The sequence below is a fragment of the Tachyglossus aculeatus genome, chromosome X1 (genome assembly GCF_015852505.1).
Source record: "Tachyglossus aculeatus isolate mTacAcu1 chromosome X1, mTacAcu1.pri, whole genome shotgun sequence".
NCBI lineage: Eukaryota > Metazoa > Chordata > Mammalia > Monotremata > Tachyglossidae > Tachyglossus > Tachyglossus aculeatus.
Window position 1 is genome coordinate 110,495,518 of NC_052101.1, and position 137,683 is coordinate 110,633,200.

A 137,683-nucleotide genomic window follows, 5' to 3' on the forward strand; every position below is an offset into this window, starting at 1 on the left:
AGCTCTAGGCTCTTTCCACTAGGCCACGATGCTTCTTTACCAGGCCATGTTGCTTCTTCCCCCTCAAGGTTCTGTCAAGCCCTTCCAAGTGAATGAAGGTCAGAGGACAGAAAATACTGCTGTTCTGGCTAGGTTTGGAGGGCTTCAGGTCTGTGACTTGGGTCCTATTCTCCGCAAGTGACACAAATTCCCCCCGTTGGACTTGGGTTCCACCAAAGGTCGCTAACCTTCATGAAGCCAGAGCTCCTCCAGTCACCCTCTAGGGCTCTGGTGAATGTTAGGTCACATCTCCATCAACAGCCCACTGCCAATCAATCAATCAATCTTATTTATTGAGCTCTTACTATGTGCCGAGCACTCTACTAAGCGCTTGGGAGAGTACAATATAATAGATACCGTCCCCGCCCACAACAAGCTTACAGTTTAGAGGGGGAGACAGGCATGAATATAGATATAAATAAATAAATTACGGATAGGTATGTAAGTGCCGTGGGGCTGGGCGGGGCTATGGAAGCGAGTCAGGGTGATGCAGAAGAAAATGGAAGAAAAGGAAAAGAGGGCTTAGGGAAGGCCCCTTGGAGGAGATGTGCCTTCAATAAGGCTTTGAAGTGAGAGAGAGTAATTGTATGTCAGATATAAAGAGGAAGGGCATTCCAGGCCAGAGGCAGGATGTGGGCGAGAGGTCGGTGGTGAGATGGATGAGATTGAGAAGAATGAGTAGCTGGCATTAGAGGAGTGAAGTGTGTGGGCTGGGTTGTAAAAGGAGAGCAACGAGGTGAGGTAGGAGCGGACAAGGGGATTGAGTGCTTTAAAGCTGATGGTAAAGAGTTTCTGTTTGATGCAGAGATGGATGGGCAACCACTGGAGGTTCTTGAGGAGTGGGGAATTATGGCCTGAATGTTTTTGTAGAAAAATGATCTGGGTAATAATAATAATGATGGTATTGGTTAAGCGCTTACTATGGGCCAAGCACTGTTCTAAGCGCTGGGGGGATACAAGGTAATCAAGGTCAGTCTTAATCCCCATTTTACAGATGAGGAAACTGAGGCACAGAGCAGTGAAGTGACTTACCCAAAATCACACAGCTGACAAGTAGCGGAGCTGAGATTAGAACCCATAACCTCTGACTCCCAAGCCTGTGCCCAGCCCAGCGTGGCTCAATGGAAAAGAGCACGGGCTTTGGAGTCAGAGGTCATGGGTTCAAATCCTGGCTCCGCCAATTGTCAGCTGGGTGACCTTGGGCAAGTCACTTAACTTCTCTGTGCCTCAGTTACCTCATCTGTAAAATGGGGATTAAGACTGTGAGCCCCCCGTGGGACAACCTGATCACCTTGTAACCTCCCTAGAGCTTAGAACAGTGCTTTGCACGTAGTAAGTGCTTAATAAATGCCATCATTCATTCATTCATTCTCCACTGAGCCACGCTGCTTCTCTAGCAGAGTAAAGTATGGACTGGATTAGGGAGAGACTTGAGGCAGGGAGGTCAGAAAGGAGGGTGATACAGTAATCAGGGCAGGATAGGATTAGGGCATGGATTAATGTGGTAGCAGTTGGGATGGAGAGGAAAGGACGGATCTTAGCAAGCCCCTGCTCCCTCCATGGCCACCTGGAAACTGGAGCAAATGAGGAAGATGGGAAGTTGCCCCCTCCTTCCTCTCCCCCTCGCCCCCCTCTCCATCCCCCATCTTACCTCCTTCCCTTCCCCACAGCACCTGTATATATGTATATATGTTTGTACATATTTATCACACTATTTATTTATTTATTTATTTTACTTGTACATATCTATTCTATTTATTTTATTTTGTTAATATGTTTGGTTTTGTTCTCTGTCTCCCCCTTCTAGACCGTGAGCCCACTGTTGGGTAGGGACTGTCTCTATATGTTGCCAACTTGTACTTCCCAAGTGCTTAGTACAGGGCTCTGCACACAGTAAGCACTCAATAAATACGATTGATTGATTGATTGAATGGCAGCTAAGCCTCAGCCCCATCCTGGGGAGCTCTGAGCTTTGAATTTCCCTCTCTTCTAGAGAGAGACCCTAGCCAGGCCTGTCTGCCTGGCTTCTTCTCTTTCCCCTCTACCTCGCCTCCAGGGTAAGCCTCACTGCCTTGTCCCCAGGTCCAGCTAAGAACACACATGCCAGAGATGCTCAAATCCCGGCTCCGCCAATTGTCAGCTGTGTGACTTTGGGTAAGTCACTTCAATCAATCAATCAATCGTATTTATTGAGCGCTTACTATGTGCAGAGCACTGTACTAAGCGCTTGGGAAGTACAAATTGGCATCACATAGAGACAGTCCCTACCCAACAGTGGGCTCACAGTCTAAAAGGGGGAGACAGAGAACAGAACCAAACATACCAACAAAATAAAATAAGTAGGATAGAAATGTACAAGTAAAATAAATAAATAAATAAATAAATAGAGTAATAAATATGTACAACCATATATACATATATACAGGTGCTGTGGGGAAGGGAAGGAGGTAAGACGGGGGGATGGAGAGGGGGACGAGGGGAGAGGAAAGAAGGGGCTCAGTCTGGGAAGGCCTCCTGGAGGAGGTGAGCTCTCAGCAGGGCCTTGAAGGGAGGAAGAGAGCTAGCTTGGCGGATGGGCAGAGGGAGGGCATTCCAGGCCCGGGGGATGACGTGGGCCGGGGGTCGATGGCGGGACAGGCGAGAGCGAGGTACAGTGAGGAGATTAGTGGTGGAGGAGCGGAGGGTGCGGGCTGGGCAGTAGAAGGAGAGAAGGGAGGTGAGGTAGGAGGGGGCGAGGTGATGGAGAGCCTTGAAGCCCAGGGTGAGGAGTTTCTGCTTGATGCGCAGATTGATCGGTAGCCATTGGAGGTTTTTGAGGAGGGGAGTAATATGTCCAGAGCGTTTCTGGACAAAGATAATCCGGGCAGCAGCATGAAGTATGGATTGAAGTGGAGAGAGACACGAGGATGGGAGAGCTCTCATCACTTCTCTGGGCCTCAGTTCCCTCATCTGGAAAATGGGGATGAAGACTGGGAGCCCCCTGTGGGACAACCTGATCACCTTGTAACCTCCCCAGCACTTAGAACAGTGCTTTGCACATAGTAAGTGCTTAATAAATGCCATCATTATTATTATTATTAATCCCCTTTTTACAGATGAGGTAACTGAGGGCCTTTATTTTGTTAATATGTTTTGTTTTGTTGTCTGTCTCCACCTTCTAGACTGTGAGCCCGCTGTTGGGTAGGGACTATCTCTATATGTTGCTGACTTGTACTTCCCAAGTGCTTAGTACAGTGCTCTGCACACAGTAAGCGCTCAATAAATACGATTGAAGGAAGGAAGATGGCAGCAGGGGGGACACAGAACGGGAGAGGGGAGGCAGGGGAACAGGGGAATGGCTGAGAGAGTGGGTATGAATAAGGGTTTAACATTTGTCTGACTGTGTATGAGGCCTTTAGGTCTATCCAGATCAGTGCTCAGACTTTGAGCTTCCAGAGGTTGGACTCAATGTTTTCCTCCTTCAGGCCAGTGTCCAACAGCACCACCCACAAGCAGCCCTGAATCACTACTGTTGACAATGAAGGTTGGTAGGCAAGTGGGAGAGGAAAGCCTAATCTTTTCCCACTCCTTTTTGCATCACTCTTGCACGTGGATTTGCTGCCTTTATTCACCCCTCCCTCAGCCCCACAGCACTTATGTACATATCCATAATTTATTTACATTAATGTCTGTATCCCCTCGCCACCCCAGACTGTAAGCTCATTGTGGGCAGGGACCGTATCTACCAACTCTGTTATATTGTACTCTCCCAAGCACTTAGTACAGTGCTTCTCACACAGTATGTGCTCAATAAATTTGAGTGAGTGATTGATTCAACCCTTCAAAGACTTTTAGACTCACCCAACTCCCCCCAATTCTCAAAATGAGATGTCCCCGAGCCAGCAGTAGGTCCCTGGAGCCCCACAATCAATCAATCAATCGATCGGATTTATTGAGCACTTACTGTGTGCAGAGCACTGTACTAAGCGCTTGGGAAGTACAAGTTGGCAACATATAGAGACAGTCCCTACCCAACAGTGGGCTCACAGTCTAAAAGGGGGTTTAGTGATCCAGGGCGGCCCTTTCTGCTGGGCCACCAGGCTTCACTGGGGTGTTGGGGTTAGGATGGGGTGGGGTTGGGGAGAGAAAGGGAGAAAGGGAATAAGAAGGGTAAATGGAGCCACGTGATTCCACAGTCCACAGTCGCCACCCTTTGCCCAATACAACTCAGCCACGTGAACTGGACTGAGTGATTAAAACTGGAAAGGCTTGTCTCCTGAATTCCATGTTCCTTCTATTCTGCAAAACGGTCTCCCCTGGCTCTTTTGAAAGTCTTAGAAGGGCATTTCTACCCTGGAAAAGTGTCCACTGATCTGTGCCTCTGTTTCCTCAACTGTAAAATCAATCAATCAATCGTATTTATTGAGCGCTTACTGTGTGCAGAGCACTGTACTAAGCACTTGGGAAGTACAAGTTGGCAACATATAGAGACAGTCCCTACCCAACAGTGGGCTCACAGTCTAAAACGGGGAGACAGAGAACAAAACCATACATACTAACAAAATAAAATAAATAGAATAGATATGTACAAGTAAAATAAATAGAGTAATAAATATGTACAAACATATATACATATATACAGGTGCTGTGGGGAAGGGAAGGAGGTAAGATGGGGGGGATGGAGAGGGGGACGAGGGGGAGAGGAAGGAAGGGGCTCAGTCTGGGAAGGCCTCCTGGAGGAGGTGAGCTCTCAGTAGAGCCTTGAAGGATTCAATGCCTGTTCTTCCTTCTACTTAGACTGTGAGCCCCAGGTGGGACAGGGACTATATCTGGCCTGATCATCTTGTATCTACCCCCAGGGCTTAGTGTTTGACACATAGTAAGCCATTAACAAATCTTGTAATTATCAAAGGCTTTTTTCTGTCTTGTCCAATCAAATGGGGGAATTGGTGGCCTTTTCCAGCACTGGAACCCCGACGAAGGACTGGTGCAGCCGGAGCCCCCGCAGCTCGGTAGTGTAGGAAAAGCCTCTCTGTCCTCAGGGGCGGAAACTGCTGATGCTGGAATTTGGGCCTTCACAAAGGGAGAGCGCGAATGACGGTACTGGACGTTTGAGCGCCCTCTCGTGGTCCACTGCAGGAATGCTAAGGACGCCCTGCGTAGGCAAGAAGCAGCGTGGCTCAGTGGAAAGAGCCCGGGCTTTGGAGTCAGAGGTCATGGGTTCGAATCCCGGCTCCACCACATGGCTGTTGTGTGACCTTGGCCAAGTCACTTAACTTCTCTGAGCCTCGGTTACCTCATCTGGAAAATGGGACTGTGAGCCCCACGTGGGACAACTTAATCACCTTGTATCCCCCCCAGCGCTTAGAACAGTGCTTTGCACATAGTAAGCGCTTAACAAATGCCATCATCATTATTATTATTACAGCTTCCAACCCTTCTGTTTGCAGTCAGTCATTCCTTCGGGCTGTCAACCCCGCAGCTACGGCAGAGTCCATCATCATCATCATCATCAATCGTATTTATTGAGCGCTTACTGTGTGCAGAGCACTGTACTAAGCACTTGGGAAGTACAAGTTGGCAACATATAGAGACAGTCCCTACCCAGCAGTGGGCTCACAGTCTAGAAGGGGGAGACAGAGAGCAAAACCAAACATACTAACAAAATAAAATAAATAGAATAGATATGTGCAAGTAAAATAAATAGAGTAATAAATATGTACAAACATATATACATATATACAGGTGCTGTGGGGAAGGGAAGGAGGTAAGATGGGGGGATGGAGATGGGGACGAGGGGGAGAGGAAGGAAGGGGCTCAGTCTGGGAAGGCCTCCTGGAGGAGGTGAGCTCTCAGTAGTCCATCAGGTCAAGGCCCTCAGCCCTGGCTCCGTGGCCTAGAGACCACTGCCCTTCCTGGAGACCTGCTGCTTGGGGGCAATGGAGATGGGCGGGGGGTGCCAAAGCCGAGCCTGGGAAGCAGAGGACCTGGCTCTGCCACTTGTCTGCTGTGTGACCTTGGGCAAGTCACTTAACTTCCCTGTGCTCCAGTTACCCCATCTGTAAAATGGGAATTAAGGCTAGGAGCTCCATGTGGGACATGGACTGTATTCAACCTGATTATCTCGTATCTATCCCAACGCTTAGTACAGTGCCTGGAACATAGTCTGCATTCAACAAATACAATTATAAAAAAGGCTGAAGAGAGTGAAAGTAATAATAATAATAATAATAATGGCATTTATTAAGCGCTTACTATGTGCAAAGCAATGTTCTAAGTGCTGGGGAGGTTACAAGGTGATCAGGTTGTCCCACGGGGGGCTCACAGTCTTAATCCCCATTTTACAGATGAGGTAACTGAGGCACAGAGAAGTTAAGTGACTTGCCCAACATCACACAGCTGACAGTATGCGGAGCCGGGATTTGAACCCATGACCTCCGACTCCAAAGCCCGTGCTCTTGTCACTGAGCCACGCTGAATCTATCCCAACGCTTAGTACAGTGCCTGGCACACGATCTGCAACAAATATGATTATAAAAGAGAGCTGAGGAGAGTGAAAATAGGGAGGGGGAAGAGCAAGAGGACACTGGGGACTCTGGCAGTGGGCAGTTCAGAGTGTGCTGGGTTGAACAGGAACAGGGTTGTCTTCAGACATTTGGCCGCCCTGACACAAGCCGTAAGTGTCCCCTCCCATGTCCCAAATGATGCCATCACGTCACATTGTGCACACAACATAGCAACCTCAATGCTGACGTCACATGCAACATTTTGCGGAAGAGCATTTCTAGAATTAGTTCCATACCCTCCAAATCACATCAACCCAACAGTCACCTCTAGCACTTACTTTTTTTTTACATCCTCCTTAATTCTCATGTATATTGAATATTGCGCACTCATTTATTTATTCTGATTCCACTGGGGGTAAATATTTTTATGTCAGTTTTCCCTGTTAGAGCATAAGCTCCTTGGGGGTAAAAAAAAAAAAGTGTCTTGTGCTTCTGTTGTACTTCCCAAGTGCATAGCACAGTGCTATATACCTCATAGGTGCTCAATAAATACCAGAACTATTACTACTGTCTGCCGCTGGCCCTGCTGCCATGCTACCCCCGTGGCTTCTCTCGCCCGAGCACCAGAGTCAGCTTAGCTTCAGGACACTGATTTATACCCTACTAGGGGGTCACTTCCATTTTGCCATCGTCTTGGAGAAGGGTAGTGGCCCAGCCATCTTTGATAGAAGCCATGTTGCGTTCATCTTGGAGAAAGGCAGCACAGCCGCCATTTCTGGTACCCTGAGGCAATAGCTTATTTCATGTACAAGTGAAGCCAGCTCTAAGCATGAAGGTGGCAAGAAACAGGCAAGAAAATGTGGAGGGAGCAGTTGTGAGATTCCTCCCCTTTCCAGTTCACAGCCCTCTTTTCCAAACTGCCCCAGCATTCTAACATTTGAGAATGTTAGAATGTCATCCCAGACTGAGCCCCTTCCTTCCTCTCCCCCTCGTCCCCTTCTCCATCCCCCCCATCTTACCTCCTTCCCTTCCCCACAGCACCTGTATATATGTATATATGGTTGTACATATTTATTACTCTATTCATTTATTTATTTTACTTGTACATATCTATTCTATTTATTTCATTTTGTTAGTATGTTTGGTTTTGTTCTCTGTCTCCCCCCTTTTAGACTGTGAGCCCACTGTTGGGTAGGGACTGTCTCTATATGTTGCCAATTTGTACTTCCCAAGCGCTTAGTACAGTGCTCTGCACATAGTAAGCGCTCAATAAATACGATTGATGATGATGATGATGAGAAGGCAGGTTATGGTGGTCCTGGAGTCCTGCAGACTACTCCAGACTTTAAGGTCCTCTCTCCCCCAACACTTCTTTTTTTATCTCTCCCAAATCCTCTCCTCCTTTAATTTCCCCATCTAGACTTTAAACTTCTTGTGAGCAGAGAACGTGCCTACCAACTCGGTTATATTGTACACTCCAAGGGCTCTGCACACAGTAAGAGCTCAATAAATACCATTGATTGATTGATTAATTAAGTCCATTCCCCCTTTGGTCCAGATCCTCTATCGAGGGATCTGAGGGCAGGTTGAAGAAACATTAAAAAAGATGGATCTTGCTACTTCTTAAAATGGTGTTGACATGATTTCAACCTCACAAAATAGGGCTTGGTAACTGGTTCTTGCCGTGGCAATTTAGCCTGATTAGACTGGAGAGCACCAGAGCAGACTCGAGCGGACAAGATGCTGTTGACACGCATTAGGCTTTTTGCATTTGGCTTTCCCTGTTCAGAAGTGAAAATTCCTTTCCAGAAAAGAGGCTCACTTCGGGCAGAACTGTCTTCTGAGTCCAGAGATGAGTCTAGGCCTCAGTTTCCCTATCTGTGAAATGACTAAAAAAATACAAGTCAGCTACTTGGCTCTGGAGCAGAGTGGGAATAGTTAGCATCACAGGCCTCACCATCCATGCTTAGACATAATATACCAGGGACGTGTCAGGGATTAAAACAGTGGTAACATGTACCACCACTGACTTTGCTGTCCTGAGATCGAGGCCATTGCCTCCCACCTCAATCACCCCGATGGTTTTATTGCCTGTCAGAAGTACAGCACAGTATTAGTACTAAGGGCCACACCAGTTGAAAATTCCCATTAAAGGAAAAAAGCACTCACTACCTCGTATCATCATTATCATCAGCTGCAACAGCTGCATTTACTGAGCTGGAATGTGAACTTGAATCTCCTGAGCGACCCTGAGCCATGCTGTTTATGGAAAACTTGCTCATTTCCTGTTGCAGTAGCCTTAGAGCAGGGTTTTTCATTCATTCATTCAATCGTATTTATTGAGCGCTTACTGTGTGCAGAGCACTGTACTAAGCGCTTGGGAAGTCCAAGTCGGCCACACATATAGACGGTCCCTACCCAACGGCGGGCTCACAGCCTAGAAGGGGGAGACAGACAACAAAACCAAACGTGTGGATAGGTGTCAAGTCATCAGAATAAATAGAAATAAAGCCAGATGTACATCATTAAGAAAATAAATAGAATAGTAAATATGTACAAGTAAAATAAATAGAGAAATAAATCTGTACAAAATGCAATCTGTAGTATGTGCAAAGCACTGTTGTGGGGAGGAGGAGAGGAAAAAGGGGGCTCAGTCAGCGCTCAATAAACATTCATTCATTCGATCGTATTTATTGAGCACTTACTGTGTGCAGAGCACTGTACTAAGCGCTTGGGAAGTACAAGTCGGCAACATCTAGAGACAGTCCCTACCCAACAGCGGGCTCACAGTCTAGAAGGGGGAGACGGACAACAAAACCAAACATATTAACAAAATAAAATAAACAGAATAGTAAATATGTACAAGTAAAATAAATAGAGAAATAGATCTGTACAAAATGCAATCTGTACTATGTGCAAAGCACTGTTATGGGGAGGAGAAGAGGAAAAAGGGGGCTCAGTCAGCGCTCAATAAATATTCATTCGCACTGATCTAAGGCATTGCCTAGGGTCCTGGCTCTCTTCATTGCACTTCTTGCTCCTGGAAGCAGCAGCCTCCAGGTGAGTGGCTCCTGATCAATCAATCAATCAATCGTATTTATTGAGCGCTTACTGTGTGCAGAGCACCGTACTAAGTGCTTGGGAAGTACAAGTTGGCAACATATAGAGACAGTCCCTACCCAACAGTGGGCTCACAGTCTAGAAGGGGGAGACAGAGAACAAAACCAAACATATTAACAAAATAAAATAAATAGAATAGATATGTACAAGTAAAATAAATAAATAAATAGAGTAATAAATAAGTACAAACATATATACATATATACAGGTGCTGTGGGGAAGGGAAGGAGATAAGACGGAGGGGATGGAGAGGGGGACGAGGGGGAGAGGAAGGAGGGGGCTCAGTGTGGGAAGGCCTCCTGGAGGAGGTGAGCTCTCAGTAGGGTCTTAAACGGAGGAAGAGAGCTAGCTTGGCAGATGTGTGGAGGGAGGGCATTCCAGGCCAGGAGGAGGACGTGGGCCGGGGGTCGATGGTGGGACAGGCGAGAACAAGGTACAGTGAGGAGGTTATTAGCGGCAGAGGAGCGAAGGGTGTGGGCTGGGCTGGAGAAGGAAAGAAGGGAGGTGAGGGAGGAGGGGGGCGAGGTGATGGACAGCCTTGAAGCCGAGAGTGAGGAGTTTTTGCCTGTTGTTGGGTAGGAACCGTCTCTATATGTTGCCGACTTGTACTTTCCAAGCGCTTAAGACAGTGCTCTGCACACAGTCAGCGTTCAATAAATACAAATACGATTGTTTTGTTTTCTGTCTCCCCCTTCTATTAATAATGATTGCATTTAAGCACTTACTATGTGCAAAGCACTGTTCTAAGCACTGGGGGGATACAAGGTGATCAGGTTGTCCCATGTGGGGCTCAGTCTTACATTTTACAGATGAGGGAACTGAGGCACAGAGAAGTTAAGTGACTTGCCCAAAGTCACGCAGCTGACAATTGGTAGAGCCGGGATTTGAACCCATGACCTCTGACTTCCAAACCCGTGCTCTTTCCACTGTGTGCTCTTTCTAGACAAGAATGAGCCTGGGAAGCAAAAGGACATGGGTTCTAATCCTGACTCTGCCACTTGTCTGCTGTGTGACCATCGGCAAGTAGGTCACTTAACTTCTCTGTGCCTTGGTTATCTCACCTGTAAAATGGGGATTAAGTCTGTGAGCCCCAAGTGGGACATGGACTGTGTCTAACCTGATTAGCTTATAATAATATTACTACTACTACTAATAGTAATGGTACTTGTTAAGTGCTTACTATGTGCCAAGCACTGTTCTAAGCACTAAGGTAGATAGATACAGGCTAATCGCGTTGGACACAGTCCCTGTCCCACATGGGCTCATAGTCTTAATCTCCATTTTACAGATGAGGCAACTGAGGCCCAGAGAAGTAAAGTGACTTGCCCAAGGTCATACAGCAGACATGTGGCAGAGCCGCAATTAGAACCCAGGTCCTTTTGAATCCCAGGTCCATCCTCTATCCACTAAGCCTACTCCAGTGCTTAGTACAGTGCCTGAAACATAGTAAGTGCTTAACAAATACCACAAAAAAAATGAATGCTAGACACCTCTTTGCTGATTGTTCAATCTCTCATCCTATCCCAACTGGCTTACTGCATCAGCCTCCTCTCTGATCTCCCATCCTCCTGTCTCTCCCCGCTTCAATCTATACTTCACTCTGCTGCCCAGATTATCTCTGTACAGAAACGCTCTGGGCATGTCACTCCCCTCCTCAAAAATCTCCAGTCAAACCTACGAATCAAGCAAAAACTCCTCACTCTCGGCTTCAAGGCTGTCCATCACCTCGCCCCCTCCTACCTCACCTCCTTTTTCTCCTTCTGCAGCCCAGCCCGCACCCTCCTCTCCTCTGCCACTGACCTCCTCACTGTGCCTCACTCTCGCCTGTCCCGTCGTAGACCCCTAGCATCCTTCCCCTGGCCTGGAATGCCCTCCCTCCATACATCTGCCAAATTAGCTCTCTTCCTCCCTTCAAAGCCCTACTGAGAGCTCACCTCCTCCAGGAGGCCTTCCCAGACTGAGCCCCCGTTTTCCTCTCCTCCTCCTCATCGCCCCCCTCCCTCCCTCTGCCCTACTCCCTTCCCCTCCCCACAGCACTTGTATATATTTGTACACATTTATCACTCTATTTTATTTGTATATATTTATTGCTCTATTTTATTACTGATGTGTATATAGCTATAATTCTCTTTATTCTGAAGGTATTGACAACTGTCTACTTGTTTTGTTTTGTTGTCTGTCTCCCCCTTCTAGACTGTGAGCCTGTTGTTGGGTAGGGACTGTCTCTATATGTTGCCGACTGTACTTCTCAAGCACTTAGCACAGTGCTCTGCACACAGTAAGTGCTCAATAAATATGAATGAATGAATGATTGCCTCTCCCCCTCCTCCCATGAGACAGCAGGACAGGAGACAGCCAGCTGGAAAGTGGACTGTCCAGCATAAAATTGGGCAAATGGCCACGCTAGGCCTGGAGGTCCAGATTGGTCCCAAGGTCCTGGCTAGGCTGGATCACTTTTGACACCCCAAAAGTTTGGGGAGGACCTGGACTGGTGAAACAGGAGCCCTTTCTCCTCTGTGTCCTTGAACCCAGACTCTTCAGGCAGGACAGGGGTATGGCCAAGAGAAAAACCAGGGAAGGAGAGAGGAGGAAATGGGAAGGGTACGGGAGAGGAATAAGGAAAGAGAAGGAGAAGGGCAGAGAGAGCAGCAGGGCCAGTCGATAAGAGATCTGCCAGGAAAGGCCTAGACAGGGGCTTTAGGGGCTAGACTGGTGCCACCTCGGGAATCCAGGGAGTCAATGTCTTGCCGAGGATTACTCAGCTACTGAATTAGGCTCTGCCTGTCAACCATCCAGCCAGCACAAGGCAGCCATGATGAGGTCCAAGCGGTTGCCGATCACATTGCTTAGTCAATGATGCCCCCATGTGGAAACGGAGTCATGCAAGTGGCATTTCCCAAGAAATCCCAAAGCCTCCCGAGGCCTGCTCAGAGCCAGACAGAGGAGTCATGAGCTGAGCTGGGTTGCAGGAAGAGGGCCAGGAACAGTGGCCTACATTCAATCAATGAATCATATTCATAGAGCACTGTACTAAGCGCTTGGGAGAGTACACTATAACTGAGTTGGCGGACACATTCCCCATCCACAACACGCTCACAGCCTAGAGGGGGGAGACAGGCATTAATGTAAAGGAATAAATTATGGATATCAATCAATCAATGGTATTTATTGAGCACTTACTATGTGCAGAGCACTGTACTAAGCATTTGGGAGAGTACAGTACAACAGAATTAGCAATGTTCCCTGCCTATAACGAGCTTACAGTCTAGAAGGGGAGACAGATATTAATATGAATAAATAAGTAGGTTATAATATATCATTTAAAGATATCTGCACGAGTGTTGTGGGGTTAGGGGTGGGCGAATATCAAATGTCCAAAGGTCACAGTTGCGAATGCATAGACGATGCAGAAGGGAGAGCAAGTCAGGGAAAGGAGGGCTTAATCGGGGAAGGCCTCTTGGAGGGGGTGTGACCTTAATAATGCTTTGAAGGTGTAGGTCTTTTATACTGTGAGCCCACTGTTGAGTAGGGACTGTCTCTATATGTTGCCAACTTGTACTTCCCAAGCGCTTAGTACAGTGCTCTGCACACAGTAAGCGCTCAATAAATACGATTGATTGATTGATTGATTGAGAGAGTGGTGCCCTGCCATATATGGATGGGGAAGGAGTTCTAGGCTAGGGAGTGGATATGGGAAAGGAGTTGGCAGCGAGATAGACAAGATTGGGGCGCAGTGAGTAAGCTGGAACTAGAAGAGTAGAGTGTGCGGGTCTGGCAGTAGAAGGAGATTGGTGAGGGAGAGTAGAATGGGGAAAGCTGAATGAGAGCTTTAAAGCCAATGGTGAGGTGTTTCTATTTGATGCGGAGGTGGATGGGCAGCCATCGGAGATTCTTAAGGAGTAGGGAGAACGTTTTTGTTGATCCGTGCATTCATTCATTCGTTCAATCGTATTTATTGAGCGCTTACTGTGTGCAGAGCACCGTACTAAGCGCTTGGGAAATACCAGTCGGCAACATATAGAGACGGTCCCTACCCAACAACGGGCTCACAGTCTAGAAGGGGGAGACAGACAACAAAACAAAACATGTAGACAGGTGTCAAAATCATCAGAACAAATAGAATTAAGGCTATATGCACATCATAGAATAGTAAATATGTACAAGTAAAATATAGAGTAATAAATCTGTACAAATATACAAGTGCTGTGGGGAGGGGAAGGAGGTAGGGCAGGGGGGATGGGGAGGAGGAGAGGAAAAAGGGGGCTCAGTCTGGGAAGGCCTCCTGGAGGAGGTGAGCTCTCAGTAGGGCTTTGAAGGGAGGAAGAGAGCTAGCTTGGTGAATGTGTGGAGGGAGGGCACTCCAGGCCAGGGGAAAGACGTGGGCCAGGGGTCGACGGGGGGACAGGTGAGAACGAGGTGCATGCAGCACAGTGAAGTATGGATTTGGAGTGGGGAAAGACAGCAGACAGGGAGGTCAACGAGGAGGCAGATGCAGTAGTCAAGGCGGGATAGGATAGCGCTTGGATCAGCATGGTAGCAATTTGGGTGGAGAGGAAAGGGTGGATTTTAGCAATGTTGTCAAGGTAGAACAGACAGGATTTGGTGACATTGAATATGTGGGTGGAATGAGAGGGATAAGCCGAGGACAGTGCCAAGGTTATGGGCTTGTGAAATAGGGAGGATAGTGATGTTGTCTACAGTAACGGGAAAGACAGAGGGAGTTCAGATTTGGACATGTATACTTTGAGGTGTTGGCAGGACATCCTGGTAGAAACTATATCTCTACAATGTTCAAGTAGATATGAACATATGTGCTGTGGGGCTCAGAGCTGGGTAAATAACGGGTACAAATCCAAGTGCACGGGTGACACAGAAGGTAGTGAAAGAAGAGAAAATGAGGGCCTAGTCAGGTAAGACCTCTTGGAGAAGATATGCCTTCAATGAGGTTTTGAAGGTGGGGAGAGGGGAGGGCATTCCAGGCCAGAGGCAGGACGTGGGCAAGAGGTCAGAGGTGAGATAGATGAGATGGAGGTACAGTGAGTAGGTTGGCATTAGGGGAGCAAAATGTGCAAGCTAGTTGGTAGTAGAAAATCAGTGAGGTAAGGTAGGAGGGGACAAGGTGATTGATGATGATGGTAAGGAGTTTCTGTTTGATACGGAGGTGGAGGAGGATGGGCAACCACTGGAGGTCCTTGAGGAGTGGAGAAACACGGGCTGAATGGCTCTGTAGAAAAATGATTGGGGCAGCAGTGAAGTATGTACTGGAGCAGGGAGAGGCAGAGGGCAGGGAGGTCAGCAAGGAGGTTGACGCAGTAATCAGGGCGATATAGGATAAGTGCTTGGTTTATCGTGCTGGCAGTTTGGATGGATACGAAAGAGTGGATTTTAGCAATGTTACGGAGGTTGAACTGACAGGCTTTGGTGACAGATTGAATACGTGGGTTGAATGAGAGAGATGAGTCAAGGATAATGCCAAGGTTACGGGCTTGTGAGATAGGGAGGATGGTGGTGCTATCTACGGTGATGGAAAAGCCATTCCCCATATTGGGCCTCCTCAAGATGGGGGAATGGGGGTAGTCCTCAGCAACAACAGTGCATACAGAATGCATTCTGACGACAGGGTTTCACATGCCCCTGATGTTAAATTGGGCCCATCGGGTATGGTGATTTGATCATGGAAAGGAGTGGAGGACGCTAAGATGCTGAGAAGACTGCAGCAGCTGGATCCATATTGCTGAGTGTCTGCCCCCACATGTCCTCACCCCCTCCTCCACATCCCTGTTGTTTGCTTCCACCACCCCACCAAGCCTCCTTTTCTGCTAGCATCTCACTCTTGTCCCTTGCACCCCCTTCACCTTCCCTCCTCCCCCTCCCCTTTCCCTGCCTCAATTACACTGTGGTCTGTGGATCTCTCCACTCCCCACCTCCACTGCCTCCTCCATATGGGCAAACTCCCTTTCACTGAAACTTTTTGTGACCTACTCGCTCCTCGCCATCCCCAAGACTTGACTCTCACCTGGGGACATCATCTCCCCTGACCCCTCCCTCAAGGCAGTAGGGGCGGGGATGGGGACAGGGTGGAGGGAGGCTCACTTTCTCTCCACTCTCCTCACCTCATGGGAAAAGGGAGAAGAATCGGCTTCCTCCTCTCCCCACAATGTTCCTTTCACTCTATCTCATCCCCAATGTCTCTCACCTCCTTTGAATCCCACATCCTCTCTCTCTACCACACTCTACAGCATCTAGTCACTGTTATCTACCACCCTTCTGGTCCCTCCTCTGCATTTCTTCCTGATTTTGATGCTTTTCTCAGCTTCCTGCTCACTCTCCTCTCCCGCTTGGATCCTTGAGGATTTCAACATCTTGTCGGTGACCCCACTGACCTCCACCAGCCAACTAGTTCCTTTCAGTCCTCAACTCGGCTAACCTCTTGCTTCCTTCTACCTCAGCCATTCACCAGCATCGATACTCACTAGATTTAATCATCTCAAAACAATGCATCATAGTTGTGGCATTTGTTAAGCCCTTATTATGTGCTGAGCACTGTACTAAGTGCTGGGATATATACAAGATAACTGGTCTCTGTCCCACATGGTGCTCACAGTCTAACTAGCAGAGAGAACAGGCATTGAGTCTCCATTTTACAGTTGAGGAAACTGAGGCACAGAGCAATGAAGTGACTTGCCCAAGATCACCAGACAAGTGACAGAGCTGGGATTAGAACTACCAGGTCCTCTGACCCTCAGGCCCATGCTCTTTCCACTAGACCACACTGCTTCCCTAGCATCATCTCTAGCCTCACCAACTCAGACACCACTTTCCAACCACAACCATCCAACTGGCCATCTCTCACACAAACCGACTGTAAGCTCGTTGTGGGCAGGGAACGTATCTGCCGACTCTGTCATGTTGTCCATTTTGGGCCGGGATTGTATCTTTTTATTGCTGTACCGTACTTCCCAAGCGCTTAGTACAGTGTTCTGCGCACAGTAAGTGCTCAATAAATATGACTGAATGGTGTACTTTCCCAAGTGCTTAGTACAGTGCTCTGCATACAGTAAGTGCTCAATAAATTCAATCGATTGAATGATTGTCCCTCAAATTCCATCCTCACCCCTTAAAGCGACCTCCATAATCTAGGCTTATTCCACCCCATCCCAAGCTATCTCACCCCTTTTGGACTCCCTATCAATCCTCCCATTCCTAGATGCAAAAGTTCTCACCTTCAACTCTACCCTCTCCAACAATTTCAGCTCAGTTGCCCCTCTTCTCTTCGATGCCCTAGTACCACCAACCCCCTATATCCTGGTCTCCCCCCCGCCCCCCCCGCAGTACACTTCTTCCACTCTTGTGCCCTTGTGACCTAATGGAACACCTCCACAGTCCGCTTCTTTCGCTCTTGTGCGTGAGCCACAGAGTGCTACTGGTGGAAATCCAGATATTGGGCCGACCTCATCCACCTCAAGTTCATCCTTGCGTACTTTAATTCTGCCCTCTCCTTTGCCCAGCTACATTATTTCTCCATCCTTATTGACTCTCATGTCTATTGCCCTTGCCAGTTGTTCCAGACGTTTAACTCCCTCCTCTAATCTCCTGTCCTCCCACCTCTCCTGCCTCTGGCCCCTAATGACCTGGCCACATACTTTATTAAGAAAATTGAAACCATCAGAAGTGATCTCCCTAAAATCTCCCTGGATTCTCTCCAGTCCCTCCCTCCCTCCCTCCTCCTGCCCCTTCTTCAACTCTCCCATTCTTCCCAGCAGTATCTCAAGAGAAGATTTCCTTCCTGCCTTCTCTCAAAAATCCATCCCCTCCACCTGCACATCCGACCTCATCCCTTCGCACCTTATCAAAGCACTTGTCCCCCTACCTCTTCTTTCCTCCCTGATCGTGATCTTCAACTGTTCACTCTCCAACTGCTTTTTCCACACTGCTTTCAAACACACTTATGTTCTTCCTATCCCTTCCCTTGATCCCATGGTTCCTTCCAATTATCTCCCCATCACCCTCCTATCATTCCTCTCCACACTCCTTGAGGGGGCTGTCTACATAATAATAATAATAGTAATAATAATGATGATGGCATTTATTAAGCACTTACTATGTGCAAAGCACTGTTATAAGTGCTGGGCAGGTTACAAGGTGATCGGGTTGTCCCACGGGGGGCTCACAGTCTTAATCCCCATTTTACAGATGAGGGAACTGAGGCCTAGAGAAGTTAAGTGACTTGCCCAAAGTCACACAGCTGACAAATGGTGGAGCTGGGATTTGAATGACCTCTGACTCCAAAGCCCGTGTTCTTTCCACTGAGCCATGCTGCCTCCACCTCCCCTCCTCCAATTCTCTCCTTGGTCCCTTCAAATCTGGCTTCTGGCCCTTTTACTCCACCAAAACTGCCCTCTTGAAGGCCACCAATGACCTCCTTCTTGCTAAATCCAATGGTCTCTACTCCATCCTAATCCTCCTTGACCTATCAGTTGCCTTTGACACTGTGGACCACCCCCTTCTCCTGGAAACATTATCCAACCTTGGCTTCACTGATACTGCCCACTCCTGGTTCTTCTCTTATCTCTCTGGCAGTACATTCTCAGTCTATTTAGCAGACTCCTCCTCTGTCTCTCACCTTCTAACTGTGAGAGTTCCTCAAGGCTCAATTCTGGGACCCCTTCTATTTTCCATCTACACCCACTCCCTTGGCGAATTCATTAGCTCCCATGGCTTCAACTACCATCTCTCTGTGGATGATTCCCAAATCTACATCACCAGCCTTGATCTCCTTCTCTGCTGTCTCACATTTCCTCCTGCCTTCGGGACACCTCTCCTTGGATGTTCCACTGTTACCTCAGGCTTAACATGTCCAAAACAGAACTCCTTATTTTCCCAACTAAACCCTGTCTTCTCCCTGACTTTTCCATCACTGTTGATGGCACCAATCAATCCAATCATATTTATTGAGTGCTTACTGTGTGCAGAGCCCGGTTCTAAGCTCTTGGGAGAGAACAATATAATGATAAAACAGACACATTCCCTGCCCACAGTGAGCTTACAGTCTAGAGGAAGCAGCGCCACCATCCTCCCTGTCTCATAGGCCGTGACCTTGGCGTTATCCACGACTAATCTCTCTCATTCAACCCACATATTCAATCTGTCACCAAATCCTGTTGGTTCAACTTTCACAACATCACTACCTTCCCTTTCCTCCCCATTCAAACTGCTACCACATTAATTCAAGCACTTATCCTAACCCTCTTTGATTACTGTATAGGCTTCTTTACTGATCTCCCTGCTTCCTGCCTCTCCCCACTCCAGTCCTTACTTCTCTCTGCTGCCCAGATCATTTTTCTACAAAAATGTTCAGTACATGTTTCCCTAGTCTCAAAGGAGTTCCAGTGGTTGCCCATCCACCTTCACATCCAACAGAAACTCCTTACCTTTGGCTTTAAAGCACTCAGTCACCTAGCCCCCTCCTACCTTACCTCCCTAGTTTCCTACTACAACCCAGACCCCACACTTTGCTCCTCAAATTCCAACCTATTCACTGTACCTCCAACTCATCTATCTTACTGCCGATCTCTCGTCCATGTCCTGCCTCTGGCCTGGAATGCCCTCCCTCTTCACGTCTGACAGACCACCACTCTCCCCACCTTCAAAGTCTTATTAAATGCACATCTCCAAAAGGCCTTCCCTGGCTAAGTCTTCATTTCCTCTTCTCTCACTCCCTTCTGCATCCCCCTTTCACAAGGATTTGCACCCTTTATTCAACCCTCTCACAGCCCCACAGGACTTATGTTCATATTTGCATTTTATTTATTTATCTTAATGTCTACTTCCCCATCTAGACTGTAAGCTCACTGTGGGCAGGGAACATGTCTACCAACTCTGTCATTGTACTCCCCCAAGAACTTAGTGCAGTGCTCTGCACATAGTAAGTGCTCAATAAATACGATTGATTGAGTGATTGATAGATTAATATAGGTAGGGAAAACAAACGAATCAGGGAAGACCTCCCTAAAGGGCTTTGAAGGTGGGGAGAGCAATGTGAAGGGGAAGATGTGAAGGGAAAGGGTGTTTGGGGCAGAAAGGAGAGCCGAGCAAGAGGTTGGCAGAGAGGCAAGAACAAGGTACAGTGAGTAGGTGAGCTTGAGAGGAATGAAGTGTGTGAGCTGGGGTGTAGTGGAAGAAGAGAACTGATAATAGGAGAAGCAGCGTGACCTAGCAGAAAGAGCTTAGGCCTGGGAGAGGACCTAATCCCAGCTCTGCCACTTGTCTGCTGTGTGATCTTGAGCAAATCACTCCACTTCTCTGTGCCTCATCTGCAAAATAGGGATTCAGTACCTGTTATCCTCTCTACTTAGACTGCATGCCCCATGTGGGATCTGATGATCTTGTAGATATCCCAGTGCTTAGTGCATTTCTTGGCCTATAGTAAGTGCTTAACAAATACCACAGTTATTAGCCCACTGTTGGGTAGGGACTGTCTCTATATGTTGCCAATTTGTACTTCCCAAGCTCTTAGTACAGTGCTCTGCACATAGTAAGTGCTCAATAAATACAATTGATGATGATGATTATTAAGAGGGAGAGAGCTGATTTAGTGCCTTGAGGCCAATGGACAGGAGTTTTTTCTAGATGAGAGGAATGGACAATGTCTGGCAATTTCTGAGGAGTTAGGAGATGTGTGCAGAATGATGTTTTCGAAAAATGATCTGGGTAGCAGAGTGAAGTATGGACTAGACAGGGGAGAGACTTGTGGTCAGGAGGTCAGTAAAGAGGCTGATGCAGTAGTCAAGCCAGCATATGACAAGTGCCTGGCCCAGCAAGGTGGCCCTTTGGATGGAGAGGAAGAGGTGGATTCTGGAAATGCGTGGAGGAAGAATCAGTAGGATTTGGTGAAAGACTCAATAAGGGGTTAAAAGAGAGGGAGAAGTCCAGGAAAATGCCAAAGTTACAGGCTTGAGAGACAGGGAGGATGGTGGTGGTTTCAGCTGTAAGAGGAAAGTTAGGCAGAGAAGTGGGTTTGAGAGGGAAGATGAGGTGTCCAGTCTCAGGAATGCTAAGCTTGAGGTGTCAGTGGGACACCCAGGTCGAGATGTCCTGGACACAGGATGACCCATAAGCCCTACCAACTTTTCCAAAACATCAATTCCCTCCTGAAGACTCCAGTCCCCTCTCTGCCTCCCTCCTAGGTTCTGATGACCTCGCCAAGGACTTGAGTGGTAAAATTGGAGCCATCAAGCATGAACTTCCTGAAGTCTCCCATCAGTCTACTGGCACTTTCTCCTCTTCTGCCCACTTCCCAGCTGTTTCTTGAGAGATCTCCCACCTGCTCTCTCGATCCACCCCTTCAATCTACAACTCCAAACCTATCCCTTCTCACCTCCTAAAAACACTTGCTCCCACTCCCTTCTCCTCCCTCACTGCTATTTCCAACCTCTCACTCTCCGTTGGTTTCTTCTCTTCTGCCTTCAAATACGTTCAAGTATGTCCCATAGTTAAAGCTCTCTCCCAATCCCACAGCCCCCTCCAGCTATTAGTCAATCAATCAAATTTATTGAGTGCTTACTGTGTGCAGGGCACTATACTAAGTGCTTGGGAGAGTACAGCAAAATAGAAGATACGTTCCCTGCCCACAACTTACTTGACTGGTCTCAGCTTACGACCGCCCCACTCCCAACCACACTCTTCAAATGAGTTATATATACCCGCTCTCTGGATTTTTCTCTCTTCCAACTCTTTTTTTGACACACTACAATCAGGCTTTCGACCCCATCACTCCACCAAGACTGCACTTTATAGCCAAATCCAAAGGCTTTATGGCCAATATAGACAAATGTACTCTGTCCTTGTCCTCCACAACCGCTCCGATGCCTTTGACCTGTGGACCACCCCCTTCTCCTCAAAGCACTATCAAGCCTGGGTTCTACTGACACATTACCAACCGGGTTGTCCTCCTACCTCTCTGACCGCTTCTACTTAGTTTTGATCGCGGACTCCTCTTTTGCCTCTCATCCTTCTACTGTGGACATTCCACAAGGTTCTCTTCTCTGTCCCCTACCCTTCTTGCTCTACACCCACTCTCTAGGGGAACTCACCTGCTCATGTGATTTCAGTTACCACCTCTATGTAGGTGACTCCCCAGGCTACCACTCTAGCCCCCAACCTCTCAACAGATCTGCAATCCCACATTCTCCTCTTCCCTCAGGACAACTCCAAACTCAATAGGTCTAAAATGGAACTCATTGTCTTCCCTCCTAAACCTTGTCTTGGCTTATGCTGTCGAGTTGTCTTTGACCCAGAGAGACGCCATGGACACCTCTCTCCCAGAATGCTCTGCCCCCATCTGCAATCGTTCTGGTAGCGTGCCCATAGAGCTTTCTTGGTAAAAATATGGAAGTGGTTTGCCATTGCCTCCTTTTGTTCTGCAAACTTGAGTCTCCGCCCAGCACAGGTGAGTTTTGACTTGTAGCAGATTGCCTTCTACTCGCTAGCCACTGCCCAAGCTAGGAATGGAATGGATATGCCTCTGCCTGATTCTCCCTCCTGTAGTTGAAACTGGTAGAGTATTGGGAACTCTCCAGGTGTGACCCTGAGAGGCTCCTAAACCTACTCCTCCTCTTAGCTTTCACTCTCTGTCGACCACCCCACCATCCTCCCTGTTCCAAAAGGCTGCAACCTTAGTGACATCCTCAATGGCTCACCGACTTGCAATTCTCACATTCAATCTTCCACCAAATCCCGACGGTTCTTTCTACATGACAATCACTGGTATTTGCTGAGCGCTTACTGTGTGCAGAGCACTATATTGAGTGCTTGGGTGAGGACAACTGAGTTAGTAGACATGATCTCTACCCTCAAGGAGCTTAAATTCTAGTGGGGAGACAGGTACTAAAATAAATTCCAGGAAGGGGGAAGCAACGGAGTTTAAAGTTCTGTACATAAATGCTGCTGTGGGGAGGGGATACAGGGTGAGTATCCAAGTGCTTAGTGGGTGAGGATTCATGTATGATTACCAAGTGTGGGAGTGGCAGAAATGGGGGGGAAATAGGATAGGGAGAAGAGGGAGGGAAGGCCTCCTTGTGGGGATGTGCTTCTAGTACAGTGTTGAAGATGGGGAGGACAAGAAATCTCTCAGATTTATAGGAGGAGGGAATTCTAGGCAGGAAGGAGGATGTGAGCAGGAAGTCCACGGCGAGATGGTGAGAGAGATGAGAATGAGGCCCAGTGGGTAGGCTGGTTTTAGAGGAGCAAAGGGTGAGGGCTGGGTTGTAGTGGTAATGATAGTGGGAAGCCACAAGCAGTGTGGCATAGTGGAAAGAGCACAGGTTTGGGAGTCAAAGGTCGTGGGTTCTAATCCCAGCTCTGCCACTGATCAGCTGTGTGACTCTGGGCAAGTCACTTAACTTCTCTGTGCCTCAGTTAGCTCATCTGTAAAATGGGGACGAAGACTGTGAGCCCCACGTGGGACAACCTGATTACCTTGTATTGACCCCAGTGTTTAGAACAGTGCTTGGCACATAGTAAGCGCTTAACAAATGCCATCATTATTATTATTATTTGTTAAGTGTTATGTGCCAACCACGGTAGTAGTTACAAGGTAGTCAGGTCCCACATGGGGCTCGCAGTCTGAATAGGATGGGGAACTGGTATTGAATCCCCATTTTACAGATGAGGGAACTGTGGCACAGAGAAATTAAGAGACTTGTTCAAGATCATACAGTAGGCAAATAGCAGAGCTGGGATTAGAACCCAAGTCCTTCTGACTCCTAGGCCCGTGCTGTATCCGTTAGGCCATGCTGCTTCCCAGTGGGAGAGGAGTCAGTATAGGGAGGGGAGAGAGAGAGCTTACTGAATGCCTTAAAGGCAATGGTCGGGAGTTCCTGCTTGATGCAGAGAGGAATGGACAACCACTGGAGGTTTTTTTGAGCAGTGGGGAGATGTTGACTGAGTGGTGTTTTGGAAAAGTGATCTGGGCTGCAGAGTGAAGTATGACCTGACTGGAGTGGGGAGAGACAGGAGGCAGAGTGGTCAGCGAGGAGGCTGATACTCGGTGCCGGCCGTCCAAGATGGCAGCGGGCGGCCCAGGGGGCAGCTCCGAGGGCGGCGAGAGCTCGTCCGATGGCGGCCGAGGCTCCTCCCAGGGCGGAGGCCAAGGCAGCCCGGGACAAAACTTCCACGACTTCGCCTAGTTCCAGGAAGTGCTCCGGGGGATGTGGACGATCGATGACCGGATCGTACACGAGCTGAACACCACGGTGCCCACGGCCTCCTTCGCGGGCAAGATCGATGCCAGCCAGACCTGCCAACAGCTCTGCGAGTCTCTGGCGGCAGCCCACGCCAGTCGGGAGTGTCTCATCAAGAGCTGCATAGCCCAGGCCGCGGCCACGGTCCAGCGTCTGAGTCGCCGCGACGAGGACCTCGGCAACCTGGAGTTGTCCAAACAGCTCCGCAAGGAGCAGAGCAAGGTGTTTAACGAACGGCGCAGGGCTCACTTCAAGCCCCCGAAGAGCTCGTGAGGCCTGGGGGAGATGCCCCCGCAGATCCAGACGCGCCCCCCGCCCCGCCGCCGCCCGAGTTCGAAACACGGGAGTGGGGGGGGGGGGCGGCCGGGGGGGGGCTCACGAGCCAGAACCCCCTCCTCCCGGACCTCAGCCGACGCCGGCGCCCCCCGTCACGGACAAATCAAACGCCCTTTTCTACGGAATCCATGAAGACGATATTTTGTAACGATTAAAATAATTTTCCGAGCAAGCGGGGTCTTTTGCGCTGTAGGGGCGGCCCGGCGCCCGACTTACCGAGCGCTTAGTCCGGGGCTCTGCACACCGGAAGCGCTCAGTAAATAGGATCGAATGAATTCGAATGAATGATCTTTCTAGACTGTGAGCCCACTGTTGGGTAGGGACTGTCTCTATATGTTGCCAACTTGTACTTCCCAAGCACTTAGTACAGTGCTCTGCACACAGTAAGCGCTCAATAAATACGATTGATTGATTGATACAGTAGTTAAGGCAGGAAATGGTAAGTGCTTGGATCTGTATATATGTTTGTACATATTTATTACTCTATTTATTTTACTTGTACATATGTATTGTATTTATTTTATTTTGTTAGTATGTTTGGTTTTGTTCTCTGTCTCCCCCTTTCAGACTGTGAGCCCACTGTTGGGTAGGGACTGTCTCTATATGTTGCCAATTTGTACTTCCCAAGCGCTTAGTACAGTGCTCTGCACTTAGTAAGCGCTCAATAAATACGATTGATGATGATGATGATGATGATCAGGGTGGTAGTAGTTTGGGTGGAGAGGAATGGGTGGATTCTAGAGATTTTGTGAAGGAAGAATCAATGAATCAGCCATTTTGGAGAGAAGAAGCATGGCAGCCATCTTTGGCTGTCCCTGCTGCACGGCACCCTGAGGTGATCTTTTCTTACCATCTGAAGCTAGTTCTGCTGCCTGGGGTACTGGAGCAGAGGTGAGCCATTCTCTCTCCCTCTCGACCAGCACTGGGCCCACTGGCAGAGAGCTCCTCTTTGTGCCGATTTCTACTGCCCAAGCACTTAGTACAGTGCCCTGCACACAGTAAGCACTCAATAAATACGATTGAATGAATGAATGAATGGGACTTGGGGCAGGGTGTCAGTTAGCCGTGAGGAAAGATCTTTTAGACTGTGAGCCCACTGTTGGGTAGGGACTGGCTCTATATGTTGCCAACTTGTACTTCCCAAGCGCTTAGTACAGTGCTCTGCACACAGTAAGTGCTCAATAAATACGATTGATTGATTGATTGATCCCTGAACCCAAATGCTGAGGACATACCCTGGGCCACCCTGCTCAGACTGACCACTGGCTGGGGTTCCAACTGAATTCCCTGGGTACCTAGAGCAACAATTGGTGAGAGGGTAGCAGGAGTGAATGTGAGGTACAAGGGTGGATGAGTGGGCTCACTTAGAAGGACCTTTTGGAGGAGGAACGTTTCTATTCAGGCTCTGAAGGAGGTGAGGTAGAAGCAGAAACGGATTTATCATTTTGCCACCCGCTGTTTACTGCTGCCCCTTAATTTATCAATGATAAAATTATTTATTATAAAATTTGGTTTGTCATGTTATGAGCTTTACCCAGCCCAATGCCTCACCTAGTTTCCAGCAAAGGCATTGATGATGTCATAAGAGACCGATGATGATGATTCCACGATGACACATCTTTCTCTAGCAACTTTTACTTTATAAAAAACAAGCTTAATTAAAAGATTGAGAGGAGAGTACGAAAGCCAAGTCGGTTTCCACTCAATCTACATCTTCTATGCCTGGTTCTTTGAAAAAGAAAAAAAAATGCATTCTGTTTCAGGGTAGTGCTCCAGGGTGAGCTCACTTCTGGGCTGCGATGGTCATACCAGGAGGGGAGCCAACAGAAACCACCGGATGGGGGGCAAAAAAATGGAGCTGCCAACTTGGCTCCACATCTGGTCCTTCTCTCTCGCTCCAAGGGGGTGGGGGTGGCCTCGCTATGATTGCTTGTCTTGTCCCCAAGGCTATGGGGGTGAGAATAAGGGCCCTTACCCGCCCCCCAGTACCCATCCCATGATATTTGGTGGTATTTGCTGAGCGCTTACTGTGTGCAGAGCATTATATTGAGTGCTTGGGTGAGGACAATTGAGTTAGTAGACATGATCTCTATCCTCAAGGAGCTTAAATTCTAGTGGGGAGACAGGTACTAAAATAAATTCCAGGAAGGGGGAAGCAACAGAGTTTAAAGTTCTGTACATGAATGCTGCTGTGGGGAGGGGATTCAGGGTGAGTATCCAAGTGCTTAGTGGGTGAGGATTCATGTATGATTACCAAGTGTGGGAGTGGCAGAAATGGGGGGGGAAATAGGATAGGAAGAGGGAGGGAAGGCCTCCTTGGTCCTATGGAATACAACAAATGTAGTTACCATGTTGCAATATGCTCATATAACTGTATTATGCAGGGCACAAACTGCAACTGACAAACATATGCACGGGTACCTTACATTACCGACTGAGAAATGTCTCGTTTTGCTACACTGATTTCTGAAAAAATCCTCCCCCCCTGCAAAAAAAAAATTATTATTCCCTTTAGGCCAGGGTCTATGGAAGCTGTAGAGCAATCTGCCACTGGGTAGATAGAATGGCACTGAGAAAATGGGCAGTGGCTAGGCGTAAGAGAATCCAGCTTAGGGGGTCGATGAGGAGTTTGGCTGGGTGAACTGCAAAGCCCAGACCCAGATGTAGTGGAAGGAGAAAAAGTAGTTAGGAAAGAGGAGCCAGTTGATGGAGCCTTGAAGTCCACGGTCAGGACCTTTCATTTGTTAAAAGTTGCATCTTGGGGGGCTTGGGAGAAAGAACTGTCAGAGCAGCAGTTGGAGTTATCAGCAGGTGGCCTTGTGATGGGACACTGTAAATTGCATATTGCACTGTGCAAATTGCACAGCATATCCCAAGTACTGGTTCTAGAAATATCCTGGGTTACGTAGGTTAGGTACCACCTTAGCGCGTGGGGGTGGGGGGGGAAGAGAGCTTGAGAGAGCACGTACGTAGGCGCTGCAGAGCACTTTTGGTCAGAATTCTCTCTATAGGCTTTACCTCTAATCCACGAATTAGGACAACCCCCAAATCAAATTTTCCAAAACATCTTGGCCGGATACAGTATGAGATGTGTCCCTGTGGTTCAGCATGGCCTAGTGGAAAGAGCACAGGCCTGGGAGTTAGAGAATGTAGGCTCTAATCCTGGCTCCGCCACTTGTCTGCTGTGTGACCTTGGGCAAGTCACTTCACTTCTCTGGGGCTCAGTTACCTCATCTGTAAAATGGGAATTAAGATTGTGAGCCGCTCGCTGTGGGCAGGGATTGTTTCTCCTTATTACTGTATTAGTGTATTGTGTGTAGCAGTGCTCTGCACACAGTAAGAGCTCAATAAATGTGATTGAGTGAATATGACACAGGGACTGTGTCCAACCCGATCAACTTGTATCAGCTGTGTGATTTCGGGCAAGTCACTTCACTTCTCTGTGCCTCAGTTACCTCATCTGTACAATGGGGATTAAGACTGTGAGCCCACCATGGGACAACCTGATCACCTTGTAACCTCCCCAGAGCTTAGAATAGTGCTTTGCACATAGTAAGCGCTTAATAAATGCCATTATCATTATTATTACTACCCCAGTGCTTAGAACAGTAATTGTACTTTCCAAGCACTTAGTACAGTGCTCTGCTCACAGTAAATGCTCAATAATACAGTTGCATGAATGAATGCTTGGCGCATAGTAAGTGCTTAACAAGTACCATTATTATCATTGTTATGGTGGGAGAACCTCTGCCGCTAATCTCCTCACCGTGCCTCGTTCTCGCCTGTCCCGCCCGTCGACCCCCGGCCCACGTCCTCCCCCTGGCCTGGAATGCCCTCCCTCTGCCCATCCGCCAAGCTAGCTCTCTTCCTCCCTTCAAGGCCCTATTGAGAGCTCACCTCCTCCAGGAGGCCTTCCCAGACTGAGCCCCCTCCTTCCTCTCCCCCTCCTCCCCCCTCCATTCCCCCGTCTTACCTCCTTCCCTTCCCCACAGCACCTGTATATATGTATATATGTTTGTACATATTTATTACTCTATTTATTTTACTTGTACATATCTATTCTATTTATGTTATTTTGTTAATATGTTTGGTTTTGTTCTCTGTCTCCCCCTTCTAGACTGTGAGCCCACTGTTGGGTAGGGACTGTCTCTATATGTTGCCAACTTGTCCTTCCCAAGTGCTTAGTCCAGTGCTCTGCACACAGTAAGCGCTCAATAAATAGGATTGATCGATTGATTGATTGAGAAGATGAGGTGGAGAATAGAGTCAGAGAGAGAGAGTGTGTGTATATGGTTGGTTGTGGGGGAATGTGGGGGTGTGTGGTTGCTGTGTGAGGGTACGACTGGTGTTCAGGTGTGTTTAGTTGTGCATAGGTGTGTGTGTGTGGTTGGTAATAATTATAATAATAATGGCATTTATTAAGCACTTACTATGTGCAAAGCACTGTTCTAAGCGCTGGAGAGGTTACAAGGTGATCAGGTTGTCCCACAGGGGGCTACCAGTCTTCATCCCCATTTTGCAGATGAGGTAACTTAGGCACAGAGAATAATAATAATAATAATGATGGCATTTGTTAAACACTTACTATGTTGAAAGCACTGTTCTAAGCATGGGGGGGGGGGTAAAGGTGATCAGGTTGTCCCACATTCATTTGTTAAACACTTACTATGTGCAAAGCACTGTACTAAGCATTGGGGGGGATACAAGGTGATCAGGTTGTACCACGTTCATTTGTTAAACACTTACTATGTGCAAAGCACTGTTCTAAGCATCGGGGGGGGATACAAGGTGATCAGGTTGTCCCACGTTCATTTGTTAAACACTTACTATGTGCAAAGCACTGTTCTAAGCATCGGGGGGGGATACAAGGTGATCAGGTTGTCCCACGTTCATTTGTTAAACACTTACTATGTGCAAAGCAGTGTCCTAAGCATTGGGGGAGGGGATACAAGGTGATCAGGTTGTCCCACGTTCATTTGTTAAACACTTACTATGTGCAAAGCACTGTTCTAAGCATTGAGGGGGGGAATACAAGGTGATCAGGTTGTCCCACGTGGGGCTCACAGTCATAATCCCCATTTTACAGATGAGGTCACTGAGGCTCGGAGAAGTGAAGTGACTTGCCCAAGGTCGCACGGCAGACATGTGCAAGGCCCGGGCTCTTTCCACTGTAGTTGGTTGAGTGAGAGAATGTGTGGTTAGTGTGTATGGTTGGCGTGTTCGGTGTCGCAGGAAGGGTGTGTGTGTGTGTGTGTGTGTGTGAGCCCCCTTTTAGACTGTGAGCCCACTGTTGGGTAGGGACTGTCTCTATATGTTGCCAACTTGTACTTCCCAAGCGCTTAGTCCAGTGCTCTGCGCATAGCAAGCGCTCAATAAATCCGATTGATGATGATTTCCCCTTTTAGACTGTGAGCCCCCTGTTGGGTAGGGACTGTCTCTAGATGTTGCCAATTTGGACTTCCCAAGCGCTTAGTCCAGTGCTCAGCACATAGTAAGTGCTCAATAAATCCGATTGATGATGATTTCCCCTTTTAGACTGTGAGCCCCCTGTTGGGTAGGGACTGTCTCTATATCATCATCATCAATCGTATTTATTGAGCGCTTACTATGTGCAGAGCACTGTACTAAGCGCTTGGGAAGTACAAATTGGCAACACATAGAGACAGTCCCTACCCAACAGTGGGCTCACAGTCTAAAAGGGGGAGACAGAGAACAAAACCAAACATACTAACAAAATAAAATAAATAGAATAGCTAAGTACAAGTAAAATAAATAGAGTAATAAATATGTACAAACTTGCTGTGGGGAAGGGAAGGAGGTAAGATGGGGGGATGGAGAGGGGGACGAGGGGGAGAGGAAGGAAGGGGCTCAGTCTGGGAAGGCCTCCTGGAGGAGGTGAGCTCTCAGCAGGGCCTTGAAGGGAGGAAGAGAGCTACTTCCCAAGCGCTTAGTCCAGTGCTCTGCACATAGTAAGCGCTCAATAACTACGATTGATGATGATGTGTGTGCGCGCGCGGGGGGAGGCGGTGGTGCTGCTGAGCCGACCTGGCTCAGCAGGGGGCGCTTCCGAGGACGTCCTCGCTGAAGGTGCGGCTCCGGTCCGCCAGGGGGCGCGCTGTCCCTCCGCCCGCCCCCCCCCCGCGCCCGGCCCCTTTGTGTGGCTTTGGCGCCTTCCCGGCGGTAGAAGCGGCGGGGGCGGGAGCGGCTCTCCCGGGCCGGGGCGTGGGTGGCGGCGGCGGCGGCGGCGGCGGCTCCTCCTCGAGCTCCGGTTCGGCTCGCGGAGGCGGCGGCGGCTTCTCCTCCTACTCCGTCGAGATGGAGATGAAGAGGCGGCTCACGCTGGAGCTGCGGAACAAGAAGCCCGGGGAGGTGAGCGGGGCTCGGGGGGGGGGGGCTCGGAAGCCCGGCCGCTCCACGTGGCGGCCCGCCCGCCCGGGGGGGTCCCCGGGCGGGCGGGCGGGCCGCCACGTGGAGCGGCCGCGGACCCGCGGGGTCGGGACCGGTGGAGCGGCCGGGGGATGCCGCCGGGGCCACGTGGAGGCGACCCGGATCGGGCCCACGTGGAGAGCGGGCTGGGGAAGGGGGCGGGGGGGGGAACGGCGGGCCGCAGAACTTGCATTCAATCAATCAATCGTATTTATTGAGCGCTTACTATGTGCAGAGCACTGGACTAAGCGCCTGGGAAGTACAAATTGGCAACATATAGAGACAGTCCCTCCCCAACAGCGGGCTCACAGTCTAAAAGAGCTCCTCGCAGCTCATCCGGCCGTTTCCTGCCCCCGGCCCGGTTGCCAAAGGGGCCGGTTTTTGCCGCCTTTCCCCCGTCCGCCCGGAGGCCCTTTGCAAAGGGCCGCGCCGCGAACTGCCCCGGGCCGGGCGGTTGGTGGACAGGCAAGTCACTTAACTTCTCTGTGCCTCAGTCCCCTCATCTGTAAAATGGGGATGAAGACTGTGAGCCCCCCCCCCGGGAGCTAGCTCTCTTCCTCCCTTCAAGGCCCTGCTGAGAGCTCACCTCCTCCAGGAGGCCTTCCCAGACTGAGCCCCTTCCTTCCTCTCCCCCCTCGTCCCCCTCTCCTTCCCCCCCATCTTACCTCCTTCCCTTCCCCACAGCACCTGTATATATGTATATATGGTTGTACATATTTATTACTCTATTTATTTATTTATTTTACTTGTACATTTCTATCCTATTTATTTTATTTTGTTGGTATGTTTGGTTCTGTTCTCTGTCTCCCCCTTTTAGACTGTGAGCCCACTGTTGGGTAGGGACTGTCTCTATGTGTTGCCAATTTGTACTTCCCAAGCGCTTAGTACAGTGCTCTGCACATAGTAAGCGCTCAATAAATACGATTGATTGATTGATTGACAACCCGATCACCTCGTAACCTCCCCAGCGCTTAGAACAGTGGTTTTTTTAGACTGTGAGCCCACTGTTGGGTAGGGACTGTCTCTATATGTTACCGATTTGTACTTCCCAAGCGCTTAGTCCAGTGCTCTGCACATAGTAAGCGCTCACTAAATACGATTGATGATGATGATGGATAGTGAATTGCAACAACTTTGCATTTGCCTACCGGCCACCTGCTGGCTCGGTCTTGGTGGATGTGGCTGCGGCTCGGCCCGGTCGATCAGTCGTATTTATTGAGCGCTTACTGTGTGCAGAGCACTGGACTAAGCGCTTGGGAAGTCCAAGTTGGCCGTCTCCCACGGTCCACACAGTAGGCCCCGACTCGCCCACCGTGCTGTTGGAGAGCAACAGCCTTCTCTCCTGTGTTTTTGATCTCTCACAAACCCCACATGGACCTCCCTATGGGGCCAGTCAACCAGTGGGCTCTGCTGAGCACTTACCGTGTGCAGAGTGCCAGAAAAAGCAGTTGGGAGGGGGCCGTATACCAGGGCTCACAGACCCGTTCCCTGCCCACAAGGAGCTTACAGTCCAAAGTCAGAAAACAGTGGCTCCCAACAAGTCAGGCCCTGTTGGGGCCTTGACTACAGCAGGAGCCCATGGTCCCCAGGCAAGGTTTTCTTGCCCGCTTGGCCACCTGTCGCCTCACCTCCAGTATTGGACGGAGCTTGGAGTGAGATCACCTGGTGCTTGGGGCAGCTCGAAGAGTGAAGTGCACGGGTGCTGGGCCTGCCCACACTTGCCAAGAGGGAAAGTGGCAGAAACAGGGTAGGGGTGGACTTTGGGTTGTCTTGGAACTGGGATGGCGGCCGGGGTCGGGGGCACAATGATGGCTGTGCACCACTATTCAACCTCCATCTAGCCAAGTGATGTCCAATTCCAAGGAAAAGCAAAGCAAGAGCTTCCACAGATCTCTCTGGCACTGAGGGGTGACCGTGGACACACCCTTCCACCACCCCCTGCCTGGAAGTCCATTTGAGTCCTGTCATTTTTGCCCTATATTCTGGGATGCTCTTTTCTCAACTCTCCCTCAGGTATTCCCCGCCCGTCCCGGTCTGCTAAGCCCCTGCAAACCTAGAGGTTTGGGTTACTTGGCTTTCCAGGAGCCAAAAGACACAGTTCGAAGGGCTTGGGTGCAGAGGGAGGGTCAGAATGGAGGGGGCCCCTCCAAATCCACCAACGCCCCAGAGCCTGATCTGAAATTAGGACTTAGGTTTTATTCAGTGACTCAGGGCCACAAGAGAAGCAATCAATCCGTTGTATTTATTGAGCATTTACAGTGTGCGGCGCATTGTACTAAGTGCTTGGGAGAGTGCAATGTAATCGAGTTGGTAGACGTGTGCTCTGCCTACAGTGGGCTTACAGTCTAGAGAAGCAGTGGTGCCCATGTGATTTCAGGCAATCAATCGATCAATCAGTGGCATTTTTGAGGGTCTACCTTGCGCAGACCACTCACTGTACTAAGCGCTTGGGAGAATACTCTCACAGGTTGACACGATCCTGCCCTTAAGGAGTTTACCATCCAGCAGAGGAGACAGGTATTGAAATTAATTGTATTTACTGAGGACTTAACTGTGGGCAGACTGCACTCGATGGTCACTTTCACTCAATGTTGGCATAAAGTCTAACACCCTGGATTAGGCCCGGCCTGCGATTCCCTCAGACTGAGCAATAGGGCCATGCACATCACCACAGTGCTCCCTTCCCCTCCCCTCACTGGAGTATCAGTGAGATGTCAATAGTATTTTCTCTTGGTGCAGGGTTCTGAGTGGCAGGGGGCGGTGAAAGTGTGATAGGCTCCCGTCGGTGCAGTGGGTCACAGGTTTCCCACCATTTCCGTTCCCAGTGGGATCTCGGGGGGCGGTTTCCTAGGCAGCAGGCAGGTTGAGGTATTTCCCGTATCCAGTGCGGCGACCAGTCTCACCTGAGCCGAGAGCAAGAGTGCTTTGCTGGCACCCATCCGACTGCATTGCTGGAAGGGTACCCTCCAATGGGGTGGGTGGGCGGCTGCTGGCGTGTGCTTACAGCTAAGCCCGTTCCTTGCACAGTCTCCGCTCTGTGACTTCAGGCTTGCCCGTGGTCTAGGAACTGATAACATGAAAGGGGTTTTTGACTGGGAGCCTGGAAAGGACTGGGCCTTGGTTGCCTGCGTTCCTTTCCTTTAAAAATGACCGTGTCCTGGGAGAACTTGTCGAATCAGGGATCCCTGAGGAACTCAAAGCTAGAATCCACCCCTTAATTGTCACAGCGCTCTGGTGAGCTGAGACGGTGGGTTGTCCTGAGAAGCTGCGGCTCTGAAGTTCGTGGAACGTGCCTCAGGGCTGGGTTCTCAAGAACGGATGATGTGGGTGCCATCTGAGACTGTCCAGTTCTGTCACACCGAACTGGGGAAGGGAGTACCACAAGCTTTGGCTGCCCTAACTTCCTCGTCCACTACCTGCCTTCGTAGGGTGCCTCCCCCCACCCCCGGGCTGGGTTTGCCTGCTGCCGGATAGGTTGTCCTGTCAGAAAGGGCTTTGACCACCAGGAAATGGTCTTTCCCCCGGCTGGTTTGTTGCATCTCGTGACAAACTCCCAGAGAACCTGGACTAGGCCAGGGCCGGACCGGCACCGGTGGTGGAGTGAGGAGCCTTGTCAGTTTTCCGTCAGATCCCAGAAGGGATGGCTTGACTGTGGTGGCTGCTCTGTGGGCCTGTGGGATGGAGTCAATCCCTCCGTTGGCCAGTGGTGTTTATAGCACTGTACTGGGTAAGCACTTGGGAGAGTAGAGTTGGTAGGCACAGTCCCTGCCCACAAGGAGTTTCCGGTCTATCGTTCCCCCACAGGTGAAGGAACTGGTCCTGGATAACTGCCGCTCTGAAGATGGACGGATCGTGGGTCTGTCCTCGGACTTTGACAGCCTGGAGTTCCTCAGCATGATCAACATCAACCTGCTGTCTGTCTCCAACCTCCCCAAGCTCAGCAGGCTCCGCAAGGTGAGCTGGGATCCAGCTGGGGGCCGGAAGAGGAAAGGGGACTTAGCACCTGTGGCTTCCCTCCCGATTTCCTCAGGCTGGGTGCCCACGGTTTAACCTGATCTTCTCCATCACTCCTCTGTCTCCCCAGCCCCTGTTGCCATCCTCCTTTCCCAAGTGCCTGGCGGTCTGGGGTGTATCACTGTGCCAAGGGAGAAAGCTCATTTAAGCCATTTCCTTTGCAAACTGTTTCCCTTGATAGTGGCCCGGGGGGAGCGGATGGGCAGAAAAGAGAGGGGGCAGGCAAGGGTGGTTTTTTTTTTTTTTTTAATGGCATTTATTAAGCGCTTACTATGTGCAAAGCACTGTTCTAAGCGCTGGATAATGATGTTATTTGTTAAGCGCTTACTATGTGCAAAGCGCCGTTCTAAGCGCTGGGGAGGTTACAAGGTGATCAGGTTGTCCCACAGGTGGTTGACAAGAGGAAAAGGCAAAGAGGGCCTGATGGTAAGCCAGGAAGAGAGAGCTGTTGAGGAAGGTGCCGCTAGTGGTTCTCTACGCCCACTGACTGCCAGGCAGTCTTTTTCTGTTTATGGTACTTGTTAATCAATCAATCAATCGTATTTATTGAGCGCTTACTGTGTGCAGAGCACTGTACTAAGCGCTTGGGAAGTCCAAGTTGGCAACATCTAGAGACGGTCCCTACCCAACAGTGGGCTCACAGTCTAGAAGGGGGAGACAGAGAACAAAACCAAACATATTAACAAAATAAAATAAATAGGATATGTACAACTAAAATAGAGTAATAAATATGTACAAACATATATACATAGATACAGGATGATAATAATCATGACGGCATTTGTTAAGCGCTTACTATGTGCCAAGCGCTGGGGCGGGTGGGATACAAGGAGATCGGGTTGTCCCACGTGGGGCTCACAGTTTCCAGATGAGGGAACTGAGGCACAGAGCAGGTTAAGCACCTAGTATGTGTTATGCACTTAAGCGCTGGGGTAGTTGCAAGCTTGTCAGGTTGGACACAGTCCCTGTCCTATATGGGGCTCAGTCTAAGTAAGAGGGAATAGGATTTAATCCCGAATTTGCAATCGAAGGGACTGAGGCCCAGAGAAATTGTGACTTGCCCGAGGTCACACAGCAAGCACTTGCAGAGCCGGGATTGGAACCCGGGTCTTCTGACTCCCAGGCATGTGCTCTTTCCATTAGGCCACGTTGCTTCTTGCTCTTCCGGTTTTCATGTACCGGGGTCCCGAGGGGAGGGAATTCTCAGCACCTTGAAGCCAACGGAGGAGAGGGACTAACTGGGGTGTTTTGGCCTTTTCCGAGAGATGTGACCCCTGGAAGTGCTGACCCTTGGTCCTGAGAGGAATTGGGAGCTGCTGAGTGGGTGGGATTGGTGGGAGGGCGACAAGTCAAGCACCCCCATACCTTTCCTAGCCCTGCTCGTGCCCATCACACGGGCACAGAGAGGGATGACTGGGTTCGGCTATCTGCCGGGCTGCAGGGCACTCTGGAAATGGTTCTCTCTAGGGGTGAGAGTGCCTAGCCCCTGTGTGGGTATCTGCTTTAGAGATTTTTGCTGAAATCCTCGATGTTGGTCTCGTCCCTCTTTGTTCGTCCTCATGCCACACCGAGCTGAGCCTGGCCCCGTGAAGAGCTTGGTTGCCCCGTGGGGTGGAAGCTGGATGCCCCTCCCTGAAGGGTGCCGCATCCTTGTGGTGCTTGCGGAGGGAGGCAACGCTGCTGGGTCCAAGCAGCGATGCCCGTTTTGTACTGGCGATTCGAGACTTCCTGGGAAAACCTGTCTGTTCTGGCCTAAGGGCTTCCAGTCCTGGATGTGGATAGTACAGTGCCTGGCACGTAGTGGGGCTTAACAAATTCCATAGTTATTAATTATTACTATAGTTGATTTGGCATTTTTCTGGGTCGACTAGCTGTTTGCCTAGCATCTTCCCTTATTGGATCAGAAGCCTTTTGGAGGGCCAGGACTTTGCAAAAAGGTGCCCTGGGTCAGGGCCTGGCTGGGGCACACTCCATCGCTTTACTTTTTTATGGCCATTTGGGGTTTTGGGCCCCAAAGTGGGTGTTGCGGTGGACTGTCAGGTTCGTCAGGTTGGGGCGGTAGGGTCGCCTGGGGAGGAGGCTCCAGAACTATGTCTAGTCCCGCTCAACAACCCAATCTCAGTTTATTCGGCGGGGCAGAGTCTTGCAAGATGCTAAGATCCAGGACCCGGTTTGGTCCGGTACCAGCTGTGGTGCTGCAGTTTCCACTGGGAAACTTGGTGAGTTTCTGGTTGTGACCAGCTCAGCTTCCTGGCCAGATCGAACTGGCACGATTCGGGTAGGAGTCTCCTGGAACCCCAGAGTAACATCGGGACCGAGCCTTCTTTACTCAGCTTGGCAGTAGACTGTCAGAAGTGGGCAGAGGGCTATAAATTTGCTTCCAGTCCCACCACCTAGCCATTCAGTTGCTGGGGTGTTGGTATAGGGGTTTTGATTCATTCAGGGGCAGGACTTGAGTCCGTGGCCTTGGTGAGGAGTCATGCTAAGTGGATGCCCCTTCCCTCCATGTTCCCCGATTTCATGGCTTCTCCTGGGATGTGTCCCCTTCTTTCCTCACATCCCAATGCTTCCAGTACTTGATGGCGACCTCCTACGTGCTCTGGAACAACCCCAACCCCCCACCCCCCCAAAGCATGCCAGGGCTGCTGGGAGATAGTAGAGCTGACCAAATCTGATCTGGTGTTGACCCCAGCGCTTGGTATGGAGCAAACAGAAGCAAACAAGAGGGGTATTACCCATTGGGATTTTGCTTCTGTTACTGCTTTGCCTGAGTTTAGTTCTGGGAGCCTGGGTTCTGCCTGACTTGCTCCTTCCCAAATTCTTTGCTGGAAACTCCTGGAATGCCTGTCCTTAGTGCCCAGTGGCTGATCTTGTGGGGGCCTCTGTTGGAGCCTGTGTCATCTTCCCCATCACTAGCCCCATCATGGCTCGGTGGAGGGGGTGCTCTAGGCTGGTTGAGTCTTCTAGGGGTTATGGTCCCTGTTGGCCTGATTTCCTGGGGGCTGAGTGGGCCCGTCCACATAGTGCCCCTTGGAGACCATTGGTTTGTTTCGATGTGGCAGCTGGAGCTGAGTGACAACCGAATCTGTGGTGGCTTGGAAGTGCTAGCCGAGAGAACCCCAAACCTGACTCACTTGAACCTGAGTGGCAATAAAATCAAGGACATCAACACCTTAGAGCCTTTGGTAAGTGGAGTGGGGGGGGGCCTGGGCGGGCTGATGCCAGGACAGTCCTGGACTCTTTAGCCTCGCTGAGCAAGTCCAAACTTCCTATCCGTTCGGGAAGGTCCCAGGGAACTTGGGCCTGGGGAAGGGCGTTTGCATATGGGTACCCCTGTCCGGACGTGCGCCCCAGCCTGAGGCCCGCTCTGGGGGTGGAGTGGTAGGGAAACGCAGCCATTAAGTACCGTGTCATCCAGTGACTCTGAACTTCCTCCTGGGGGGAGAACCCTGCTCTTTCCCTCTCTAGTTTGGAGGTATTTGGCTCAATTTGTGTCGATGATGAAGTTGTCGATGACGAAGGTCCACGGTGGGCCATGAGGGAGAAGTTAGAGGGGGTGTGGGATCTAACTATGAGGGCAGGTGTCCAGGAGGACAATTATCGCAGGGCTCCTTCAGACATCCTGCTGTTCTGCCAGAGATAATCCCGGGCCGGCTGGTCCGTGCCTCTTCTGACGGGGGCTGGGATTTGGGGACAGTGACCAGCAGAGGACACGGGGGTGCTGTGGGGTGGCTGAGTTTGCCTTATCCTGACTCGGGGGCAGGGGGGAGGGTGTCCTAGTCCCTCCGCCCGAGGGTCTGGCTCTCCAGGAGATCCCCTGGGTGCCCCAGGACCGGGGAGGAAGGTGGCCTGAGAGAGACTTTTCTTTGTGCAGAAGAAGCTGCCGAACTTACGCAGCCTGGACCTCTTCAACTGTGAGGTGACCATGTTGATCAACTACCGGGAGAGCATGTTTGGCCTCCTGCCCCAGCTCACCTACCTGGACGGTTTTGATGTAGACGACCAAGAAGCCCCTGACTCGGACCCCGAGGTTGACGGGGAGGGTCTGGACGATGAGTACGATGAGAATGGTGAAGGTGAGGAGCTCTGGGGTCTGGTTTCGGGGAGGGTGGTTGGTGCCTCCCTCCAATGGTCCCTAAGGTTTCTACCTGGGAGCTGCCAGCGCTGATCTCCGGCTGCCCCAAGGTTAGGGAGGAGTAGGGGTCACGGACCCCACGTCAACGATCGTTGCTTGTGAAGGCCTCGGTGGGGCCGTGCGCCAGCTGGGCTGCCAGGGCAGGGGGCCTCCGAGAGGACCGGGGGAAGCTGTGCCTCCCAGGGGAGCGCAATGTGCGGGAGGCCAGAATGGGAGCCCGGAAGAGGCTCCAGGGGTGGTTGGCCGGGACTCGGTCATGGGGGGGTCCCTGGCCTTTGTGGTAGAAGGCGAGGAAGAGGAGGAGGACGACGAGGACGAATTCGACGAAGAAGTTGTCGATGACGAAGATGATGATGAAGACGACGACGATTTGGACGGCGAAGAGGAAGAGGATGGTGTCGATGACGAGGTCAGGATTACTGCCTCGACTGCCCTGCAAGTTGGGTTCCAATCTCTGAAATCCCCTCCAGCGGGAGGTGCGGCCTGACCCTGGCAGGCCCGGCTGGCTGGCTGGCTGGCTGGCTGGCTACCTGGCTGAGGTGGGGGAGGGATGGGTCAGGACCGACTCCTGCGTCACCAGGCCCCTCGGCCCCAAGCGTCCAACAGTTGCCACCCGACGGTGGCCAGCTCTGCTCTGAACGCCCTGGTCTTCTCTCTGTGCTGTGTTTCCCCTTTCGTCCCCACGACCCCTCCTGGCCCCAAAGCCTTCTGGGCCGATGCATTGTGTGGGGAGGGTCGGGGTTCTCTGGTTGCCAAGCCAGCAAAATGAAGGGCTCTGGCCTCCCTGACGGAGGCTGAGAAGGAACAATGGCTGGACAGGGATGATGATTACAATAATAATAATAATGATGGCATTTGTTAAGCGCTTACTATGTGCAAAGCACTGTTCTAAGGGATCTGGCGGCCTTCAGCATGCAGAGGGAGAGGCTTGGGGTTGGGGGTGTGTGTGTAACCAAACGGGATTTGAGGCTTCGTTTTGGGTGAGTGTGTTGGTCTCATGGACTCTGGTTTCTCCCTCCCCCTTCAGGATGAGGATGAGGATGAGGACGGAGAAGACGATGAGGATGAGGACGGAGAGGAAGGTGGGCATTGTAGGGGGCAGGGGGAGCAGTCTGGGCCAGGCCGGGGCTGAGGTGAGGGGAGCCACCCAAGGACCCATCCTGGCTTGGACTCACAATCCAGCCCCCCTCGGGGATCTGATTGGGGCCCCGGGGTGTTTGGAGAAACCGGTGGGTTTGGGGGTCCTGGGTGAGGGAACTGTTGGGCTCTAGTGCGGGCCAAAGGCCCAGAGGGGCATGTGGGGGGTGGTCCTTAGTGGCCTGGGCCTCCCTCTTGAGTTGGGCTCAGCCCATTTATGTCCCTCTCCCTGCCCCAGACCTCCCCCAAGGAGAAAAGAGAAAACGAGACTTGGAAGATGAAGGAGAGGAGGATCCTGAGGACGAGGATGAGGATGACTGAGCCAGCTATCCAAGCAATCAGTTCTGTGGACTCTACCTGCATTTTGTCTCCCTTCCTATCCCATCTCACACACACACACACACATGCACACACGCACATGCACACCCCCCACCCCCTCCTTATTATATGGCTGCAGCAGCAATATATATATATATATACATATATATATATAATTTTTTTTTGGATGCAGAGTTGCCAAGCGGTCAGGGGATCCCTATGTATGGAGTTCGTTCTCATAACCAAAGTTTTCCTCCATTTTGGTGGCTTTTGGGGCAACAATTCATTGGATCTTAATTTTATTTTTTTAAAACTTCATAGCCTCAAACCTCTTGTTGCCAATAGTCAGCTTGACTTTGTGTACTCAGAACAGGCCAGTGCCCCTCCCTGTCTCCTCTTCTAACCCCTACCCTGGGTGTTGAGGGGGGCAGCAGGACAGGCACTGGTTTTCCCCTGGCTGAGCTCTGTTAGGGTCTTGTACCTTTTCTCAGGATGAGTCTTGCAGCCTGCCCGTCTCCCCACCTTCTCCTCCCCCCTTCACCCCCCACCCACTTCTCTTGAAATAAAGAAAAACTGGAGTTGTTTTTTTCAATCCTGTTTTCTGGCTTTGTAGCTGGTGTCCAGGGGGAACGAGCTGCTGGGAGAAGAGAGAAGGGTGGACAGTAGTGGTGGGATGGCACTTAGGATCTGGTCCTTCCCCAGCCCTCCGGGCTAGCTGGCGGGCTCAGCTGGTCTCTCCACCAAAGCAAGTCCATAGACCCCCTTCATCTTTAATCCCATGCTACCAGCTACCTGTAACACTTCAAGAGCTGTTGAGTCTCCCAAGAAGTGGGCACTGCCTCAGCTGCTTTTTCCCCAAAGCCCACCCCAAAACACTACAGTAGTGGGTGGGAAGCAGCACACATAGCTCACCCAACACCAGGCTGCACCACCTGTCACCTGCTCGCCCCTCACTTCTTTGGGATTGCCTCAGGTTCATGCTTTTGAAAGGATAAACCTTTCAAAAGGAAGGTTTGAAAGGTCTGAGCCCTTCCTTTCAAAAGTCCTTTTGCAAGGAAGAAAAGTCCTTGGAAGATGCAACAGTTTGTAATCCTAGAGGGGAGGGAGACTGATAGATGTGTGTGTTTGTGTGAGGTGGGGGGGTGCACGCCAGGGAGGGGTGTTTGCTGGCATTTGCTCGTCCCTAGATTGTAGGGGTTTTTTTATTTTAAACTCAAATTGTACAGCCTTTTCAAAAGTTAGCTTTGGGTGGGGGCCTGCTGAGGTTGTTGGACCCTTTTGTACCATTAGCTGTGGACTCTGGATGAGACTAATACAAATCTGTTTTAATAAGTCTGCTGTCCAGCTGGTCGCCGCTGCTGGAAGCTCCATTTCTAGCTCCACAGTCCAAGCAATCCAAGCAAGCCCAGCTGCCTGTTGTCCCCTCCTGAAATGGGTGGGGGTTCCTGTCCTGCCACCAGGCACCTCCCCGCACCGGCCAAGGGCCAGCCGGAAGAACAGACCTAGGGGTGGGATGAGCGGGTTGTGATGCAGAGGCCCTGGAGTTGGAGCTGCTGACCGCATGTGAAAAGGCCAGGGCCTGAGTTGGGGCAAGGGTAGGAAGAAGAGGAGCAGCAGCAGCAGCATTGGCCCCACCCTCGTCTGGTACCAGGAGCAAAGCTGCTTGCATTGAGCCAGAGCTGAGAGGGTGCCAATTAGGGTTGAGATGACAGGTGTGATTGGGCCCTGGCTCCAAAGGTGGGAAATCCAGTGAGGCAGGCAGGGGGTTCTATGGGAAAGGTGGAGGAGGCCAAGCCTGAAGCCAGAATTGGCTCTTAGAGGTCAGGGCAGCTGGGAGCCTGGCTTGCTTTGGTTTGGCTGGAGGTGGCGGGCATGACACCTCCCCTGCCACGCAATCTGATGACGGGTTGTTGAGCACTGGTGAGGGAGGGACTACCTGGGAGGAAACAAGTTCCAACCTCTACCTAGGCCAGGCCTAGCCCCAGCTGCTCCCTGAGGAATCAATTTGCTGTGGGGCCACTCTGGGGCCTAGGTGAGTGGCCCAGACCTGATGCCATCCAGCAGGCACAAACTGGTGAAGAGGAAGGCAAAGCTGGCAAGAGGTTGCAGCTACCACCTTCCCCTCCAGTCCAGAGGTGCGCAGGCGCACACATACCCCTCTATGTACTTTGAGGAACCCGGGGGTAGGGGCCAGAGCTTAACTGGATTCCCAGAATTTTGGGGGGGGGGGGGGGGGCGGGAGGGGAGTAATCAAGACCTCAACTGCAGCAGCCACGCTGCATCCAGTTCATTGGCTCGGTTTCCCACCCCAATGGGCTTGCGCAGGTGCCCCCCCCTCCTACCAGGCTGGACTCAGTGACTCTCTCCCACCCAGGGTCTCTCTTGGCTAGGTCCCTCGCCCAGCCCACCCAGAAAATAGCCCTGTCTCCCCCACTTGCCTCCAATTCCCTGCAGCCTCTACCCAGAGACCCCCAGATCGAGCTGCCCAGCCAGCCAGCCAGCTCCTGTGCAATTCCTATTTATTTCTCCCCTCCCCACCCCTTCACTCCCAGATGGAGCTGGGCCACAAAGATAGACAAACATTGCCAAGCAACTTTAAATTATAAAAATAACCCCCCAGGTTTTCCCATCTCCCCACTCCAGAGGGCAAGGGGCTCTGAGGGCCAGGGCTGGGAGGAGTGAGGAGTGGGGCAGTTGTGGGGGGCCAGCCAGGGGGCGGACATCAGAGCTGGGAGTAAAGGGAGCTCTCCATCTCTGCAGGCAGCTTGGAAGGGAAGGCGGCCAGACCCACGCCAAAGTCTGAGGGGGAGGGTGGAGGGGGGGATGGGGAGAGAAAAAGAGAGAGGGAGAGAGAGAGAAGGATTGAATCAGCCCTGTGCTGGGGGCTGGAAGGGCTTGGCTGTGGACCCTGAGAGGGCACAGACTGCGTGCAGCCTGAGAAGCCATAAGGCCTCCCAGGACCTCTGCCCAGCTTGGTGCTGTGGAAGCCCAAGAATAAGGGTGGCAGAGGACGCAGCAAGTACACGAGCAACCCAGTGGGGCTGCCTCTGCCCTGGGGGTAGGCGTGAGGAATCGGAACACCGGTGGCCCATATTCTAGCAACAAGGCTCTTCCTGCCCTCTCATCCCTGCCAACCAGGCCATACCCATGTGTGCGTCTAGCCGGGCGGGTGGGGGTGGGGTCTTGCGGTGGTCCTCGAGGTGCAGGGTCATGGCTGGCCGAGAGGCTGTGGAGAAGGGACACTGCATGCAGGTGTAGCGGCCCCGCGTGTGCTCCCACACGATCCGGCTGTTGGATGAGTGACCTGCAGGGGCAAGGGATACGCCACGTGGGGGAAGGATAGGGCCTGCCCTGTTGACATCAGCCACCCACCGAGGTACCCCCATTCATGCCTGCCTTCCCCCGCTCACTGGCTGTCTGGGATCCCTCCCTGCAGAGCCTGGGTACCAGCTGGGAGAATGGGGAGGAAGTCGGGGCCCACTAGCAGCAGCAGCAGCAGGAGAGGGGGTGGGTGGGCAACTGAACCTCAGTGCCTGAGCCCACCGAGCCCAGCAACTGCTGCTCCGGCCCCCGACCTCGGGCTGCTTACCTTATGACCGGCCAAGCCCAGCCTATCCTGGCCCACACTGAAAAACGGGGCTAAGGGAGGACTGAGGTGGGTCGGACCTTGCTTCCTCCTCCCACACAAGACTTGGCAGGCCAAGCCCTGCTGAGCTCCAGTTTCCCAGGAGCAGAAGCAGCAGTAGTGGCGGCGGCGGCAGCTCTGCAGCTTCAGGAAGACTAGCAGGGTGGGACAGGGGCAGAAGGCAGGGAGCCGGGACCCAAGACTGCCAAGATCACGGGGGAGTGCTGCTCTGAGGCCGGAGGGGCGGGTGGGAGGGCCGCGGGCGCGTGCAGGAGCCATGCCTGGGGGGTTAGTCCGGTGGCACTGACCTGCAAGCACCTCGGAGCCCCCGGGGGGCCGGCGTGGGCTGCCACTCACACCTGCAGAGAGAAAGGGCATTAGGCCAGGAGTCTTCAAGGGAGGGTGGTGCACTGCCCTGGTTCAGGCAGAGGAGGGCCACTGTGGGCACCCTGTAGCTTGACTCCTGCCCCCAGAGATCCTGGCTTCTCCCCCTAGCTCCATCTGGGTCTTGGCAGGAATAAAAAGGAAGTCTCTAGGAATGGGCCTGAGGGGCTCCCCAGCCTGTAGCCGGAGCAGAAAGGGCGATGGGCTGGGGAAGGATCCTGGGGGGATGGTGTGTACTTGAGCTTGGCCGGCGGTTCTCTTCTCGGACGCGCCCTCCCCCAGACGGGGCCGAGCCTGCCGTTTCTCACCTTGACTCTTTTTCCAGATGGCATTGGAGATGGGGAGAGCCTGGGCCGGCAGGAAAGGGCGGAGGCGCTGCTGCCCGGAGCCGGGGGGCAGGCTGTAGGGCGAAGGGGGCAGGTAGGGCAGGAAGGCCCCCGGCATGGGCGAGGAGGCCTGAGCAGGGAAGCGTGGCAGGGAGGCTGGATCAAAGAGTGAAGGCTCCAGCAGGGGAAAGGGCTGAGTGTGAGATGGACCCAGGGGCAGTGGGGAGAGCAATGGGGCAGCCTCTGGGCTGGGACCCGCAGAGGGTTCTGGCTCAGGGGGCTCCTTCTCCAAGGCAGGAGGAGGGGGGCCCGCAGTAGGGCTACGGGAAGGGTCGGAGCAGACGTGCAGATGCTTGAAGAGGGAGCGATGTGTCCGGAAGCGCAGCAGGCAGTTCTCACACCTGGAGGGAAGGAGGGAGGAGAGAGTGGCAGGGTGGGGTCGGGAGAGGGCCCATTCAGTCTGTCTCGTCCCAATGGCTTAAGGCTGGGACCGATCCTGCTTCCTCCTCCGGGTCCCTGACCATGGAGAGGGAAGTGGAGTCCTGGGGAGAGGCCAAACCAGTCCGCATCCCACCTTCCGTCCCCACAACCCTCCGTTGCCTGGCTCATCATGAGCAGCCTGGGCCAGGGCCCCAGAGGACTTACTTGAAGTAGCGGTTGGGTTTGTAGTGCACCTTCATGTGGGTCACCAGCTCCTGCATGCTGGGGAAGGTGTCTGCACAGCCCAGAGTGGAGCAGTGGAAGAGTTTCCCTGGGTGGAAGGGGGCAAGGGGAGAGAGAATGCCAAATTGGGTGGGGGAGGAGCAGACTGGAGGCGGGGCAAGGCCAGGGGCTCAGAAACTGAGACATCAACTCCCAGTCTCCGGGACAGGATTTGAACCAGCCATGCCAGCAGGCAAGACCTCAGCCAAGCGCATTTGGCTCTGAACTTGAACTTGAAGGAGGCAGGTGAGGACAGAGGGGGAAGCGATCCAGAAATGCACCCCCCGCACCAGCTCTGTGGAGACCCCATGTGTGGAGCTGAAACGTTCTCATGCCAGCCCCAGTCCCAAAGAGGCTGTTCTTACCCCCCATGGATTGGGTGGGCAGGTAATGGCTTCTCAGGTGGTGAGCCAACTCCTGGGAGCTGGAACAGACCAGCTTGCAGCCATAACTGGAACACGGGTACTGTTTTCCTAAAACACAAAGCAACACGCACCCCCCACCCCCCACCACCTCAGTGTCCAGTTCCCATTCCCCCACCTCTTCCCAGCCGCTGGCCCTGCCGAAGTCTAGGGCCGGGAGTGACCCAAGAGCCCCTCCCAGATCGTGAAGCCACCAGGCTGCGGGTGGCCTGGGAAGGACCAGTCATCAGCTTGGAACGGGGAATGGGGTCTGTCTTGGGCACTCACCTGGGAGAGGCCTACGTTTCTGAAGGCGAAGGTCCTGAGTGTGGCGGCTGCTGCTTGTGCTGGGCACTACATTGGTTCTGCCGCTGCCGGATAGGCACGGAGAACTGCAATCTGGGTGAAGGGGAGTGGGTCACTGAGGGGCTCTGAAACCAGGGCCCACGTGTCCTCAATCAACGAACGGTATTTACTGAGCGCTTGCCCCACAGCACTTAAGCGCGCATCCATTATTCATTTATATTAACACCTATTCCCCTCCAGACTGTAAGCTCGTTGTGGGCAGGGAACATGTCTGCAACTCTGTCGCACTGTACTCTCCCAAGCGCTTGTACAATACTCTGCAAAAGTAAGCGCTCAATAAATACGATAGATGGCTTACTGCGTGCGAAACACTGCACTAAAGGCCTGGGAGAGACCAAGACGACAGAGTCGGCAGACGCGTTCCCTGCTTAAACCCAGGGACTCTTTCCCTATTCTCCAAGGAGGGAAGTAGGTGAGCAGAACAGATCCCAGGTGTCACCTCTTGCCCCTTTGGCTTCCCTCCTCCTTTCCCCACTGCCCCTTACTCACCACCCAGAGGGAAGGTGGGTGCCAGCTGGTCCTTCTCCAGCTTCGGTCCTTGGTTCCTGCTGGAGCTGGTATAGAGGTCAGGGAAAGGGACTGGGGCAGGGCCAGCCTGGCCCCCTGACCCTGGAGATGGTTTTTCTTCCTGTTGATCCTGAAAGGGCCAGGGAAAAGGTCAACCCAGGGCAGGGCCAGGATCTAGGGATTCAACTGCCCTCCTGCTGCTGGACCTGAGGCATCAGGGAGTCTCTTGCACCTTAAGGGATTTGAAGGCCCCATCCCCGCCCCTCCGCCCCACTAAACAGGGAATCAAGGATTCTGGAGCTCCAGCCTAGCCCTCTGACCTTCATCCATCACCACCAAGGAACCCTTGGGTGAGCAGCTCTCCATATATGCTCGACCCCAACTCTTCCCTAGCCTCATTCATTCATTCGTATTTATTGAGCGCTTACTGTGTGCAGAGCACTGTACTAAGCGCTTGGGAAGTACAAATCAGCAACACACAGAGACAGTCCCTACCCAACAACGGGCTCACAGTCTAGTCTTGGGCAGATGGGTATTGGGTCGTGGCCTACCTTCTCTGCTCCCTCTCCCTCCTGCCACGTACTAGCTTGTTTCCCTATTGTGGGCCAAACAGCATGGTCTGAGAAAAGAACACGGGCCTGGGTTCTAATCTGTGTGCTCTGCATACAGTAAGCACTCAATAAATACGATTGAATGAATGAATGAATGAATAATCCCAGCTCCCCGACTCATCTGCTGTGTGACCTTGTGCAAGTCACTCTAGACTGTAAGCTTGTTGTGGGTAGGGAATGTGTCTGTTTATTGTTATACTGTACTCTCTCAAGCGCTCAGTACAATGCTCTGCACATAGTAAGCGCTGAATAAATATGATTGACAACTTCTCAGTGCTTCAGTTCCCTCATCTTTTAGACTGTGAGCCCACTCTTGGGTAGGGACTGTCTCTATATGTTGCCAACTTGTACTTCCCAAGCGCTTAGTACAGTGCTCTGCACACAGTAAGCGCTCAACAAATATGATTGATTGATCTGCAAAATGGGGATTCAATAGCTGTTCTCCCATTTCTTTGGGTTCACAGCTCAAGTCCCACATGGGGCTTGATTACCTTGTATCTATCCCAGTGCTTGGCACCTAATGTGCGCTTAACAAATCCCTCTATTATTATCATTTTAAATCACAATAAACGCTAAGATTCTTTGCTCTTCCCCAGGTTGGAGCTCCGGTCAGGGGATTTTTCTGAGGCAGCCTCAACCCTGCTGTCTTTCTGCAATTCAATCAATCAATCAATCGTATTTATTGAGCGCTGTGTGCAGAGCACTGTACTAAGCGCTTGGGAACTACAAGTTGGCAACATATAGAGACGGTCCCTACCCAACAGTGGGCTCACAGTCTAAAAGGGGGAAGGCAGTTGACGGTGCAGTATCCAAGGGGCAAGGGACTGACCAGAGTCGGCTCTGCCGGGGGCCCTCCCGTCTCTGGGGCACCTCAAGGAGCTCAAAGCCCCACTAAACCCTGGGCTGGGGTCTTAAATGCAGCAAGACTGGGGCCCTCCAGCTGTCTGCACCCCCGGGTCTGGAGATCCCAGCCTGGGGGCTGGGTGGGGGACGGGGAAGAAGTGCTTAGTACAGTGCTCTGCACACAGTAAGCGCTCAATAAATACGATTGATGAAGGGCGCGAGGCGCGATCCGGGCTCTCTCTGCCCAGGAGGGCCAAGCCGGGGGCTAGAGCCGCGGCCAGGGGGAGGGAAGGGGGCGCTTAGTCCAGTGCTCTGCACACAGTAAGCGCTCCATAAGAGCAGCGTGGCTCGGTGGCAAGAGCAGGGGCTTGGGGGTCAGAGGTCATGGGTTCAAATCCCGGCTCCGCCACTTGTCAGCTGTGTGACTTTGGGCCAGTCGCTTCCTATCTATTTATTTGATTTTGTTAGTATGTTTGGTTTTTTTCTCCGTCTCCCCCTTCTAGACCGTGAGCCCACTGTTGGGTAGGGACCGTCTCTAGATGTTAACAGCTTGTACTTCCCAGCCGCTTAGTCCAGTTGATTGATTGATCGATTGATTCTCTGGGCCTCAGTCCCCTCATCTGGAAAATGGGGATGAAGCCGGTGAGCCCCCCCCCCGTGGGACAACCTTGTAGCCTCCTCAGCGCTTAGAACAGTGCTTTGCACATAGTAAGCGCCTAATAAATGCCATTATTATTATTAATAAAGACGATTGATTGGGGGATCAGGTTCGGGGAAGGCCGGGGCGGGGTGACGCGTCTTTGGCCTCCTCCGTCTGCCTCGGCCCCGAAAACAAGGGGCCCAACCGGCGTCCCCCCCACCCCCACCCAGCCAGCCCAGCCCGTCTCCTCACCATCCCCGAACGCCCCTCGCCCCCGCCCGGGGCCTTTGTTCGAATCCGGCTCCCCCGGCGGCGCGGGGCCGCGCTCACGTCGGCGCCATCTTCAACGGCGCCGTTCTCGCGAGAGGAGGGGCGGGGCGGAGGGAGGGGCGGGAGCGAGGCTATTGTTTGGGCGCCGCGGCCGGGGAGGCAGAGTCATCATCATCATCAATCGTATTTATTGAGCGCTTACTATGTGCAGAGCGCTGGACTAAGCGCTTGGGGAGTACAAATTGGCAACATCTAGAGACAGTCCCCACCCACCAATCAATCGTATTTATTGAGCGCTTACTATGTGCAGAGCACTGTACTAAGCGCTTGGGAAGGACGAATTGGCAACACATAGAGACAGTCCCTACCCAACAGTGGGCTCACAGTCTAAAAGGGGGAGACAGAGAACAGAACCAAACATACCAACAAAATTAAATAGGATAGAAATGTACAAGTAAAATAAATAAATAAATAGAGTAATAAATATGTACAACCATATATACATATATACAGGTGCTGTGGGGAAGGGAAGGAGGTAAGACGGGGGGATGGAGAGGGGGACGAGGGGGAGAGGAAAGAAGGGGCTCAGTCTGGGCTCACCAGTGGGCTCACAGCCTAAAAGGGGGAGACGGAGAACAAAACCAAACATACTAACAAAATCAAATAAATGGAATAGATATGTACAAGTAAAATAAATAAATAAATAAATAGAGTAATGAATATGTACGGACATATATACATATATACAGGTGCTGTGGGGAAGGGAAGGAGGGAAGATGGGGGCGATGGAGAGGGGGACGAGAGGGAGAGGAAGGAAGGGGCTCAGTCTGGGAAGGCCTCCTGGAGGAGGTGAGCTCTCAGCAGGGCCTAATCAGGTCAGGCACAGTCCTTGTCCCCCTTGGGTTCACAGTCCAAGAGGGGAAAAGAACTGGGTGTGAATCCCCATTATACAGATGAAGAAACTGAGACCCAGAAAAGTTAGGGGGCTTGCCCAAGCTCAGGGGGAAGAGCCCGGGCTTTGGAGTCAGAGGTCACGGGTTCAAATCCCAGCCCCGCCCATTGTCAGCTGTGTGACTTTTTGGGCAAATCACTTAAGTTCCCTCATCTGGAAAATGGGGGTTAAGACTGTGAGCACCCTGTGGGTCACCTTGTAACCTCTCCAGCACTTAGAACAGTACTTTGCACACAGTAAGCGCTTGCTGGGGAAGGGCTGTTAATAATAATAAAGACGTTGGTTTAGCGCTTGCTATGTGCAGAGCACTGTTCTAAGCGCTGGGGGCGGCGGGGGATACAAGGTGATTCCCCCCCCCACCCCACCCCCGTTTTAGACTGTGAGCCCACTGTTGGGTAGGGACTGTCTCTATGTGTTGCCAATTTGTATTTCCCAAGCGCTTAGTACAGTGCTCTGCACATAGTAAGCGCTCAATAAATACGATTGATGATGATCAAGTTGTCCCACGTGGGGCTCAATCAATCAATCGTATTTATTGAGCGCTGACTGTGTGCAGAGCGCTGGACTAAGCCCTCGGGAAGTCCAAGTTGGCAACATATAGAGACGGTCCCTACCCAACAGCGGGCTCACAGTCTAGAAGGGGGAGACAGAGAACAAAACCAAGCATACTAACAAAATAAAATAAATAGATCAATCAATCAATCAATCGTATTTATTGAGCGCTTATTATGTGCAGAGCGCTGGACTAAGCGCTTGGGAAGTACAAATTGGCAACATATAGAGACAGTCCCTACCCAACAGTGGGCTCACAGTCTAAAAGGGGGAGACGGAGAACAAAACCAAACATACTAACAAAATAAAATAAATAGAATAGATAGGTACAAGTAAAATAAATAAATAAATAGAGTAATAAATATGTACAAACATATATACATATATACAGGTGCTGTGGGGAAGGGAAGGAGGTAAGATGGGGGGATGGAGAGGGGGAGAGGAAGGAAGGGCTCACAGGCTTATTCCCCATTTTACAGATGAGAGAGCTGAGGCTCAGAGAATGATAATGATAATGACATTTGTTTAGCGCTTACTATGTGCAGAGCACTGTTCTAAGCACTGGGGGGGGGGATACAAGGTGATCAGATTGTCCCACGTGGGGCTCACAGTCTTATTCCCTATTTTACAGATGAGGGAACCGAGGCTCAGAGAATGATAATGATAATGACGTTTGTTTGGCGCTTGCTATGTGCAGAGCACTGTTCTAAGCACTGGGGGGGATACAAGGTGATCAGGTTGTCCCACGTGGGGCTCACAGTCTTATTCCCCATTTTACAGATGAGGGAACTGAGGCTCAGAGAATGATAATGATAATGACGTTTAGCGCTTACTATGTGCAGAGCACTGTTCTAAGCGCTGGGGGGGATACAAGGTGATCAGGTTGTCCCACGTGGGGCTCACAGGCTTATTCCCCATTTTACAGATGAGGGAACTGAGGCTCAGAGAAGTGAAGTGACTTACCCAAAGTCACACAGCTGACAATTGGCGGAGCCCGGGATTTGAACCCATGATCTCTGACTCCAAAGCCCGGGCTCCTTCCACTGAGCCACGCTGCTTCTCACTGAGCCACACTGCTCTGCTGTTAGGAGGAGCAATAGGGCATAGTAGATAGAGCACAGGCCTGGGAGACAGAGGGTCATGGGTTCTGATCCCTGGTCTGCCGGGTGACCTTGGGCAAGTCACTTCCCTTCTCCGGGCCTCAGTGACCTTATCCGGAAAATGGGGATGGAGACTGAGCCCCACGAGGGACAGGGACTGTGTCCACCCCAGCGCTTAGTACAGAGCCTCACTCACTGTAAGCGCTTAATAGATACTATAATTACTATGAACGAATGTGCAAATGAGACACAAAGGAGACTCCATCAGCCAGTTCCGACACCGCAGCCCTCATGCGAGAGGTGGAGGCTGGCGATTCTGGGCTTCCTTGCTGACAGTGGGGTGGGTTTCTCACAACCTAGGGCTTGAGGATCTCCACCTTGCTCTGACCTGGGCAGAGCCGAAGGGGCCAGGGCGGTTGGAATCAGAGCACCAGCACATCATTAGAGAAGCAACATGGCGTAGTGCATAGAGCGTGGGCCCGGGAGTCAGAAGGTCATGGGTTCTAATCCCAGCTCCGCCACTTGTCTGCTGTGTGACCTCGGGCGACTCACTTCACTTCTCTGGGCCTCAATTACCTCATCTGTAGAAAGGGGATTAAGACGGTGGGCCCCATGTGGAACAAGGGCCTGTGTATCTGCCCCAGTGCTTAGAACAGTGCCTGGCACATAGTGAGCGCTTAATAAATACCATAGTTATTATTAGAATTATCAGCCGCCCCACCCCGGGGGGGCGGCAGGTCTGGAGGAGGTCTGGAGGAGGTCTGTACGGTCCCACTTTCTAAATAGGATATGAGAGGGTGGGACTAGAGGCGGCCCAGTTTGAAGAGCCCCCAGGATCAACTTTATCCTGGGCCCATCTCTGAGCCTAGGGCAATTCACAAAGGATTGGAGCCCAGGCTGGCTGACTGGCTAAGGAAGGGACCCTCTCGTTCTAGTGGCTTATTTAGCTGGGGGGTAGCTGTGTGACTTGTTCATGCTGCCCCCCACCCCCATCTCCAGCACCCCCCTCTCCCACCTGAAACTCCTTCCCCATTCAAATCCTGCCTGACCACAGCTCTCCCCATCTTCAAAGTCCTTCCGAAATCACAAGTTCTCCAGCAGGCCTTTCTCGGTCAGTTTCTGTTCCCTCTGCAATTTATACTACCCAACTGCCACTTTGGCACTTCTGTACCATTTAAGCACCTAAGGTACTTTCTCACCCTTCCGTAGCACTTATATTTTACACACCTCATTACTTAAGCACTAACTCATGTTCATATTCCCTATAGCTTCTTCCCTCCTATCTGTAATTTATTTTAACATCTGTCTCCCCCAGTAAATTGTAAACTCTTTATAGTCTCCTTGTGGGCAGGGATTGTGTGCCTACCAGCTCTGTTGTAGTTTCCCCAGCGCTTAGCGTAGTGCTCTGTGCATAGTAAGTGCTCAATAAATATCATTGATTGACTGATTCTAATTCTAGGGAACTTTCCTTAGTGCTTAATGTGGTGCTCTGTAAACAGTAGGCACTTGGATTGATTATTGATTGTAGTTTTATTTTAAATGGTATTTGTTAAGCACTTACGATGTGCCAGGCACTGGACTAAGCGCCGGGGTAGATATAAGATTGTCGGGTTGGACACAGTCCCTGTCCCACATGGGGCTCACAGTCTTAATCCCCATTTTACAGTTGAGGTTACTGAAGCCCAGAGAAGTGAAGTGACTTACCCAAGGTCACACAGCAGATAAGTGGCAGGTCCTCCTGACTCCCAAGCCCATGCTGTATCCACTAGATCACGCTGCTTCTCAGGGAAGCAATCGGGAAGTCTCCTTGGGCACACACTAGGCATATGCCACCCCTCCCTACGATCTCTCCTGGCTCCACGGACTCAGATCCAGATTTCTACCATTCCTCACAGACAAACACCAGACCTGTCCGTGGAGGGAGGAGGATGAGACAGGGGAGGAGAAGCTCCAATGGGAGGGTGGAGGCTGTGGGAGGTCCCTCTAGCTCCCAAGAGGAAAGTGTGAAAAAGTGTCTGGAGGGCAGGGACGATCTCATTTGTTGTGTAGAGTGCCCAGCCCAAGATTTTGCTTCCTGGGGGTGGAGGGGCGAGTTGCCTACTGACTGGCCCAGGAGGCTCTTTGTGCCTCTGCTATGAAATGACCAACATTCATTCATTCGTATTTATTGAGCGCTTACTGTGTGCAGAGCACTGTACTAAGCGCTTGGAAAGTACAATTCGGCAACAGATAGAGACAATCTCTACCCAACCACGGGCTCACAGTCTAGAACACACAACTTGGTTGGAAATCAACTTGCAAACAACCATTCATTTTGAATCAACAGCTCAGGAAGTCCCTGTAGTTTGACAGCAACTTGGAGTCTTTTCTTGTTTCTTGGACGGTGCAAGCCGAGACCTAGGCCAGCTGCTTGGACAACGGGTGCTGAGCTTAGACGATGAGTGCTGAGCAGCCCAGGATTAGGGCTGTGTCTGCAGCCATGCCTCTCCAGCTGTGCCTGACAGAGCTGGCTGAAGGAAAGGAAAGGGTGGCTGGCTGGCTGCCTGGCAGGCTGCTCAGGAAACTGTGGAGTCTCAAGCCCCCCAGAGTCAGTGGGGGCCACAGGAAGTAGTCCAGGACGATGGATTTAGGAGAGTCCAGGGCAGGGAGAGGTGGAGGGTGCCTCTCGGTCAGCAAGGGACGGAGGGGGTGAGGTGCCCAGCTCGGCACACCATCCAGGTCCTGGCTTCTGCACACACAGCCCGTCACCGTACCGGGCCAAGAGGGCTCCCCACCCCTGCCGGTCTGCCTGAAAGTCAGTCCTGCCGGGCCCACAGGCCAGCGACGGGGTGGCGGGGGAGGGTGACACGGGGGACTCCAGGCTGGGGTGGGGTCGGGCTCAGGAGAAGCAGCGCAGGGCAGGCCAGGCATGGCCAAAGAGGGAAGAGCAGGGTTGGTTGCTGGGGCGGCTCCACTCTGGGCCTCAGATCTTCTCCACATAGTTGCCAGGAAAGAGGCCTTCCCGGCCATGCAGACGACCCTTCCACCAGCCAGATGGATCTGCAAAGATGGGTGAGTGAGTGTGGGCTGGGTGAGCCCCATCCTCAAAAATCTCCAGTGGCTACCAGTCAACCTACGCATCAGGCAAGAACTCCTCACACTCGGCTTCAAGGCTGTCCATCACCTCGCCCCCTCCTACCTCACCTCCCTTCTTTCCTTCTACAGCCCAGCCTGCACCCTCCGCTCCTCTGCCACTAACCTCCTTGCTGTGCCTCGTTCTTGCCTTCTCGCCTGTCCCGCCGTCGACCCCTGGCCCCCGGCCCCCGGCCCCCATCCTCTCCCTGGCCTGGAATGCCCTCCCTCCGCACATCCGTCAAGCTAGCTCTCTTCCTCCCTTCAAAGCCCTACTGAGACCTCACCTCCTCCAGGAGGCCTTCCCCGACTGAGCCCCCTCCTTCCTCTCCCCCTCCCCGCCCCCTGCCCTACCTCCTTCCCCTCCCCACAGCACCTGTATATATGTTTGTACAGATTTATTAATCTATTTTACTTGTACATATTTACTATTCTATTTATTTTATTTTGTTAATAGGTTTTGTTTTGTTGTCTGTCTCCCCCTTCTAGACTGTGAGCCCGTTGTTGGGTAGGGACCATCTCTATATGTTGCCAACATGTACTTCCCAAGCGCTTAGTACAGTGCTCTGCAAACAGTAAGCACTCAATAAATATGACTGAATGAATGAATGAATGAATCCATTCCCCCAGTGTCCCCGGGGGCTCCTGAGGCTCTCGGGGGTGGGGGGAGGCTTCAGACATGTCCTCTCCCAGGTGTACCCGTGTCCACCTGCCCGCCTCTGCCGCTCTGAGTCTCAGCAAGGACACTACCTTACCAGCCCCTGGGAGAAACCCCATCCAGCCTCCTCCCTCTATGGGCCCTGGCAGCATGTGGGGAAGGAGGGCCTAGTCTCTGCCCTCTTGAGGCTCCCACATAGGAGGGTCCCCAGAGCGGCTCAGGAGAGGAGGAGGAAGCCCCAGTAAGCCATGCCTGCTACACTCCCCCTTCCAGAACTCACCCTCCAGCAGGATGTCGATGACCTCGTTAACGTTGAAGCTGAGCTCATCCACATCTTGGCCCACGTACTGGTAGAGGGCCCGGCAGCGGGGTCCTGGGGCTCGGGGTTGGGGCTTAGGTCTCCCCACGCCTGGTGGAGGACGTGGCCCAATACTCCGTTTCCTCTGCATCCTGCAGGAGAGGGGGGGATGTCTGCGCCTCAACCATCTCTCAGGGGAATAGTGACCCCGGGGACTGTGGCAGGAAAGGGGGACTATGGGGTGAGTCGCTTTGGGGTCAGGTGTGTCAGGGGATGGGGAAGTACTGGGAAGACACCTGAGGGGGAGGGAAGGGAGAACCAGGGAGGGGCTGCAGCTCAGCGTAGGGTGCAACTAAGTCTCAGCCCATCCTGGAGTTTTTCCAGCAAGGGGAAGGGAGGGAAGGGGAAAGGAAGGAAGGAAAGAGGAGGCCTAGGGTACTGAGGAGAGGAAAGGCCAAGAATGCTTCTCTGCATTCTGGCAAGGAGGGAATGAAAGGTCAATTTGGTGGGCAATGGCAGATTGTGGGGAAATAAATGATGCCAGACTGTGATCCTCTGTCATGCCCTTGCCCCACAGGAAGCTGGGGATCTGGGAAATAGAACCCCTGGGTTCTTCTGATGCTTCATGGGTGCCCTGAGTCAAGTTTCTGCTTTTCTAGGGTGCCCCTGCTCTCTGTCCAGGACAGTGGTGAAGGGTCTGAGCTGCCAGCTGGGCAGCAGCACTAGTATTTGCTCAGTGCCCTCCCCCCAGCCCTCCTACTCCTGGCACAAGAGCCCCAGCACCCAACACCTACCCTGCCATGCCCTGGTCGGGCACGTTGAGAAACTCCAAGTTCTGCTCCGAGGGTGGGCGAGCCCGCATGCGCCGGCTCGCTCCCTGCTTGGGCAGCATGGCGGCGGGTGGACCCCGTGACTGCTTCTGGTGTCCTGCGTACATCTGCTCCAGCCGCTGCTGGGAACTGCCGGGTGCCATTGCGGGAGGGGCCCCGTTCCGGCAGGTTCCTGGGGACAGTGAGCATGGGACGAGGGGGCAGTGGGAATCTGAGGGAAAGGCCATGAGACCCAGAGGGGAGAACATCCACGCCCCAGAGAGGGGGAGGGACGTGGGACAGACTGCTGGGTGACAGGGGTGGAGGGAGTTGGGGGGGAGAACTCACCTCTTGGGGGGCCTGGGGCACTGCGGGCTGGAGCCGGCCGCCTACCGCGGCTCTGGCTCCGGGGAGCTCCTTTCTTTGTGGGCTCTGCAAGGAGAGGAGGCAGCTGAGGGCCTGGCCCGACAACACCCTGCTCTTTCTCCCAGGTCCCACTCTTGGCCCACTCACCTCTAACCCCTCCTTCCCTTCTAGGGACTAACCACCCCACTCTACCCTGCAGATCCCCGAAGTCCCAGCATCTTGGCTTGCCTGCCCCTCCCCGCCCCCTTCTGCCCATCCCCATCTTGCAGGAGTTTCGCCGGCCCCTTGTCCACCCCTTTCCCCATCCCGGACGTTGGAGCTTCCCTGCCCCCAACACTCACTGGAGCTTTTGGGGAGCCCATCGCCGATGCTGACCATCAGAGTCTTGCCGCTGATCTTGAGGGTGGCCATTTCTCCGGAGCCGCGGGAGAAGTTGACGTTGCGGGAGCCTCCCCCACCCCAGCCCTCCTTCTTCACTCGGAACTGGAGCCTGAGCCATGGTGGGCGGACGAGTGAGTGAGCGAGTTGTGGAGGGGGCACAGACCCCAAACAAGCCACCCATCTTCTCCCACCGCAGATCGGGTTCCTTGCCCTCCCATCAGTCTCCTGGCTTCTACAAGCCCTCTGGGGGAAGTCTTAAATTCTCTGTCCTCCCCGGGTCCTGGGCGCCGGACTACAGGGGACCATGGCCCTCCCGGGGGCTCCAGCTCCTTTTCTGGCCTAAGGCCCCTTCCCACCTTCCCTCTGGCTGCCACCTACGTGTCGTTGAAGGTGAGGGGCAGGGCGCGCTGGGTGACCTCTTCAAAGCGCTTGCACAGCAGACTGAGTAGCTCCGTCTTGAATATACTCTCCAGGAGGATGTCGGCCGCCTCCTCGTGCAGGATGAAGAAGTCATCTTGCCGGGTGCTGCCCAGAGGGGAGGGCCGGGTGAGGGGGGTGGCACGTGGTCAGGGGCCGGAGGAGCACGGGAGTAAAGAGCAGAGGCCGCCGTGGGCAGGACAGAGGACCCAGGACCTGGAGGGACCGCGAGGGGTCTCTTACCTGAGCGAAACGCTGCGCAGGACCTGGATGTCCAGGTGCTTCTTCAGCACCTCCTGCACCTGGCCCTTCTCGGGACCCTTCTTCACCTTCTCCCGCCCAATGACGTACAAGCGCTTGGGGGTCAGGATCAGGTCCCGTTTTATGGACTGCAAGGGAAGCACAGGGACCCAGATACAGCCTCAGCCCCTGAAAATGTTGGGGCTCAGGCAAAGGTGTCACCCCTCATCATGGGTTGGGGGGAACCGAAGGAGGCAGACCCGGCAGCCTCACCTTAAAGCGCCGGTCGTACTTTGTGACAGAATCGGCAAAATCCACCCTCTCTCGCTTCCCCAGGAAGCGCCGCAGCTCTGGCCGCTCCTCCAGCCCCAGATAGTCCCCTACGAAGTTCCGATTCAAGCTGTTCCTCCGTCGCTCCTTCTTGTTGAGCAGGATGTTGGAGGCTAGGAGAGAGAGTCGGCCCCAAGGCCCTGTTCAGAGGCCTGGGGGCCCATTTCTGGGCCTGGGGCTGCCCAACTCTCAGGCCCAGCCAGGGAGACTCTCTGGAGGGTGGGAGGGGAGAGGTCCTCCCTCTCCTCCCCGCCAAACCTGCCCTATCTCCCTCCCTCTCGGACTCTAGTCCCAGAGTCCAGCACTGTTAATGGCAGGCCTATCTCAATCTCTCCAGGCCTGGGAGCCAGAAAAGAAGGGCACCGAAGGGGTCGGAAGGAAAGCGGAGCAGGGGAGGGAAGGAGTATAGAAGAAGGCCCAGGGAGACAGGAAGGGGGAAGAAAATCCTCAGGCCTGGGAAGGAGTATGTCCTGGTCCCCACCCAGCTCCTCCTCCTCCTCCTCCCCTGCTTTCCCATCTCCTTAGCTCCCCTTTCTCACTCCCCCGCACCCTGCAAGTCTCCCGACCCCGCCTTCTTACCCTCTTCTCTCATCTGCTCATACTTGCGGACGGCCACGTGGCGCCGCCAAGCTTTCTGGATGGTGCGGGCAAAGCCATCAAACTTGCGCTCGCGCATCTCCTCCAAGAGGAAGAGCTGGGGTAGAAAGTTTGCGAGTAAGGTCAGAGCAGGAGTCCCAGGAATTTGCCCAGTCGGCACGTGGGGAGAGGAGAGAGGCCAGGGGCATTTGCAGGGTGGAGTGGGGATCAGGGACACTGGGGAGTGGAGGAGGGAAAAGGCCAGGGACAGGTGCAGGGGCATGATTTCTGGGCCCAAAACCTGAGATTCAGGCAGTCAGGGATGCTGGGCAACGTCTGGTTAGGGGGTGAGCGGGGAGGAGTGTGGAGCCTGGGACCCAGAGCCAACTATGTGGCCAGAGAGGTAGAAGCGGGCATGGGGCATCAGGGGCGGTGAACGGGGATGGAGATGAAGAAGACAGCGGTGGGGCACAGAGACTGGATGCGATGGGGTGCCCAGAAGGGGGACCGGTGTGGGGGAGCAGGGGATGGGGCCTAGTCTCCTCCCCTGCCCTTGCCTGCCCCTGGGAGCCTCACCGATTCTGGGTTCTTGACAAAGACTTTGGTGCGGCCCATCTGGTACTGGTCGGGTTCCATGTGCACAGAGTGAAGCAGATGCTGCACGCCTTGGCGTTCATCCCCTCGCCAGTGGGGCCAAGTCTCGGGGGTCAGGATGGCATACCTGGTGCGGGCAGGGCAGGGGGTAGCTGGGAGTCTCGCCGATCCCACTACTGTGTGCTCCCCTCCCTGCCAGACAACTACGGCCCCCTTCCCACAGGCCCCCAGAACTCTGGGTGTCTCCCCACCCCCAGCCCCCCAAAGCCTTCTCACCTCTGCAGGAACTTCTGGAATGGCCTGCGATAGGCAAAGCCAGCCCGACGGACGCGGATGTTTTCCTTCAGACCCAGATACTCCACCTGGTGCTTCACCCTGAGGCCGGAGCAGAGGATTGGGGGTGGATGAGCGGGGCGATGCAGTGGGGACTCCGGGGAGGTCAGGAGACCCGTTGGGGGTAGGAATGAGACAGGGTGGAAGCTAGTGGGGGACCATGCGGGATCGGTGAGAAGGGTGGCCGGCAGGGTCAGCAGGAACACCCGGTGTCACAAGGGACATGGGATGGGCCAGAGGGGACACTGGATGGGGAAAGAAGAAGGTCAGGGAAGCCCCTGGGGCTCAGTGGGCTTCCAGCAGGTTGGTTCAGCCAGCGCAGATGAGTCAGGGGCGCCTTTGGGGGTCAGCAGCAGTACTTGTTCTCCTGTACTCTCCCAAGAGCTTAGTCCAGTGCTGTGCACACAGTCCCAAGGATTGATGGAGGAGGAGAGGGGATGGGTGGGTGGGTGGGGGGCAGACAGGGGTTGACAGTGGTGGTGAAGCAGCGGGGAGATGAATCCCGGAGAAGCTCACCTGCTCTCCTCCCAGTCTCGGGGCCGCTTGGTCTCATTGGGCTTGATGCAGCGGATGTAGTGGGGGGTGCACTTCATCAGGGTGCTCACCAGTTCATTGGCCTGTCTCTGGCAGGGGCGGGAGGGAGGCGGGGAGAGGGCTTGTCAGCAGGGCTCAGAACCCGTCCCCCACCGCTTTTCCCCTCTTCACCTGCCTCTCCCCTATCTGCCCATGATCCCCACTCCCACCCCCACTCCCAACTGACCCTGGAGCCTGGGAGATCTAGGCCAGAGGGGAAAGGGGCCCAGAAACAGAGACAGGTAGAATTGGAGGCGGAAAGGTAGAAAGAGCCAGGAGCCAGAGCAGGTGGGAAGATAGGCCTTACTGACCTTGATCTTGGAGCCTGCCGTTGTGGGCCGGCCCTTCTTATCTGCGTCCAGCTTCTCGGGGAACAGCATCCTGATGAAGGCACTGCCAAGGGGCACAGGGTGACATGGTGAGTGGGTGGGGTCGGGAGGCCCCTAGGGTCTCATCTGCAATCCCTCTTAGAGTCACCCCATCCAGAGATGCTAAATTCACAGTCCAGTGGTCAAAGTGGAGAGGGTGGGGTGGGGCGGGGGGAACGGGAGAGGAGTCCTGAGGTTGTTTTCCAATGGGGGCCAGAAGGAGCCCAGAAAAAAAAAGCTCCAGTGCCCAGTTCCCTTGGCCAGGGCCCTAGTCCTGTATTGCCTCTGGCCCCTATTCCCTGCCCCAATCTGGACCCCTTCTGAACCCTGCTCCCCTTAATCATCATCATCATTATCATCATCATCGTTATCGTGGTATTTGTGAAGTGCTTACTACGCGTCAAGTACTGTATTAAGCGTTCAGGTAGACACAGGTTAATCAGGTTGGATAGAGTCCCTATACTACACAGGGCTCACGGTCCAAGGAGGGGGAGGACAGGTAATGGATCCCCATTTTACAGATAGGGAAACTGAAACCCAGTGAAGTGAAATGACTTGCCTAAGGTCACACAGCAAGCAAGTGGTGAAGTGGGGATTAGAACTATGGTCCTCTGGCTCCCAGCCCGTGCTCTTTCCACCAGGCCACATTATTCTCAGTCATCTTTGCTCACTACCCACCCTCTGCCCAGAGCCTGCACCCATCCCTCTCTCCAGCCTCCCTGAAAGGCCTGAGGACAACCCTTCCACCCAGGGTTGGACTACCTCCACCTAGCAGGCCAGGATAATTCCCTGGTGGCCAGGCCACTGGATGGGGAGCTTCCAGAAGGCAGGGATTCTGGGAATTGGTAGCAGGCATCTTGAGTGATATCACTAGAAGCAGGACTAGGACTGGATCAAAAGGGCTCCTACTCCCTCCCCACTCTGGGAAAGTGTGCAGAAAGGCCGGTTTCCTTTACAGGCTGATGGGACATGCCCAAATGCCCTCTGGTTATTCCAACTCTGGCCCTGGCCCCAACACTTTTCTCTCTCTCCTGTCTGACCTCCCACCCTCTGCCCGCCCAAGGCTTCCCTGTTCACTGCCCACTCCCGACCTCCCAGCCTCCAGGCCTCACTGTTCGCTGCTCTGCATGAGCTCGATGATGTCGGAGAAGAGGACGTCACGGTTGCGCTCACAGAAGCCGTTGATGTCATAGGAGACCTGGAAGGGTGGGAGTGGGGCAGGAGAAGGGCTGAATATCAGGGCCTGTGGAGGGGCCAGGCCTGGGGAAGGAGCTGGGATCTTCTCTGCCCCTCCCTCCCTCCCTCGGTCACATATTGCTGGGGAAAGCGCATGCGTGCTTGTGCACTGGGGATGGTGGTTCATCTGGGCTGCATGACCCTGTTTGTGCAGTATGCGAGACACGTTGGATGCACATGTGACTCTGTAGATTATGCATAGACCCCAATTTTAGAGCGTGGACTGGTGATAATAATATAACTGGAATTTGTTAAGCGCTCACTCTGTGCTAAGCACCGTACTGAGTGCTTGGGTCAATTCGAGATAAGCAGATCGGACCCAGTCCCTGTCCCATGTCTGAGATGGAGGGAGAACAGGTATTGAATCCCCATTTTACAGATGACGAAACTGAGGCTCAGAGCAGTAAAATGACTTGCTCAAGATCACCCAGAAGGCAGGTATCAGTGAGCTTGTGGGCAGGCAATGTGCCTGTTTACTGTTGAATCGGACTCGCCCAAACGCTTAGTACAGTGCTTTGCACACAGTAAGTGCTCCATAAATACGACTGAATGAATGAAAGAATGAACTCAGGTCTCCTGCCTCCCATACTCCTGTACTCTTTTCACTAGGCCACGGTTCTCCCACACACGGTGTCCGTGCCCGGCCCAATTCCAGTTTAGTCTTTTGGCCAGACTGACTTTATTCCCTGCCTGCCTGCCTGTGACTGTGGCACCTGCCCCAGGGCGTGTTGGGAGCTGGGGACTCTTCCTGTTTTTGGCTTGCCAGCCCTGAAGGCAGAGAGCCTTCTAGTGAGGCTGAGAGCAGAGGATACTGGGCTGCAGTTATGTCACAAGGGATGAGTTAAGGCTTTGATTTGGGGAAGGCAGGAAAGTGGCCGGGGCCCTAGATCCAGATTGGGGAAGTCTGGGGTAGCAGGGTGGGGCCGAGCCGTGTACCTTGCCTGCGTAATGGTGGATGACAAAACCAGAGCTCCAGCTGTTAAAGTGTTCATGGCAGCCCACGGCGGCCTGCAGTTTCTGCAGCAGCGTCTGGTCAGCCCCACCCCCCGTGGCATGCATGGTAGCACACACGTCGTCCAGGACACTCATGATGCCGGGAGGATTCTAGGGGTCAGAGAAAGGGGCCGGAAAGCAGGAGTTAGGGCCCAGTGGGGTTGGGGTTGGCGGCGGGGGGTGGGGGTGGGGCCCTCCTCGAGGAGCCTCCCTATGACTTCACTCTTCGCTGCCCCGCTCAACCTCCCCACCAACCATGACCAGCTGGCCCTCCTCCTCCCTCAGGGATGCTGACTGAGAGGGGAACTTGCATGGCATTTGCATGGTGCCCGTTGTTCAAAAGGCCCAGAGTTCCCCCAACAGCCTTGCCATTTTCCCCTTTGCTCCCCAGATGGAAAATCCCTAAGGGCTCAGTTGGGCCCTGCCCTGCCCTCTTTGCCAGGAGCAGAGCTAGACCGCTGGCCTTGTTCCCTCGCTCTCACCAGCTTGTTCTCGATGAGGTCACACACCACCTTGTTGTTGAAGTACTCGATGGGAGTCCACTTGATGCCTTCCTGCACATACTCCTCCTGGAGGGATGGCAAAATGGGTGCGGGTTCAGACAGTTCAGGGACAGCCCCGAAATTAGGGGATGAAGGGCAGTAGCCGGGTTCATGGCGGCTGCAAAACCACGTACAGTTTCACCTTCACAGAGCTTGGAGAAACAAGATTCCAAGTGGGGAGCAGAGGGCAGGTCAACAGAAGGCAGGGAGCAGAGGAAGGGAGCAGAGGGCAGGGTGCAGAGGGCAGGGAGCAGAAGAAGGGATCAGAAGGTAGGAGAGGAGGAAGGGAGCAGAGGAAGGGATCGAAGGAAGGGAGCGAAGGCAGGGAGCAGAGGGAAGGGCGCAGAGGGAAGGGACAAGAAGCAGGGAGCAGAGGACCATGTACAGTCCAAGTACAGTTTCATGTAAAAGTTTCACTTTCACAGAGCTTGGGGAAACAACAAGATTCCAAGTGGGGAGCAGAGGGCAGGGAGCAGAGAGCAGGCCAGCAGAGAATAGGGAAGAGAGGGCAGGGAGGAGAAGGCAGAGAGCACAGGTAGGGAGCAGAGGGAAGCAGGCAGAGGACAGGAGCTTCCTTCTATCTGGGCTTTAATTTTTTTTTTCAGTGCACTCTCACATGATCTCATTTTTATCCTCACCTCATCCCTGGGAGATAGGGAGAGGCAGATATTATTATCCCCATTTTCCAGATGAGGAAACTGAGGCCCAAAGAGGCTAAGAGATGTGCCTGAGGTCCGGCAGCCAACCAGTGGCAAAGCTGGAAGTGCTCTTTCCACTCCATCCCGCTCCCTCTGAAGAAGAACAGAGAGTCTTCCCCTTAGTTGGGTCTGTCAACAATCATCCCATAGCAGCTTCCTTTCCCCATGCTGGGAAAGGCCAGGAGTAGAGGGGCAGCCCCAGGGGCTCAGACTCCTGGTGGGGCAGATGGTGGCACTGCCCTGTGGGGGAGGGAGGCCGCTAACCGCTGCCTGGGTCGATCCCCTCCCATACCTGCTCGGCCTTTAGCGTCAGCTCAATGAAGATCTGCTGCAGCTTCTCATTCACAAAGTTGATGCAGAACTGCTCAAAGCCGTTTCTCTGGGAAGCAGGGAGGAAGAAAGGGTTGAACATTCAGAAGGATTCCGTATTGACTAAATTTGGTGTGGGCAGGCACTGTCTCTATTGCTGAATCGTACCTTCCAAGCGCTTAGTACAGTGCTCTGCACACAGTAAGCACTCAATAAATATGATTGAATGAAGGAGTGAGAGTTAAACTTCCAAGCGACAGCAACAGCAGCAGCTCCCTTGGTGTTGGAGCCTGACTGGGAAGGGGGCTCTGCTCTCTTTATGTAAACCCTCATTTACTCTTCTCCCACTACCTTCGGTGTCACCTTTGCACTTAGATTTGCACCCGTTATTCACCCCTCCCTCAGCCCCACAGCCCTTATGTACATATCTGTGATTTATTTATATTAATGTCTGCCTCCCTCACTAGACTGGAAGATTGTGGGCAGGGAACTTGTCTACCAGTTCTATTATATTGTACCCTCCCAAGTGCTTAGTATAGTGCTCTGTACACAGTAAGGGCTCAAAAAATAAGATTGATTGATTGACTTAGGGGGAGGAAGAGAGACTGCCTTTTCAGATCCAGCCAGATGTGGGGATGAAATCTCCCATTAGCAGCATAATTTTCAAATACAAAGAACAGCACGCTCTCTCTGTCTCTGTCTCCCTTTCCTCCCTTTCCCTCTTAGCCACCTGGCCCCTCAGTGCTAACACGCTCTCTCAGCCTTCTCCTCCCCACCCGCCCCCAACCCTCTCCCATGGCTATCCCTGTCTATGCCTGTCATCCCCTCTCCCAATAGCAGTTCAGATGCTGGGGAGATGGATGTTGGGTAGGAATGGTGTAGATGTCTCCTTGTGGCTTAACTAGCGTGCTGCTGTTTTCCCAAGGGATGAAGGGATTGGCTGATCTCGAATCTTATTTATCAGGGTAGGGGTGTCAAATTCCACCTGGATCAGGGACGGGGAGCGGGGCTTAGAGGAGGGAAAGGTGTACCTGGAATATCTCAAATCCATAGATGTCAAGCACACCAATGCTGTACTCCTGGTGGGGCTTCTGCATGGCTCTGTTTATGGCCTGGTTGGGAGCAGGGGAAGAGAAACAGGAGGAGCCAGCTCTCAATCCTAGAGCACCACTTGCTACTAATTCCCTCACATCCCCTCCCAGCCCCTCTCCTCTCCGATTCTCCCTATCCTTTTGCCCCCCTCATCCCCATTCCCCCTTCTCCACCATCCCCCAACACCCCCCACCCCACCGACCTCCACCAGGAAATCGAAGAGCCGGGCGTACAGCCCCTTGGCCAGGGCATCGCGGCTGTAGGCGGCCTGCTCCACGTTCAGAGTCACGTCAATTGACTCGCTGCGCCCGCCCCACTTGCTGTCCATCTTGCGGCTGGTCAGCTTCTCGTTGAGTCGCCCGCTGTCCACGCCCAGCAAGTAGGCAGGGAAGGCCAGCACTGAGAGAGGGGTAGAGGGAGCCATCAGCAGGGCTTAACCTGAGGTCGGGCCCCTCTGGGCATGGCAACTCACTGTCTCTATAGAGTGGGCAGCATTACTGTAGTTGGTCTTAACAACAAGAATGCCATTGCGCATTCCATGTCATTTTACGTTGAAAATTTAAATGACACAAATCCTTTGAGCCCAAGCTCTTCTGTCCTTACAAATTCAGCACTGGCTGTCAGGTACTGGTCCCCCCACTACCCACATGGGGATCCAGGGTGCCAGAGTCCCTCTCCTCCCCCAAATGCCCAAGAATCTCTCTGGGCCCTTCTTCCTTGGTCTCCGGCCCCTGGCCCCTGCTCCTCCTCCCCACTGGTTGGCCTGCAGGGCAGACTCACAGTCGGCACTTTCCACTTGCGCGTAGTTGCCCTGCTCACAGAAGCTGATGTTGCCCAGGTGAAGGATACCAGCTACAATCTGTAGGACCAGCTGTTGGACCTCAGTGGGGATGCCAATCACCTGCATGGCATTCTGGGGACACAGAGCAGCTCCATTTAGGGCCCCCATCCCTTGCACCTATCATGCTGTTCTGGGGCAGAATGAGAGTCGGGGGGTGACTGAGCTGGGGAAGGGAGGGGGGTTGGGAGTGGTTGGGGGCCTAGGAATGGCCCTAGGCTAGCCAACTCCCCTGTTCTCTCTCTGGACATCACTATCTCCAAGTTGCAGCTGAGCCAAGGGGGCCCAGCTCCCCAGTGCATTTGGGGAAGGCTGGGAGTGGGTAGAGGGTTGGGGGGAGGACGGCGGATGAAATGAGGACTCCTCTGGAATTTCTGCCTTCCCCTTCCTTCCATCCCTTCTGTGGCTTCTACCAGCCCAGGGTTCTCACATATGCCAAGGAGCCTCCCTCTGGGCAGTGGGCCACCTAGCCTTTTGCTCTCCTCCCTCGCCCATAGGAGCAAGGGTTTCTGGAGCCCTCCCCCTGCCCACCAGAGTCTCGTGGAAGTCACTGCGGTCGTCGGTGTCATCCACTTTGTAGGTTTCAGATTGGTTGAGGTAGTAGTAATAGTCAGGAGTCATAATGCCCAGGTTCTGTCGTTGATCCTGGGAGGCCCCCTCAATTAGCTGGAGGGGAGAGAAAGCAGGATTGGGGGCGGCCTCTTCCTCCGGGCCAGCCACTCAGTCTGTTAGGCACGGGCTATTTTGAGTGTCCCCCTGTATGCAGAACCCTGTTCCGGGCAGTTGAGGAAGAGATAGAGGAAGGAGAAGGCCTGGTCTCTCCCCTCAGGAGTCTGACAGTATGATGGGGGAGGCAGGACACTTGCGCATGCTGGACACACACACGTACACACACACGCTTTCTCTTTCTCTTTCTTCATGTCTCTCTGTCTCTTCCTCTCTCAGCTGGGTGCTGTGGGGAGTGACAGAAGGAAGAGAAGACAAACATTCCCCCCTCAGCTGACAGTTTGCACTTTAATGTTTCATGTAAATTAGAGACCTGGCCACCTCAGCTGTGCAGACGCAGCCAGGGTCCCAGAAGGATGGCCACAGTGCTCTGCACGCAGTAAATGCTTAATAAAAACTGTTACTATTACTACTATTACTATTATTACAACAGGAACCAACCGGCCTGATGTGCCCAACTTGGGCACCAGTGCAGGTTGCAGACCCAGGTGTGGCACAGCACAGGAAACAATCAATCAATCGTATTTATTGAGCACTTACTGTGTGCAGAGCACTGTACTAAGCACTTGAAACAAGTGTTGCCCCTGCCTCTGACCCCTGGAAGCTCCTTCTGATTCCCTCCAGCATTCATTCATTCAATCAATCATATTTATTGAGCGCATACTGTGTGCAGAGCACTGTACTAAGCACTTGGGAGAGTACACTACAACAATAAACAGGCACATTCCCTGCCCACAACGAGCTTACAGTCTAGAGACAGACGTTAATACATATATATGTATATAAATTACAGATATAATAATAATGATGATGGCATTTGTTAAGCGCTTACTATGTGCGAAGCACTGTTCTAAGCACTGTGTGGGATACAAGGTGATTAGGTTGTCCCACGTGGGGCTCACAGTCTTCATCCCCATTTTCCAGATGAGGTAACTGAGGCCCAGAGAAGTTGAGTGATTTGCCCAAAGTCACACAGCAGACTAGTGGCGGAGTCAGGATTAGAACCCATGACCTCTGACTCCCAAGCCCGTACTCTTTCCACTGAGCCACGCTGTACCTGAGTGCTGTGGGACTGGGACGGGGGAAGAACAAAAGGAGCACGTCAGGGCGACACAGAAGGGAGTGGGAGAAGAGGAAAGGAGAGACTTAGTCTGGAAAGGCCTAGCCCCCAACCTCCCCAACGGGCTCATACCTGGTAGTAGATATGGAAGCCACGCTCGCTCTCGTTCTGGGTGACCACACGAGATTTCTCCAGCAGGAAGTTGGAGATCTTTCCCCCATCGGGCTCCCCTCCCCGACTGAATTGGATCTCAAAGTACTTGCCCTGGGTGCAAGAGAGAGGACCATCAGTGGGAGTTTATTTGGGCCAGCCGGCAGGCAGTAAAAAGCTGGCCACGCTCCCTTCGGAATGACCAGCTCACTCCAGCTGGGGCATACCTGGAAAGGTCCCTGGAGCCCACCCGGACTCCAAATTTCAGTTTAGGACAGGGAGAACCGACCAAATATGTGTGACTTCCTCCTCAGCCCGGCTTGGGGGTTGCTAGGACCGGCCAGGTCTGAAGTGGGGGTGGAGGAGAGGGGATGTCTAGGGTGCTCAGTAGCAGGAGGGGCGGGGAGCTGAGGACCTCAGGACTGAGGGTTGGGAGGGCCAGCCGGGAAGGGGTTGGCGGGTGGAGGTTCCAACTGAACAGACTCACAAAGCGGCTGGAGTTGTTGTTGCGGACGGTTTTGGCGTTGCCGAAGGCCTCCAGCAGCGGGTTGGACTGCAGAATGATGTCCTTCACATGCTGTGGGGGCAAGGCCAGCATCAACACGGTGGCTGGGGCAGAGGGTGGGGTCAGGGCTGGATTTCACTACTGACCTCAGGGCACCTTAGCTGACAGGCCCCTCTGACCTGGCACTGGAGGCGCTGGCACTGGAGAGTCCCCAACACCCCCAGAGACACACGAGTGCCAGGATCTGTGGCCCATATGCCAGGCACTGAGAGGTCAGGGAGCAATGCCAGGGGGGCACGTGGGCTCCTGGCTGAGGGCTGACGTCCCTCCCTCCCTTTGGGCGACTGGAGTGTCAGCCTCAGTCACCCCAGGTCCCCACAGCACCCACCCCTCACCTGGACCTTGTCTCCCCCGCCGGACACCTTGGAGATGTAGCCCATGATGTACTTGGCCGCCACGGTCTTCCCTGCCCCACTCTCTCCGCTGTGGGGACATCCACCGCCTCAGTGCAGGGAGCAGCACTGGGGCAAGCTGGGGGGCTGGGGCAGGGGAGAGGGTGGGCCCAGCCAATGCACGGAGGAGGCCAATGTGGCCCTGGCCCTAGGCACACACACACCTGTGGGGACACAGCCCCAGTGCTCCCAACCCAACACTGCTCTGGGAGCCAAGAGTGGAGCGCCGTGCCCTCTCCACCTCGCCACTTCTCCCAGGTGGGTGAGGGGGGATACAGCATTTCCCGCCCCAGGACTTCCCCCTCCACTGCAAATCTGAGGGCAAGAAAGACGGTGGCGGGGAGAGGCAGGGCAGCTTGGTAAGCCTATACCTGATAATGACACACTGGTTCTCGCCATCAATGAGCATGTTGCGGTACATATTGTCGGTCAGTGCGTAGATGTGGGGGGGGTTCTCGTACTGAGCCTATGAGGCCGGGGTGGAAGAAAGGGGTTTGGGTGTCAGGGTGCATGTCCCTTAACTCCAACCATGCAGGTCCTTTCACACACTGCTTCCCCCCACCCCCGCCCCGCTGCTTGCTCTCTTCCCCCGCCCCCCAACTGCCCCCTTCCCCTCCCATCTGTCTTTTGCCTTTCCCTCTCTTCCTGCCCTTCTCCCCACCACCTCTACTCCTCCTCTGCCCCCGCCAGCCCATCCCCTCACCGCTCCCTGGTAGAGCTCGATCTCGCGGTCGGTGAAGTATGGCATCTGCTTGAAGGGGTTGACGGAGATGAGGACAGAGCCGATGTAGGTCTGAGCAGCTGGGTCAAGGGCCACAATCTCTGGGCTGTCCCTCTCTCCCCCAGTGTGCACACCCCCACCCAGCTCCCCCCAAACACACACACACATCCTCTCCCAGCTGGTCCAGGACTTATTGCCTCTTTAATTCTTCTCCCACGTTCTCCCTCACCTACGGCATCTACTTATCACCTGACCAGCTCCCTCCACCCTCTCTCCTTTCCCCTCCTTTCTTCTCCTTTCCCATCTTCCGGGCCCTCTCTCCCTTCCCCTCATATCCTTGTGGCCCCGACAATCTGGCGACCCGACATTTAGGAATGCTTTACTCACGACTCAATTAAGACAGGTCAGGTTTCCCCTTCCCTCAGTTCCACAGCTCTCTAAGCTCCCAGCCACCATATCTGATGAGCAGAAGAGTCCTCAGGATAGTGTTGGGGGTGGGTGGAGCAGAGCACTCCAGGGAGATGGAGATAGAGATGGGGAGGATGTTGGGGATGGGGATTGTCCTTACCTGATTTACCTTTTCTTGAGTGGCCTTAACATTGAGCCAATGGGAATCTGTTTGAGGAAACTCAGACCACTGGCAAACAAATGGGGCCACAAAGGGGAGGACTGGGAGTGGGGGAGGGGAAGAAGGGAACAGAGTGTACACCCAGGTGACTCAGGCCTGCCACCCCTAACAGGCCTTGGGTACTGGCCCCCCCCCCACCCCCAACTAAGCGGAAGTTGAGGGTGCATGTTAGTTGACCAGGCTGGACTGGAGCTGGGGCCAGGGTCGGGGTGCTTCCTGTGAAATGGGGAAGTCTTAGGGGCATTGAGTCACCCTGGAGGGAGAATGTGGGTAGGGGGGTGAAGACATCCTTCCCCTTAGGAGCCAATGGGGAGAGAAAGAGGGATCAATTGTGAAGTGGGAGGGCACAAAGTGGGCAACTTGCTGGGGGCTCAATCTTCTCTCATTACCAGGAGTCACCCGCCATCCTGCTGGTCTGGAGTAGGGCCAAAATAGAGTCGGGGTGTGTGGGAGGGGTGTTGTCTGAGCTAGAACCTTCCTCCCCATCCCCACCCCTCCTTTTCTGCCACATCCACCCCTAAAGCCACTGCAGGCCCAGTCTATGGGGAATGCCACCCTGGTTCTACCCTCAGAACATAAAAGACTGTGTGTAGGAGAATATGCTGGTAGTGCCTGGGGCAGGACCATCCCTAGGAGAGGGCAGAGCCCCTGGCATGGGAGATGGGGGATGGGGTCAGGATTAGGAGGGAAGTTGAGGACCAGACTGGTGCAGTCTTTCCACCCTTACATTGCTCCCCACAACCTCCTCTGAACTGGCCCCCTGGAGCCATTGGTCCTGTTCAGAACCTTCCTGCTGCTAGGGTGTGGGGTCCCTGTGAACTTGGGGCTATGAGGTTTCAGGTCAGCCTGCCTGACAGCAACCCCCTCCCCTGTTCTGACCATTCAGGGAGGGCTGCATAATTTGGTCGGTGCCAAAAGTGCTGAAATGCCTAGGCCCAGCCCTGGCCCTGCCTCCTACCTTGGCCCTGACTGCCCCCCCTGCTCTCACCCCCTCCCTTCCCCAGCCCTCATTGGAGGATGCGAAGATATAGTCGTCTAGGAAACGCTTCTTTAGGTTCTCCACGATGGCCTCCTCACTGACCCGGGGCAGGAGCACCATGTCGTCCACGCCACTCTGCTTCACATTGTGGCTCTGCCAGTGGAAACGCTCCTTGCTTCCCTGAGGGTGGAGGAGAGGAGGGTGGTGTCTGAGCCGGAGTCAGGATGGGGACCTCAAGTCAGAGCCCAAACTCTAGTTTCTTCAGGCTGGGCCAGTCCAACCCAACAGAAAAGGAGCTGGGGTGGGGCAGTAAGGACATAGAAGGACAAAAACATGCCAATTTCCTGTAATACAAGCTTCAGATTTGCAGCCATTGATTTAATAAGCAGCCTTAGAGGGGCTTCCCTGCCCCCCCCCCCGCAACTCATAACCCCAAGCATGCCGAGTGCAAGATGCACTCTGGACCATGAAGAAGGGCCGGGAAGATGACAAGGAAGGAAGGTAACTTTGGCCCTGACTCAGGGCAGTTCCTATCCTAGTCCCCAATGGGGCAGGTCCTGGGGCTGGAAAATTGTGGGGATGAGGCTGTCCCCTACCCTATACTCTCTGCCAAACTCCACACCTATTCCATCCTCCTCACCCTTGGGGAGTAGCCGGTAAAGGGGGCTGCTAGAAGTGTGGGAGCAAAAATGTTGGGGGGCGGGCGGAGCTGTGGGAGACGATGGAGAAGTCTCATGTAGAAAATGGGGCTGCTCTGCCTTGGACTGCAACAGAGTGCAGATCCTGTGCCCAGACCCAATCCTGAGTCTTCTTCAGCCCCCATGACTATCAGAGACTTGATAGCATTGAAAACTCTCCCCATGACCCAGTCTATTAACTCTAGGTGCTTGGGGTCCCATGTAAAAGACCAAATACTGCCACCAACCAAAAAATGCCAGGAAAGACCTAAGCACATACAGTCCCTACCATCGCACTAGCTGCAGTGACGTTCAGGGGATCAGGAAAAAGGTCAACGGTTGAGTGTCATACCAAGCAGGTAGCCGCCGGCTGTGTCACAAGTACAGGGTTCTGCCCCAGCAGCTAGGACTTAAATTATCCTGCGATATTACCAGCCCCCTTTAAAGAAGGAAATGATTTTTCTGGCAGCTGTTTTTTCCTCCTTCTTTTGGGTTTCATTGTTCTCTTATCATTCTTTTTGTAGCTCAGATATTCTGAGAGAGCTGTGGGTTCTCATTTGCCTTACCCAGAGACAGTCAGACCGCTCTTCTGCAGTGTGGGTTTTTCTTCTCTTGCCTGTTTTGGAAACTTCATCGTCACACTCCTTACCCTATTCGAAGCTGGGAGAATTGTGTTGCCTTTCCTATCCCGGCCTCTCTGTAAAAAGAGGCAGAAGTGGCCCCTGGATAAGGAGCAGGGATCAGAGGTCGTTTGGATGCATTTGAAGACCCTGGGCTGAGCAGAGAACTCTGAATTCAATGGACAACTATCTTGTGGTCCCGAATCTAAGGTAACCCAACAGTACTGAACAGAAAAGCATATTGTTGCTAAATTGAGGGTGATAACTGTGGTTGTTCAAATCATCTTGAACCGCCTAATATTTAAAAATGTGGTAATTGCAGGAAGCAGATGATGGGCGTGGAAGGTTATGGATAGAGCTAGCATGTTGGGGAATGGGTGGGACTAATTAGGTGAAACGTCCTGAAGGAAGTGGCCTTGGCATGGGGAATGCCTTGTGGCCAGGAGAACAGGGGCAAGGGCTTGGCAACTGAGGGTGAGGAGCTGCAGGACAGGTCATCGGGGCTGGAGCAGAAGCTCCAGGCTGGAGGGTAACCGGGAATGAACGCAGACGGTGGGGGGCGGGAATCAGCTGGTGGAAAGTTTTGAAGGGCACCATCAGAAGATTGAATTGGATCCATGCCCAGCTGTCTACCCCTCTCCTACCCAGCCCCTCTGTGGAGCCCCAAGGTCCTTTCCAGCTTGGCCCCAGCACCGCATCACCTCTCCTAGTCAGTCAGTCAGTCAGTCTGTTACTGAGCGCTTACTGTGTGCAGAGCACTGTACTAAGCGCTTGGGAGAGTACAAGAAAACAATATAACAGGCACATTCCCTGCCCACAGTGAGCTTACAGTCTAGAGGGGGAGACAAACATTAATATCAATAAATAAATTACGGATATGTACATAAGTGCTGAGGGGTCGGGAAGGGGGATGAATAAAGGAAACAAGTCGGAGCTACACAGAAAGGAATGGGAGATGAGGGAATGAGGGCTAAGTCAGGGAAGGTCTCTTGGAGGAGATGTGGCTTCAGTAAGGCTTTGAAGCTGGGGAGAGTAATTATTCAGCAAAGGTCACAGCATAATAATAATAATAATAATAATAATGATGGAATTTGTTAAATGCTTACTATGTGCAAAGCACTGTTCTAAGCGCTGCGGGGATACAAGGTGATCAGGTTGTCCCACGTGGGGCTTACAGTCATCATCCCCATTTTACAGATGAGGTAACTGAGGCTCCAAGAAGTTAAGTGACTTGCCCAAGGTCACACAGCAGACATGTGGTGGAGCTGGGACTCGAACCCATGACCTCTGACTCCAGAGCCCGGGCTCTTTCCACTGAGCCACGCTGCGCCAGGCTCAACCTAACGTTGGGGGAAGGGCGAGCACACTCTTGGGAGATACACCGGGCATGTCAGTCCCTGTCCTCCTTGGTCCAGGCCCAGAGTGGGATCAGGGATGAGTACAGGCCAACTCAGCCCATGACCTCAGTCCAGCCTCAGACTTAGGTGGGGGACTTCACCTCCCTTGAGCCCCCGCAGCTCCTCATTGAGGGGAGTCCAGCACCAATGAATGGAAATGAGAACCTGCTCCCCTCCCCCTCCCCGCCCCCTCCCCGCCACCCCACTTTTGGCACTTTGTCCCTGGCTCTTCTCCTGGGAGCCCTGTAGGCCTGAAAGTTGGGAGCTTTTCAGGCTGAATAACTGGTGGGTATTGGCCTGGCCCTGGCCCCCAACCCTGCTCAACCTCCACCCACCTCCTCCTGACCTCCTTCACCATCCAGGCCCCAACGTTGCCCTTCCTCAGCCTTTCCCTTCTCCTTCCCACACCTACTCTAGGTTTCCAGCCAGCTCCAGCCCTCAGCCTCAATTCCCAGCCTCAGTCCTAGCACCAGGCCCAGGTCCAGGTCCAGGCCCAGTCTCAGCCCCAGCCCCAAGTCCAGACCCCAGCCCCATCTCCTAACCCCCGATTCCAGCTCCCAGCCCCTAGCTGAGTCCCAATCCCTAGCCTCAGTCCCCACCCCCAGCCTCCAGCTCTAGCCTCTGCTTCCAAGTCCTTGCCTGAGGGGAGTAAAGAAGCACTAACTTCCTGGCTCTGGGCCCCAACCCCTCCATTTTTTTTCTGTGCAAGTCTCATTGCTGATGCTGGCCCAGAGCTCAGCTGGACCTAGAGAAATGGGCCAGTGGCCACTGGCTGGATTTGGGGTTAGGGAGAGGGACAGACTCAGGCCTCATGTTTCCTCTTTCCCGCTCTCTTCACTTACTCTCACTTCCTCTGCTCCACATTCTCTGACTGACCCAGATCCCGACCCCGGGTTCCCCTTTCTTCATCCCTTTCACTTCCCCCCTGACCCTGACTATCCCTATCTCCTGAGGCCTCGGGCCCTGGCAGTGTCTCCGGAGTGGTGGACTCAGGTTTGAAAAGCTCAGCTGAGTTTGCCAGGTGCACGGGGATTTGAACTGTGCATGCTATTCACATCCAAAAGGCCAGACATACCCTCGGCCCTTGCTCTGGTCCTGGCAGGGCCCCTAGTGCTGGTGGATGGAGCAGTTACATTGGTTTGGGCCAGAAGGCCAGGGTCTTGTTTCACTGGGTGCTGGTGAGTAATTGCAAGCTCTTGCCATACACAGAGAGACCCTGGGATGGCCATTGACAGCTTTCCTGAACAAGCTCCTTGTGGGCAGGAAACATGTCTACCAACTCTTTGTATTGTACTCTCCTAAATGCTTAATCCAGTGCTCTGCACACAATAAGTGCTCAATAAGTAATAATAATAATAATGTTGGTATTTGTTAAGCGCTTACTATGTGCCAAGCACTGTTCTAAGCACTGGGGTAGATACAAGGTAATCAGGTTGTCCCACATGGGGCTCACAGTCTTCATCCCCATTTTACGGATGAGGGAACTGAGGCCTAGAGAAGTTAAGTGACTGAGGCCTAGAGAAGTTAAGTGATTTGCCCAAGGTCACACAGCTGAGAAGTGGCGGAGCCGGGATTTGAACCCATGACCTCTGGCTCCCCAGCCTGTGTTCTTTCCACCGAGCCACGCTGCTTCTCTGTAAATGCCATTGATTGATTGATACCGGGGTGAGGGGATGCCTGCAACAGCACATGTGTTACGCTGGGCACCCAGTTAAGTGGCGCAACCTTGTAGCCACCATTTTGCAGATTCTTCTCTGAAGCTACTGAGATCCCCTCAGGGTGGCTGTAACCCAAAGAATCTGAACTTAGGACTCTGAAATAAGCCAAATAGATTTGCACATTAGTTTGTGGCTAAACTGGGGGCAATTTAGGATCTGGGCTTGTGGACTGGATGGGGAGGTAGGCAGGAATCGGTGGGGAAGACTGATTGATTCAACCCTCATTCTTCTCCCGCCCCGGGCATGTCTCCTTCTCTCCCACCCAAGGCTTAGCTGTTAAAACTACCCCATCTGAAAGAGCTAGCCCCCTAATTCATTCATTCATTCATTCAATCATATTTGTTGAGCGCTTACTGTGTGCAGAGCACTGTACTAAGTGCTTGGGAAGTACAAGTTGGCAACATATAGAGACGGTCCCTATCCAACAGTGGGCTCACAGTCTAGAAGGGGGAGACAGGCAACAAAACAAAACATATTAACAAAATAAAATAAATAGAATAAATATGTACAAGTAAAATAAATTAATAGAGTAATAAATATGTACAAACATATATACATATATACAGGTGCTGTGGGGAGGGGAAGGAGGTAAGGCGGGGGATGGGGAGGGGGAGGAGGGGGAGAGGGAGGAGGGGGCTCAGTCTGGGAAGGCCTCCTGGAGGAGGTGAGCTCTCAGTAGGGCTTTGAAGGGAGAAAGAGAGCTAGCTTGGCGGATGTGCGGAGGGAGGGCATTCCAGGCCAGTGGGAGGACGTGGGCCGGGGGTTGACGACGGGACAGGCAAGAACGAGGCACAGTGAGGAGGTTAGCGGCAGAGGAGCGGAGGGTGTGGGCTGGGCTGTAGAAGGAAAGAAGGGAGGTGAGGTAGGAGGGGGCGAGGTGATGGAGAGCCTTGAAGCCGAGAGTGAGGAGTTTTTGCCTGATGCGTAGGTTGATTGGTAGCCCCTGGAGATTTTTGAGGAGGGGAGTAACATGCCCAGAGCGTTTCTGCACAAAGACGATCCGGGCAGCAGCGTGAAGTATAGATTGAAGTGGAGAGAGACAGGAGGATGGGAGATCGGAGAGGAGGCTGATGCAGTAATCCAGTCGGGCTAGGATGAGAGATTGAACGAGTAGGGTAGCGGTTTGGATGGAGAGGAAAGGGCGGATCTTGGCGATGTTGTGGAGGTAAGACCGGCCCCAGTAGGGACTCTCCCATTCCTCCCTAACTGGAATTTAGCTTTCATTCCTGGTAGTTTGCCCCCAAAGTACAGAATTTCTTTCCCCATTTCCCCACATTTAACTCCAGCTCTCCAACACCAGCACTTACCCCCTCAAAGACCCCCCGCCCCCCACATACCACCAGTATTTATTTCATCCCTACCTCACATACACAAAGCCCACGGATTTAGTTAGCCTAAGGGCTGGACTACAAGCAGCCACACTGGCTATCCTCTGCCCCCACTTCCCCCCAGGTTCTGGGTTGATACCCCAGGCCTCATTCATAGGGGAAATCAGCTGAGAGCAGAGGGCCTATCCTGGCTCATTTTCAGTCACCACCCGAGTCCTGGCACTTGAATTACAATCGATACTGGGCTGGGCTAGGGCTGGACTGGGCTGGCTGGGGCTGTGCTGATAACTATTATTATTACTATTACCAGACTGCTGTAGGAGGAGCTGGGCAGAGGTAGGAGCTGAGCCTGGGTGGGGCTAGGCAGGGGTTGGGCAGGAGAAGGTTCCCATGTGTGATACTCATCAGGGGAGTTATTGTGGGGCAGGAAGCAGGAGAGGACTCGTGGAGCAGTGGAAAAGCAGTTACTGGCCTGGGCTCCTTCGACTGCAGGGCTGTCTGTCAGCATGGCAATGGGCCACTCTCACATTCATATTCATAACCCGTGGGCGAGGTTGGGTCACATGACCAACTCCCTACTGACCCTTTCCTTGGCAGGGAGTTGGGGGCTGGTGGGGGGGGGGGGGTGTTCTGTGAAAGGCTAACCAACATGCTCATCTCTCCCACCTACCCTGAGAGCCACGCAGCCTCAGGCTCCCCCTAAGAAGGGGCAGGGGCGGACCCTGAGGAGGAGACACAAACCCAGACTCCTCTTGGCCCTTTAAGTCTTGGGATGAGGAAAGGGGAAGATGGGTGGAGGCGGGCAGGGAGGGGGGTGGTAGGGGAGAGGGGCCCTGCCAGGTCTGTGGTTGAGACTGGTTGTTTTGAGCCAGAGTCTAACCCGGAGTTTTTCCAGCCTGGGCCTGGAAACACTGAGAGGAAAAAGAAAAGGCAGTCTGGGGAGAGGTGGGTCCGGAGAGAGTTCGGGGCATTTCTGTATTAAATGAATGTTGTACAAGGTCTACGTGAAGCAATATGCAAACGAGTTGCTTCTTTGGAGCTGAGAACCCAGCTTCTGTGAGAGTTCTCCTTTCGGAGGAACCTGGCCACGGGCTGCATGACATGAACAAAGAACCAACTGGAAAAAGAAACTATAAACGGCTGACTTCCTTTCCAGCAAATAAGCAAGCTGAGGGGAAATCCTGCAAGCTGTGGTCGCCGCTTGCTTGCCGCGGTTCTCGCCCACTCCTTGCAGACCACCTGCCCTTCCTGGTCCCAGCAGGAAATTGAAGCAAGAAGCCTTGATGGGAGCAGGAGGAAGATCCAAGGGTGATCTTGTCTCTGCTCCCACCCCAGTGATGCCTACAAGCCCCCAGCACATCAGACTTTGTCTCTCTAAGGGACTCAGGGTAGGTCAGGATGATCTTCCCTGGGACAGAAAGAGCTTGAATTATTGAGTGAATTCCCCCAGAGCCACGAGAAGGAAAGGCCCTCCTGTTGCGAGGTGCTAGCCAGCACAGACTGGTGTTCCCCAGCCCTCAGTCCTTCTCTCCACCCCCACACCTCCGGCAACATCCACTGGATTCCCCAGGACCCACAGAAGGTTGGAGGTGTGGGGGGGGGGGGGGGCGGGAGTCTTGCTCCCCGGGGGCTGTTGCCTTAAGGCCCCAAATGGCACTGCTTGGTTCTGTCCATTCTGCTTGGTTCTGGGGCCAGAAGGGTACAACAAGGAGCTGGAGCTGCCAGGTCAGTCGTCAGGGGCTCTGTCCAGTCCCTCAGACCAAGGACAATGACTGTGGGAATGGTGTGTGTGTGAGTGTGTGTGTGTGTGTGTGTGTGTGTTGGTGTGTGTTGGTGCGGGGAGTGGGACGAGCTAGAGGCAAAGGCCCCCAATTAAGCTACCAGAGAGAGCTGGGTTTAGTGAAATCACCCTCACCCTTACCATTAGGTTTTCACCCTCCCAGACAGATGCCCCAGCCATTAAAGATTCCTAGATGGACCCCACCGCCAATGCACCTTCTAGACTGTGAGCCTGTTGTTGGTAGGGACCGTCTCTATATGTTGCCAACTTGTACTTCCCAAGCACTTAGTACAGTGCTCTGCACACAGTAAGCACTCAATAAATACGATTGAATGAATGAATACAGCTTCCAGGAGGGCAGGTCCCACCACCATTATAAACTTCCTGTCTAGCACTGCTCTTCCTATTACGGCTACATCAACACCTTCAGCATCACCATTAGGCTGCCACGCACTGTCACGGTTCCAGCAATATTAACACCAAGAGCATACTTGTCACTCCATCAATCACCATTTCAGCTTCGTGGCCACGATCATGATAGCCTGTCCCCGATTTGGCTTCATGGCAGTTGTGCCATCACAGTAGTACCATCCCTTACAAGGGACGGTTACTCCTATCATCGCACGGTCACACCCCACCGGGGCTGTTTAGAATAACAACATCACTGTTACAGCGATGCCATCCTCTTGATGATTCAAGCCCAGCAGGGGTTTGCTAGGTGCCTGGCCCTCTCATTCACTCATTCAATCGTATTTACTGAGCGCTTACTGTGTGCAGAGCACTGTACTAAGCGCTTTGGAAGTACAAGTCGGCAACATGTAGAGACAGTCCCTACCCAACAACGGGCTCGCAGTCTAGAAGGGGGAGACAGATGACAAAACAAAACAAGTAGATAGGTGTTAAAACCGTCAGGCTCCCCCAAGCCCCTCCCCGGCAGATAATAATGATGGTATTTGTTAAGTGCTTACTAGGTGCCAAGCACCGTTCCAAGCGCTGAGCAGATGCTCCTCTTCTGCCCCATTGGGAAGACCCCAGTTCAAATGAACATGATGAGCAGGGAGGGGGTTTCCCTGGGGGCAGCACAACTGTCTGCCTCAGCTGACTCATAGCCAAACCCCCACCCCTCCCATTCAGTCTGAAGAAGACAGGGCGGGGAGGAAAGGTGGCAACAGTTCCAGCCCAACCCAAGGTCCCAAGTCTTGGACTACTTCCAAGTCCTTGGGGAACACCTCTGCCCAGATTGACCATGAACCCCAGGGCCCCTGGATTTATTCGCTGACAGTTTACTCTCCTCTGCAATGTGGAGTAGCAGCAGAGCGGGGGCAGCTCTGGAGGTTTGACCCCATAGATATATCTTTCCTCTGCCTGTGCAGGACCATGCTAGAGGGCACGGATCCAAGGCAGTGGGAACTTGCCTGGGACAGGGCCTGACATCCCCAAAGTCTGCCTGGAGCAAGAGCAGAGCTCATGGAGGGTGCCCAAGGGGGAAGAGCTGGCATCCCTTGAGGGATGCCCATGGTAACACAGTACCCAGAGCGAAGCGGGACAGCTCGGCCTGCAGAGACTCACCATGGTGGGTACAGACTTGGGGCCCCGTTGCCCCGTGGGGTCCCGGGCGGTGAGGGGAATGCAGTCTGGGGTTGCTGGGAGGGCCGAGATCAGGAGGCCCCAGGCAGGGTGTTGGGCATCGACCCGGCAGTGGATCTAGAGTGTCGGACCAGTAAAGCTCCAGTTCCTCTTGCAAAAGCCTTACTCTCCCCCCCCCCCCACCACACCCCTCCACTTCCTTTCACGGGGAGGGGCAGCGAGAAGAGGGGAAGCTGCAGCTCACCACAGAGAGGGAAAAGCAGTGGGAGGGGGGCAAGAGGGGAGGGGCAGTGAGGAGGAGGGGGTCACACAGGGTCCAGACCTAACTAGTGGCTGACTCCGGCCCCCAGACAGCCAAGAGGTTTGGGCCTGGGGAACGCCAGGGACCTGCATGGGATTCTGTGTTTGAGGTTCCTCCTTTGGGGGCTCTGGACAGTAAGATCTAGTTCTAGGGCTCTAGAACTAGAGCCAGGCTGGCCCTGGCTGGCATCCCAGGACCAGTTTTGGGTTGCCTGTATAAGAGAGGTACAAGAACTTGGAGAAGGCCCTGAGGGGAGCAAAAGGGATGCTTTGAGGGTTGGGATCCAGGACCCAAGGTTGAGAAGTGGCTGAGGAACTTCAAGCCTTCAAGCTTCTGAAGTATTAGTTTATGCCTATTTTCAGCACTTGTGTCTCTATGAATCTTTAACATTTCTACGTCTGTCTCCCCAGTAAGACTGTAAGCTCCCTGTGGGCGGGTGACGTAGCTGTTTCTTCTGTCGTACTTCTCAAGTGCTTGCACGCAGTAGGCGCTTGACAAATACCAATTCTATGATTTTTTATTTGAGGACGGTGACCAGCTGGTCTCTATTCCCACAGGGAAGGATGAGGGGGAATGGGCTGAAACTGCAGCAGGGAGGATTCAGGTCAGAGGAAAGGGAGAGGATTTCTCTCCTTCGAGACGGTAAGTTCTTAGTGGGCAGGGAACATGTCTCCCAGCTCTGTTGTACTATCCTCTCCCAAGCACACAGTACGGTGCTGTGCACGCAATAAGCACTCAGCATGGCTCAGTGGAAAGAGCGTGGGCTTTGGAGTCAGAGGTCATGGGTTCAAATCCCGGCTCCACCAATTGTCAGCTGTGTGACTTTGGGCAAGTCACTTCACTTCTCTGGGCCTCAGTTCCCTCATCTGTAAAATGGGGATTAAGACTGTGAGCCCCCCCGTGGGACAACCGGATCACTTTTTAACCTCCCCAGCACTTAGAACAGTGCTTTGCACATAGTAAGCGCTTAATAAATGCCATCATCATCATTATTATTATCAATACCATTGATTGAATGATTTAGGACCAGTTCTTGCAGGCGATCAATCAATCGATCATATTTGTTGAGCGCTTACTGTGTGCAGAGCACTGTACTAAATGCTTGGGGGAGTACAACACAACAGTGTAACAGGCACATTCCCTACCCACAACGAGCTTATAGGGGAGCTTATATGCTTCCAACATGTGGGGGAAAATCTGGAAGAGATTTCCAGGGCCTTCTGGAAGTAGAGGGGAAGAGTGGGTAGACCCAGAGTGGAGGGCTAAAATAACACTTATAGGGCCTGGCGAACTCAGGCAGGAAACACTGAAGTAACCCAACAGTTCTTGAAAATGAACAGGTGGTCTTGGTCTTCATTCTTTTCTTGGGAATGCAAGGAACAGTGCTTGAGGGAAAGGATTTGGGTGTGTTGGAAAGTCGCCTCTAGAAACCGTTCTAACAAAGGAGTCTATCCAACATTTTTCCCCAGGCCCCCCAATGGTTATGACACATACTAGGTTGATTCCGGAGAGGTTCATTGGATAGTCAGGGTGTGGTTAGAGGTGGCCAGGACAGCTCTCGGTTGCATGAGCCCTTATGGAGCAGATGGGGCTCTCCCATGACCAGGAACCAAGAGTCTTCCCCCCACCCCGCAAAACCAACCACCTGAGTTAGCACTTGCGTCTGTTTACCACTCATTCTTTTCTCTCGCTTACTAATATCTGTCCATTTACTGACTTCTCCTCATTAGACTGTGAACTCCTCTAGGGAAGGGATTACATCTTTTACTCCTTCTGTATGTTCCTCAACCATTCATCATCATCATCATCAATCGTATTTATTGAGCGCTTACTATGTGCAGAGCACTGTACTAAGCGCTTGGGAAGTACAAATTGGCAACATATAGAGACAGTCCCTACCCAACAGTGGGCTCACAGTCTAAAGGGGGGAGACAGAGAACAAAACCAAACATACTAACAAAATAAATAGAATAGATATGTACAAATAAAATAAATAAATAAATAAATAGAGTAAAAAATATGTACAAACATATATACATATATACAGGTGCTGTGGGGAAGGGAAGGAGGTAAGATGCGGGGGATGGAGAGGGGGACGAGGGGGAGAGGAAGGAAGGGGCTCAGTCTGGGAAGGCCTCCTGGAGGAGGTGAGCTCTCAGCAGGGCCTTGAAGGGAGGAAGAGAGCTAGCTTGGCGGATGGGCAAAGGGAGGGCATTCCAGGCCCGGGGGATGACGTGGGCCGGGGGTCGATGGCGGGACAGGCGAGAGCGAGGTACAGTGAGGAGATTCAGTGCTCTGCATGCAGCAGGTGCTCAGATAGTAATGGCGATACTGTTGATACCGATTCCCAGCACTCTCTGCTCTTAATTCAGCTTTCAGAGAGAAGGCAGCGGCAATTCTCTACTCTTTTGAAAGGTCCAGGGACTGTTTACTCAAACCTGAACGGGCCTTCTTTGCTTCCAGCAATTCAGGCACAGGGCTTTCTCCTACTTAGAGCCAGATTCTTGGCCGTGTCTTGGGGTACCCACCCCACAGCCAGGAAATGCAGCCATCTTGGGGGTGGACTTTGGGAAAAAGATGGGCCATGCTGGGGAATGGCACCACTCCAGAAGGGCCAGAAGTTACATGCTCCCTCTATGGGCCTCTCTTTCTTCCAGAAAGACCAGGACTCTGTTTGGAAGATGTCTGTCAATCAATCAAACAATCAACAGTATTTACTGAGCACCTACAGTACACAGAGCACTGCAGTAAGCACTTGGAAGAGTACCATGGAATCAGTAGACACAATCCCTGACTTCAATCTAGTGGGGGAGACAGGAAGTAGAATAAATTACAGATAGGAGAAAGGAGGAAAAGGGGATATGAACACGAGGCGGTGCTTTAGAAATGGAGCAAAGCTCCTCCAGGGCAGGGATCGTGTCTACTAATTCTATGGAGCTCTCCCAAGCACCTAGCACGGTGCTCAGTACACGGTAGGTGTTCATTAAATACCATTGATAACAATAACGGTACTTGTTAAGCGCTTACTATTTGCCAAGCACTGACTGATATGTACGTAAGTGCTATGGATCAATGGATCAATCAGTGGTGTTTATTGAGCACTTACTGTGTGCAGAGCACTGTACTAAGTGCTTGGGAGAGTACAATACAACAGAGTTGGTAGGCACATTCCCTGCCCACAGTGAGCTTCGGCCTAGAGGGGAGGACAGACATTAATATAAATAAATGATTCATGGATACGTACATAAAGGCTGTGGGGCTGTGGGGGTGTGCTATATGGAGATTATGAGTACTTAGGTGTTTAGGTGGCACTACAGTGTTGAAGTGGCAGTTTGCGGGATATAAGTTATGGAAGGAAAGAAACTATCTAAATTAACCAGTGCTTCTATCAAGGCTTGCATGCTTTGCTTCTGAAATGGTGCCATTTTATAATTGTGCACCCTGCATGTGAGTAGTTTTTTTAATTCAGTCTGTTTTGCTTCTGGGCCAGGAGTATCTCTTGTGGTTTCTGGCCCCAGGCTCATACATGCACTGGGTGGAATGGTAAATGCAAACATGAATTGCTGGTAATCAAATCAATATTAGACATCTACATTTTTTTCTTGTGAAATAGAAAAAAATCCAATATAATCCAATGTAAAAATCCAGTGCTATCTTGTGGCTTTCTTTTCCAGACATCTTTATTTACTGATTGCTGAAGAAAATAGAATTTCCTCTATAGATAAGTATTATAGAATCTTGTTTTCTAATCAGGATTGCTTCTTAAATTTCCTCCCACAAAATATGCTCTTCAAGTCTACATTGTACATCGATCATCTCTTTGCTGGGCTGATGCCAGCTGGCGGCCTCTATTTCAGGCCTTCCCCGGCCAAGGGAGCTGTGGCTTCTGGAAAGCATGGAGGCTGAGCACTGCCTCACCTGGGGAAAAACGTCCGGACACAAAAAAATCTGGATGGTTGCTGGGACCCCACCCATTCACAGCCCTGTCCCATCTGAACAGTGTCCATTCGGCCCGGTCAGGGCTTCAGACCAGGGCAGCTCTGTGCTCCTGGGGCTTGGCCAGGTTCCAGGCTTTCTGTGGCTTCTGGGCTCAGAGTTCATCATGTGGTTAGCGAATAAGCATCCTTGGTGTATTTATGTCGAGGCCAAGGGTTAGTTCAATTTTAAAGGCCACACCTCTTTCTTCTTAATATTGGTTGGTTATTCTCTTGGGTTTTTTTTTACCTCAAATGATCATGAAAAAGAAAAGTTAATTTCCTCTTAGCAGAACCTCTCGTTTGAGTGAACCGAATTTTTAACTTTTTTTTTTGCAGTGTTTCATTGATTTTGATATTTCAGGTAAGCTCAGCTCTCTCTTCCTCCCTTCAAGGCCCTACTGAGAGCTCACCTCCTCCAGGAGGCCTTCCCAGACTGAGCCCCTTCCTTCCTCTCCCCCTCGTCCCCCTCTCCATCCCCCCATCTCACCTCCTTCCCATCCCCACAGCACCTGTATATATGTATATATGTTTGTACATATTTATTACTCTATTTATTTATTTATTTATTTTACTTGTACATATCTATTCTATTTTATTTTGTTAGTATGTTTGCTTTTGTTCTCTGTCTCCCCCTTCTAGACTGTGAGCCCACTGTTGGGTAGGGACTGTCTCTATATGTTGCCAACTTGTACTTCCCAAGCACTTAGTAAGCGCTCAATAAATACGACTGATTGATTGAAAAAAACTCAATTTTTAAGAAAACACGTGCAAAGCATCTTTTATATTAATGTCTCTCTCCCCCTCTAGACTGTAAGATCACTGTGGGCAGGGAACACACGTACCAAACCCACTGGAAACACATGTACCAAACCCACTGGACTGTCCTCCTTGCTGTTCCCCATCATTAGAGCAGATAGTTGAAGTGGTTGCTGCTGTTGTTTCTGCTTTTTCCCCTGATGTGAGGTGATACAATAGGAGTGGCTTTATTTAGCAAAGCTCCAAAGCTTCTCCTCTTCCCATGTGCGCTCCAACTGAGGCCAAATCCAAACTGCAAATTTTGAGAAACCTCGGCAGTTAAGTGTCAAGTAAAAACACTTCCAGCACCCCTACGCAGCTAATCAGGTAAACTCCCCGGCCACTCAGTAGCCATTTTTGACAATGCGGTTTTCAGAACGCTGACTGAGTCATCTGCACCTAATAGCTTTTTAGGTTGATTTTAGACAAAATAAAGTGCTAACAGCAAAGCCCTCATCTGTAACGTTAAAAACCAGGCTACTAAAGGAATAGTAGCATGGCCTAGTGGATAGAGCACAGGCCTGGGAGTTAGAAGGACTGGGGTTCTAATCCTGACTCTACCCCTTGGCTGCTGTGTGACTGCGCTGTGTGACTGAAGTCACTTCACTTCTCTGTGCCTCAGTTCCCTCATCTGTAAAATAGGGTTAAGACTGTGAACCCTATGCAGGACAGGGACTGTGTCCAACCCAATTATCTTGTACATACCCAGTGCTTAGAACAGTGCTTGGCACATAGTAATCAATCAATCGTATTTATTGAGCGCTTACTGTATGCAGAGCACTGTACTAAGCGCTTGGGAAGTACAAGTTGGCAACATATAGAGACAGTCCCTACCCAACAGTGGGCTCACAGTCTAAAAGACTGTATTGTAAGTAAGTAAGTGGTTAACAAGTACCGTACTTACTATTGTATTCTCTCAAGCACTTAGTCCGTTGCTCTGCACATAGTGAGTGCTCAGTAAATATCATTGATGATGATGATGACAACGATGACGATGATGAGAGGACATCTCAGAAGGGCTTGAAAGATGAGGAGACCAGTGGTCTGGTGAATACGAAGTGGGAGGGAGTGGCATGAGCAACAGCTTGGTGGAGGAAGAGATCAGAATGAGGCAGAGAGTAAGTTAGCTTCTGAGGAGTGAAGAGTGGGAACTGGGGTGTAGTGGGAGGAGAGATTGGATGAGTAGAGAAGTAGCATGGTTTAGCAGAAAGAGCACGGGCTTGGGAGTCAGAGGTTCTGGGTTCTAATCCCGGCTCCGCCCTGTCATCTGGGTGACTTTGGGCAAGTCACTTCACTTCTCTGTGCCTCGGTTACCTCATCTGTAAAATGGAGATTAAAACTGTGAGCCCCGCGTGGGACAACCTGATTACCTTGTATCTACCCCAGCGCTTAGAACAGTGCTCGGCACATAGTAGGCACTTAACAAACACCATCATTATTATTATGAGTAGGAGGGAGAGAGCTGTTTGAGTCCCTTAAAAGCAAATATACGGGCATTTCTGCTTAATGTGACCAGTAATTGGGTAATCATTTGAGGTTTTGAGGAGCATGGACACGTGTGCAGAATGACATTTTTGAAAAACAGGCAGGGCAGCAGAGTTCACTGTGGTGGGCAGGAAATGTGTCCGTTTATTGGTATATTGTACTCTCCCAATCAATCGTATTTATTGAGCGCTTACTGTGTGCAGAGCACTGTACTAAGCGCTTGGGAAGTACAAGTTGGCAACATATAGAGACAGTCCCTACCCAACAGTGGGCTCACAGTCTAGAAGGCATTTAGTACACTGCTCTGCACACGGTCAGCGTTCAATAAATGCAATTGACTGGAGAGGGGAAAGGCTAGGGGCAGAGGTCAGTGAGGAGGCTTCCCAATCCCCCTCCCTTGGTTACCGGGAGGCTGGAAGAGATGCCCATAGGATTTGTCCCCTCTCCGCCCCTCTCTCACACACGTAGGAGACAGCAATAACAGCTACACAAGAGGAATTTTATTGAGTTGGAAATGTCCTTATAGGGAAAAGCTGGTGGGACAGGGGTGGGCCCCCTATCCCTGTGCCCCCACCGTCCACACGTTCCTGGCTTCCCTTTGCCTAATTGTAGCCCTTCTCCATGGGGAGTGGGTGAGGCCCTTGTCAGCGGGAGGGGAGAGACGGGTGGGGTGGCGAAGGCTGGGGACCACGGTTGAGGGGAAAATGCCAACTACGTAGCCCGGGGCAAGGAGAGGGCGAGGACGGGCAGACTGCAGGGCCTAGCGCGCTAAGGGTGGGAACCATTTATGTGAGGACGACGGCAGGCAAGGCCGCCACATTTTCTGGGGCGCAACCGGGGAGGAGGGGCCCTTGCGCGCCCCGCCCCGCAGCTTGACCGCAAGGCCTGAAGGAAACCGCCCCCTTCCGCCCGGCCCCCGCGGTGCGCGCGCAACCGCTCGGGGGGGCGGGGCCGGCGAAGAGCTCCGGTGCGCGCGCAACCGCTGGAGGGCGGGGCCGGCGAAGAGCTCCGGTGCGCGCGCAGGCGGGCAGTCTGGCCTCCACCCGGCCCCGTGGGGCCTTTTAGTTGCAATTGGCGCTTGGAGCGTCATCTGGGGGAGAGCGAGAAGGCGGCCAGGCTTCTCGATGGGGGGGGGGGGGGGGGGGGGGGGGGTGTGTGTGTGTGTGTGTGTGTGTGTGTGTGTGTGTGTGTGTGTGTGTGTGTGTGTGTGTGTGTGTGTGAATTTAGCCAGCCAGCAACCGGAGTGGGGATGGGGCCCTGTGATATTGTGGTGGGGGATGCCGGGGGTGAGGGGGCAGCCACCCGGGTTGGAGCCACGAGCATGTCACTTAGCACCACGGGGGGAGCCCGCACGGGGCCCACGCCCCCACCGGGGGGGGGGCCCGGAGCTCTTCACAGTACAAGATTCCACTGATATCCCAGAGGGGCCCGAGTCACGCCGGGCCGTGGGCGGGACGGAACAAGGGAGGAGTCGGAGCTGGCGACGGGACGGGCGGGGGGGGGGGAACAGGGGGGAGGCTGAGACCGCACGCCGAGCCCGCGCCCCGTTCCCGGCAGAGCGGCCGGGCACCTGCACAGCCCGGACCCTCCGCACGAGTCCAGGCGGCTACAGAATGGGGGAAGGGGCTTTCCCTCGCCACCCCCGAGGGCGCAGCCTCCAAGGACCTCGCCACCGCCTCTCCTCCCGCCGAGGCACCGGGGACCGGCGGGGCTGCGCGGTGACACCCAATAAATACGTCGGAATTTCAAGGCCCGCTCTCTCCGCCCCGCCCCCCCCCCCCCCCCCCCCCCGCTTGCCTTCCCCCGTCCAAACGGTTTCCACTTGCTCCAGCCCCCTCGGATGACTCCCCCGGGCTCCGTGGGGCTGTCCGAGGCCCTTCTCCTCGGCTCTGGGGGCCGGATGGTTCCGCCTGGAGCTTCCCTAGCGCCCCAGGCACGTCTTGCAACACATCTGGCGAAAGTAGGAGCGGCTGCAGAACTTGAACTTGAGCACCAGGGGGCAGTAGGCGACCTTGTTCACGTCCCGGCACTCTGGAAGCAGGGGGGAAGGAGGGGACTGGGGACACACACACACACACACACACACACACACACACACCCAACCCCACCCCCACTCTAGAAGCAGGGGGGAAGGAGGGGACTGGACACACACACCCACACACCCCACCCCCACTCTAGAAGCAGGGGGGAAGGAGGGGACTGGACACACACACACACACACACACACACACACACACACACCCATACAGCCCACTGTTGGGTAGGGACCGTCTCTATGTGTTGTCAACTTGTCCTTCCCAAGCGCTTAGTACAGTGCTCTGCACACAGTAAGCGCTCAATAAATATGATTGATAAAAGAGGATCCAAAACCCGTTCTCCGCTCCAGATTCAGCCATCTCTGGCCTCCCTCCACCTAAACCACTAAATGCAGCATTGCCAGCCTTGGGTATCAGGATCCACCCCATTTAGCCGAAGTCCCGGTTGCCTCTCCCGCCCAACCTCCTTCCCAGGTACCTTCAGGGCTCTCTGTGGGACTGCTTTCACACTTGCTTTCACATTGTTGTGTGGCCGGGGGCTGCAGGGCCGCCGTGCAGTCCCCGGACGGCTGCCCGGTGTGGGTGGTGCACTGCACAGAGCGCAGTTGCTGCCCAAAGCCGCACTGGGCTGAGCACTGTAATAATAATGATAATAATGGCATTTATTAAGCGCTTACTGTGTGCAAAGTAGGTACCGAGCAGGCACTCAGCACCCCAGGCAGAATCAGGGCCTATGGGAGTGGATGGTTTCTGTGTCTCTCTGCGGGTTCGAATGTGTGCGTGGTTGTGTGAAGGTCTGGGCCTGCGTGCACATCCATGGATGGGTGAGCCTACATATGTGGCGTCTGTCCATGGATTATACATGGGTGAACGTTTGTATTTGCATGCGTGTGTGCCTAGGTGTCCCTGCGTGTGTATTTGTGGCTTCCCGAATGTCCCAGTGCGTTGGTCTGTGTGCACACAGGTGCCTATGTGAGAGAGAACAGCTGGGTGTTGTGGGATACCCAAGCTGTAGGGTCAGTCCAGAAAGAGCCAGGAAGAGCGGGGGATCTGGGGATTTGAAGCTGGAGGTGAGGGCACCTGGAAAACGTGTATTTCCCAAGCGCTTAGTACAGTGCTTTGCACACAGTAAGAGCTCAATAAATACGATTGAATGAATGAATGACCAAGCAGAGGCTAATCCAACCGGGTGAGAGTAGGGGTGGGATCAGGGGGAATTGGCATTTAGGAGGTGGGACTGAAAGGGCACAAGTGTTCTCCCTGGGCCCAGACCCTAGAGGTTGAACAGAGGTGCAAGGGAACAGCACGGCCATGGGGTCACCCCCATCCCGCCCACAAACGCCTCCCTACCTCTCCCCACTCTCCAGCCACCCAACGGGGCGGGGGGCAGCGGCGCAGATTACACCTCATGCTGGTGGGAGGCTTGGTGGCGGCTGAGCACTGTGAAGTGGGCAGCGTGGCACTGTGGTCTCCACTCTTGCACAGGACGACACGATGTCGGAGGCCAGGCCCGCAGCTAGGGTTACACTGGGAAGTAGGGGAGGAACGGGGGGGTGGAGTGAGGGGGCATCCTGTGGGCGGGAGGGATCCCTGTCGGACACAAATTCCTTGGGTAGCACCCTGAGCAGAAACTACTTGGGGGCATCACTGTCACCTCCCTCTCCCCCCATGGGGGCCTGCAGGGAAGTAAAGGTTTAGAAAGGGACCGCAGTCACTAACGAAACAGCAGGCACATTTGCTGGGATTCATTATGAGTTCTTGGCTCAGGGATAATAATAATAATAATGGTGTTTAAGCGCTTACTATGTGCCAAGCACTGTTCTAAGCGCTGGGCTAGATATAAGGTCTCAGGTCGTCCCACATGGGGCTTACAGTCTTAATCCCCCTTTTACAGATGAGGTAACTGAGGCCCAGAGAAGTTAAGTGACTTGCCCAAAGTCACACAGGTGACAAGCGGCAGAGCCGGGATTAGAACCCATGACCTCTGACTCCCAAGCCCGAGCTCTTTCCACTGAGCCACGCTATAGGTCTGCAGCTCTAGATGACATTCGTTACTAAGTGACCAGAGCCTGGCTCTGAAGTCATGACCCTCTCCTCCCTTCCCCCAGTGCTCTCTGCTCCCCGTTCCCTCTCCCGATTCCCAGGCCCCCTATCCCGGCCCGGAGAGGAATTGCTGGTCAGCAATGAGGGAGCCAGAGCGCTGACCTCAGACCAGTCAAGGGCAGCCCACTCGGGCGGGCAGGACTGACTGCTGCACGGCTCCAGCACGTGGGGTCGAGGCTGGGCACAGGCACTGTCATCCAGGGTCTTTTCTTCGTTGGGTGACATCCGACGCTGGCACACCACTGAGCGGGTTCGCGCTCCCATGTTGCAGCTCCGGCTGCAACCTGACCAGTTGCCCACGGCCCAGCTAGGGGAGAGAAAGGAACTGGAGGGGGAGTGGTCGGGGGTGGAGGGAGGCTGGGGTGGGGGGAGGGACGACTCTTTAGAGAGTATTGGTCTGCTGCCCTTTGGTGGGGTTATGTTACCAAGAAGCCTCTCACCCCAGCCTAGCCCAGCCCAGCCCCCCATCACCTGGCTTCTCACCTGGACGGGTTCTCACCTGGGTGGGCAGGGCTCAGTGTTACAGGATCGCTGACGCTCAGGCAACTTGGCGTGGGCCTTGCAGTGGTGCAGGGGGACGGGGGAGCCGTCCGGCTGCTTCCGGCACTCTGCCGCCTGGACTTGGCTGCCTGCGGGGTTGGGATGGTGCCCTGCAGTCACCCGTCCAGTGGAGCCAGTCCAGCCTGGCTGGCCCCGACTGCCACTGCATCCTCAGCTCTACCTTGACCCTCCTGCCAGGTGCTTAGTGGCTACCTTGGTGGGCGAAGGGCAGGGATGATTTGGTCACCAATTCTTCCTTTCTATCCTGCCCTGGGCCTCAAACCCCATCCTCCCAAGCACCTCTGTACCCCTCCTCCTCTCTCTCCCTCCCACCCTCCCCCCATTTCCCCAGGCAGCCTACTTACCCCCTGCACACAGGGCAGAGCACTTGGTCCAGGGAGCATAGTGCCAAGTGTAGGTCGGGGGCAGGGCTTCGTGGGTGATGGGAGCATTGAAGCGGTAGCGGATGCCCTGCAGCTCTGAACGCACCAGCACCTAAAGGGATCCGGGGTAGGGGTGGGCACTTAGGTCCTGGGCAGCAGGGGAGGGACTCTGAGGTTGAAGGCCAACTGATGGTTTTTTCAGGCTGGCCTAGCCTGAAGGGGCTAAAGGAGTTGGGGGAGATTTTGGTGGGGCAGCGGGTCACCTGGGGGCAGTAACCAGTACAGGAGAGGTGCAGGGATTAGGATGGGCACAAAAATTCCTTTCTCGTGCCCCCAGGGGCCCCTGGCAATGGCCTGGAGAGGGATGTGCGCGTGTGTGAGTGTGTGTATGTCTGTGTGCACGCCCGCGAGAACGCTTGTTGGGTGGGGAGGGGGAGGGATGAGTCTGGGTGGAGGCCCCCTCCCTCCCTGCCAATCCCATTCTATGGTTACCATGACGATGAGGGTGGCATTGGTGGGCCCCAGGGCCTCCAGGCACTCAGGTTGGTCGGGCCCCCGGCGCAGGTGAAAGATAGTCCCAGCCAGGGGCAGGCGGAGCTGCGGGGAGGGGCCTGGCTTCCCTTCCAGCAGGAAGGCATCGTTCTCCCCCTTCAGAGCTGAGGGGGCACACGCTGGTCACTCTCACCCCTGCCTTCCTGAAGCCTCCCCACATCCTCCCCTCGTATCTACTCTTCTTACCACACACCTCCCTGACCAGCATCCTCCGGATCCCCACCCCCAACCCTGCCCCGGTCCCCTCCGGTCTTCCGACCTCAGCCCACTCTCACCCAGGTGGCTGAGGGAGAGATTCAGGTTCCGGATGGAGATGTGTACAGAGCCCTTGGGGATCCAGATCACCTCTTCATAGCCTGCAGGACAGCCCCCACCCATGGGTCAGTGGAACTGGGGGAAGGCACTGGGGGAGGGGGCAGGGGTTGCTGAGCAACATGCCTGGAAGTTGAGCAGGGCAGGGGGCAGGAGGGAGACACCATGGAGCCAATAGGGCAGTTGTGCTGCGGTCTGTTCTTTGGGAGAGCCACAACCCCGGGCGGGTCCTCTTCTACAAAGCTTGGTCGCAGCTCGGAGAATGCACAGACCCTTGGTGTCGGGGCTTGGAGCACACATGGTGGTGGTTTAGGCCGATCAGGCATTTGCCCCTGAACATGCTCTAGTCCTGGGCCGGAGATCCAGGAGCTTCTGGGCCTTTGACCGCCCCCTTTCCCCCCGCTTTCTCCCATAATAATAATGATAATAATAATGACGGCGTTTGTTAAGCGCTTACTATGTGCGAAGCACTGTACTAAGCGCTGGGGAGGATACAAGGTAATCAGGTTGTCCCACATGGGGCTCACAGTCTTAATCCCCATTTTACAGATGAGGTAACTGAGGCCCAGAGAAGTGAAGTGACTTGCCCAAAGTCACCCAGCTGACAATTGGCAGAGCTGGGATTTGAGCCCATGACCTCTGACTCCCAAGCCCGTGCTCTTTCCACTGAGCCACGCTGCTTCTCATGCTCCTGCCCTCACGATCCCACAGATGGAATGAAGAAGCAGGGGGGTCTTGCAAGGGCTGGGCCAGAGGCATGGCAGGGGGTGTGGGGGAGCGGGGAAGAGGGCAGCAAGTTGGGCCAGTGGCTTACCGCCCTCGGTCAACGTGGGGGCGAAGACACCTTCGATGGTCTCGCAGGAGCTGCCATCACCCCCGCACACGCGACACTTGTCTTCTCTCAGGTCCGAGCCAAGGATCCGGTCACAGCCGACATGCTAGGGGTGGGCAGGGTGGCGCCATCAGGGCTAGGGACCCTTGTCCCCCTCCCCCATGTCAACCCCACTCTTCCCCAAGCCCCATTCCCGGCACTCTCACCCTAACCCTCTTCCCCACTTCCGCACCCTCATTACCCCCCACCCCCCTCTTGCCAGGCCCCTTCACGCCTGCCCGGCAGCCCCTCACTTCCTGGCCACCTTGCATTCCCCGTTGACGCAGATGTCGATAGTGTCCGGCCGGCACGGGGTCCCATCCACTACGGCGGCTGCCCGTTCAGTGTAAAAGTTGAAGCCCTCGGCCAAGCAGTTGAGAGAGCAGGACTTCACCCCACCTGGCAGGGCCCAGTCTGCCATCAGTCAGGACCCCTCTCTGCTTTCCGCCCTGAACCTGGGACTGAGTGGGTGTCTTGAGGGAGCTGGCTTGAGGCCGCCTGGTGCCGAGACTGGGCCCCCTCAGTGAACCCAGCCAGTGGTTTCTCCAAGGTGGGACAGTCCTAGCGAAAGCCAGCGAGGGCCAGGGCCCAGAGTCCACAGGGGGCATTAAGAAGGAGGAAGGAAGCTGTTGGGGAGGAAGCAGGGGCTGGAGGATTTCTGGAATTCCGGGAATTCACCGATGGAACGGACCCTTCGACACAGACACTGAGCCCCCAGTTTAGGCATTTTGATCAATAGGGCAGCAGCCTCGCTAGGATGGGCTAGTCTGGGGACCACCAGGGATCAGCCCTGACTCCCGTGGGCCTCCTCCCTCTTTCCCCATCTCCACCCATTTCTCACCTCCCCGGTAGGTCCTCCACGTGTAGTATTTGCCCCGGAATGGCACACTGTCGAACTCAGAGCACTGCAGCTCCCGGAAGTCCTGGGAGCCAGGGGGACAGTCCTGAGGGACAGAGAGAGCCCCTGAAGCCTCTCTGTCCCGGGTGAGAGGGGAAGTGAGGCAGCATGGCCTAGTGGATAAAGCATTGGCCTGGGAGGACCCGCGTTCTAAACCTGGCTCTGCCACTTGTCTGCTGTGTGACCTGGGGCAAGTCACTTCACTTTTCTCTGCCTCAGTTACTGAATCTGTAAAATGGGTATCAAGACCGTGAGGCCCATGCAGGACAGGAACTGTATCCAACCTGACAGCCTTATATCTACCCACACTTAGTACAGTGCCTGGCACATAGTAAGCACTTAACAAATACCAATTAAAAAATAAAGGAAAAAAAGTGACTGATTCTCAGCCTCCCCCACTTTTGGGTGGGGCCCTATCCCTGGCCTGAGGGGCTGGGGGAGGGGTGGGGTACGGCTGGTCTCTGGGCCAGCTGAGGACAAGGCAAGATGCAGCTGAACTAACAGTGCAGCAGAAGGAATTTAGGGTAACTTGGAGGAAGAGCTCCTTCTTGCCAGGATTTTGAGAGACACTGTTATAGGGGGATTGAGCAAGCATGGGAAGGGCAGGGCAGAGGGTGGATTCGGTCGTTTCAGGTGCAGCCCTGCCCAGAGATATGCCTCTTGCCATCCTGACCAGGCTCAGGAATGGCTCTTCTCCTTCTCCCAGAGGACTTAAGAAACTGGGGTGGGAAGGGCAGGGGAGAGAGAGGGAAGGGAAGGAGACAAGGGAAAGGCAGAACCCAGAGTTACATAGAACAAAGCTCGGGGACTAGGGGGCAATGACAGGGGGACCTAGGGACCTGGATTGGAGTTGGGGGAGGGAAGGAGCTGGGGCTGGGCTGGCCAGGGCCAGGCTCCTACTCACATCAGTGTTGCAGGATCGATAGCGCTTGCGCTCTCCCAGGCAGTACTTGCCCCCGATGGTTGGCCTAGGGCAGGAAAGGGGAGACAGAGGGGCGGTGCTGGGCCGGGGGACGTGGTGGAGGACCTCTGCCCAGATACTCACTCTTGTCTCTCCCTCATGCCCCCCAACCCCCACCCTGAGGTAGGGGGAATGAGGTTGAAAGCCCCAGAGCATGCCAGCAAGAGGGAGGGGAGGGAGGGAAGAAGGGAAGTTGGGGCAGGGGGGGATGCTGTTGAAGGGGGTTGGCCCTAACCACCCCCCACCAACCAACCCCACCCGGAATGTCTGAAGTTACAGAGTTGAGTGAAGAGTTGGGGGAAGAGGGCAGCTGGGGCCCATCCCTTTCTTTCCCTTTCTCCTTCCTCTTCCCTTCCAGTAGTGTGGGGGACCCTGTCTCTGTTTCTGGGGTCTGGGCTGGGTCTCCCAAGGACTCTGGGGGCCCTGGTAAGATGGGGAACCAAGGACACTGGGGGCTCTGGCACAAAGTGGAAGAGATAACTGCTCCTTAGCCTTGCCCAGGGCCTGGCAGGGTCCTTGGGGCTGAGATCCATCTAGCTCACACCTGGCCTCTGCTGTGCCCTGCCCTGCCCTTCCCACCTGCCGGCCTGCCTCTGGACCCTTCAGGAGGGCTGAGAGGGGACCTGGTTTACTCTTTCGCTCACTCTTGGACACCTAGGACAAGGAGGGGGAGGGGGAATGGGAGGGGTGCCGCGGTTCCTACCTGGGACTGTCACAGTGGCGGGTGGAGGAGGAGACGCCGCCCCCGCATGTCCTGCTGCACTCGGCCCAAGGGGCCCACAGCCCCCAGGCCCCGTCCACTCCCTCCGGCCGGGAGCCGAAGGGCACACACACTCGTTTGTAGCACCACTGAGGAAACAGGCGGCTTCACAGGCCCGGGGTTCCCCAGCCACCACCAAGCCCTCAGCCCAGGCCAAGGTGTCGCCCTGGCGGCGGGGAGGTGGGGGGCGGGGGGGCCCGAGCTGGGGACCTCTCCCCGGAGCCTGGCAGAAACCTCCGTGGCTGAGCCAGGCCATCCCCTCCCGTCCTCCCCAGACTGGGAGCTGGGAGTTGGGAGCTGGGAGCTGGGCGGGGTGGGTGAGCCCCACTCCTTCTTCCAGCTCTCCTGACGGGCAGAACCCCAAAACTGGAGGTTTGGGGTAGGGGAAGGGGTGGTGCAGGGTTTAGAGAAAGGAAGTGCCGCCTGGAAGCTGCCCAGCCCCGGCTGCAGGGACCGGAATATGCCTGCCTGCTCCGAGGGCTCCCTAGGAGAGGCTGCCAGGCCCTTACCCCCTTGTCGATGGTGCTGCTTTGGCAGATGGTGCCCTCGGCGGCCGGGATGCTGTTGGTGATGCAGCGGTTGCTCTTGCTCAAACACCAGAGCTCGCTGCACACCTCCTGGGGGAAAGAGGCACCACGTTAGGTGGAGAGGGAGCACCCCTGTTCCTGTGACGGAGGGGTGGTGGTAGGGAGCCAGAGGTAGCTGGGGATTCAACAAGCCCCCTCAATTGGCCCTGGCAGCTGAGGGGCTGAGTCCCTGGATCCCCCACCTACCCCGGGTCAGGGGCAGAGGAAGGAGAGAAGGAAGGAGAGGGGAGAGGGTCCAAGGGCTTGGACCCATGTGTTGGCAGGTCAGAAGGGAAGACCCCAGCAATCAACCCAACAAGGGTATTTACTGAGCGCTTACTGTGTGCACAGCACTGTATAAAGCGCTTGGGGGAGGACAATACCGCAGAATTGGTAGACATGTTCCTTACCCACAAAGAGCTCACAGTCTCCAGGGGAAGACAGACATTAACATAAATTAGAAATAGGGAAAATGTCAGACCACAAGGATATATACATAAATCCTGTGGGGATGAGGGTGGGGTGAATATCAACTGCATAGACAATGCAGAGGGGTAAGCTCCTCTATGCTGTAAGCTCGCTGTGGGCAGGGAATGTGTTTGTTTTTATATTGTACTCTCCCAAGTGTTTAGTACAGTGCTCTGTAGACAGTAAGCACTCAGTAAATACAACTGATTGAAAACGAGGGCTTAGGGAAGGCCTCTTGGAGGAGATGTGTTTTTAGGAGGGTTTTGGATATGGGGAGAGTGGGAGTCGATAGGCTATGAAGGGAGGGAGTTCCAGGACAGAAGGAGGACATGGATGAGGGGTCAGTGGTGAGATAGATGAGCTCGAGATACAGTGAGTAGGTTGACATTAGAGGAGCAAAGTATGTGGGCTGGGTTGAAGTAGGAGAGCAGCAAGGCAAGATAAGAGGGAGCGCTGATTGAGTGCCCTGTAGCCGATGGTAAGGAGTTTCCGTTTGGTGCAGAGGTAGATGGGTGTTTGGACGTAGATGGGCGTAGATTGGAGGTTTTTGAAGAGTGGGGAGACATGGACTGAATATTTTTTTAGAAAAATGATCTGGGCATCAGAGCGAAGTATGGGCTGGAGTGGGGAGAGATGGGAGGCAGGGACGTTAGCAAGGAGGCTGATGCAGTAGTCAAGGCGGGATAAGGTAAGTGCTTGGATGAGCATAGTAGCAGTTTGAATGGAGAGGAAAGAGTGGGTTTTAGCAACGTTGTGAAGGTTGAACTGACAGGATCTTGTGACAGATCAAATATGTGGGTTGAATGAGAGAAATGAGTCGGGGATAATGCCAAGGTTACACGCTTGTGAGAAAGAGAGGATGATAGTGCTGTCTACAGTGATGGGAAAGTTAAGAAGGACAGGGTTTGGGTCCCCTCCCCATCTCCCCTACTCCCTCCCTCTGCTCTACCCCCTTCCCCACACCTCAGCACTGGTGTAAATTTGTACATATTTATTATTCTATTTATTTTATTAACAATGTGTATATATTCTTTCAATCGTATTTATTGAGCTCTTACTTACTGTGTGCAGAGCACTTTGGTGCTATTGATGCCTATCTACTTGTTTTGTTTTGTTGTCTGTCTCCCCCTTCTAGACTGTGAGCCCATTGTTGGGTGGGGATTGTCTCTATCTGTTGCCGAATTGTACTTTCCAAGTGCTTAGTAAACTGCTCTGCACACAGTAAGTGCTCAATAAATACGACTGACTGACAATGAATGAATGAATGAGGAGTTCTGTTTTGAACATTCATTCAATCGTATTTATTGAGCATACTGTATGCAAAACACTGTACTGAGGGCTTGGGAAAGTACAATATAACACTAAACAGACGCATTCCCCGCCCACAATGAGCTTACAGTCTAGAGGGGGACATGTTAAGTTGAAGGTGTCCGTGGGACATCCAAGTAGAGATGTCCTGAAGGCAGGGGGAAATATGAATGAGACTTCAGAGAAGGAGAAAGATCAGGGCTTGAGCGGTAGATTTGGGAATCATCCGCACAGAGGTGGTAGTGGAAGCCATGGAAGCGAATGAGTTCTCCAAGGGAGTGGGTGAAGGGTAGAAGGGGATCCAAAATGAGCCTTGAGGGACTCCCACAGTTAGGGGTTGGAAGGCAGAGGAGGAACCCTCAAAAGAGACTCACAATGAGTGGCCAGAGATCTAGGAGGTGAACCAGGAGAGGACAGTGTCAGTGAAGCCAAGATTGGATAATGTTTCCAGGAGAGGGGGTGGTCAACACTGTCGAAGACAGCTGAGAGGTCGAGGAAGATTAGGATGGAGTAGAGACTGTTGGATTTGGCAAGAAGGAGATCATTAGTGATCTTTGAGAGGGCAGTTATGGTGGAGTGAAGGGGGCAGAAGCCAGATTCAAGGGGGTCAAGGATAGAATTGGAGCAGAGGAGATGGAGGCAGCAGGTGTAGACAATTCCCTCAAGGAGTCTGGAGAAGAATGGTAGGATGGAGATTGGGTGATATCTGGAGGGAGAGTCTAGGGGGCTGGGGACCTCTGGGAGCTGTGGATGCTGTGGGCTGGAGACAGCTAGTTTGGGGGCTCCAGGGGGTAGTTCAGAGCTCATGGGTCAGGTGGTGGCATAAGGGAATGGACTAAGGCTTTGGGAATTTTTTTTTGGTATTTTTTAAGCGCTTACTATGTGCCAGACACTGCACTCCTAAGTGCTGGTATAGAAACAAGCTAAGCTGGTCAGACACAGTCCATGTCCCAAATGGGGCTCACAGTATTAATCCCCATTTTACAGATGGGATAACTGAGGCCCAGAGAAATTAAGTGACTTGCCCAAGGTCACACAGCAGACAAGTGGCAGAGCTGGGATTAGAACCCAGATCCTTCTGACTCCTAGGACCGTGCTCTAGCCACTAGACCACACAGTTTCTCGATAGGAATTCAGTCCTATCAATCAATCAATCAATCAATCAGTCAATCAGTGGTACTTATTGAGTGCTTATTATAGGCAGAGCACTGTTCTAAACACTTGGGAGAATACAATACAACAGAGTTGGTAGATACAAGTTCCCTGCCAACCAGGAGCTCACAGTCAAGAGGGGAGCCTAGGGGCCAGATGCTGGTGGGCCAGGAACTGAAGTCCAGGAACTGGGTCCGGGGCCTGGAGTATGAAGCCAGGGAGCAGGGGAACAGGAGGGCTGGGGCCTGGGGCCTGGGGATCCAGTAGTTGGGAGCCTGGAGGCCGGAAGGGTAGGTAGGGACTAGTGGTAAAGCCAGTGGGGCTCTGAGTTTAGGGACCAATTGGGCCCAGACAGCTGCACCCTGTGCTTTCTTTCCTCCCAAAGCATCGTTTCTTAGAACTGCCCAGGGTAGGAGTAAGCAGCCATGACCCAGGCAAGAAAACGGGCCTGGCTCCACCCAGGTCTAGGTGGTATATGTGTGTGGGTGGGGGGGAGGTCCCAAAAAATGATCCAGGATGCCTTGCTCTGCCTCTGTCTGCTTCCCTCTGCCATTCCCTGACTCCCTCTGCTTCCCCCACCTACCTACGTCCTCTTGCCTCTAAGGCCTGCTCTGATGCACACTGGTACCAAATCCTCTTTACCACGACCAAGTTCAGCATCCAAGCTCAGAGCAGACAACTCAAGTCCTAGATAAGATCACCAGGCCCAGAGTTTGGGCAGGGGCAGCAAGGAGAACAGTGGGAGGATGCAGAGAAAAGACTGGGATTGGAAGAGGGTAACACCTCCTTTAGGAGGTGGGGTTTTTTTCCTTGTGGAGCAAGCAGGATGGGGAGGAGCAGGCAGGAAGGCTTCTCAGAGTTAACGGGCACCAGAGAGACCCTATATGGGGTCTCTCGAGCCCTGCCTGGAAGCTCTGTGTCTGGAGCCCCCAGAGGAAGCGAGGCAGAGGCTGCAACACTGGCTTCATCCCTCTTAGCTGGGAGCCGGCCCCCATTGTTTCCCCAACAGAGCTGACCCCGATGAAGGACCAATGGCAAATGGGCAGGGGGGCAGGAAGGTGGGTGAGAGGGCACAGGAGGGAAGAGAAGAAGAGAAAGTGGGGAGTGGGGGAAGCCTGCCAATTTGAGCAACCTGCTGTAATATTCAGGGCATGACCCCCAAGAAAGACCACTGAAAACTGATCCATGCAATTTCACCCCATGGGAGACAGACACCAAGGCATGCATTTAGTGGGTGCGGGGATGGGTGGGGGGGAGAGTGTTTAGATTAAAGCCTCCATGTGCCCCCTCTTCACACACCACCTCATCCCCTAAGCCCTGATTCCCCGGCTGGGAGTTTCGGGACAGAGACGGCCAATCATTCATCATCTGGGCCGGAGGAAAGACGGCTCAGTCAACTCTTTCCTGCCCTGCTCCCCCTAGTGACATTCCACCCCATCTCCTCTGCCCCTTCCCTGCCCTGCCTTACTTGCTAACATGCTCTCCTGCCCTGTTCTGCTCTCTCCTGTCTTCTGCATTTATATGGCACTCTCCAGTACTGACCTCTCCTGCCCTGCCTCTTCCTACCATCCTTTCCTCCCGGCTCACTCCCACCCCACCCTAACCTGCCCCTTGATCCCCTACCACACCCTATCCCTGATCTCCCGCTCTGCCCGTCCTCCCTACACTGTTATTTCCTCCCCTGCCCTGTCCCACCCCATCCTTCCTAGTCGTGTACCACCTTCTTCTTCCCTGCTCTGTCCCGCCCTGCCCTGCCCAGGGCCAAACTCAGTGACAGTATGGCCTCAACCTGGGTGCCAACAGTACAGTCCCTCAGTGCCCCTTCCCCATAGGGATGGCTGCTGGTCTGGGCAGGCAGCTCACAGTCCACTTGAGTGGCAAGTCTCAGAGGGGGCTTACACTGCCCTTGGTTTCCTGACTCACTTCCCTAGATCCTGACTCCAGCCCTCTCAGGACTGCAAGGAGGGTCTTGCAGGGAGGACTCCAGGTCCAGCCCCTATTCCCTGGACCCCTCCCTTCCCGACCCAGGAGCCCAGATCCAGTCCCTGCTCCCTGGATTTCCCCCACAACCCTCCCTGACCCAGGACCCCGAGAGGAAAGCAGGAAGGCTCTCTACCCCGTATTTACACTGGCGAGATTTGACTCCATACTGGAAACGGCACTGCTCATCTGCGTCGTAGGCCTGGCCCGGGGCCATAGTCGGGTACACAAAGTCCTGCTTGGGGGGCGCGTTGTTCAGGCACAGCCCCAGGCCGGAGCTGGGAGGGAGGGGAGAGGGGGCACAGGTCAGGATAGGGGAAAGAGCTGAGGGATGGCAAGCCCCCTGGGGCAGCGGATTCTGGGGAAACTCAGCTATCAGTGAGGGTTGGGGGGAGGGGTCTTAGCTCTTTCTGGGGGATGCCTGAGGGGTGGTTGGGAGACAGAAGGGGAGAAATCTCCAGAGAGCTTGGCCCTCTCTCTCCAAATGGCAAGAGGCCCCAATTCAACCCTTTTCTACAGCTATAGGATCTAGAGTCTTGGGGATGTAGGTCCACTGGGGCTTAGAATCTCTGACCTCCAGATCACCAACCTCATTCTTTAGACAAGAGCTTTGGGAGGACTCAAATAATAATAATAATGTTGGTATTTGTTAAGCGCTTACTATGTGCATAGCACTGTTCTAAGCGCTGGGGTAGATACAAGGTAATCAGGTTGTCCCACGAGGGGCTCACAGTCTTCATCCCCATTTTACAGATGAGGGAACTGAGGCCCAGAGAAGTGAAGTGACTTACCCAAAGTCACACAACTGACAAGTGGCGGAGCCGGGATTTGAACCCACGGCCTCTGACTCCAAAGCCCGGGCTCTTTCCACTGAGCCACGCTGCTTCTCCGATGCATGTGTCAGGGCTCTGCTGTTTCGTGGAAAGAGCCTGTGCCTGAGAGTCAGGGGACCAGGGTTCTAATCCTGACCCCTCCCTCTGCCTGCTGTGTGACCTTGGGCAAGTTTCTGAACTTCTCCAGGCCTCAGTTTCCTCCTCTTCTGTAAGATGAAGACTCAATACCTCTTCTCCTTCCCACTTGGACTGCGAGCCCCAGGTAGGACAGGGACTGTGCCCAACCCAATTATCTATTGAGCCCAGTGCTTAGTACAGTGCTTGGCACATAGTAAGCACTTAAGTACCACTATTATTATTGTTGTTGTTATTACTATGATATATGATGAGTGACATCTAATGTGGCAGTTCCAAGATGGTTGTGCTCCCAAATGGCCAAATATTTGCACTCCTCATTCCCAGCTTTCCTGGAGGTACGGGATTGGGGGAGAGTAGGAGAGGTGGGGAAGATGAGGAATTGCAGGCACTTACTCCAGGAAGCTGGTGATGTAGTCACGACTGCAGCTGGACCAGACAAAGGGGTTGGTTTTCATGGTGATATGGGCAGCCATAAGCTTGGCTGTCTCGTGGCCACGGGCACCACAGCCATTGCCCACGCCATCATGGTTCATGCCAAACCTGGGACAGGACACAGGCAGGTCAATCCAGCCCACAGGTTCAAATCTTTCCACCATCCCCTGCCACCCCCCTCCCCACACTGAATTGGGGGAACCTCCCTAAAAGAAGCAGCCAGCATGGTTTCTTCCCCACTGTCCTGGGGACCCTAGCCAGTGGGACTCACGTGTGGCCGATCTCATGGGCAATGGTGAAGGCTGTGGCCAAGCCAATGTCTTCGTTGATGCTACAGCTTCTCTCTCGCTCACACATGCCTCCGACGGGGGCCAGGCCTGGTAAACAGGGTGGAAACTGCTGTTACATGGACCTTGGGGTGTCGAGAGGAGATACGCCCATCTCAAGAAGGCACCATGGAGAGTGGTGAGCTCCAAAGGACAGGTCTGTCCTCAGTCCCTGGGCTTGCCCTTGGCAAGCCCCTGGTGACCACACCTGCTCAGAGCACACTGGTTACATGCATGGGAACTCTGCCCTACGTCCCAGAGCCCCCAGTCCACTGTACCTAAGGTGCCACATGGCTTGTTCTTGTAGATGCAAATGTCATACCTGGAAGAAATGGAGGGGAGAGGGAGGGGCAGGTGAGGGGTCAGGAGGGGTCTCCCAGGTTTGCTGGGATGCCTCCCATGGGACAGTGCCATCCCAAACTGGGCTCCCGCTCAGTCTCTTGGCCTTTTTGTTCTCTCTTCGGTGCCTTCCCCAGCCCCTGGGAGAGCGACTTGGAGACCATTCGCCCTGTTCTAAAGGGCTTCTTGGGCCTCTTCCTGGCCTCCCAACCCTCAGTGGAGAGATGTGGGGGAGGGGGTGATGACCTCCTGTCCCAGGAACAGGAACTCAGCTGGGACCAGCATGAAAGGAGAGAGTTGGGAGTGTGTGTGTGGTGGGGGGCGAGCCTTGGGGCCCTTGGGAACAGGTCTTCTTGGCCCCTGATATCCATCAGGAGGTCAGGAGGTACGTATGACTATCTGGGCCAGAGGGACAGATCAGGAGAGTTTCCAGGGGTTTCGTTCCTCACCCCAAGCCGGGAAGTCCCCAGGCCAGAGGCTTGAGGGCCGGGCAGGCTTTGAGCCCATCTAGAACTGTGCTGTCCCTTCCTGGCTTTGCCCCTCCCTGTTTCTGGTCACAGCCCCTTTCCCCTACTGCCCAGCCCCAAGCCATCACTGAGGGATCTCCAGACTGACTTCCCCATCCCCTGCTCCATCCCTGAGATGGGATGACATTTTCTCCCAAGATTCCCTCCCCACCCGGATGAGATTTCCCCTTGGCTCTGCACGCCTACAGCCCCGCACCGGGTGATGAGCACAGCGGTGTCATGGTTGGCGATGCCGTTCTCCGGGATGGCGTTGCCGTGGCCGTTGCGGTTCACGATGGATTTCTGCCATTTGCAGAAACTGTCCAGGGACTTGCCGGCGTGATGGTTTATCTCCAGAGTGGGCTGACAGGAGGGGACAGGCCAGTTGGCTCAGCGTATCCCCTCCTGCTGAGGGCAGGGAGAGGACAGGGTGTGGCTGGAAGCCTTGGTCCGGGCCTAAGGTCACAGCAGGGAGTAAACATGTGGCATTCACACTCGCAGGAAGCTGTGCAGGCCAGATCACAGCAGGTTCAAGAGGGGTTTTGGAGAGACTCATGGACGCGAGGCCATGCTGGTTTACCAGAGGGTAAGCTATGAGTGCTGGAAGGTCCATCCCAAGCCACGAGGACGGGGGGTCCAGGAGGGTCACCGTCACACGGTTCCTCCGAGGGTCTCGGTGCCGCCGCCGGAGGCCGAGTCCTGGGTCGGGTGGGCTGGGCGGCTGGGCCGGGACTGGCATTGCCGATGGGCTTATGTTCTTACGTCACCCGAGGAGCCAGGGGTAGGGCCAGGCTTGCACTGCAGGTCACCCGGCAGCCAGCCCGCGCTTCCCCGGAGGAAACAAGTCATCCCTTGGGGAGAAGCTCTGAAGGGCTGGACCCACCTAGGGCTGGGTCCAATGTGGGGACATGGAGGATGGGGGAGGAGGGCAAGGGCTGGGGCCCGGGAGCACAGGGAATAAGAAAGGGGCAGAGGTGGGGAGACCCTGGGGGGAGAAGAGCCAGATTGGTGAGGCTGCTGCTTGACAGTAAAGGAAGAACATGCAAATCTCCCGAAATAATGTGCCCGTGAATATGTTCTTTTTGAGCTCCCAGTTCAGTCCCTTTTTGTTGAGGATGGCAGTTTTGCTGAGGGGCTGTGGGCCTTGGGAGGCAAGGAGTTGGAGGGGCCAGGGAGTTTGGGCTCAGAGGAGAGCCCAAGAGAGTCTGAAGAGGCTCAGGGGTCTGGGTAGCCTCGGGGGGCCTTGGCTTCCCCCATCACCCGGGCCTCTCACCTGGTCCTCCGTGAGCAGGATCAGTCGGGTCACCAGGATGTTAACTATGTTCCCCAGACTTGAGTCCTGGAAAAGTTTGGCAACCTGACCTCCAGAAAACAAGAAAAAGGCAGTTTTACAATGAATTCGGTCCCCAGGACCTGGGCAGAGTCAGCCAGTGTGGGTTATAGTGGGTGACCTAGAGGGAGCTGGCACCCTGAGCTTTGCGCTTCTTGTGTTTGGCTCACTCTGCCTCCATAGGAGTAGTGAGGCCTGGTAGGAAGAGCAAGGGCCTGGGAATCAGAGGACCTGGGTTCTAGTTCTGGCTCTGACACCTGATTGCTGTGTGACCTTGGACAAGTCACTTCACTTCTCTGTCCCTCAATTTCCTCATCTGTGAAATGGGGATTCAATGCCTGCTCTCCTTCCAACTTAGACTGTGAGTCCCATGTGGTACAGGGACTGTCTGACCGGATCTTAGACTGTGAGCCCACTTTTAGACTGTGAGCCCACTGTTGGGTAGGGACTGTCTCTATATGTTGCCAATTTGTACTTCCCAAGCGCTTAGTACCGTGCTCTGCACATAGTAAGCGCTCAATAAATACGATTGATGATGATGATCAATCTGTACCTACCCTAGCGCTTAAGACAGAACTTTACACATAGTAAATGCTTAACAAATACGATAATAATAATGGGTGACTTTGGGTGACCCATCTCTTGGTCTGGGGGTGTACACCACTCTCCTTTTCTCTGGGTCTCTGGGGGTGCCCGTGTGTGGGTGGTAATTGTGGATGTGTGGAGTGTCCTGGCGAGACCCTGGGAAGGTGATGGGTGTGACTGCAGTTATCTGTGTGTGTGTGTGAGTCTCCTTGGAACACTGACTAGGCACCTCCCTCCTCCCTCCCTCCAGCCTTTCCCCCTCCCCTCCCGCCCTTACCACTTGGCCCAATTCCACTGCCTGGGCCTCTTTTCCATTGGCCCAGATGGGGCTCTCTACTATCTTGTTCCTGGGTCCCTCCCGCCCCCAATTCCGTGGGCAGGGGGTGACCCTTACAATATTCATGATGGCCAGGACATACTGCTCGACATCACGCCGCCCATGGTAAGCCACCATCATCCTGTCGGCCACCACCAAGGTCTCCACATAACGCTCCTGGCTCACTGAGCGTTTCAGGGCTAGCTGGCCCCGCTGCGTCTGGTTGCCCAAGGGTTTGGTGGGTGCCGTCTTCAAGGGGCGCAGCCACCAGGGCCTCCCCTTCCAGGGCTTCTCGTCTGCAAGGAGGCCGAAAGACTGGCTGGGATGTCCCACCATCGCGGGGGCTGGGGGGCGATGGGGTGGGATGGGGAGAGGGAGAGGGAAGGGAACCTGAAGACTGCTGGCCCCTGAGGAGAGGGACAGCGGTTCCTGCTCTCTCTTCCAGCCAAGGCTTCTGCTGCGTTTCTCTCTTGGGCCTCCCCAGCCCTGCGGTTCCTCCTCCTTGCTGCCCCGATCCCATTTCTAAGGCCTCTCGTCAACCACCCCCCAACCCTCCCAACTAGCCTCCCTATCTCTGTTAAAAATCACAATGGCTCTGGAAGGGGAGAGCTCAGCATCAGCGAGGGGGACGAGATGGGGTTGGGGGGGTGGGTAGGAAGGGGAAAGGGGGTGAGCAGCCGAGGGAGAGGGCCCTTAAGGAATGCCACTGGTGGGGCAGGGATCTCAGGTGGGCTGGGTGGGTGGTACCTAGCACTCCACAGGCAGCATCCAGGTGGGGGCGCTGCAGGGATGAGCGCTTGTACACTACATGAGGGCTGCCCTCTCCTTCGGGAACACCGGAGCCTCTGCCATTCAAGGGCTCGATGAAGTACTCCTCTTCATCTGCCACGATCAGGCCGTGCTGGGAAATAGGGTGTGTCAGAGCCCCCGTGGACTGGGCCCCTGCCTGTCCAGACCACCATACCGACTTCCACCCTCTCTCCCTACCCCCACCGCTGTCCACATGGGCCGCCAGGCTGGCATCTGGGAGTACCGGGGTGGGGGACGGGTGCATTTGTCAGTGGGAGTCCGGGTTGAAGGTGCCTATGGGGAAGTCTGGGTGAGTCTCAATGGCCCATGAGTGTCTGTGAGTGTGAGTTTTGTTGAGGGGGAGGGTGTTAGTGAGTTTTTGTCTGTAAGTCTGTAAGGGCGTCTGGAGGTTTGAGGGGGGTGTCTGGGAATGTGTGGGTGTCACGCTGAGTATGTGCCTGTGTGACAATGTGGGAGGGAGTATGTTACGCGTGTGTGTGTGTGTGTGTGTATGTGTGTGTGTGTGTGTGTGTGTGTGTGTGTGTGCATGTGTATATGAGGATTCACGTGGAAGACTGAGTACATGTGGGAAGGTGTGCCCAGGACACTGTTCCTGTCCCACTCAGAGTGGAGTACTTCTTCCTCTGGGTTGTTGCTGGCAGAACTCTTTCCCCAGAACAAGGGGAGTAGTGTGAAGGGGTGGGAGTTGGGGTCGGGGGCTGGGGGTTAGGCAGAGAACTGGCTGGAGGCCAGAGAAGCAGTGTGGCTCAGTGGAAAGGGCCCGGGCTTTGGAGTCAGGGGTCATGGGTTCGAATCCTGGCTCTGCCACATGACTGCTGTGTGACCTTGGGCAAGTCACTTCACGTCTCTGAGCCTCAGTTACCTCATCTGGAAAATGGGGCTTAAGACTGTGAGCCCCACATGGGACAACCTGATGACCTTGTATCCCCCCAGCGCTTAGAACAGTGCTTTGCACATAGTAAGCGCTTAACAAATGCCATCATTATTATTATTTATTATTTCTGGACTGTGGAAGAAAAAAAAGCCCTGGCTTCCTGGCCTCCCCAGAAAAGGAGCTCTGGTCTGGTCCAGGAACTTAGTACAGTGCTCTGCACATACCACTGATGAATTGGGCGTGAGGGGGATCCTGGGCCCAACTCAGAGGGGAGTTTGGGGGCTGGAGTGGTGGTGATGGCGGGTTTGGTGGGGAGGGTGTGTGTCTAGGGGAAGAAATTGAGAATGAGAACTTAAGGCCCTCCACTTGACACCCTACCAAGTAACTGGGCAGGCAGGTGCCCCTTGCACAGGGGAGGGATCCTGACTCATTCAAGCAGGTTCCTGGAGTTCAGTTGGCCCTGCCTCACCAACTGCAGGATCATTTTTTCACAAGGGGCCCTCTCTCCCTCCTGCCTAGCCCAGCTCCCCAGCAGCCCTGCCACATGGGCCTCCTTCCCCACCCCTTCGCCGGCTCTGGCTCACCAGCCCGTGGCAATTGCTGATGGCCACTTTGGAACTAAGCCGCTGGCCCTGCAGGTGCCCAGCATAGAGGCACTCCTGGCGGATGTGGTGGCGCCAGTCCAACCCGTCCCGCTTCCAATACTCGACGGAAAAGTGATCGGCCAGCAGGTGGGAGGTGAGTGTCAGGTTGAGCAGGAAGCGGGTGTGCAGGGCCTCCACCTTGTAGAAGACTCGTGGCTCTGCTGGCTCAGGGGGCCGAGTCCCCAGGCTGCGTCGCTGCCGCTGAGGAGGCGCAAAGTCCAGGAAGGCTCCATTGTGGTCTACACGGACGGGGAAGGTGATCTCATAGCTCTTGAGGCTGGAGAGAAACTCTTCTGCGAGGGCAAAGCAAACCGCCATGGGGCACTGATGTCCACTTCTGCTTTGGGACCCTCGGGGGTGGGGGTAGAGGGGAAACGGAGGCCTATGTATGTACAGAGGGTCAGCTTGTCTTGGGAGGCCCAGGAGGAGCCCTAGAAACAAGCAGGTGGGCTGCTTGGCAGGTTGGGGCTGGACCCACAAAGCCAGGGAGCAGAATCGCCCTGCTGGCCCTCCCCCCCAACCCCCCCTCACCTCCCTCCTGTCCCCACCAGGAGGTTCCATTTTGCAGCCCAACCCTCGGGGTCTCCCAAGGCTTTTCTGGGCCTGGGAGTTGGAAGCGGCTTGCCTGGCTGCCACTGCCTCCTGCCCCGACACCCTCATTGCCCCTTCCGCCTAGGCAGGGCAGAACAGCCTGGATCCTGGGGTGCAGAAACCCCAGGCCAGTGGATGTGTCCCCTTCCCCCCAAGTGGGAGACTCCTGGACTCTGTCCCCCCCACCAAGTCGGGGCAACTCCCTACCTTGTGATTGGAAGGCGGAGGCAGGCTGGCTGGGGAGACTGAGAGAGAAGGCCAGGGCCCAACTCAGGAGCCTGCAGGCAATTGCCATGGCAACGGCTGTGGGGCTGGGAGTGGGGAGTAGGGAGCAGTGTGCCAGTCCGCGAGGACCCGAGCCCACATTTCTCTCCTGCACCCCACCCTGGCTCACGGCCAGCACACAGCCTCCCTCGCAGGCATGAGAGCCAGGTGCAGGCTGGGCCTCTGGGGTCTTGCCGGCCTGGGCAGAAGGATCCAGGGAGAGCTATGCGGAGGCCCAGCTCTCAGACCACATGTCTCCTGTGGGGTGGAGGCAAGAGAGAGAGAGAGAGAGAAAGAGAGAGAGAGTGAGAGAGAGTGGGAGAGAGTGAGAGTGACAGAGACCCACAGAGAGAGGCAGAGAAGCTAGAGGAGGGGGAGAGACATGCTGAAGGAAAGTCCAGAGCCCCAAGGAGGGAGGGAGAGAGGGGTGGAGGGAGAAAGGATGGGAGGGAGGGATGGAGGCAGGGGGAAAAGAAGGATGGATGGAGGGAAGAAGGGACGGATGGATGGAGGAAAGGAAGGAGAGATGAAGGGAGGGAAGGGGAAGGAAGAAGAGGTGGGGAGGGAGCTTCTGTTGGCGCTCCCACTCCTCTGAGGAAGCCCCCTCCTCCCTCTCCCCGATATTGACCAGAAGCACCATGTGCTGCAGGGGAGGGAGGAGGCCGGGCACTATGACCTAGGAGTGCTAGCTAGGGCTTTCCTTGCATCATTGGCTGCGTGGGAACCATGCCAGGTGTCACCCAAGGGGCCTAGGCACCTCAGGCCCAGACAGGGTCTCAGAAGAGTGGGGGCTTGGCTCTTAGGAATCAGGTCCGTCAGGAGCATGCTATGGAGAAGACCCTCCTGGGGCCTACTGGCACCTCCTCTCTTCTATCCCATCTCTTTCCCTTTTCCTCCACTTCCTTTTCTCCTTTCCCCTTCCCCTCCCTTTCCTCTCTCTGTCTCCTCCATCTCCTCCCGTCATCATCCACACCCACCCCCACCCCAGGAGCAGAAAGTCCCCTCCAGCTGTAGCCGGGCAGGCGCTGCCTGGCCCCATCCCCCTCACCCTAAGTCACCACTTTCCAAAACTCTGGAGCTGTTAGGATTCCAGCCCCAAGACCCTGTCAGACAGCCAAGCTCTGCTCCCAGCACTTCCTGGCCCTGGCCGCTCCCCCTGGGCTCCACACAGCTCCACTTGCTTGTTTTTCAGCTGGCTAAGCAGCTTCCTTGAAGCTGTCGCAGTTTCTTGGGGCTCCCCTGTGCCCCGGTGCTTGACTCAAATGGGCCCAGTGTCCTCATTTACTCCCAGTTACCCCTCCTGGATAATTCATTCATTCACTCATTCAATCGTATTTATTGAGCGCTTACTGTGTGCAGAGCACTGTACTAAGTGCTTGGGAAGTACAAATCGGCAACTTATAGAGACTGTCCCTACCCAACAACGGGCTCACAGTCTAGAATGGGGGGTGGGAGGCTGCCATCTCCAAGAGCCCCCTAGGGCAGGGAGAGTCAGAAGTCAGTTGGCTACTGTGGCAGAAAAAGGGCAGGGGCTTGTGGACCATGACACAGCCATAGAAACCTAGGTTTCTAGAAGCAGAGGGGAGGGATGAGGAGGGGACTGATTAATTAATTGATCGATTGATTGACTGAAAGGAGATTTTGGGGGAGAGAGAAGAGGGAAAGGGAAGGAGGGGGAAGGAGAGGGGAGGGGAATGAAGAGAGTTCCTGGGGAAAGAAGGGAGAACAGATGGAGGGAAAGGAGGGGAGGGAAAGGCACGGAGGGGCATGAGGAGGAGGGTAAGGGGTAGGAGATATTTTGGCCACAAAGGCCCCAGGCTCTCAGGCTCCTACTGATGATTTAGAGCAGCTGGTGCCTCCCTGGGTCCGGGTCACAGGTCATGGGTCATAGGTCAGCCGGAGGCCTGGCAAGCAGAAGGAAGGAGGGAGGGAGGGGAGGAGGGAAGGAAAAGGGGAAGAAGGAGGGAGGGACAGAGAGAAGGGAGGAGGCTCTCGTGCTGGCCTTGCTTGGGCCAGTTCTGACCAGCTCCCTCCCCAGGAATGTGCCGTTGCTTGGCTGGCCGAGCTGGAGAGCCGTGCAGAGTCGAGTCGCCCGGCGGTGTCTGGGCAGGCACCCGGCCTTGGGGTCGGGACCTGGAGTCTCTGGCTGGTCCCTCTTTCCCCCACCGAGGCTCCCCTCCCCCACCGAGGCAAAGCCAGCTGTGAGGGGACAACGGAGCCGGAAGCCAGAGACAGAGGAGAGAGGGGAAATGTGGGAGAGGGAGGAAGAAAGGAAAACCAGATGACAACTGGTCCTAATTTTCCCGACAGGTTGGCAGACAGAATTCCCTGAAAGCTGCTTTCCTGGCGCAAAGGCCGCTGTGTGCGAAGGTAATAGGAAGCAGACTGTCCCAGGTCTGGCCCCCACGGGGCTCTTCTAGGTGCCGAACTGAGGGAAGGGGCTGAGCCCGGCCAAAGAGACACCAGTGAGGAAGCCAAGACCAGCTGCCCGGGCCAGGGTTCCCCGACAACCCCACCAGATTTAACAGGCAAGAGACTGAGCACTAATGGCAACTTCAAAGCTGCTTCCAGAGTCCAGCCCTGGTGCTGGGTCCCCAGTGGGCCTCCCTATGCTGTCTCCTAGCCCCTGGGACGGGGCAGGCTTGAGGCTGGCTCCACTTGATGGAGGGGGAAACTGAGGCACTGAGAAAGGCAGGAGCAGGTCTAATGCTGCAGTGAGACAACAAGGGGGCTAGATGAGCCCTGAAAGGGACTGTTCTGGCCCAACCAGGGATGCGAGAACACTCTGATCCCTACTCAGATGCTGCCAACCAAGAAGTTGATCCCTACTCAGATGCTGCCAACCAAGAAGTTGAAATGACCACGCTGGAAGGCCATTCAACCCACTCCATTCCTGAGACTGGTCTGGCTCCAGCTGATGCCAGTGGGTTTGGGTCTGGTCTAGTCCAGACTGGGGAAGGAGGTCTGCCTGTTGTGGGGCATGGTAGAGGGGCGTGGAATGCAGACAATGGGACTGCACCTTCATGGCTCCCACCTCTAGTCAGTTACTTAAGCAACTTCCTTTCCTACCATCAGGGCTTAGCTAGCACTGGGGTGGTGGGGATCATGTTGAGGAGCTGGAGCGGTGGGAGCAAGGCCTGCTGGGGCATGCTGAGGGGTAGGCTGTGTTGACAATAATAAGTGGACACTGCTCCACACTCATCCCCTCTCCGCCCACTCTCCCCACAACATAGCAATGAGAAGTGGACACTGGTCTGGCCCCACCTTCATGGCAGTGAGAAGTTTGTGAGGTGGGGGTGGGAAGTGGCAGCAGGAGGAATGCTGAGGTTGGGAGGGATGTTGCCCCCGAGGCTAGATATTTGGCAAGGTCTGATCTAGCTGTGAGAGCAGAGAGGAATCACAGGGGCAGGAGCAGCCAGAACTGGGGTCAGGGTTGGGGACAGGGCTGGAACTGGACTGCCAGGTCTCCCAGCCTCAGTCTGGATCCCCAGGGCCCAATTCCCATAGAGGATCTTCGGGGAGTCTGTGATCCAGCCAACCCTGATGGAAGGATCCTGGCCCAGCCAGAGGGTAGCCTGAAATGGCAGGGCCCTAAGGGAGGCAGTATCACATGCCCTCTCTGGTTGTCTGTTCCCTGGGACAGACAAAGTGCTCCTTTCCCCCCTCCCCACCCCACCAAATTAAATGCTCCTTAGGCTGTGGCTTATTTGGCTGAAGAGCTGGGTGGGGCTTGGGGCCCTCTGGGCACAGCCCAGAGGCAATTGGCTGGGCTGGTAGTGGTTAGGCCTGGGTGGCCTGGGACAGGAGTCAGCAGGGAGGGACCAAAATTTGGGCAAAACAGAGCAGGGAAACTTCTCTGCCCCTTGCTTGCTCCACTGGCCTGCCAGCCACTTCCCCACAGAGTAGGGCCTCCAGCCACTGCCCTCACTCTCCGGCTCCCCTCCCTCCCCTCCACTTCCCATTGACCTGAGAGTCAGTCTTTGTAGCTGCCAGTCCTAGTGAGTGAGCCCTATCTCATGGCTCCACCAGACACGTCCCTGAAGCCCCTCGAGGCTTGGTAACTCTTCGGACAGCCCCTGGCCTCAGCCTCGTGGTCAAAGCAGACCCTCAGAAGTCTGGAGTGAGGTCCTGAAGCAGCCTCCCCAGACTGCTCCAGGGGATCCCTCTCTGGTTCTCTGCCCCCAGAAGGAGGCTGGACCTTTAATGGGGTGAATTGGGAGCCAGCCAGCAACGTGGCCTAAGGGGTTTATGCAATGGTCTGAAGCTGGAGCTGGCTAGTGATCCAAGCTGGCCCCTGGCCACCACACAGCTGTTGGCTCTCCGGGGCTGGCCTGGTTGGAGAGGAAATAGTGGATGCCACTGGAATATGGGGAAAGGCAGTGAGAGACATGAGTGGGGACACTTCTTCCTTCTCTCTGCTACATGCATCTCTGTGGGTTCCTGGTGGGGAAGGGGTTTTTCTCTAAGCTCTGCTCACTCTGTGAGTTTGTGTGTGGTAAGCACAGGACTGTCAGCTTGGGTGAATGTGTGTCTTTGTGCAAATGAGAGTTGATGTGTATGTTTCTGTGTGTGTGCGCATGTGCCTGTGTGTGTAACTGTAAGTCAATGTGTATGTGTGTGGGTGACTATGGATGAGTGAATGTGTGGTCTTCAGTTTGGGCGTGTGGGCCAATTTGCAATCTTTGTGATTGGTTGCTGGGCACTCAGGCAGCTGTAATGGCCCTTGGGATAGTCAGTGGGTTCTTTTGCTGCTACTGATCCACTGAATGGGTCCCAAACTCCAACGTGGGGAGAAGCTCCTCCGGCCCCTGCCTCCTGCCTCCATCTATGGTGCCCCAGTCCTCCCATTCTCTGCCCTCTTAGGCACCGTGCCAAGCCCAGAGACCGTACCAGTCACCCGGGCTCTGACTGATCCAGAATTAGGCCTTTCTTGGAACACAGTCCTGCCTTCACACCCTCCTTTCCTCTGCCCCCCTCCCTGCTCCCTGTGCTTCCAACATGAAGACTCCCTGGATCACACCCCAAGGGCCCACATGTTTTGCAACCTGAGGAGGTCCCAGGTGGGTTGGGCCCCCCACCCTAAGGATCCAGCAGGGTGGGCAGCCATCAAAGCTGAGGTCATTCATTCATTCATTCAATCGTATTTATTGAGTGCTTACTGTGTGCAGAGCACTGTACTAAGCGCTTGGGAAGTACAAGTTGGCAACATATAGGTCACTGAGTCAGAACCCAGAGGTTGGCTTAGTCCACGCTTCTTTTCAGGATCTGGGAAGTCTCCAATGCACTCAGCCATAAAAACCAGAATCAAAGTGTCTGCCACATAATATGTAAATTAGCAATTAACCAGTTTAGCACATCTAGCTAGCTCAGTGCTTCTCCCCTGGGCTGGACCAGCTGCCAGGGACCTCAATAAGGATCCTGAGCTTGCAGCTAGAGCCCCTGGGATCCTCCCTTGAACAGTCTGTGCCTGACATCTCTAAATCCAAGGTGGAGCCCTTAGGAGCTGAGCCTGCTTATGGGCCAAGGTCTGCAGTCCCAGCCAGACCCTGGGTGAATGGAAAGAGCACAGAGAATGTGCATTTCCCCTGGTTTCCTCTGGCTGATAAGGCCCCAGCCCCTGCTGCCTGCCCCGATGATGTCAGAAGCTGCTGATGTGGCTTTGGCATATTTACAGGATGAACTTGCTGCTTGCTATAGCCTAGGTGGCTAAATCTGCTTAGTTCCTTTGTCTGTTGGAGTTCTTAGGAAACCAGTTTGCATTCTGCTAGGGTGCTTTCCTCAGGAAATAATTTATGCAGTTGTAAAACCAAACAAAACACTTCCCCCACCACCACCACCCCCCAACACACCCCAACACACCCCAAGCCACCACTTCAAAGTAGCTTTTGGCCAAAGTCTGAAGACTTCAAGGGGGAGTCTGGGATTTCATATGGAAGCTTGGGTTTTAAGTTGAACGATCAAATTTGGTCCTAAATGATTGGTATTAGGTTTCTGCTTTGAGGTTTTCCCCTGTCCAGGCAATATTTAGGATTGAGGTTGGGTTGACATCTGGAACCTGGAAAGAATTTATGCCTGGGGGGAAGGTGAAGGGGAAATGATTTCTCAGGAAGGTTTGAATTCTGGGTTGTGGATGAAACTGAGCAGTGGTTCTCCCCCTTTGACTCAGAGCTGAACCTCTCCCTCCCCCCCCCCTCCACCCACCTCCAGAGAAACAAATTGAACTTGTCTCAAATCCAACTTCGTGCCCAGGCCTCTCTCCTATATGGAAAGCCAGGACCCCTAGGTCCTTTACCCAATTCGAGTGATCCTTAGGCACATTGCCTCCTCCCTTGATTCCTCAGTTTCCCCTCCTCCAATGCCTATGAACTGGTGGCAAAGGCCGGGGGCTGGCCTGAGTGACCCTAAAGGACCTATTGCCCTCTGACTCTGATCACCAGAGTCCTGCAGGGACAGGCTGAACTGAGTGCAGAGTAAGGAGCAAGAGGAAGTGACCCCAAGGAAGGAGAGGACCAAGCTGACGGATTGGGTGTTCCCAAGGGTGGAAGGGGGGTGCGGAGGGAGAGTCGGAGTGTGCTGGGAAGAAACAGGGCCAAGGGAAACATTTGGGTCCAATGCTCGGAAACCGGCAACAACGGGGCCTTCCTGGGAGGAGCTTGAACTTCGGGAAGGAAGCAGCAAAGTTCTGCCCCGAAAACTATCTTTTTGGGCCCCTCCCTTTCCCTTCTTCCCTGCCACCACGAGCCTTGTGGTGGACAGAACTCTCAATTGCCGACTCCCCATGCGGAGCTCCTCCCCTGACCTAGGTCACTGCTTAACTGGGTGCCTGCCCCACAGTTAAGGTATCTCCAGCGTGACAGTGCCACCCAGAAGAGGCCTCAGGGGCTAGTACAGGGCAGAGTCGAAATCCTGGAAAATCCCAGGCTTGTGGGGGCATTCTAAATGTCCACCTCGCCTCCGATGGAAGGGTCAAGGAACCCTCTCCGGGGCTGGACTCACTCTGTCCTTCAAGGCTTTAACCCCCTTTCTTTCCTCCAGGTTTTCAGGCCATCATCATTGCCTCCCCCACAAGGTCCCGGGTGTGGAGCCCCCCCGCCGACCCCAGATGGCTGCTCGGCTGCCCTGCTACCCCTTGGGCGGCTCTCCCTTTGCCAGGGCGAGCTCAGGCTCTTTTCTTTTCTTTTCTTTTCTTTTCTATTTATAGTCCAGCTTCCTCCAGCCTAATGAGCTAATCTGCCCGTTTGCCCGAAGCCCGCCCCAGGGCCGGCTTTGATGTTGAAAATCATGTGCTGGGGGGGTGGGGGAGGCGACAGAATGGGGGAAAGGCACGCCTGAAGCCCAACTTTTTCAAAATCAGATCCAAAGCCCCCAAGCTGGCCCAAGACCTCAGAGCTCCCCGTTCCCCACGACCGTCTCGGGGCAAACGGTCCCCATTCGTGCTGAAGAGGGCAGCTCCGGGGCGGGCCAGACGCGCGAGGGCCGGCCTCGCCTCACCGTGTTTATATTTACAGGAATGGGGGCAGCAAAGAACATATAATTGGGAGGCCCTGGATTACAGTTTCGGATAAGGGTAATTAACGTCTCCACGAGATTTCCAAACAATCCGAGGGCGGCGGGCTCGACTCATATTTTCTAACGAAGTCAGACAAGACTGGTGGGGGGGAGGGGGGACTCTTCTTTTCTCTCTCTCCCTCCTTTTTCCTCTCTCTGTCTCTCTCTTTTTTCTGTCTCCCTCTTTCCATTTCCTGCAGGCTGCGGCTATAGTCTCTCTCTCTCTCTCTTTCTTTCTCTCCATTTCCTGCAGGCTGCAGCTGTAGCACAAACCTGGATTTTAATGGAAATCGGAATGTGGGAGCTACAGCCCTTGTTCTTGGTGCTCGGGGAGGAATATGGAAGCACCAAAGCCACTCTTCTCCCGCCTCCCCCTCCAGGATTTCTAAGCCGAGGCTTCAACCGAGTCATTTCTGTTGGTGTCACCCAGCCAAGCACCCCGATGGCACAAGCTGGACAATCGACCGTCTGAAACCCCAGCAGCCTGGACGGAAACGCTTTACCTCCTCTCCAGTTTCTTCGGGAGCTTTTCTAAGCTTCTCCTCTGGCCGGGGAAGTGTCTGCGGGGGTGGTCAGAGCTCTTCCAGGTTGGAGGGGCTCCTTCTCTTGCCCAGGCAGAAATCCCACCGTGAGCACTGGAATCAGGAAGGGAAAAGAAGGGAAGGGAGCTAGCTGTAATCACAGAAAGGCTTCAGGGCACCGTGGATGCAGAAGGCGAGACACACACACACACACACACACACACACACACACAGAGAGAGAGAGAGAGAGAGAGAGAGAGAGAGAGAGAGAGCGAACTTGCAGAGGAATTTTGCCAGGGTTATAAAAAAAAAACCCAAACCCCACGCAGCCAGAAAAACCCCGCCCCACTCTCCGACCTCACCACTGAAGCTGGATGGCTTGTCTACAGAATCCAGCGGCCCTGGTTTGTCATTGCAAAAGGCCAGACAGTGGCATTCCTTAGGGATCTCCAGAGGCAGGTTAGCCTTCTGGAGCAACCTGGTCACACTTTAGAGGAGAACTTAAATCCAAGCTTCCTCTCTCCACATCTAAAATCACATACCCAGTCCCAGCTGTGAACTTTTATGCCCACTGATCTATGAACCTTCTTTCATTCAATTATATTTATTGAGCATTTACTGTGTGCAGAGCACTGTACTAAGTGCTTGGGAGAGTACAAAATAACAATAAATGGACACATTCCCTGCCCACAACGAGCTTACACCCAGTTTGCTTCTCCAGTTTGCCTCTGCCTTCATCCAATCCCTCCAATTTGCCATAGATACACACTACCTCCCCTCTCAGGGTTGTATCTGGAGAGTTTCCAGGACTCTACCAGTCTCGGCTATAATAATAATATCAATCAATCAATCAATCAATCGTATTTATTGAGCGCTTACTGTGTGCAGAGCACTGTACTAAGCGCTTGGGAAGTACAAGTTGGCAACATATAGAGACAGTCCCTGCCCAACAGTGGGCTCACAGTCTAAAAGGGGGAGACAGAGAACAAAACCAAACATACTAACAAAATAAAATAAATAGAATAGGTATGTACAAGTAAAATAGAGTAATAAATATGTACAAACATATATACATATATACAGGTGCTGTGGGGAAGGGAAGGAGGTAAGATGAGGGGGATGGAGAGGGGGACGAGGGGGAGAGGAAGGAAGGGGCTCAGTCTGGGAAGGCCTCCTGGAGGAGGTGAGCTCTCAGTAGGGCCTTGAAGGGAGGAAGAGAGCTAGTTTGGCAGATGGGCAGAGGGAGGGCATTCCAGGCCCGGGGGATGATGTGGGCCGGGGGTCGATGGCGGGACAGGCGAGAATGAGGTACGGTGAGGAGATTAGCGGCAGAGGAGCGGAGGGTGCGGGGTGGGCTGTAGAAGGAGAGAAGGGAGGTGAGGTAGGAGGGGCCGAGGTGATGGAGAGCCTTGAAGCCCAGGGTGAGGAGTTTCTGCCTGATGCACAGATTGATTGGTAGCCACTGGAGATTTTTGAGGAGGGGAGTAACATGCCCAGAGCGTTTCTGGACAAAGACAATCCGGGCAGCAGCATGAAGTATGGATTGAAGTGGGGAGAGACACGAGGATGGGAGATCAGAGAGAAGGCTGATGCAGTAGTCCAGATGGGATAGGATGAGAGCTTGAACGAGCAGGGTAGCGGTATGGATGGAGAGGAAAGGGATTTGTTAAGCGCTTGCTACATGCAGAGCACTGTTCTAAGCACTATGGGAGAGAGAGTCAAACAGAGGCCTATCCATTCCATTCCTAGCTTGGGCAGTGGCTAGTGAGTGGAAGGCAATCTGCTACAAGTCAAAGTTCACCCTTGCTAGGCAACAGCGGCACGGGAGAGAGTCGAGGGTGGAGACTCAAGTTTACTGTATGAAAGGCGGCAATGGTAAACCGCTTCTGTATTTTTACCGAGAAAACTCCATGGATACGCTACCAGAACAATTGCAGATGGAGAGCGGGGCGTTATGGGAGAGATGTGTCCGTGGTGTCGCTATAGGTCAGAAACGACTTGACGGCATAATAATAATGATAGTATTTGTTAAGCGCTTACTATGTGCCAAGCACTGTTCTAAGCGCTGGGGAAGATACGAGGTAATTCATTCATTCATTCAATCATATTTATTGAGCGCTTACTGTGTGCAGAGCACTGTACTAACACGTGGGGCTCACAGTCATAATCCCCATTTTACCGATGAGGTAACTGAGGCACAGAGAAGTTAAGTGACTTGCCCAAAGTCACACAGCCTATAAGTGGCGGAGCTGGGATTAGAACTCATGACCTCTGACTCCCAAGCCCGTGATCTTTCCACTAAGCCGTGCTGCTTCTCAAGACAAGACAGAAGACGTAAGACACATAAGACAAGAGAAGACACACTACCTCCATTTCCTCCTTAACACACCTTTCAATTGCCCACCATCTGATTTACAGGGTTGCTGAAGGTAATCAATCAAACTCTGGGATGATTCCAATGGCTTCTTCATGGTTTTCATCCTCTAGGGCCCGCCTTTGGCCTTATGATTCTCCTGACCTCCTTCACCTCCATGAGTCTCTTCCTGGGCTCAGCTTCCAGGACACTGCACTGGACTTTCCTGGTTCTCCTCCATCTCTCAGCCCAGCTTCTCTGACTCCTTCTCTGGCTCCTCTCCCCACACCCATTAACTACAGTGTCTTTCAAGATCCAGATTTGATCTTAGCACATTTCTCGGGCGAGGGCCCTGAATCCACCTCTTGCTCCAGAGCCCTTGCAGTCCCCTCCTGGGTCAGTGTCCCAGGAGAGGGAGTCTTGGCACCAAAGATTAAAATCTGGCCATAGAAGCAATTGGAACCAGACAAGGGACAGACAAACTGAAAACCATATTGTACTATCCAGCCCATTAAAACTGAAAACCTTCTCAGGAAGTTATGAGAAGGGCTCTAGCAGACTCTCAAGTGATAGTGGTGGTACTGGGGAAGAAGTGGGAAGTTGTGGGTGGGGGAGGAAGGCAGGAATCAGCTCCATTACTGAGACAGGAGCAGATTTGGCCCTTAGTTCTCAGGGAATGGTGTAGGTGGTTTCCAAGGTTACAGGTTTCCATGACTTTTGAGAGTCACAATATCACTGATGGAAATTCCTTTTGTGTATTTTCCATCATCATCACCATCACCGGGATTGACTAAGGCCTATTGGGTACAGAGTACTGGTTTAAGCTCTTGGGGGACAGGCAAGAGAGAGAGTGAGTCATATCTATTTTTCCCCCAGTGGAAACCCTTGGAGAGCAACCCCTCAGGGGCAACTGCAGCTCAAATCTGGCCAGGGGTAGGGGCAGAGCTGCCATGCAGGCAGGGAAGCAACAGATGGAGAAAAGGTGTTCTTTCCACAATCACTTGCTGCTCTTGGTGGCTATTCTGCACTGGGTCCTCTGCTGTCCCAGGGATTTCTAACGTCTTGGTTGAAAGAGGGACATTTGGGGATCCTGAGGGTCCTTTGTCCAGTTGCTAGGCTTATCTTGATACAGCTTTGACAGATGGGACATATGAGCAGAATGGATGACAGTAGGATACCCAAACAGCTGCTGTACAGTGAGCTGAATTGGGGTGGCAGAAAGCCAGGGGAACTGACGGAATGTTTTAAAGACATAGTAAGGTACAACGTCAGGCAATGCAGCAAGGCTGCTAAAATCTGGGAGACCACTGCCACAGACAGACCAGAATGAAGCACTGCAATCCAGAAAGGAACAGTTCTTTTGGAGAGGAAGCCCATGAAGAAGACCCATGAAACAAAAGGGCAAATGTGACAACTATTCCAGGTACTGCAAACAGCAAATCTGTTAACCCAGCAAGGGCCTGTCTTTGGGTGGGCACTGTGTGGTTGAAACTGGGTCCTGCATTGCCTATTCAAATACACACACACACACACACACACACACACTCACACACACACCCCCATAGGTAAACTTCACCACCGGTGATTCCATCTTCAAATACAAAGGAAAACTAGATATTTTGGATGGCAGGAGGGAGCCTTGAAACTGGGGCATGCCCTGTGCAGTGCCAGACTCCTGGATGCTCAAACCTTGAGAAATGATGTAGAATTCAAAGTGTCCTATGTAAATTAGAGCAATGGTCCAACTGAAATAGGGACACTCAATGGGATCCCACACATGGGAGGACACTTAAAGACAAAACACAAACAAATAATGGGAAAGGAGAAAAGGACCTGGGAATCAGAGTGAACCTCAAGCTGAATAGAAATAAGTAATGGAGTGCTGTGGAAAAACAAGCCAAAATGGTACTAGGACCAATCAAAAGGAATATGAAATGCACAAGAGCAAGGGAATCATCCTATGATATTCTCCCATAGAAATATTATGCCCACTTTTGAGCAGTATTTTAAGAAGGATGTTGGGGTGATAAACCCAGGAATAGGTGACCAAGGGAGGGTGTGTTGACTTCTCCCCTGGAGATGTTTATAGAAGAAACAGATTCATGGATGGCTTGGTCCTTCACCTGTGGCAGGAGACTGGACCAGATGATCTCTAGAATTCCCTTACAGCATTTTGATAGAAATAATCTGTGGTTTCAATTTGTGACCAGTTTAATCTGGGGTGCACATATTCATTCATTCATTCATTCAATCGTACTTATTGAGTGCTTACTGTGTGCACAGCACCGTACTAAGCGCTTGGGAAATACAAGTTGGCAACATATAGAGACGGTCCCTACCCAACAGCGGGCTCACAGTCTAGAAGGGGGAGACAGACAACAAAACAAAACATATTAACAAAATAAAATAGACAGAATAAATATGTACAAGTAAAATAGAGTAATAAATATGTACAAACATATATACATATATACAGGTGCTGTACATTTGTGTACAAACACACACACACACACACACACACTCTCTCTCTCACCCTCTTCCCAACAGGGCTTGTTTATGTATGGCCCCTGAAAGAAGAAATGGGGAAGGCTTAGAAGTTGGGCTAGTCCATTGGCTGTTGAAGCCTAATAAGGGGCAAGGTCTTTGCCTCCCTGTCCCCCTGCCCCGGCTCCCGCCAAACCAGAGACTTTGGTTCCCCAGGTGGGAAATGGGGAGAAAACCCTTGGCCTGCTGTCAGGGGACCAGGGAGCTTTCCAGGGCAGAAGAGAACCCTCCGGATCTGACGCCTCAAGGGCTGCTTTTTTTCCCCCAACACAGCAGTTATGGTACTTCAAAGACTCCGTCGCCCCCTCCAATCACCCTCCAGCCCTACGTAGGGTGTTTGCTATCTTTCCTTTCCTGTCTCTATGTCAGGAAATAGGTTACATTTCAGAGAAACGCAGAGGAGCATAAGCGAATTGCCGACAGTGGGTGCCTGGCTTGGCCCAACTCCTCTGGCACCACTGACTCCAGCGCCTGGTCTTCCTTCACCCTCAGAATTCGACTCACCTCTGGCTTCCCTCTCCCAGTAGCTGTGGCCCGGAGCCCCCAAAGGACCCCAAGGAAACACCGGACAGGACGGCAGGCGAGGAGCTCAGGATCACCAGGTAAACAGAGAGCCATGAAGCTGGCTTAGGAGCCCACCTAGGGGAGTCTCTTCCCCCTGGCCTCCAGGGAGCTCCGAAAGAGCTGGTGAGGCAGAATTGAGCTGGAAAATAGCAAGAGATCATTTTTCATTATGATGACGGGTGAGGCAGTTGGGGAGGGGGTCCCGAACACCCTTCTCCAGGGGAAAACTCCTCCCCCAGCCAAGCAGAGCAATTTCAAAGATGTGGTCCCTCATTCTGTCTGGGACAGCTCTTTCAATCAATCAATCAATCAATCAATCAATCGTATTTATTGAGCACTTACTATGTGCAGAGCACTGTACTAAGCGCTTGGGAAGTACAAATTGGCATCACAATCCCTAGGAGAGGGGCAATTCCAGGCCCAAACCTGGAGCCAGAACCTGGTATGCCCTCCCTACTGATGCTGATCTGAGTATCTCTTCTGGGAAATGTTCTAGATCTGTCCGGCTGAGGCCTAATCTCAACTTTCTAACACCAGCACAGCAAAAACTGCTCTGTGAGGTGAGCCGGGGAGTGGGGGAGTGGGGTGAAACCCTCCATGGGCCGAAACCCTGGCACCAGTCCGGGCCTGGCTGACCGCATTTAGGGGATTATGGGTGACTCAGTGGCACATGAGTTGGCACCCTGGTCAGGAACAAGTGAATCTCCAGACCGAAGGAGGACTGCAATGGAGGGTCAACCCGGCTGAGGGGACCAAGACTTGGTTCAGCTGTTAGCTTGCTGGGTCTAAGCTGACCCCAAGAGGAGAGGCTGAGCTGAGTCCTGAGTCTTGTCGCTAGCTGCTGAGAAGAGCGGAGAGCTAGAACCTGGGGCTGGGGCTCTAGGAATCCTACTCTTCAGCCTGCCTCCTGGAGGCAAAATCTATGTATGGGTCTAGGCCTGGCTGTGGACTTCAACCTGACCCAGCCTATTGCCAAGCTCAGGCTGGACATTGGATATATGGTCGGGGTTTCAGGCCAGATTCTGGTCTTGGAGAGGTGATTCTTGATTCCCCTCTCTAGCCTCTGATTCCTGTCTCTGGAGGTCAGGGCCCTAGGTGGGTAATTAGGATTCTCCTGGGATGCTAAGGCAGAAGCAATGTGCCCTCACATGTATTCAGTTATCTGTCCGACTTGAAAGGCTAAAATTCCCAGCAGTGTCCAGTTGACAGCCTCTCGGGCTCTTGGGAGGTATCCAGTGTCTCTCCTCCCTTGGAAGACAAATTGAGCTAGGCCAGTGGAAGAAAAAGATGTCCCCTGCTCTTCCCTGCTCCCTGCCTTGCCTGCTTCTCTACTTCCCTCCTGTCACACTGCCCCTCCCTCCTCCCAGCTGCTGTCCCTCTTTGTTCTGGGGCTCTAAGGAGTTGGTGCCCGCGAGAACTCCTCAGACTTCTCCCCTAGCCTGGATTCCCCTGTGTTAGGGAGCTTTTGCTGCCAATATTACAGTTTAACCCCCAGCGACTTCCCAGAATCCCCAGGCCAGAAGGAGCCCTGAGAGGTGACCTCATCCACTTCCTGTCTCCAGCTGGACCCCACCTGGCATTTCCTGGGCCATTGGGATTGGGCCCGGCTGCCTCTGGCAATCTGATTTCCAGAATCAATCAATCAATCGTATTTATTGAGCGCTTACTGTGTGCAGAGCACTGTACTAAGCGCTTGGGAAGTACAAGTTGGCAACATAACATCCTGGTGGCCACACTCTCTTTCCATCGATATCTTATGAACCAAGCTGCCTTTTGTTGACCTCCTTGAATGCCCTCATTTTAATTCAAAAGCTGACTATCATGCTGGCTGATTTTGTCGGTTCCTTAGGCAACTCACTGGTTCAAGAAACTTGGCTGTTGTACTGCAAGCACCATGCTGCTGGAGGACCCAGTGGTCAGGGGCCTGTGTGGGCAGTTAGGATGAAACTCTCTACTTGTCCACATTGGGGTCCTCCTCAGGCAGGCAGGAACATGCCAGCCCTGTCCCTTGCCCCTGGTCAAGTGAGCAGCCAGTCCCCCATCCCAGGAAATCTCTAATGGGGAGAGTTTGTGGGGAAGGAGGGAGTGGGTGGGAGGGAGAGTCATTTCCGTTTATTAGTACTCAACAAATAACCACGGCAGGATGTGAGAATGAGGCCCCTGCCCCCAGCGCCGGCACCGCCATCACCACCACTAGCACCGGCACGCGTTTTCCATTGCGTTTGGCCTCGTGTATCTTTTCTCCTCTCTGCCCTGCAGAAGTGGAATGAGGAGAGGCTCTTCTGTGGGGGCAGGATAGGTGGAGCTTGTCTGAGTTAAACCCACTGAGGGGAGAGAAGAAGGGAGCCATTTGGGGGGTCTGGCAGTTCTCAGTGTGCAGCAGGTCCAGCCCAGTCTCTCCTCCTCAGGCTTGGGGAGCAAGGTGGGTGCTGGGGGTTCAAGCTGTCTGTCCCCACCACTGCCATCCTCTCCTCTCTCCCTGGGGTTCTCAGCTAGTTCTGGCCTGCGCCTCTGCACACAGTAATTGCTCAAGAAATACAATTGACTGACTGACTGACTAGCCCCATGCTGGGCCTTGAAGCAGGAATCTAGAGATGGAAACTTTGAGGTTGCCCTGCTGGCTCTGACATAACTTTTAAGAGAATCACCAGGGGAGAACTCTCAAGGGAGAGCCTGCCCTTCCTATCCTTGAGCAGAGAGTGATCAGGGACCTTTGGGTCTGGGACCTCATCCAGCACAGAGTATTGGTCTGAAATGTCTCTGTTGGCTCCTCAAGCTCTACCACACCAGAGGGCCGGGGTGGTGGTGGTGGTGGAGAGCCCAGGCAACTCAAGCAGGCCCTCTTGCATCCTTTCAAGGCGCGAACACCCAGAAGGATGTCAGAGGGGCTGGGGTGGGGGAGAGGCCTAGGTGTGGGGAACAGAGCCCTGCATTTGCCTTTGCGGCCTGCCCTTGTCAAACGGAACTTCAGGTGGAAGCATTTGAGCAGACCACCCCACCCACCCTAGACTCACGAAGGGGTGGATCAGAGAAGTAACCTTACTCAAATTCTCTCTGTGGGACTTGGTAGAAACCCCTGCTGATGTGCAGTTTCCTATTGCTGTGATGGAATAGTCCTGATAAAAGAGGTGGGTGCAGGGTTCTGTGAGCCACACGTTTCCTTGCTCTCATACTACTGATGTGGCCTTGCGGCTTAAGAGGGACTAGAACCCTATCGGTGGCCCTCTAGCTGTTTGGGGCCCACAGAAAAGAAGGCAGACCCTCCTGGTGCCATCAGTGAATTCCCTGGCTTCGGCTTCCCTATCATCTGATCGATTGATTGGTTGGTTGGTCCCACCCTGTGGTGGTGGAGAGGGAACGAACTGGCATAAGTCGGGCTTCATGGGCTTACTGCACACAGTAAGTGCTCAATAAATACGATTGATTGATTTGGGGGAAGTAGTTAAATCCCTGACCCTATCTAAAATTAGGGCTGGTCATACCTAGAGGCAGGGGGATGGAAAAGATGCTTTCTCAAGTTTCCTCAGATTTGATTTCTTGTGCTGGGCCCCGGGCTAGGGTCTGGGCATGGGTCTCGGGAAAAGGAGTGACTGCCTAACATGCAGCAGCAGTGGCTCTGTGTTTGGGCGGTGGGCCGTGAGAGGTCTTGGTTCTTCCCTCCCCAAGTCCCCCGCAAAATACAGGTAGGGACTGTGAGCCCACTGTTGGGTAGGGACTGTCTCTATATGTTGCCAACTTGTACGTCCCAAGTGCTTAGTACAGTGCTCTGCACACAGTAAGCGCTCAATAAATACGATTGATTGATTGATAGGGTGCGTTGGAGGGGGGCTGGGGAGACAGGGTTGGAGGGGCCCAGGTGTGGGGTTCATCGGGTCAAGGAAGTCCCTGGGCCAAAGATACCCTCACCATCTTGGGAGCGTGCCCTGTATCGGCAGCCTGGCACCTCTCTCTTTGGAGCCAGTGGTGGGCCGATGCTACTCCTCCTCGCCTCTTTTCCTTACCATTACTGCCCAGTTGGGAGCAATCCGGAGAGGAGCAGTGGCTTGTGGCTGTGTCCACAGCATGACCTCTTGTCCATCCACCGTTCTCCCTGCAGCTGGCCCATGCCCTGCCCTGGCCTCGTGAACCCTGGACCTGGGGGCACAGCGAAGGTGTCCCCCAGCCCCGAGGCAACAGCCACCCAGTCGGCATGGCCCCAGTGCGGCCCTTTGGCACCGGCTCCTCTTTGGGAGGGAGCCAGCAGGTGGGGGTGACGTGGAGGCTTCATGTGATCGGAGGCCTGAGGGGTGGTGGGGCCAGTTTCTTGCACCACAGTCAGGATTCAAGCCAGTTAGCCGGCGTCTGGTTTTCGTTCCCACTCGGAGGCCCGGCCAGGGGCCCGGCTGCAGTGTCCACGTTCTCACTGGAAGCAACTCCCTCCCCATCGGCGCCCCACAGAGCCAGGCCAGGCCAGGCCTGGGAAGGCCAGGCAAAGCAGGAACTGGAGGAAATGGATGTAAATTCCAGCAAGGGAGACTTCCGTTAGACTTAAGAAAGACATTTTTTACTCTGAGGGAGATTTAATAGGCTATTCCAAGAGGGTGTGGAGTCTCCGTCCCTTGGAGATCTTTAAGGAAAGAACAGACACTCTTCTGCCCTGGAATGTTCAGTCGTTCACCTGTCCAAAGGGGGCAGGGGACTGTACTAGATGACCTTTCAACCCAGATCTACGACAACAGATTCACTAGGCCCTGTAGGGGTCCTTCAGCAATACGGGTTCTTCCTGCCTCCCAGGGCACATTTCCCTTTTTTTTCCTGACCTGAAAATGCAAAGCTGGGAGATGAAATATCAGGGGATGGACCAGTCCATAGCTTCTCCTGCTTTTAATCAATCGATCAGTGGTATTTACTAAGTGTGTATTCTGGGCAGAGTACTGTATTAAGTGCTTGGGAGAGTACAGTAGAGTTAGTAGTCATGACAGTCAATCAACCCATCAACCCCTGGTATTTATTGAGCACTTACTGTGTGCAGAGCACTGTATAAGCACTTGGGAGAGCGCAATCCAATTGAGTTGGTAGACATGATGCATGCCCTCGGGGAGCTTGCAATCTAGTAAATTTCCTCCAGTTGTCCTCCACTTGTTATCCAGGGACCTTTGGGGTTTGGTGACCATTGAACTGGGAGCTGAGTAGTAGAGAAAGAGAAGCAGGAGATGACAGTAGCTTTGTCCAGGAATCCTGCTGTTTAGCTTGACGCCCAGGCTTCAGACTCAGGTCCCTTAGCAGGGGAGCTGGAGGCAGAGACTCTCTCCCCCCGGACAAGGTTTGTGCCCTACATGTTTTTCCTCTGCCCCTGGGGCCTGTACTGTGCAGTCTTATGACCCTCCAGCCTCACCTTCTGTAAGCACCAATGGTCCGCCTAACCCTTCTAGGCTTTCAATGGGCCTGGAACTCTAAAGAGACCAAAAATCTCCCTCTCACCTTCTCCTCCTCCTCAACCCCTCACCACCCTCCTCCTTCTTCCTCACTACTGCTTATTGAATTCTGCCTTCTGCTTTCTTTTCCTAGCAATTCAAAATTAAATGTTTCTGTGGTATGCTGCCTCTGCATTAGTTCACCAGTGACTGTGTCTTCTCTCTCTGTTCGTCCCTTCAGCATCCATTACAGTGTGTGTGTGTGTGTGTGTGTGTGTGAGCGCATGTGCACATGCATGCATGTGTGTGTCCTGTTTTCGCCATTAGCCTGTCACCCCCTCCAGGGAAGGGGCCAGTCTTCTCTCTCTGTCCCTTCCCGCCAGCATCCATTTCAGTGTGAGAGTGTATGTGTGGGTGTGTCCAGTCCCTGTTTTCACCATTAGTGAGTGTGTTGCATTTCAAGACTTTCCTCTCCTTCTGTCCCTCCCTGCAGTGACCAGTATAGGCCTATGCAGTCCGCAAACACTCATTAAGAACATGGCCCTGCCTGCTGACTGACTGATACGGTCCAGACAGGGAGACTGAGGTTGAGCCAGGACCTTCACTGCCCTAGCGTCTGGGCAAGCAGTCTCCTCCTCTAGCTCCGTTGAGGTGGTGCCTTTCCTTCTACCCTGGCTGGATCAGGGATGAACTCCAAGCAGAGAAGGGTTAGGAGCCAAAGGCAGGTTTGGTGGAGAAGGGTCTGGGAGACAGGAATGCACCGGGGAAGGGCAGATTGTGTGACTGTGCTCCTTCCTAAAGACCAGCCTCCATCCTCCTTCCCCTCTCGCTCCCTCACGACCTCCAGGTAAGGGCTGGGATTAGTTGTGAGAGAATTGCAGTCCCTTTTTCACAGCCCTATACTGACCCTTGGCTTCCCGGACTCAGTAGGTTGGTGATAATGGCAGGTTGGTCTGGGAGGTGTGGTGCCCCTCGGGGCCGGAGCCCAGATCAGCTGAGTGCTGGAGCTCCCATATGGGGCTGCCTGGGCCCAGCCACTCACTGCTCCTCTCAGAGGGGGCATTCTTTGGCTGGTGCTTGGCTTCTGCTTTGGGACGGCTCCCTGGGCTACACCTGCAGACCCGGAAACCGAGGCTGATAATCAAGTCGAAAAGCTGTGCTGACAATTTCCTGCCACAGTTTCCTGCAGTAGGCCCAACACTGCCTCCCCCTTCCCTCCCCTAAAGTTTTTGGGGTGCATCACTTGCCGATGAGCCCCCGAGGCTGGCAAGCAGATGTTCCTCCAGCTCCGAGTCCTGGATCCTGTTCCAGCCTCCTTCTGTCCCTTGGCCTGGCCCTAGCCACCCCGGGCCCTGGGCATTAATGGAGGCTCCAGGGCCCTCAGGGTGGACTGTACCCTTCTTCAACCCTTGCCCTGATTCTCACCTGACCCCTGACCCTGGCCAGTACCCAGGTTCATCCTTGGCAGGGGGCTTGGTTTGATTCCTGGCGGTTGCATCATTTCAGCGAGCCCAGGGGCGACGGCGGCCACGGTCACGGGGCCAGGTGTGTGGCCGCGAACCGTCCATTAACCCGCCCAGGCGGGGGCCAGCGCTAGCCACACTGAAGCAGGCCCCTTCACCCCCCTTTCCCGAGGGGAGCAGGTGCCGGCACCTCCCCTCACCAGGGCCCAGGCCTTGCTTGGGCCCTCCACTCCCTCCACTTCTGCTCACCTCATTTCGCTTTAGTTAAAATAATAATAATAATGATGGGATTTATTAAACGCCTACTGTGTGCTTCAAGGCCCTACTGAGAGCTCACCTCCTCCAGGAGCCCTTCCCAGACTGAGCCTCTCCCCCTCGTCCCCCTCTCCATCCCCCCATCTTACCTCCTTCCCTTCCCCACAGCACCTGTATATATGTATATATGTTTGTACATATTTATTACTCTATTTTACTTGTACATATCTATTCTATTTATTTTATTTTGTTAGTATGTTTGGTTTAGTTCTCTGTCTCCCCCTTTTAGACTGTGAGCCCACTGTTGGGTAGGGACTGTCTCTATATGTTGCCAATTTGTACTTCCCAAGCGCTTAGTACAGTGCTCTGCACATAGTAAGCACTCAATAAATACGATTGATGATGATGATGATGATGACCTCCTTCCCTTCCCCACAGCACCTGTATATATGTATATATGTTTGTACATATTTATTACCCTATTTATTTATTTATTTATTTATTTATTTTACTTGTACATATCTATTCTATTTATTTTATTTTGTTAGTATGTTTGGTTTAGTTCTCTGTCTCCCCCTTTTAGACTGTGAGCCCACTGTTGGGTAGGGACTGTCTCTATATGTTGCCAGCTTGTACTTCCCAAGCGCTTAGTACAGTGCTCTGCACATAGTAAGCGCTCAATAAATACGATTGATGATGATGATGATGACCTCCTTCCCTTCCCCACAGCACCTGTATATATGTATATATGTTTGTACATGTTTATTACTCTATTTATTTTACTTGTACATATCTATTCTATTTATTTTATTTTGTTAGTATGTTGGGTTTAGTTCTCTGTCTCTCCCTTTTAGACTGTGAGCCCACTGTTGGGTAGGGACTGTCTCTATATGTTGCCAATTTGTACTTCCCAAGCGCTTAGTACAGTGCTCTGCACATAGTAAGCGCTCAATAAATACGATTGATGATGATGATTATGATTCCGCTGGAACCCCTTGGAGGAAGTGAGGGGGAGGGGCGATGGCTGTAAAGAGAGGGGGCTCTGTGGGGCAAGGGGGCTGAGAGTTGTGAGATGCTCTGAGTAATTTCATTCCAGCCCAAGGCAAAATAAGAGCCAGTTTGGCCAGGCTGACTTTCGGATCATTTATTCACAGTCTCGCCCAGCCTTTCGCTCTCCCTTTCCCACTCCCAACGGGGAGCTTGGCAGTGCGACTGAGATGCCAGATGCCGCGGCACACCTGCCCTTCTTCTATGGCAGCATCTCCCGGGCAGAGGCCGAGGAGTACCTGAAGCTGGCGGGCATGGCAGACGGGCTCTTCCTGCTGCGCCAGTGCCTGCGAAGCCTGGGCGGCTACGTGCTGTCCCTGGTGCATGACCTGCGCTTCCACCATTACCCCATCGAGCGCCAGCTCAACGGAACCTACGCCATTGCGGGCGGAAAGGCACACTGTGGCCCCGCCGAGCTCTGTGAGTTCTACTCCCGGGACGCCGATGGGCTCTGCTGCACCCTGCGCAAGCCCTGCAACAGGCCCAGTGGCCTGGAACCCCAGGCTGGCGTCTTCGACAGCCTTCGCGAGACCATGGTGCGCGACTACGTCCGGCAGACCTGGAAGCTTGAGGTACCGGGGGCCACCGTGTTGACCTGAGGCGGGGGAAAGGTGGAGACCACGGCATGGGAGGGGGGTCTGGGCTGGCGGGGGCGGGGGCTGACTAGAATCATGAACGGCCAATGATGCCCTCCTGGCCTAGACGCTAAGTGCCCTAAGGAACCGATCCCTGCCCTTAACCCTCGACCCCTTGCTGGGGACTATGTGCCAGGGGGAAGCGCTGGAGCAAGCCATCATCAGCCAAGCTCCCCAGGTGGAGAAGTTGATTGCCACCACAGCCCATGAACGGATGCCTTGGTACCATAATGCCATTTCTCGGGACGAGGCCGAGCGCATGCTCTTCAGTGGCTCCCAGCCGGATGGCAAGTTCCTGTGAGTGAGGGGACATGGGTGGGGGTAATAATAATAATAATAATGTCATTTATTAAGCGCTTACTATGTGCAAAGCACTGTTCTAAGCGCTGGGGAGGTTACAAGGTGATCAGGTTGTCCCACGGGGGGCTCACATTCTTCATCCCCATTTTACAGATGACGTAACTGAGGCACATAGAAGTGAAATGACTTGCCCAAAGTCACACAGCTGACAATTGGCGGAGTCGGGATTTGAACCCATGACCTCTGACTCCAAAGCCCGTGCCCTTTCCACTGAGTCACGCTGCTTCTCTAGGGGCCAGGATAGGGAGCAGGCCTCTCCATCTGCCCCACAGCCTCTGTCCTGTCAATCAATCAATCAATCAATCGTATTTATTGAGCGCTTACTGTGTGCAGAGCACTGTACTAAGCGCTTGGGAAGTACAAGTTTGCAACATATAGAGACAGTCCCTACCCAACAGTGGGCTCACAGTCTAAAAGGGGGAGACAGAGAACAAAACCAAACATACTAACAAAATAAAATAAATAGAATAGATATGTACAAGTAAAATAAATAAATAAATAGAGTAATAAATATGTACAAACATATATACATATATACAGGTGCTGTGGGGAAGGGAAGGAGGTAAGATGGGGGGATGGAGAAGGGGACGAGGGGGAGAGTCTTCTCTCGCCTTCCTGAGGCAGGGATTCCCATGCCACTGGGGTCAAAAGAACATGCCGGTTTGACCCTTTTGGGGAGGCATCTGCATTCATTCATTCATTCATTCAATCATATTTATTGAGCGCTTACTGTGTGCAGAGCACTGTACTAAGCGCTTGGGAAGTACAAGTTGGCAACATATAGAGACAGTCCCTACCCAACAACGGGCTCACAGTCTAGAAGGGGGAGACAGACAACAAAACAAAACATGTGGACAGGTGTCAAGTCGTCAGAACAAAAAGAATTAAAGCGAAATGCACATCATAAACAATAATAGTAATTATGTACAAGTAAAATAAGTAGAGTAATCAATCTGTACAAACATATATACAGGTGCTGTGGGGAGGGGAAGGAGGTAGGGCGGGGGGGATGGGGAGGAGGAGATGGGGAGGAGGAGACTGCAAGTGCATTGACATCTTCCACTCCTTCTTGCTCCCCTCGGCCCAGGCTGCGGCCCAGAAAGGAGCAGGGCACCTATGCCCTGTCTCTCATTTATGGGAAGACGGTGTATCACTACCTCATCACCCAGGACAAGGCTGGTAAATACTGCATCCCCGAGGGCACCAAGTTTGACACACTATGGCAGGTGAGTGTCAATCGATCAATCCGTAGTGTTTATTGAGCTCTCACTGTGTGCAGAGCACTGTCCTAAGCGCTTGGGAGAGGACAATACAATAGAGTTGGTAGGCACCATCCCTGTTTTCAAGCAGCACACCTGTTCTGCTCCCTCCTCAATACACAAAATAAATTGTGGCTTAATTATTAAGTGCTTAATACATGCAAAGCACTTTACTAAGAGCTGGGGTCGATACAATATAAGCAGATTGGGCACGGTCTCTGTCCCACAAGGGGCTCAGAGTCCAAGGGACTCCTTTCCCCTCAATTCTCTCCCGGTGGACCCCCCTCACCACCTCCCCCAAGCCCCACAGACCCAACCTCTGCGTTTCCTCACCAGTGTTCCCTGCCTCTGTTCCTCTCATCCCAGCACCCCTCTCCCCTTGGTCACTTCTTAGCTTGAGCCCCTCTCCCTGCTCAGGTGGAGACCATGAAATAAAGAGCCAAGGACAGCCTGCACAGCTGGAAGGAGGGGAAGAAGGGGAGAGGGAGGTGGGAGGAAGCAGGCGATGGTGGGGAATCATCACCGAATTGGACCCATGCCCTACCTCTTCCTTGCTCTACCCCATCCCCCTCGCCAGCTGGTGGAGTACCTGAAGCTCAAGGCTGATGGGCTCATCTACTGCCTGAAGGAGAGCTGTCCCAATGCCAGTGTGCCCACGGGTGAGTGGGTGCCTGGGGCCCAGCGGCACCACTGGGGCTTTTGCCTGGGGTGGGGGTGGGGGGCGACTGAGGGGAAGTCGGCAGGAGGGAAATGGGGACACGCCTGTCAACCGAATTTATTGAGCACCACTGGAGTTTTGGCCTGGGGTGGGGGCAGGGGATGATCCGGGGGAAATGGGGACATACACGTCAACCATGGTATTTGGAAGAGTACAAGGCAATAGATTTGGGAGACCCGGGTGTCCCGCAACAGGGAGTCCCTAGGGAGAAGCAGCTGACCTGAGATCCTGGAGTTGGGGCCTCTGCCCTCAGCTGGAAGGGAGCATAGGAGAATAGGGCCCGTGGGGCCGCTGGCCTCATGCTCTCTCTCTCTCTCTCTCTCTCTCTCTCTCTCTCTCTCTCTCTCTCTCTCTCTCTCTCTCTCTCTCTCTCTCTCTCTCTCGCTTTCCCAGGGACTGCAGCCCCCACCCTCCCAGCCCATCCCTCCATGCCGGTGAGTGTTGCCAGCCGATTGTCTCCCGTTCTGCCCCTGGAACCCTTCCCTCCCCGAGCCAGGCCAGGGGGGGATGTGAGGCTCCGCCTGGCCCTCCACCCAGCCCCGGCCGGCGGGGTGGGGTGGGGGAATGCCTTGGGCTCTGCTGCTCCCTGGGGGCCAAGGAATAGTGGGGCCTCTGCTGGGGCGGGGTGGGGGGGTTGGGGGGGGCGAAAGGGCAAGCCAGCGGTTGTGGTAGGGAGTGACGGGGCGGGGGGCTCCGGGCCAGCAGGATTCCCGGGGTCAAGGCAGGGTTCCTGGGGTGGGAGGAGAGGGGGTCCGGAGAACCCTCCCCAGCCCTGGCCCTGGTCGTTGACCCCATGTCGCCCCGGTCTCCAGAGACGGATTGACACTCTCAACTCAGATGGCTACACCCCGGAGCCAGGTGAGGCCAAGGGGCAGGGGCACCAGTTCCACTGGGGCCCATGGGGTCCCAGCTGGAGGTGAAGCTGCTCTTCCCGCCCCCACGGCCATCTGGGCTGGACCCCCGGCCTCGCCTCCCCCCCCACCCCGGGGGGTTCCAACTAGATGGACTCCACAGAGTTTCCACCAAGGGCTGAAAAGACCTGCCAGCGGGTCACTCTGACCCATGACCTCTTTGTCCTGGCAATGTTAAGCCACGGGGCAACTCCCGAAGGGAGGTGCCAGGCTTCCCTGTCGGGGTTGGGCCTAGGCTCCCCAGTGAGGAGTGGGCTGATTCCCCAGAGAGCTGCCAGGTGGGGCTTGGCAGGGCGGCAGGGGGCTGCTCTAGGAAGAAGGCTGAGGCCGAGCCCTGTGGGTCAGGACGCCTCGTGGCTGGCGGGGACGCCAAGGCTGGGGAGAAGTCTCGGATCCTGCCCATGGACACCAGTGTGTACGAGAGCCCCTACAGCGACCCCGAGGAGCTCAAGGACAAGAAGCTTTTCCTGAAGCGGGAGAATCTGATGATGGATGAGGTGGAGCTGGGCTCTGGCAACTTTGGCTGTGTCCGCAAGGGCGTCTACAAGATGAGGAAGTGGGTGTGGGTCTTGGAGGAGTCGGGGGCTGCTGGGAGGGGACAGAAGAGAGAGGGAGGCAGGGGAGAGGGAGATCTGCAGGGCTCTGGCCAGAATTGATGGGGAGGTGAGGGTGACTAATAATAATGATGATAATAACAATAATGATGGCATTTGTTAAGCGCTTACTATGTGCAAAGCACTGTTCTAAGCACTGGGGAGGGTACAAGGTGATTAGGTTGTCCCACGGGGGGCTCACAGTCTTAATCCCCATTTTACAGACGAGGGAACTGAGGCACAGAGAAGTGAAGTGACTTGCCCAAAGTCACACAGTTGACCAGTGGTGGAGCCGGGATTTGAACCCATGACCTCTGGTTTCCAAGCCCGTGCTCTTTCCAGTGAGCCACGCTGCTTCTCTATTATTATGATTATTATTAATAATCATAATAATAGTAGTACTTATCAGGTGCTTACCATGGGGCTCTGGCCAGAATTGGTGGGGAAGTGGCGATTGCTAATAATAATGATGATAATAATAATAATAGTAATACTGGTCAAGTGCATACTATGTGCTATGCAGCACTGTTCTAAGTGCTGTAGTAGACACAAGTTAATCAGGCTGGACACAGTCCCTGTCCCATTTGGGACTCACAGTCTAAGTTGGAGGGAGTAGGATTTAATCCCCATTTTCCAGATGAGGTCACTGAGGCACAGAGAAGTTGAGTGACTTGCCCAAGGTCACACAGCAGACAAGTGACAGAGTCAGAATTAGAACCCAGGCCCTCTGACTCCCAGGCCCATGCTCTTTCCAATTCCATCCCATGGATTCATCGAGGCCATCTGGTCTTCAAGGGATGGCACTGGCAGGGGAGCTCAAGGAGGGATGGCCGGGAAAGGACAGGGCTGCTGGGAAATCAATCAATCAATCAATCGTATTTATTGAGCACTTACTGTGTGCAGAGCACTGTGCTAAGCACTTGGGAAGTACAAGTTGGCAACATATAGAGACGGTCCCTACCCAACAGTGGGCTCACAGTCTAGAAGAAGTGGTGAAGCAGAGGGGGACAGAGCAGCACTGGGGTCCAGAGCAGGAGGGCCTGAGGAGGTGGGCTGGAGAGGCATGGGGGGACAGATTGGGCTGGGGGGGTTCCTGCTGGCTCCTGAGGCTGAGCTTGGTGATGGTGCCTCCGGCAGGAAGCAAATCGATGTGGCCATCAAGGTGCTGAAGAGTGGGAATGAGAAGGCAGAGAAGGAGGAGATGATGAAAGAGGCCCAGATCATGCACCAGCTGGACAACCCCTACATTGTGCGCATCATCGGCGTGTGCCGGGCCGAGGCCCTGATGCTGGTCATGGAGATGGCCCTGGGGGGCCCCCTGCACAAATTCCTCAGCAGCAAGAAGTGAGTATGGGTAGAGAAGAGGCAGCCAGAGGGACCCTTTCCCATCACTTGCTTTGGCCTTTCAATACCCACCTGGCATCCCATCCTCACGGGAATAGATGAGTGCACCTCTATACACTC

The 137,683-nt window shown here is 53.6% G+C and overlaps 5 protein-coding genes and 1 non-coding gene across 7 annotated transcripts in view; 2 read left to right on the forward strand and 4 right to left on the reverse strand.

Moving 5' to 3' along the window:
• Positions 1-22,102: 22,102 nt before the first annotated feature.
• On the reverse strand, positions 22,103-22,240 carry LOC119920469. Its single transcript, XR_005448212.1, has one exon. It is a non-coding gene; the product is annotated as a small nucleolar RNA SNORA7 (small nucleolar RNA).
• Positions 22,241-30,489: 8,249 nt separating this feature from the next.
• Positions 30,490-40,638, forward strand: LOC119950360 (acidic leucine-rich nuclear phosphoprotein 32 family member B-like). 2 transcript variants are annotated; one of them, XM_038772678.1, is made up of 7 exons: positions 30,490-30,589; positions 34,451-34,600; positions 37,723-37,845; positions 38,535-38,736; positions 39,083-39,204; positions 39,823-39,877; positions 40,171-40,638. In XM_038772678.1, the coding sequence occupies exons 1-7, from the start codon at positions 30,536-30,538 to the stop codon at positions 40,251-40,253; spliced, it is 789 nt and encodes a 262-aa protein (XP_038628606.1). In that variant the 5' UTR covers positions 30,490-30,535; the 3' UTR covers positions 40,254-40,638. The 2 variants fall into 2 exon arrangements, 1 of the variants encoding a protein (XP_038628606.1); XR_005457348.1 differs by lacking the exon at positions 39,083-39,204.
• A 2,114-nt stretch (positions 40,639-42,752) lies between these two features.
• On the reverse strand, positions 42,753-51,822 carry ZNF414 (zinc finger protein 414). The gene is made up of 10 exons (XM_038771754.1): positions 51,781-51,822; positions 48,908-49,012; positions 46,544-46,691; positions 45,977-46,087; positions 45,653-45,760; positions 45,231-45,336; positions 44,568-44,986; positions 44,184-44,234; positions 43,396-43,554; positions 42,753-43,049 (listed from the first exon to the last, which is right to left on the reverse strand). Exons 1-10 carry the CDS (start codon positions 51,820-51,822, stop codon positions 42,973-42,975), a joined length of 1,326 nt encoding a protein of 441 aa, XP_038627682.1. The 3' UTR covers positions 42,753-42,972.
• Positions 51,823-53,738: 1,916 nt separating this feature from the next.
• MYO1F (myosin IF) lies at positions 53,739-80,735 on the reverse strand. Its single transcript, XM_038772465.1, has 28 exons — positions 80,602-80,735; positions 71,555-71,692; positions 69,888-69,977; positions 69,556-69,650; positions 69,128-69,215; positions 68,715-68,804; positions 68,210-68,341; positions 66,823-66,957; positions 66,234-66,366; positions 65,656-65,852; positions 65,393-65,473; positions 64,345-64,431; positions 63,295-63,381; positions 62,756-62,923; positions 61,696-61,781; positions 60,527-60,608; positions 60,159-60,265; positions 59,586-59,684; positions 59,292-59,436; positions 58,719-58,833; positions 58,083-58,252; positions 57,813-57,958; positions 57,531-57,677; positions 57,113-57,261; positions 56,754-56,837; positions 56,391-56,598; positions 55,579-55,748; positions 53,739-54,568 (listed from the first exon to the last, which is right to left on the reverse strand). The coding sequence occupies exons 1-28, from the start codon at positions 80,602-80,604 to the stop codon at positions 54,492-54,494; spliced, it is 3,309 nt and encodes a 1,102-aa protein (XP_038628393.1). The 5' UTR covers positions 80,605-80,735; the 3' UTR covers positions 53,739-54,491.
• Positions 80,736-88,985: 8,250 nt separating this feature from the next.
• On the reverse strand, positions 88,986-118,333 carry ADAMTS10 (ADAM metallopeptidase with thrombospondin type 1 motif 10). The gene is made up of 25 exons (XM_038740173.1): positions 118,107-118,333; positions 109,999-110,313; positions 109,141-109,493; positions 107,620-107,773; positions 106,951-107,168; positions 105,915-105,998; positions 104,859-105,004; positions 104,075-104,118; positions 103,742-103,847; positions 103,432-103,578; positions 102,204-102,345; positions 97,103-97,210; positions 96,537-96,682; positions 95,777-95,840; positions 94,816-94,918; positions 94,240-94,373; positions 93,918-94,041; positions 93,067-93,147; positions 92,732-92,895; positions 92,222-92,351; positions 91,816-91,945; positions 91,419-91,623; positions 90,564-90,740; positions 89,692-89,848; positions 88,986-89,208 (listed from the first exon to the last, which is right to left on the reverse strand). Exons 2-25 carry the CDS (start codon positions 110,084-110,086, stop codon positions 89,099-89,101), a joined length of 3,315 nt encoding a protein of 1,104 aa, XP_038596101.1. The 5' UTR covers positions 110,087-110,313; positions 118,107-118,333; the 3' UTR covers positions 88,986-89,098.
• A 5,130-nt stretch (positions 118,334-123,463) lies between these two features.
• Positions 123,464-137,683, forward strand: part of LOC119950537 (tyrosine-protein kinase ZAP-70) — a 17,681-nt gene continuing 3,461 nt past the window's right edge. The window contains exons 1-9 of the mRNA XM_038773036.1: positions 123,464-123,623; positions 131,851-132,315; positions 132,515-132,675; positions 133,826-133,964; positions 134,575-134,656; positions 135,109-135,149; positions 135,528-135,578; positions 136,001-136,182; positions 137,357-137,563. Of these exons, the coding sequence (XP_038628964.1) occupies positions 131,914-132,315; positions 132,515-132,675; positions 133,826-133,964; positions 134,575-134,656; positions 135,109-135,149; positions 135,528-135,578; positions 136,001-136,182; positions 137,357-137,563 (1,265 nt within the window). The 5' untranslated portion in view covers positions 123,464-123,623; positions 131,851-131,913. The remainder of the gene's footprint in view (positions 123,624-131,850; positions 132,316-132,514; positions 132,676-133,825; positions 133,965-134,574; positions 134,657-135,108; positions 135,150-135,527; positions 135,579-136,000; positions 136,183-137,356; positions 137,564-137,683) is intronic.

Coding starts and splice junctions, on each gene's coding strand:
- LOC119950360 (XM_038772678.1), top strand. CDS start 30,536: ATGGAGATGAAGAGGCGGCTCACGCTGGAGCTGCGGAACAAGAAGCCC. Junction 39,205..39,822: donor AGGATGGTGTCGATGACGAG/GTCAGGATTACT, acceptor CTCCCCCTTCAG/GATGAGGATGAGGATGAGGA. Junction 39,878..40,170: donor GGATGAGGACGGAGAGGAAG/GTGGGCATTGTA, acceptor TCCCTGCCCCAG/ACCTCCCCCAAGGAGAAAAG.
- ZNF414 (XM_038771754.1), bottom strand. CDS start 51,822: ATGAGGGCTGCGGTGTCGGAACTGGCTGATGGAGTCTCCTTT. Junction 49,013..51,780: donor TGGCTGATGGAGTCTCCTTT/GTGTCTCATTTG, acceptor TCCTCTCGCGAG/AACGGCGCCGTTGAAGATGG. Junction 43,050..43,395: donor CCGGCTAGACGCACACATGG/GTATGGCCTGGT, acceptor CCTCCCCCTCAG/ACTTTGGCGTGGGTCTGGCC.
- MYO1F (XM_038772465.1), bottom strand. Junction 63,382..64,344: donor TGACGCTAAAGGCCGAGCAG/GTATGGGAGGGG, acceptor CCATCCCTCCAG/GAGGAGTATGTGCAGGAAGG. Junction 58,834..59,291: donor TTGTCAAGAACCCAGAATCG/GTGAGGCTCCCA, acceptor TTTCTACCCCAG/CTCTTCCTCTTGGAGGAGAT.
- ADAMTS10 (XM_038740173.1), bottom strand. CDS start 110,086: ATGGCAATTGCCTGCAGGCTCCTGAGTTGGGCCCTGGCCTTCTCTCTC. Junction 96,683..97,102: donor GCAGCACCATCGACAAGGGG/GTAAGGGCCTGG, acceptor CTGTTTCCTCAG/TGGTGCTACAAACGAGTGTG. Junction 93,148..93,917: donor CCCCACGTTGACCGAGGGCG/GTAAGCCACTGG, acceptor GCTGTCCTGCAG/GCTATGAAGAGGTGATCTGG.